This window comes from Heptranchias perlo, chromosome 3 (assembly GCF_035084215.1).
Source record: "Heptranchias perlo isolate sHepPer1 chromosome 3, sHepPer1.hap1, whole genome shotgun sequence".
Taxonomy (NCBI): Eukaryota; Metazoa; Chordata; class Chondrichthyes; order Hexanchiformes; family Hexanchidae; genus Heptranchias; species Heptranchias perlo.
Genome location: NC_090327.1, coordinates 69,344,120 through 69,488,298, shown reverse-complemented (window position 1 = coordinate 69,488,298; position 144,179 = coordinate 69,344,120). Strand labels below are relative to the sequence as shown.

The window sequence follows — 144,179 nt, the reverse complement described above, 5'->3', positions numbered from 1 at the left end:
GCAATCAGGTAAGTCCTGGGATTTGGGGGAGGGGAGGGGAAGGAGAATGGGAGGAGGGGCTAGCATATGCCGGCAGAAGCCCGTAGTCCTGTTCCTCCCGGCTGAAGATGAAGATAATTTTAAGGACAGCTGGTTAGGCCGCTCAAGCACCTTAAAAACTGAGCAGGCCAGATTCAGCGCATGCTCCGCTCCGTGCTAACCAAATTCTGGGATGGGTCCCGAAACAGGCATTAAGCCCCTCATTAACAAATGCCTAACACCTGTTTTAGTTGCCCGCCAGGAACATCTGAACATCGCCTGACCCAATATGGGGTCAGACGTACTTCAGCCTCCCTTGGCAGCAGGAGACAGCACCGTAAAATTGGTGCTTTATGTTCCTGTTCTGCACCTGAAAAACAGACACAGTGAGGTCTAAGTTACAGAAGGATTGTATGGAAACTAATTGTGTCAATTGTCCTGTCCCAAATTGTGGGGTCAGGGTAATAAGGATAATGTTAGTGGGCGTGCACTCATGCCATTTTCATGCTTGGTAGGATGCTTCCTCCTGGAAACATCATCTGAAGGTTAAGTTAGAAAGGAAACAAATGAGATAATTGTCGATAGGTAACATAAGTCTTTAGATTTTTGGAGAAACAGATCTGTTACAAGTAACGGCCCAGAAATTGCTCATAAAAGAACGGTAAGCTCAACAGCGTTCACTGTTGTTAGTGGTGAAATTGAGGAGCAAATTCTGGCATTCGCATATGTGCAATCAAACGTGGAAATCCAGAACCTGCTCCCCTTGGTTCGCCGGCGATATGACAGCTTCAAATTGAAGGGGTATTGCCGGCTGGAATCAGTGGAATCAATGGACCAGCGCCAAATTACTCATCTGCCCAGCTGGAAAGTAACTAGTATCGCCACAAAACAGGTACACTTAAAAGTACCAGGTCTAAACTAAGTTTTAATGACTGCCAAATAACTAAAAATTAACTTTTAAAGATGTGGAATCTCATTACTCCTTATTTTAATAGCTTTTGGTCATTTAAAAAAAAAATTGAAAATAAAAAATTAAAAAATCATTTTTTTTACTTTTCCCTTCTATCTCTTTTATTTAATTTGATTATTTCTTACCCTCTCTTTTTTTCACTGTCTATAACTGTTTTTACAAATGATTTTAGTGTATCTTTCACTTCCTGGATTTTACGTTGCAGCTTGCAGAAACTATTCGCAGTCTGTCAAAAATGCTGCAATCTGATTGGTCGAGGGGAGAGAGCGCTCCTCTCGCTTCTACCCTGGGTCCTAGCTTCACTGGCACTAATACTGGGCTCTTCTCCATTTCCTATTTCAGGAGTGCACCCAGTAAAGACCGCGGTAAGTTAGTGGGTTAGTATAAATCTATGGAGTGGCGAACACTGTTGGTTTGCTGCTCCGAGCAATTTTTAGGCCATTAATTCACATCTCCTTTAGGATAGGTTGTATGGATGGGCTCTGAAAACACTACCACATTGGAGTAGGGATTAAAAATTAAAATAACATGCTGAATTTAGGAACAGTCTAATCCTGCAGTGGAAAAGAGCACATTGTGAAAAACAAATTTACGTAGAGACTTCCAAAACGACCTTCTCTAATTTGATTCAGCTAGCACCTAGTGTGGTTAAGGTTATAACATCTGGAGAATATATGCAGCAAGACCTTATGATTGTCCTATGAGTTTAATCCAATTCCACCACTGTTGCAAGTAGGAAGTTACTGCCTTGGTGGAGTAACCCTGACGTCAAGTGGACAGGACTTACCATGCAAAAAATATGCTAAAAAGAGCTTGAAATTCCTCTGTTCCAGGGCTGGCAAGGTTGCATTATCTAGGGGAAGAATTTGGGTCAGTTATGCCAGGTCTTGACCCTGACATGGGCGCCAGCCCACATTATGCTAATTACCTGGACCTTACCATTTGGGATGGGCTTGGCATGCATCCATGGACAGAAGTTCCATCCTATCCAGATGTGCCTCCAGGAGACGAGAAGAAGAATACCTAGCCTGATCTCTCTTTTGTTAACTTTTACACCAATTTCCATATGGATTGTCATGATCTGCCATAACCTTGACGGGAAATCAGAGGAATTTATGTTATTTCTGTGGGGGTTCCGCCGATATTCCTATCAAAGTTACGGCAGAAGATCAGGACAACCCTCATGGAAACTCAGGGCCCACAAGTTTAGCAGCAGTGCAAAGCAGTTTCCACTTGGCACTGAAGCTGAACTTTTGCAGTGCAAAAGCAGAATTAAGGGCCGAGCAAACTCTGGAACAAAATGGTCTAAGACTCAGCTTTGTTCTGTGTCAGGTCAGGAATTGACTCTGGATTTAGACTGCATTTGCACAAAGAGATCGTAGAGGCACTGGCATCTTAGATGCTCCGCCTGCCCATAGTACATTGAGCTGAGCTCAGCCTATAAGGTGAGGTCAGTTCACTTACACCTTTGTCTCTTCCAGTGCACAGTGCTGATCTACTGAAAGTATGCAGGATTCAAAGAATGGAATTTCAAGTATCAGCAGCTATTAAAGACAAAGGGCGCTAAATTGGGCCATGTAGTGTTGTTTTGGCGCTACACAGCCTCTCCAACATCCAAGATGGCGTCTTGGCTATGCACGCATGTTTCCAGTGTGACGTGCGCCAGATGGCATTTTGGCATAGGAGTTAGTGCGTGCACAAATACCGAAAGCTGGGCGCATGTAAAGTAAGGAGAAAATGGATACAATCAGTGTGCAACACTGATTTAAAGTGATAGACACTATTTTGGAACTTAACGGTCAACTCAACGCACAGTCTTAATCCCGACCATCTGAATGTGTCTTGGAGTGCCAGGAGGACCCCTGCCATCGCTATTTAAAGGAACCATACAGGATTTACATGTTAGTGGCTGGATTATTGCTTCTGGCTGCCTAGACATTTGTAACTGTTTTTGGAGGTCTCCCATACTTGAAAACTAGGATGCGGGGACATAGCCTAACATTTAGTGTAGGAGTGAAGTTAGGAAATGCTTCTACTCGCAAAGGTTGGGAGAAGTTTGGAACGCTCTTCTGAAAATGGCAGTTGATACTAGCTCAATTGTGAATTCTAAATCTGAGATTGATAGATTTCTGTGAACCAAGGGTATTAAGGGATATGGGGCTAAGGCGGGTATATGGAGTTAGTTCACAGGTCCACTATGATCTCATTGAATGGCGGAACAGACTCGAGGGGCTAAATGCCACTGCCACTTGCTGCCTCCTGATATGCGCCACCTTCTCCTGCAAGAAAGTGGGACGTGTGTCTGGGTAATGTGCCTGTCATGGTTGAATAGCTGCCAGTGTGTGTGGCCTGTGAGTTGTGGGTGGGCAGTTTGCAACAGTGGTAATGTGTGAGGGTGAGAGGAAGCATCTGATTGGAAAAGTTGAGTACTGATGGAAAGAGTTTGTTGGTATGTGGGTGATGGGGGGTGTAGTGCGTGGAGCAGTGGATGCGGCTAGTGGTGCAGTTGGTAGGAGATGCCACTTGACAGATGACCTCACTCACCTTGACCACCTTGACCACTCGTCAAATCATTGAACTTCTTCCTGCACTGCGTCCATGTTCATGATGCTGTGCGCCTGGCATTGACTTTGTCCCCCGCTGCCCCCCCGCCTTTTGGGTATATGTCCGGAGGGCCTTTTGCCCCCCCACCCCCTGTGGATATAGGGTGTCCCTCCTTCTGTCCACCTCTTGCACCAAGGCCTCTAGTGCAATAGCAGAGAACCTTGGTGCACGCACTCTCGCAGCACAATGTGTTTGTCCTGTTACCCATGAAATGTGGCAAGCAACAAAAACTGCACAAACACGACACTTACATGCTGAATGTATGCACACTCACGTAAGGTGGCAACTGGTCAGGGCACTTGGGTGACTCATAGGGCTAGGTTTTCCTCTACTATGGAGAAGAGGGCAGATTGAGCAGTAAGGCCTATCACTGCATTTCCACCCCAAGTTATATTCACTCCCTCTGCTCCCACTGGGATCAACATTGGTCACCCTTTCCCCACCTGCTGAATGCAAATGCCAGCTAGGAGGTAGGCCCTCAGGTTCTCAATGGATTTTTGTGTCACTCGCCCCTCTCACCACTGCTCCCAGGACCACCTGGAGAAATGTGGCTGCAGATTCAGGGTAGCGGCAGAAAGGCCTGCCATTCTTTAAATGGAGGGAGAGGACCTAATAGAGGTCACTTCTCCCTCCAATTCAGCTCCCAACAGTAATCTTTGTGGGCCTCAGTCTTGGCTGAGGCCCACAAAAACTGTAGTTTACTTCATCTTTGGAGCTCTTCTGCTCCTATAACTGCCCTTGCTCCATTCTCTGGTGCTGCATAAGCGGTCCCACTACGGCACTGCTGGATTTTCCTCTTCAACACTGGTGGGGCTCCGTCCTGGTAGTGAGAATCCCACTGGGATCCTAAGCTAAACATTGACCCTGCACCAGGAAAATGGGCTGGGGTCAAGGTGGGGTCGGGAGGTGGGCGGAAGTCCTATCCCACTGTTATTCTGCCTCAAAGTGGAGAATCCTGCTTATATTTTCTCTCACGTGCCCTAATCCAACATATGTTCCTATTCCATTACAGAGGTGAGAGATAAATCTCCAATATCTGAAGTTATTCAGGGCCTACTCATGAGGATTGACCTCTTGCTTGCTGAGGCGATCCACTAAATCATCCTTACATCCAAAATGATTGATTATAATTATGATGTTCCACTGGAGAAAGCACGGAATGCTCCATATTACAGATTTATGAATTACTTCAGATTTTGTTACTCCTTTTTGTTGAAGTTGCACTTAATCTTTGAATTGTTCCCAGCAGATTATTGGCAGAATGTATATTGTTGAAAGAGTTCTTCTGTTAATCTCTTATAAAGCAGTTTGTCACCAACATGACAACAAACACAACTGAAGAAGCCACAAGTGAATATAAGTATTTCAAACATGGAAAGTAATTGTTGCAGGAAAGTAAGAACTTGCATTTATCTAGCACTTTATCACATCTTTAGGACAACCGAAAATGCATCAAAGCCAATGAATTACTTTTAAAGTGTAGTCATATAGGCAAACACAGCAGCCAATTTGCATAAACCCAAGTCCCACAAACAGCAAATTAAATAAATAACTAGATTACCAGTTTAGGTGGTGGTAATTAAGGAATAGTTGTTGGGCAGGACACCAAAAGAACTCCCTGGTGTTCTTTGAGTAGCGCTATGGGATCTTTTACACCCACATGAAGAGTCTTTGTTTAACGTCTCATCCAAGAGATGGCTCTTCCAATACTGCAGCACTTGCTCTATTGCACTTAAATATCAATCTAGATTATGTACTCAAGTTCTGGATTGGGGCTTCAACTTGAAACCTTCTTAGTGAAAAGAGTGCTATCACTGAGCCAAGCTGACACTATGCTAGTTATCCAACATGTGAAAGGAGGGACACTTGTGAAGGCATTCTGTCTGCAGAAATTGATGACGGAGTATACCGGAGTTAGTTGTCTGAATATTTGTAAAGAAAGCCAGAAAAATAATTTGCATTTATATAGAGCCTTATCACATTTCTTAAGATTCCCCAAAGTGCTTCACAACCAATGAACTACACTTAGGTAGATTTAGTTTCTCTATTACCTAAGGAGAGATGTGATGACCAGCAGCTGATTTTTGTTGTAATCTGCAGGCTTTATTTTCCATGGCTCCGTGCTACTGGTAAAGTCACACAAACTACTGTGGACCATCAGAATATCAGGCATACGGCCTCTAGCACGCAAGGGACTACACACCCAATTTTCCAATTGGAATTTTTGGACAGTTTTGGAGCTTCATGTGGAAGCCAATGCTACTGGCATGACTAATACTCATAACTTTATTTAAATTTGATCATAATGACCCCATGCAGGATTTTCCATCATTGGTTGCTGCTCTGTCTACAGAGTGAGCCTTGCCTGTAAAAAATGGGTGCACTGGGGGCTCGCAGTTTGCTAGCTCAACGAGGCCTCTTAAAGTGGAAGTATTTAAAATTTTTGTTTTTTTGACATTTTAATGTTCTTTTGCCTGAATTTTGGACAATGCATTATTTGGTTTAGCTGGAAAGGCCCTCATTTTTGCATTTTTACCTCCAATACGTTTCTACATTATTTTGGCTTTATTTTTGCTTTCATGTAACACCAAACTAAAAGGTGAGGATGGATATACCTTTGGGAATCTTGAATATGCTGCATAATTGCAATGAAGAAGAGAAGTTCATAATGGGATGACAAATGCAGGTACAGCGATTCCAAGGCATCCCAGCCACCAACTGTCACTATCCTGGGATCTGCACCTGTAAATATCAATGCCCCCACTTCACATGACAGGCAGCCAGAGTTCTGCCAATTGCTGCCCACTGATCGGCACACAACATCTGGATCAAGGATGAACCTTCCCATAGACGTGTAGATTATCACAGCATGATGCTTCTAAGCCACCACATTCTTCCAAGCCAATCCAGGAGTCACCTTCTTCGTCAGACAGCCTGCACTGCACATGTATCAGGAAAGTAATAAATGCTATGTTAGCAATCCTTCATCACTTTTCCCATGGAAATGAGGCATCAGCTGAACAGAACGCACAGTTTTACATTGGGTGGTAGGGTTCTCTTAAGTGCAAAGAGTCCCACAATTAACTCATTTAGGTGTCAGGGCTCTTCATATCAACGCATGGCTTTTACACAGAGAAAGGGTTTGCACTCAATGTTCAGAAGGTATCCGACTACAGAAAGATCATTTGGCACAACATTGTCTACGTTCCTCTCAAGCTGCTCTGGACCATCAGAAAATCAGGCGCACGGCCTCCAGCACCTGGGATGCTCCACATTTGATTCCTCACGATGTCCACATGCTATGATGGGGGAGAAACACTGGGTGGCTGGCTTTTAGGAGAACTAGTCTATCCTCTGCATCCATTGCTGCTGACCCCACTGAGAAACTCCCAAACAGCAGAGGAGGGTCGTGGGCTGGAACCCTGAGCATCAGAATGGCACAATGGAGATATGTGGGCAATGTAGTTCCTTTTGATACTACTGTAGAAGGTGCATCTAAAGTTGTATTTGCAGTTTCACATCAACCAGCATGACCTGCACGAGAATTGTCATGCAGCTTGGGCACAATGAAAGAATGTGTGCAAAAGGAGAATGGTTGTGCACAATATTTGAAGTACTTGGTGATTGGTGAGTTCCCAATTTAGGTTTGTACCATGCTTGATAGGTTTTTGAAGAAAAGCGTGCTAAAGTGAGGAACACACCTTGCTCCCGAGAGCAGGACCTATCTTCCTCATTTAATGCCTGGTTTGAGGCAATTGCGAGACTGTACTGATGTGGGTTCAGACTTCCCTCCATATAGCTGGCACTTGTGCTTTTACTAGCTCCATATAGGACACCCTCCTTAGATGAACCATCTACAGTAGCACCAAAGGATGCAACATCATTGTGAACAATTAGTCCACTTTTCTGCCACACCACAACTTCATCTTGCCTAATGTTTTGTCCTCCACTCCTCCCCCTGTCTGGCAAACAGCCTACTTAAGTAAAAGCTTTGAGAATTCAATCTGCAGATTTTTTCAAAGTCTTCAGGAAAAAGCAAAGAAACTCTCAAATCCTCATAGGATGAAACATACCCTTTTAGCTTTTGATGCATGGATTGCTTGCTGGAAAATTATACAAATTACATATGTTCAGAATGCGCTGTTGTGAATGAAACATATCTTTACCTGTTGTGAGGTAACAATATCCTGTCAAAGACCTGTCTCTTGAGACAGAATGAGGCCTTAAAGTAAAATCTTTAATTAAGGTATTCAATATTTAGGAAGGACAGGCAAAAAGGGAAAGGAGGTGGGGTAGCATTGTTAGTAAAGGAGGACATCAATGCAATAGTGAGGAAGGATATTGGCTCGGAAAATCACGATGTGGAATCTGTATGGGTGGAGCTAAGAAACACCAAGGGGCAGAAAACGTTGGTGGGAGTTGTCTATAGGCCCCCAAACAGTAGTGGAGATGTAGGGGAGGGCATTAAAAGGAAATTAGAGATGCATGCAAGAAGGGTACAACTATAATCATGGGTGACTTTAATACACATATAGATTGGTCAAACCAAATTAGCAATAATACTGTGGGGGAGGAATTCCTGGAGTGTGTACGTGATGGTTTTCTAGACCAATACATTGAGGAACCAACTAGAGAACAGGTGATCCTAGACCTAGACAGTTTTACATTGGGTGGCAGGGTTTTCTTAAGTGCAAAGAGTCCTACAATGAATTCATTTAGGTGTCAGGGCTCTTCATATCAACGCATGGCTTTCACACAGAGAAAGGGTTTGCACTCAATGTTTAGAAGGTATCCGACTACAGAAACATCATTCTGCATAACATTGTCTACGTTCCTCTCAAGCTGCTCTGGACCATCAGAAAATCAGATGCACAGCCTCCAGCACCTGGGGTGCTCCACATTTGATTCCTCACGATGTCCACATGCTATGATGTGCAATGAGAAAGGATTAATTAACAATCTTGTTGTGCGGGGTCCCTTAGGGAAGAGTGACCATAACATGATAGAATTCCTCATTAAGATGGAGAGTGAAGTAGTTGAATCCAAAACGAGGGTCCTGAATCTAAATAAAGGAAATTATGAAAGTATGAGGTGCAAGTTGGCTATGATAGAATGGGGAACTTTACTAAAAGGGATGACGGTGAATAGGCAATGGCTAATATTTAAAGAACGTGTGCAGGAATTACAACAATTATTCATTCCTGTCTGGCGCAAAAATAAAACAGGAAAGGTGGCTCAAGCGTGGCTTACAAAAGAAATTAGGGATAGTATTAGATCCAAAGAGGAGGCATATAAAATTGCCAGAAAAAGCGGCAAGCCTGAGGATTGGGAGCAGTTCAGAATTCAGCAAAGGAGGACAAAGAGATTGATTAAGAGGGGAAAAATAGAGTATGAGAGTAAACTAGCAGGGATCATAAAAACTGACTGTAAAAGCTTCTATAAATATGTCAAGAGAAAAAGATTAGTGAAGACAAATGTAGGTCCCTTACAGTCAGAAATGGGGAACAAAGAAATGGCAGAACAATTAAACACATACTTTGGTTCTGTCTTCACAAAGGAGGACACAAATAATCTGCCAGCAATGTTCGGGAACCAAGGGTCTAGTGAGAGGGAAGAATTGAGGGAAACCAGTATTAGTAAAAAAATAGTGCTGGAGAAATTAATGAGGCTAAAGGCTGACAAATCCCCAGGGCCTGATAATCTACATCCCAGAGTATGAAAGGAAGTGGCCCTGGAAATAATGGATGCATTGGTGATCATCTTCCAAAATTCTATAGACTCTGGACCAGTTCCTACAGATTGGAGGGTGGCAAATGTAACCCCACTATTTAAGAAAAGAGGGAGAGAAAAAACAAGGAATTACAGACCAGTTAGCCTAACATCAGTAGTGGGGAAAATGCTAGGGTCTATTATAAAAGATGTAATTACAGAACACTTGGAGGGCATTAACGGGATTGGACAAAGTCAGCATGGGTTTATCTGCTGGAGTTTTTTGAGGAAATAACTAGTAGAATAGATAGGGGAGAACGAGTGGATGTGATGTATTAGGATTTTCAGAAGGCTTTTAATAAGGTCCCACACAAGAGGTTAGTGTGCAAAATTAAAGCACTTGGGATTGGGGGAATATACTGGAATGGATTGAGAATTGGTTGACAGACAGGAAGCAGAGAGTAGGAATAAACGGGTCTTTTTCCGGGTGGCAGGCAGTGACTAGTGGGGTACTGCAGGGATCGGTGCTTGGGCCCCAGCTATTCATTATATCAATGATTTGGATGAGGGAACTAAATGTAACATTTCCAAGTTTGCAGACGACACAAAGCTGGGGTGGAATGTGAGCTATGAGGAGGATGCAAAGAGGTTCCAATGTGATTTAGACAAGTTGGGTGAGTGGGTAAGAACATGGCAGATGCAGTATAACGTGGATAAATGTGAGGTTATCCACTTTGGTTGTAAAAACAGAAAGGCAGATTATTATCTGAATGGTGATAGATTGGGAAAAGGGGAGGTGCAATGAGACCTGGATGCCCTCGTACACCAGTCACTGAAAGCGACATTCAGGAGCAAGAAGCAGTTAGGAAGGCGAATGGTATGTTGGCCTTCATTGCAAGAGGATTTGAGTACAGGAGCAGTGATGTCTTGCTGCAGTTATACAGGGCCTTGGTGAGACCACATCTGGAGTATTGTGCGCAGTTTTGGTCTCGTTATCTGAGGAAGGATGTCCTTGCCATGGAGGGAGTGCAACGAAGGTTTACCAGACTGATTCCTGGGATGGCAGGACTGACGTATGAGGAGAGATTGGGTCGACTAGGCCTATATTCACTAGAGTTTAGAAGAATGAGAGGTCATCTCATCGAAAAATATAAAATTCTAATAGGACTAGACAGACTAGATGCAGGGAGGATTTTCCCGATGGCTGGGGAGTCCAGAACCAGGGATCACAGTCTCAGGATACGGGGTATGCCATTTAGAACCGAGATGCGGAGAAATTTCTTCACTCAGAGGGTGGTGAACCTGTGGAATTCTCTACCACAGAAGGCAGTGGAGACCAAGTCATTAGATATATTCAAGAAGGAGATAGATATATTTCTTAATGCTAAAGGGATCAAGGGATATGGGGAAAAAGCAGGAACAGGGTACTGAGTTAGATGATCAGCCATGATTATTTTGAGTGGCGGAGCAGACCCGAAGGGCCGAATGGCCTGCTCTTGCTCCTATTTTCTATATTTCTATGTTTCTAAGGTATTAAAATACACAAATAATAATTCAACGTGCAAATTAAATTGTGTTATTGTGAAATCTGTGATTTTTAAAATTTAGAAAATATTGTTTAAACCCTTATTTTGCATTAGCAATCTCAGTCACTGAGAGAAAAAAAGTGGCAGGCGAAATTTTTTTCAGAAGGCATTTTGACTGATTTGTGAGGAAAATTTAATATAGCACCATGTGATGGTACGACAGGGAACCATGACAAATCACAAATCATAAAATGATCATTGAAACTACTACTCACTGGGAAATATAACAGGTAATTTTATGGACATTTTTACATGGGAAATGTTAATGCGGTAACTTCCAATGGAGTGCATGGCTTACAAAAGAATTCTAATGTATCATAGATAGATAATATTTTCCCCTGATTCCCCACTATTTTCATTGCGAACCTCTTACCTTTACATATCCATCATTTTGTGGGCACTCTGGATTGCAGAATTCTCCATAACAACAAATAATGAGGCTCTGTCTGCTTGCACTGGCAAAACGGAAATCATTGGCCCCAATTTTAACTCTGGGCTAGTTTTTGGCAGATGAGCAGTGCTGTGAGTTAGAAACTCACCCATAAATGAGACCCAGGGAATTTTAATTCCTGGGCCTCATTTAAATCAGCTTCCCACCCACTTCTGGCAGGAAGCGGGCATAAATCGCATGGCCTGGAAGGTGCCTGTCATCAGCAGGTAAGTGTCGGGATTGACTTCTGGATCATCCCATGGGGGTCCCATGATCAGTGGGGTGGTGAGTTCATGGCAGGGGAGGCCCAAGCTTTCCTTGCGGGGCCTAGAGAGGCACTCCTGCTCCTCCTAGCAACATAAGGAATGTTTAAAAAGTTTACAAATAACCTCTTTGGACCTCTTCTGGCCCCAATCTGCTTCACCGCTGGGTTGGCCTAGCAAGAAACTCACTGCCGCATCCCGTTCAAGCCCCCGAGTTAAAATTGCAGTTGGATTCCAATGTCGTGATCGGGACAAGCATATGTTAAAAATGATCCCACCGGCTTTGGATGGTTGTCCTTGACGCCTGCGTAGAAGAGCAGGTGAAAATTAGAACCTGTCAATTCCCGACAGCCCACCCGCCAGGTTTCCGCCAGGCAAGTAGGGTTACAATCACCCTCATTCATTCTGAGGTAGAACGGGCCATTCTCCTGAAGAATTATACGTAGCAAGCAATCAGAAAGAGCTCAACTATATCAAAACTGTGGCTGACAATTAAGTGCCAAAAAGCCCTAGGATAAATTTACAAACACAACATATATTTTAAAGTATTTTCATAACTACCAATCATACACAATTTATTATTAGAGTACTATAATAATGCACTATTTGAAAAAAAGATAATTGACTTGATTTCTGCTCCCCCAGGTCTTAATAAATGTATTATGAAAATCATTCTACTACATTGGAACATTACAATTTTCTCCTAATTTAGTGTAGAAATGATATGGCCTCTTTTTTCCATACTTTGAAAGCCATATGTTTCAGAACAGATCCCATGATCTCTGCCTACTGACAATTTCATTTTTTGCAATTGATGATACAATAAAAGCATGAAGCTGGAGACAGTTGTAACAATGTAATGTCTCACAAAATTGACCTTTGTTGTTGCTGGAAGCACAGAAGGCTTGAGGTTGATAAAGCATTTCCAATACTGTGGCAGTGGGACAGTTGCTCTTTGGGTTCTACGTGCACCGAGCAATCCTCATGCCATAATATGAGGTCAGTTCCTGGCACACAGAACATGAAGCAATTGGTTGCATTATCTGATGTCAGCAACTCTTAAAGGCTTGCTGGTCTCCTGAAACCAGTGCTGCTACTGAAAGGTAGAAATGGCTACAGAAAGACCAGGATGAGTAATGGAATCCTTCCAAGATGCAGCTTTGGAGGTTCTGCTACAGTGGACCTGAGGAGAAAGGGGGTCCATTTTGGAGTGGAGGGGCATCTCCTCTGAAGAATAGTACAAGAGTAGCCTGGATGGACGTAGGTGAAAGAATTAATGATGCCTCACCTGTGACCAGTTCCTGGGAGCAGGTGAAGACATTTGCTAGTCTCTGAAAGATTGCAAAAAGAAGTATGCTCACAAATTGCTTCATTTTACAATGCTACCTTTACAATGCAACTTAATAGCACTTCACAGTAAGCTTGGTTGAACATCACAGAGAGAGAATGCATTAAGCTAATGTTAACCTACTTTCGAAAGGCATAGGAATTCCCATGTTTTAATACTACACTCTATTGCTGCTGTCAATGTGTTTGCCCTGTCCCCCATGAAATGTGGCAAAGAACAAACAATAAACATGCAGCCAACACAAGTAGCTGCTGACTACATGTTCAAAAATTCACACAAAGTAGCTGATGGATGGAGTTCTCTTCTGCCACTGGTTCAGACAAGTGAGGACCGATTTTAACTCCAGGCGGGAGAGGTCGGAAATCTCACGTGGGTGTCTTTGTCGGAGGCCTGACAGATTTTATTTGCCAGGCCTCATTTGAATGCTGGTTGGACAAAAATTGAGCAGCCCAGAGAAGGTAAGTCTGGGAGAGGGAATATTGCATGGATCTCATGGCTGGGGGGTGGAGTCCAAGGCAGCAGAGGCCTTGGCTTTTCTTGTGGGGCTCCTCCTGGCTCCACTAAGGAAAGGTATTTTAACTTACCTTAGAGGGCTTCACTGGCTTCCCTACAGCTTCACATGCCAATGGTATTCCAGGTTTTATTAATAGAGATACAGAGTACAAAAACAAAGAGATAGTGTTCAATCTATACAAATCATTGGTTCGGCTGGGTTAGAATATTGGCTCTGAAGATGCATGTGGTCATTCACTCCAGTGTTGTACTCTGGATGAGGGACTTCCATCTACCAATCGTCTGCAGTGCTGAACTCACCGTAAAATTTGTGGTCAACTCTTTTAAATCCCCTCTGGTGTTTTTGGTAACTTGGAAATAATGTGCTAGGAGGGCTATGGGACTATTGGTGTACATTTAAGTAACAAGAAATAGATGGAGATTGCAACAGAAGCTGGTTGAAGCAATAGGTAACGTAGTTGTAATCGATGGTTTATGGCACTTTCGAAGAATATGCCTACTGGAGGACCAGGCAAAGGCATTCAAAGAAGGAGAATGGCATTAGAAGAAGGCAGAAAAGAAGAGCTCAAAATTTGAATGAGTCTAACGTTCCGATGCTCACGCATAAAAAAAAGACCACTGGATATCTATGGTAGGAAACCTTAGGAAAGTATCTCATGTGCCATGCAGGGAGAGGTGGCAGAGGCATTGCATGCCACCTCTCTCATCCCCAGGACAACATTGGTGGCATAAGACATGGATTTTGGGCACTCGAATGCCAAACACCTCATTGTAATATATACTAATGAGCTCCCAGCAGCGTCGCAAGCACACACGTGGCCCAAGACAGTCATTAAAAACGCCATACAGACATTATGGGTGGAAATGGGTCCTGGCCCAGAATGCACCCCAAAAATACTGATACGTTTGATTTACGCCTGTAACTTGTTACAAAATGGGTATGATTGGAGGCTATTGGGCCCATTTATGGGTACCTTAGCTTAAGAAGGATGTTAAGGCCAAGGAGAGGGTGCAAGAGAGATTCATTAAGATGATACCAGGTATTAGAGGCTTTAGTTATGGGAAGAGACTAAAAAAAAATGCAGATTGGTTGATCGTTTTGCTGAACACATCCGTTCAGTCCACAAGCTTGATCCTGAGCTTCCGGTCACTTGCTATTTTAATTCTCTGTCCCACTCCCACTCTGACCTCTCTGTCCTTGGCCTCTAATACTGTTCCAATGACACTCAACGGAAGCTCGAGGAACAGCACCTCATCTTTCGATTAGGCACTTTACAACCTTACGGACTCAATATTGACTTCAATAACTTCAGATCATAACCGCTGCTCCCATTTTTTCGGACAGCAGGTACTGGTAATGGTTCTGCTGTTGCCATTTACAGCTACTCTAGACCGATCTTTTGTTTCTTTACTTGTCCCATTATCACCTCCTTGCCTTGCACCAATATCCCATTTGTTATTTAATCACTTCTGCCCCCCACCCTATCAGAGACCTTCCCTTTTGTTCTTTCCTCCCTTCCCCTCCCCCTTTTCCCTGGCTCTGTACTTGGTTAAAAATTGTTAAATCTTTACTTCTTCCAGTTCTGATGAAAGGTCAAGGACCTGAAACGTTAACTCTGTTTCTTCCTCCACAGATGCTGCTTGACTTGCTGAGTATTTCCAGCATTCTCTGTTCTTATTAAAGAAACTGGGACTCTTTTCTTGAAAACAAAGAAGGTTAAGAGGAAATGATACAGAAGACCTCAAAATTTTAATAAAATAAATCAGGAAATACTACTTTCATTGGTCAATGAGTTGGTAACCAGAAGGCATAAAATTTGGTTTGTCATCAAAAGGACAGAGGGAAATGTTAAGGGCATTTTTTTTCTACACAGAGGGTCATTCAGACATAGAAACTATGCTAGATGCAGAATCCATAACAACTTTTCATAAGGAAGTGGATAAATATTTGAAAAAGAAAAATTTAAAAGGGAATGGAGAAGGAGGAACGGAATGGTACTGAGTGGATAGCTCTTTGAGACCCAGCACAGGTGCGATGGGCTAAATAGCTTCCTTCTGAGCTGTAAAATTCTACGATTCAATAATCACACAAACAATGTACACGGTTAGTGTCTTGTAATAGGAGCTCTATTGGAAGGTGTCTCTTAGAGGCAATATTTAACATCAGTCATTATTCTATCATTGTGGCTCTGGGACAGCAGCCTGCCAGGACTGCCAGTGGGCCAGGACAAGACAACACCTCACAACATCCTGTGTCCCTCTCACCAACCTTGGCAAATGCCAACACAGGTAATGCAGTTAATGAAGAGGAAGCACCAGGTTAGTCACAGGCCACAGGTGAGGAGGAGCAGTTTGGGGTGGCAGAGGTGGAACTGGAACCTTCTAGTAGTAATCAATTATCCCTTGGTCCCCATTGTAAGGGGGCCAATAGCAAAACTTTTAGAAAAACAATATGGTCATCTTCAGGGGTCCAGGCCGCATCACTGGCCTCCAGAGATACACTGGGTCCCTTATGGGCAAAGGAAGAGGAAACTCCCAGCATAAGGAGTCCCTGTCCCCATCCCTGTCCCTCTGACATAGCTAGCTTTGTAGGGGAGGGGCGGAGGTTCCACCTCTTACAAAGCAAAGCGGGATTTTCCAAATCAAGTTAGGGCCCAGCATATCTGGCTTTCCAACCTTTTCCAAGCTGTTCCATTGGACTCCCACCAGTGTTACAGCAGAGTCCAGTAGAACGTTTGAAGAAATTCAGCCCCAACCTCTTCTTTAAGTGTCTTCCTCTTCTGCAGAACTCTTGGGAAGAGTTCCTGCACTGTCACTGCTTTATACTCTGCTCAATTTTACTTTCCATTGACTTCAACAGGCAGGCCATAAAATGAGCGGCCAATCTGATCCAGTCAGTTTCCTGCTGGACGGGTTAGGTTGAAAGTATCCCCAATGATTCTGCTCTTCTGCCTTTACATAAACATTCCTGCTATGGTCTAATAGAAAATACAGGCAAAATCGATTAAATATTAGCCGCAAAAATAATAATAAATTAATGTACTTTACATCAGCTGCAAAAAAGTTTTAAATATATTTCACATTGGCTTTAAAATTAAAAGTATTTTTAAAAATATATGAAAAATTGGCTGTTTCAGTCCCCTTAAATTAGGACTTTAAGCTCTTCCCTATGTTGCCTGTTTTTCATGGATGTAAGTACCAAACATCAGAGACATATGTCAGGAAATTCCTTGGAGCTGCTCTTCCATAGAACCATAGAACCATAGAAAAGATACAGCACAGAAGGGGGCCATTCGGCCCATTGTGTCTGCACCGGCTCGAAGAACAACCAGGTGCCCATTCTAATCCCACCTTCCAGCACCTGGTCCATAGCCCTGCAGCTTACAGCACTTTAGGTGCAGGTCCAGGTACTTTTCAAAGAGTTGAGGGTCCCTGCCTCTACCATCAATTCAGGCAGCGAATTCCATACACCCACCACCCTCTGGGTAAAAAAGTTATTCCTCATGTCCCCTCTAATCCTTCCGCCAAACAGCTTAAATCTATGTCCTCTAGTTCTTGAACTCTCCACGAGGGGAAACAGGTACTTCCTGTCTACTCTATCTGGGCTCCTCATAATTTTGTACACCTCAATCAAGTCTCGCCTTAGCCTCCTCTGCTCCAAAGAAAATAACCCCAGCCTATCCAATCTCACCTCGTAGCTGCATTTTCAACCCCTGGCAACATTCTTGTAAATCTTCTCTGCACTCTCTCCAGAGCAATTACGTCCTTCCTCGAGTTACTTTGTCAGGAATGTGGCAGAAACCCTGAGGAATTTCCCAAAAAAGAGTCTTGGATTTCAGCACAAGCTAATGGAAATCTGATTAGGGAGTGTTTGCAACAGGAAAATCTGGATTATTACCTGAGCCACGAGCAAATTGGCATAGGGTAAATAAGATCAGAGCGATGAATGTGTGGCTCAAAGATTGGTGTAGGAGATGTGGGTTTCGATTTGTGGGACACTGGCACCAGTATTGGGGAAAGAGAGAGCTGTACTGTTGGGACGGACTACACCTGAACCATGCTGGGACCAGAGTTCTTTCGAATCGAATAACTAGAGAGGTAAATAGGGCTTTAAACTAAATAAGTGGGGGAGGATCCCGATTGAGAGAAATCTAGAATGCTAAAGTGAAAAGACAAAGAAGCAGTGCAGGAAAGTGATTGGGGTAAGGATAACCAGATTGTGTCAGGAAGGGACAGAGTGTTCAATCAAAAGAGTGCACTAACAAATAGGGTCCGGATAAGAAAAAATGGTAATAAGACAAATAGGGCCACAGTACAAAAAAATGTTAAGATGTCTAAAAATGTTAAAAAGAAAAATCGAAAGGCACTGTATCTGAATGCACGAAGCATTCGTAATAAGGTAGACGTATTAACAGCGCAAATAGATGTAAACGGATATGATATAATTGCAATCACAGAGACATGGCTGCAGAGTGACCAAGGCTGGGAGCTGAATATCCAAGGGTATTTGATATTTAGGAAGGACAGGCAAAAAGGAAAAGGAGGTGGGGTGGTGTTGTTAGTAAAGGATGAAATCAGAGCAATAGTGAGAAAGGATATTGGCTTAGAAAATCAAGATGTAGAATCAGTCTGGTGGAGTTAAGAAGCACCAAGGGGCAGAAAACATTGGTGGGCGTTGTCTATAGACATAATCTAGGGGATGGCATCAAACAGGAAATTAGAGATGCATGTAACAAGGGTACTAGAGTAATCATGGGTGACTTTAATCTACATATAGACTGGCCAAACCAAATTAGCAATAATACTGTGGAGGATGAATTCCTGGAGTGTGTACGAGATGGTTTTTTTAGACCAGTACATTGAGGAGCCAACCAGGGAACAGGCTATCCTAGATTGGGCATTGTGCAACGAGAAGGGGTTAATTAATAATCTTGTTGTGCGGGGTCCTTTAGAGAAGAGTGACCAGAACATGATAGAATTCTTCATTAAGATGGAAAGTGAAGTAATCCAATCCGAAACTAGGGTCCTAAATCTAAACAAAGGAAACTACGAAGGTACGAGGAGTGAGTTGGCTATGATCGACTGGGGAGCTTCATTAAAAGGCATGATGGTGGATAGGCAATGGCTAACATTTAATGCATGAATTACAACAATTATACATTCCTTTCTGGCACAAAAACACAAAAGGAAAAGCGGCCCAACCATGGCTAACAAAAGAAATTAAGGATAGTATTAGATCCAAAGAGGAGTCATATAAAGTTGCCAGAAAAAGTAGCAAACCTGAGGATTGAGAGCAGTTTAGAATTCAGCAAAAAAGGACCAAGAGATTGATTAAGAGGGGAAAATAAAGTATGAGAGTAAACTTGCAAGGAACATAAAAGCAGACTGTAGAAGCTTCTACAAGTATGTAAAAAGAAAAAGATTATTGAAGGCAAATGTAGGTCCCTTACAGTCAGAAATGGGAGAATTTATAATGGGGAACAAGGAAATGGCAGAGCAATTAAACAAATCCTTTAGTTCTGTCTTCACAGAAGAGGACACAAATAACTTCCCAGAAATGCGAGGGAACCAAGGGACAAGTGAGAAAGGAGGAATTAAAGGAAATTAGTATTAGTAAAAAAATAGTGCTGGAGAAATTAATGGGACTGAAAGCTGATAAATCCCCAGGGCCTGATAATCTGCATCCCAGAGTACTAAATGAGCTAGCCATGGAAAAAGTGGATGCATTATAGAGTCATAGAGTCATAGAGTTATACGGCACGGATAGAGGCCCTTCGGCCCATCGTGTCCGTGCCGGACATCAAGCCCTGTCTACTCTAATCCCATATTCCAGCATTTGGTCCGTAGCCTTGTATGCTATGGCATTTCAAGTGCTCATCCAAATGCTTCTTGAATGTTGTGAGGGTTCCTGCCTCCACAACCCTTTCAGGCAGTGAGTTCCAGACTCCAACCACCCTCTGGGTGAAAAAGTTCTTTCTCAAATCCCCTCTAAACCTCCCGCCTTTTACCTTGAATCTATGTCCCCTTGTTATAGAACCCTCAACGAAGGGAAAAAGCTCCTTAGTATCCATCCTATCTGTGCCCCTCATAATTTTGTACACCTTCCAAAATTCGATAGATTATGGAACAGTTCCTGCTGATTGGAGGGTGGCAAATGTAACCCCACCATTTAAAAAAGGAGGGAGAGAGAAAACAGGGAAACACAGACGAGTTAGTCGAACATCATAGTAGGGAAAATGCTAGTCTATTATAAAGGATGTGATAACAGGACATTTAGAAAGTATCAACGGGATTAGACAAAGTCAACATGGATTTATGAAAGGGAAATCGTGTTTGACAAACCTACTGGAGTTTTTTGAGGATATAACTGGTAGAACAGATAAGGGAGAACCAGTGGATGTGGTTTATTTGGATTTTCAGAAGGCCTTTGATAAAGTCCCACATAAGAGGTTAGTGTGCAAAATCAAACACATGGGATTGGTGGTAATATACTGGCACGATTGAAAATTGGTTAACAGACAGGGAACTGAGAGTAGGAATAAATGGTGCTTTTTCGGGGTGGCTGGCAGTGACTAGTGGGGTACCGCAGGGATCAGTGCTTGGGCCCCAGCTATTCACAATATATATCAATTATTTGGATGAGGGAACTAAATGTAATATTTCCAAGTTTGCTGACGACACAAAACTAGGTGGGATTGTGAGTTGTGAGGAGGATGCAAAGACGCTTCAGGGTGATTTAGACAAGTTGAGTGGGTGGGCAAATATATGGCAAATGCAGTATAACATGGATAAATGTGAAGTTATCCACTTCAGAAGGAAAAACAGAAAGGCAGAGTATTATTTAAATGGTGATAGATTGAGAAATGTTGATGTACAAAGGGACCTGGGTGTCCTTGTACACCAGTCACTGAAAGCAAACATGCAGGTGCAGCCAGCAGTTAGGAAGGCAAATGGAATGTTGGCCTTCATTGCAAGAGGATTTGAGTACAGGAGCAAGGATGTCTTACTGCAGTAATACAGGGCCTTGGTGAGACCACACCTGGAGCATTGTGTGCAGTTTTGGTCTCCTTACCTAAGAAAGGATATCCTTGCCATAGAGGGGTTGCAGTGAAGGTTCATCAGACTGATTCCTGGGATGGCAGGACTGTCGTATGAGGAGAGATTGGGTCGACTCGGCCTGTATTCACTCAAGTTTAGAAGAATGAGAGGGGATCTCATTGAAACATAGAAAATTCTGACAGGGCCAGACAGACTGGATGCAGGGAGGATGTTTCCCCTGGCTGGGGGGTCCAGAACGAGGGGTCACCACTCAGAGGGTGGAATTCTCTACCACAGAAGGCGGTGGAGGCCAAGTCACTGAATGTATTTAAGAAGGAGCTAGATAGATTTCTAGACACAAATGGGGAGAGACCGGGAATATGGTATCGAGATAGAGGATCAGCCATGATCATATTGAATGGCGGAGCAGGCTCGAAGGGCCAAATGACTAACTCCTGCTCCTATTTTCTATGTTTCTATGTTTTAGGAACTCGTTGGACATGCTAACTGCCAAATTTGCCAGATTCTAGTCAACCAAGTTCCACTGATGGTAGCTAATTCCTATCCAGAAAATCTATCCTGGTGTAATATACACACAGTACTCTGTTAGTGAGTGAGCTGACTGGAGAGGTTTGGATTGTGGACAACTTTGGAGACTGATTCCAGGGAGTGGCAGCGATGTTAGTGCATTCTACCATAGTTGCTAGTTATATAGTGCTGGTTGTGCTGCCAGAAATTTGGGACTTTTTTTTATTCGTTCATGGAATGTGGGCGTCGCTGGCGAGGCCGGCATTTATTGCCCATCCCTAATTGCCCTTGAGAAGGTGGTGGTGAGCCGCCTTCTTGAACCGCTGCAGTCCGTTTGGTGATGGTTCTCCCACAGTGCTGTTAAGAAGGGAGTTCCAGGATTTTGACCCAGCGACGATGAAGGAATGGCGATATATTTCCAAGTCGGGATGGTGTGTGACTTGGAGAGGAACGTGCAGGTGGTGTTGTTCCCATGTGCCTGCTGCTCTTGTCCTTCTAGGTGGTAGAGGTCGCGGGTTTGGGAGGTGCTGTGGAAGAAGCCTTGGCGAGTTGCTGCAGTGCATCCTGTGGATAGTACACACTGCAGCCATAGTGCGCCGGTGGTGAAGGGAGTGAATGTTTAGGGTGGTGGATGGGGTGCCAATCAAGCGGGCTGCTTTATCTTGGATGGTGTCGAGCTTCTTGAGTGTTGTTGGAGCTGCACTCATCCAAGCAAGTGGAGAGTATTCCATCACACTCCTGACTTGTGCTTTGCAGATGTTGGAAAGGCTTTGGGGAGTTAGGAGGTGAGTCACTCACCGCAGAATATCCAGCCTCTGACCTGCTCTTGTAGTCACAGTATTTATGTGGCTGGTCCAGTTAAGTTTCTGGTCAATGGTGACCCCCAGGATGTTGATGGTGGGGGATTCGGCAATGGTAATGCCATTGAATGTCAAGGGGAGGTGGTTAGACACTCTCTTGTTGGAGATGGTCATTGCCTGGCACTTATCTGGCGAGAATGTTACTTGCCACTTATCAGCCCAAGCCTGGATGTTGTCCAGGTCTTGCTGTATGCGGGTTCGGACTGCTTCATTATTTGAGGGGTTGCGAATGGAACTGAACACTGTGCAATCATCAGCGAACATCCCCATTTCTGACCTTATGATGGAGGGAAGGTCATTGATGAAGCAGTTGAAGATGGTTGGGCCTAGGACACTGCCTTGAGGAACTCCTGCAGCAATGTTCTGGGGCTGAGATGCTTGGCCTCCAACAACCACTACCATCTTCCTTTGCGCTAGGTATGACGCCAGCCAATGGAGAGTTTTCCCCCTGATTTCCATTGACTTCAATTTTACTAGGGCTCCTTGGTGCCACACTCGGTCAAATGCTGCCTTGATGTCAAAGGCAGTCACTCTCACTTCACCTCTGGAATTCAGCTCTTTTGTCCATGTTTGGACCAAGGCTGTAATGAGGTCTGGAGCCGAGTGGTCCTGGCGGAACCCAAACTGAGCATCGGTGAGCAGGTTATTGGTGAGTAAGTGCCGCTTGATAGCACTGTCGACGACACCTTCCATCACTTTGCTGATGATTGAGAGTAGGCTGATGATTGAGAGTAGACTGATGGGACGGTAATTGGCCGGATTGGATTTGTCCTGCTTTTTGTGGACAGGACATACCTGGGCAATTTTCCACATTGTCGGGTAGATGCCAGTGTTGTAGCTGTACTGGAACAGCTTGGCTAGAGGCGCAGCTAGTTCTGGAGCACAAGTCTTCAGCACTACCGCTGGGATGTTGTCGGGGCCCATAGCCTTTGCTGTATCCAGTGCACTCAGCCGTTTCTTGATATCATGTGGAATTAATCGAATTGGCTGAAGACTGGCTTCTGTGATGGTGGGGATATCGGGAGGAGGCTGAGATGGATCATCCACTCGGCACTCCTGGCAGAAGATGGTTGCAAACGCTTCAGCCTTGCCCAGTGGGATGAAACATACTCTAAATAATTGGTATGTGAACTATATGGGTTGTGTTGTTGATGTCTCAACTAACTTGTGCAATGGGCCAGGATATGAAACCAGATTTCAAAGATAAAGGGATATGGGGACAGAACAGGTACATGGGATTACACCTATTGCTCATGCGGAGGATAAACACCAACATGGACTGGTTGGGCCAAATGTCCTGTTTCTGTGTTCTAACGTCTATGTAATTCTATGCATACTTGCTGATCTTTTGAATGCCACACAGCACCTTTTCCCAGTAAGGCTGGATTTTTGGACATGACTGGAAAATATGAAGGATTGTGCTCTCCCCACCACAACTGCTCCAGCAGTTTACCACAACTCAGAAGTCGAGGGCTGTGCAGTAGACGTGGTCTACATGGACTTTAGCAAAGCCTTTGTCAAGGTACCGCATGGTAGGTTGTTACATAAGGTTAAATCTCACGGGATCCAAGGTGAGGTAGCCAATTGGATACAAAATTGGATTGACGACAGAATGTAGTGGTTGTAGAGGGTTGTGTTTCAAACTGGAGGCCTGTGACCAGCGGTGTGCCTCAGGGATCGGTGCTGGGTCCGCGGTTATTTGTTATTTATATTAATGATTTGGATGAGAATTTAGGAGGCATGGTTAGTAAGTTTGCAGATGACACCAAGATTGGTGGCATTGTGGACAGTGAAGAAGGTTATCTAGGATTGCAACGGGATCTTGATAAATTGGGCCAGTGGGCCGATGAATGGCAGATGGAGTTTAATTTAGATAAATGTGAGGTGATGCATTTTGGTAGATCGAATCGGGCCAGGACCTACTCCGTTAATGGTAGGGCGTTGGGGAGAGTTATAGAACAAAGAGATCTAGGAGTACAGGTTCATAGCTCCTTGAAAGTGGAGTCACAGGTGGATAGGGTGGTGAAGAAGGCATTCAGCATGCTTGGTTTCATTGGTCAGAACATTGAATACAGGAGTTGGGATGTCTTGTTGAAGTTGTACAAGACATTAGTAAGGCCACACTTGGAATACTGTGTACAGTTCTGGTCATCCTATTATAGAAAGGATATTATTAAACTAGAAAGAGTGCAGAAAAGATTTACTAGGGTGCTACCGGGACTTGATGGTTTGACTTATAGGGAGAGGTTGGATAGACTGAGACTTTTTTCCCTGGAGAGTAGGAGGTTTAGGGGTGATCTTATAGAAGTCAATAAAATAATGAGGGGCATAGATAAGGTAGATAGTCAAAATCTTTTCCCAAAGGTAGGGGAGTCTATAACGAGGGGGCATAGATTTAAGGTGAGAGGGGAGAGATACAAAAGGGTCCAGAGGGGCAATTTTTTCACTCAAAGGGTGGTGAGTGTCTGGAACGAGCTGCCAGAGGCAGTAGTAGAGGCGGGTACAATTTTGTCTTTTAAAAAGCATTTGGACAGTTACATGGGTAAGATGGGTATAGAGGGATATGGGCCAAGTGCAGGGAATTGGGACTAGCTTAGTGGTATAAACTGGGCGACATGGACATGTTGGGCTGAAGGGCCTGTTTCCATGTTGTAAACTTCTATGATTCTATGATTCTAAGTACCACCTGTACAGAAAGGCAGGAGAATGATACACCCTGAGGCTACACTTAATTTGTTTTTTTAATTTATTGCAGGCCGAGTCTATATGCTCCTTCGCAATGGAATCATAATTATTGTTCGATAGGATTCTCTGTGGGTCTCTCTAACAGTTTTTTTTTGCTGTTTTTATATTTTCTGGGCACATTGAAAAAATGTTTCCACATCACTTAGTTTTGCTGTAACTATGTTGGTTGAGAGGAAGGTTTCTAGGGATTACAGGTGACCCCGACTCTGGCCCTATTGGCCACATTAGTTAGGGTGTGTTTCACTTGCAATTATTAGAACGTGTTTTGGTGGAGCTGAAATTTGGCTGAAGGGCACACAAGGATATTATTCCTCCTTTGTCAGTGAGCTGTGAGCGCTTTTCAATGTCCTCATGATCTCTGAATTTGGTGTTTGGTGTGGGTGTTGCTTTGAGGCCTTGGGGAGATCGGAGGTCAGGGGTGGACGGAAAGGCGTTTGGGAGATTGTGGAGGCCGAGGGGAGATTGCAGGCTGGGGGGGATCGGAGATCAGGGGGGATTGTGGATCGGGGGGGAGACTGGATCACTGGCAGGTGGTCTGCTGACCTGGGGGAAGGAAGCAGGTTTGCTTGGGGTGCCGGTGGGGGAGCACTCCTGCTTCTCCTGGCCCACAAGCAGTGCTGGATCTGGCCGTTCTCGCCTCACTCCAGCTAACAGGTTTCCTGAGCGTTAAATCTAAAAGCTTGTTAAAATTCACAGCGTGCAGCCTTATTAAAATATTTAAATGGTGGAACCACCAATAGAGAGCAGGTTAGTCACCCGCCCCCCCAACCTGTCTCCGTTGAAACTGGGAATGGGAGGCGGGTAGGGGTCGGGTTTCCGATTTTTAACATTTTAACCCCGCCCCCAGCCCCTCTCCCACCCGTCCTGCGGGGTTAAATCCCCCCCCCAAGTTTCTCTGGTTAAAGCAAGGCCTTAACTGCCTAATCAGTTGGATGTAAAAGGTCCCCTGGCATTATTCAAAGACCATCTCTTAACCAACACCACCAAAACAGATTATCTCATTTGCTGTTTGTGGGCAAATTAGCTGCTGTGAAATTAACAAAAACAACTGATTTTTTTATTCATTCATGGGATGTGGGCTTCGCTGGCAAGGCCAGCATTTATTGCCCATCCCTAATTACCCTTGAGAAAGTGGTGGTGAGCCACCTTCTTGAACTGCTGCAGTTCGTGTGCTGTTCGGTAGGGAGTTTCAAGTTTTTGACCCAGTGACGATGAAGGAACGGCGACATATTTCCAAGTTGGGATGGTGTGTGACTTGGAGGGGAACGTGCAGGTGGTGTTGTTCCCATGTGCTTGCTGCCCTTGTCCTTCTAGGTGCTAGAGGACGTGGGTTTGGGAGGTGCTGTCGAAGAAGCCTTGGCAAGTTGCTGCAGTGTATCCTGTAGATGGTATGCACTGATGTCAGTGTTGTAGCTGTACTGGAACAGTTTGGCTAGAGGCGTGGCTAGTTCTGGAGCACAAGTCTTCAGCACTACAGCCGGGATGTTGTTGGGGCTCATAGCCTTTGTTGTATCCAGTGCACTCAGCCGTTTCTTGATATCACGTGGAGTGAATCGAATTGGCTGAAGACTGGCTTCTGTGATGTTGGGGATATCGGGAGGAGGCCGAGATGGATCATCCACTCGGCACTTCTGGCTGAAGATGGTTCTAAATGCTTCAGCCTTGTCTTTTGCACTCATGTGCTGGACTCCACCATCATTGAGGATGGAGATGTTTACAGAGCCTCCTCCTTTCGTTAGTTGTTTAATTGTCCACCACCATTCATGACTGGTTGTGGCAGGACTGCAGAGCTTTGATCTGATCAGTTGGTTGTGGAATCACTTAGCTATGTCTATAGCATGTTGCTTCATGCATGTGTTGTACCTTCACCTGGTTGGCACCTCATTTTTAGGTACGCCTGGTGCTGCTCCTGGCTTGTTGGTAATGGTAGAGTGAGGACTCTGCCGGGCCATGAGGTTACAGATTGCGCTGGAATACAATTCTGCTGCTGCTGATGGCCCACAGCACCTCATGGATGCCCAGTTTTGAGCTGCTGGATCTGTTCTGAATCTATCCCATTTCGCATGGTGATAGTGCCACACAACACGTTGGATGGTATCCTCAGTGTGAAGATGGGACTTCGTCTCCACAAGGACTGTGCGGTGGTCACTCCTACCAATACTGTCACGGACAGATGCATCTGCGACAGGTAGATTGGTGAGGACAAGATCAAGTAGGTTTTTCCCTCGTGTTGGTTCACTCACCACCTGCCGCAGGCTCAGTCTGGCAGCTTCAGGACTTGGCCAGCTCGGTCAGCAGTGGTGCTTCTGAGCCACTCTTGGTGATGGACATTGAAGTCCCCCACCCAGAGTACATTCTGTGCCCTTGCTACCCTCAGTGCTTTCTGCAAGTGATGCTCAACATGGAGGAGGACTGATTCATCAGCTGAGGGAGGACGGCAGGTGGTAATCAGCAGGAGGAACACAGCATCCTAAATTCTGAAAGAAAGTTACAGCGTTGAGCAGCCAAATGCTATTCTGATTTAACTACACCATATATACCAAGACCCATGCCAGTAGATGGTTCGACTCAACAACTGCTGCTCCAACAACTGGAGCCAAAAGAGCTCCCAGAATCCAACTGCGCCAGAATATTGTGAAATTCATTGAAACTACCCTACTTACCAGCCCAAGTCCAACGACTCAGACTAGTAGGGTATGATCGCTATGTGTTTCATTTTACGTGTGCACCTGTATTGACGGTCTGCAACTTGGTCTTTCTATTACCTACAAACCTCAAAAGGCCTGTATGCACGTGCTCACTGATCTCCATACTTCAGAGGAAGCTGAAGTACCCCACTGTGAGGGGCGTGTAACCTGGCTGTTGTGCGTGGGGCATCATCCATTAATTGACCCCACGACTAGCAATCCAAATAATGTGTATGTAAACCGGGGAATGGCCCCGGGCTTTTGCAGAACTGCAGTGACGCTGCTGGAGTTTGGAAGCATGGGGAGTCCTTTGGTCTGGTATCACTGTGGAGATGGGGTGGACGGGCACCTGGGATTTGGCAGAACTGTGGAAGGCAAATCTGAGATTTGGCACAGTTCGGGGTGGAATATGAGGTTTGGCTCACCAGTAGATTCCTGGGGCTCGATTTTACATTGGTGTCGGGTTGGCAGCGGGGGGGGGTGAAGGCAGGCTGGCTGCTGTCAGGAGCTGCAACGCGAGGAGGGGGGTGAGAAAGAGAGAGAGCGAGACGCCATCCAGCGCTGGAACGGAAGACCGGAGTGGGGGAAAGGGAAAGATCAGGAGGGAGAGGGGAAGATTGGGGTGTGGGGGGGGGCGGAGAGGGGAAGATCGGGGGGGAGAGAGGGAAAGATCGGGGGAAGATCGGGAAGCTATTGGTGGGACATCGGGAGGACATTGGGGGAAGATTGGGAGGACATTGGGGAAAGATCGGGGGGGGTGAAGAGGGTGATACTGGGGGGACATCGGGAGGGTGAAGAGGGGGACATCGGCGGGGTGAGGAGGGGAACATCGGAGTGGGAAACATTGAACCTCGGAGCAGGGTGCAAAGGTAGGTTCATTTCGTGTTTTCAGTTCCGTCTATGGTGTTTTAATTTAATTTATTTAGTTTCTTTTTCCCTGATCCGGCCCCTCACGTCTGGTTTCACCAGACGTGAATCAGAAGCGGTGGGCAAGCCGCCCAGGTAAGTTAAAAATCTTTCTAAATACTAATACTTAATAGGTAAAGTGCCTTAAGTACCTCAATGAGGTACATTATTACCTTTATTTACTCTTTATTAAAGCCGGCGGGACTTCCGTTTTCAGGTCACCTGCGCGCACACAAGTGGGTCCCTGGAAAACTCGGAAGTTAGCAGGTTGGAGCCAGCTTCCGAACCCAAACGGGATTTCTGCGATTTTCGGAGCACCCCCCCCCCCACCCCCGCCCTCTTGTCCCCAACATGCCCGTAATTGCCTCCTAAGATCATCCCCCTGGTGTCATTTATCAGTCAGCGGGAAGGCAGGGAATGGGCCTGACAGCAGTGGGTGTTTGGCAGCACTGGTTTGTAACTTTTTAAGGGATCTATGTGAACATTGAATTTGATGTTTTGTGACTGGTTTCTGCATGTGTATCTCACACACACACACATACAGAGCTGTAAGAAAATATAAACATTCTATTTATCAACATTCTTTTTATCTACGCTACCCCGCCACACCCCTGACCCATTTTCCTGGATCTGGGATGATTATGGTTGCAGAGCTTAAGCCCAGCAGATCCCAGGCAACAAGTGGGTACCTGCAGCTGTGAGGCAGGGAAATCCTGACAATGCTGCAGCAAGACCACCTCTGTAGCACCTGAAAAAACAGGCAAGTTAAAGAGGCAGAAGAAAAGGAAAGGTGGAAAATTGTTTTCAGGCTCCACCAAGACACTTCTAAAAAACTAAGTGTTTTGGGCCTGCATGGAAGAAGGGGAGCCCACTTCTTGGTGCTCTCCTTCCATTTGTGAAAATTGGTGCCATTACCATCTCTACCCCAGGCCTACCATCACATTCCACCAGGTGGTGACAGGGGCAGTTGGGAGGGGAGGCTGGGCTTCACCTTTCACTGACATTTGCATGCAACAGGCAGGAGGGGAGCGGCCAGCAGTGAGTTAGCAGAGGAAAATTCAGTCCTAGTTACCTAAAATCAAAAAAGTTTTATTTTTTTAGAAAAAAATCCCTCATCTTGATTAATACAAAAGTCCACACAGGAAAACATATTGTTAGTCTTAATGCCAATTGTGATTCTGACTATGCTATTATTATAGTGCAAGTTTCTTCAGGTAATTTTTATGTTAAAGGCACGATATAAATGCAAGTTGTTGTTGCGTCTGTGAAATTATCAGTTGAAGGGAAGTGTTCACCTTTGATTGTATGAAATATTTATGTGTAACTGAGCTGCATGTGTGGTAGATATTTTGCTCTGAAAAATGTTTTTGTAATTTAAGGTATTTCCAGATCATGAGCTAAATTTATCATTTCTAATTAGGTGGCTCCCTCAAAAGTAAACAGAGGGATCTTGATGTCAGTGGTCATAAAACAAATTAAAGTATCTCATGCATGTAAGAGAAATACAAAATCCAGTTAGTAAATTTAATTGGTATTTCTTTATCCAGATGTAACTGCACTGTTACCAGTTATGTGTGTACATAAACAAGGAATGGAGAAGGCACAATTGAATGGAATAGTGAGTTATCACCTTAATTCCAGAAAAACAGACTTAAATTCATTTACCTGTTTACACTGTAAGTCGAGGATAGTTAAAAATACATCGATAACTAATCTGAGCCAGTAGTTCTGAAAATGTGTGTAAATGCACGACAGGCTCTGTGTATCAGCTTATTTTCTAGAAATACAAGTTTATTTCACAGAAACATGAGACATGCTTTTTAGAGCTTTTTTACACTATTACCAAGGTGACCTTACCAATGCTAACAGGTCTGTCCATGCAATGCTAATTTTAGAAGGGGTGACCCCAATAGAGAAGACAACCACAACAATGTTTAATGAACAGCAGATTGCTAGAGTTGTTGAATTAAACTTTAAAACTAATGATTAACATTCAGCCAATACTAGTCTGGCCGAGTCCCGAAAGACACAGCTGCCAGACTGGGCCTGCAACAGGTGGTGAGCGAACCAACACAAGGGAAAAACCTACTTGACCTCGTCCTCACAAATCTACCTGTCGCAGATGCATCTGTCCATGACAGTATTGGTAGGAGTGACCACCGCACAGTCCTTGTGGAGAAGAAGTCCCATCTTCACACTGAGGGCACCATCCAACGTGTTGTGTGGCACTGCCAACATGCAAAATGGGATAGATCCAGAACAGATCTAGCAGCTCAAAACTGGGCATCCATGAGCACTGTGGGCCATCAGCAGCAGCAGAATTGTATTCCAGCACAATCTGTAACCTCATAGCCCGGCATATTCCTCACTCTGCCATTACCAACATGCCAGGGGATCAACCCTGGTTCAATGAGGAGTGTAGAACAGCATGCCAAGAGCACCAGATGTACTTAAAAATGAGGTGCCAACCTGGTGAAGCTACAACACAGGACAACATGCATGCTAAACAGCGGAAGCAACATACTATAGACAGAGCTAAGTGATTCCACAACCAACGGATCAGATCAAAACTCTGCAGTCTTGCCACATCCAATCGTAAATGGTGGTGGACAATTAAACAACTAACGGGAGGAGGAGGCTCCGTGAATCATCCCCATCCTCAATGATGACAGAGTCCAACGCGTGAGTGCAAAAGGCAAGGCTAAAGCGTTTGTAACCATCTTCAGCCAGAAGTGCCGAGTGGATGATCTGTTTCGGCCTCCTCCCGAGATCCCCACCATATATCCTACCAAAATGTATCACTTTGCATTTTTCTGCGTTAAATTTCACCTGCCACGTGTCCGCCCATGCCACTAGCCTGTCCATCAGCCTCCTCCCGATATCCCCACCATTACAGATGCCAGTCTTCAGCCAACTCGATTCACTCCACGTGATATCAAGAAACGGCTGAGTGCACTGGATACAACAAAGGCTACGGGCCCCGAAAACATCCCGGCTGTAGTGCTTAAGACTTGTGCTCCAGAACTAGCCGCTAGCCAAACTGTTCCAGTACAGCTACAACACTAACATCTACCCGACAATGTGGAAAATTGCCCAGGTATGTCCTGTCCACAAAAAGCAGGACAAATCCAATCCAGCCAATTACCGCCCCATCAGCCTACTCTCAGTCATCAGCAAAGTGATGGAAGGTGTCGTCGACACTGCTATCAAGAGGCACCTACTCACCAATAACCTGCTCACCGATGCTCAGTTTGGGTTCCATCAGGACCACTCGGCTCCAGACCTCATTACAGCCTTGGTCCAAACATGAACAAAAGAGCTGAATTCCAGAGGTGAGGTGAGAGTGACTGCCCTTGACATCAAGGCAGCATTTGACCGAGTGTGGCACCAAGGAGCCCGAGTAAAATTGAAGTCAATGGGAATCAGGGGGAAAACTCTTCAGTGGCTGGAGTCATACCTAGCACAAAGGAAGATGGTAGTAGTTGTTGGAAGCCAACCATTTCAGCTCCAGGACATTGCTGCAGGAGTTCCTCAGGGCAGTGTCCTAGGTCCAACCATCTTCAGCTGCTTCATCAATGACCTCCCCTCCATTATAACGTCAGAAATGGGGACATTTGCTGACGATTGCACAGTGTTCAGTTCCATTCACAACCCCTCAGATAATGAAGCAGCCTGTGCCCGCAAGCAGCAAGACCTGGACAACATCCAGGCTTGGGCCAATAAGTGGCAAGTAACAAGCGCGCTAGATAACTGCCAGGCAATGACCATCTCCAACAAGAGAGAGTCTAACCACCTCCCCTTGACATTCAACGGCATTACCATTGCCGAATCCCCCACCATCAACATCCTGGGGGTCACCATTGACCAGAAACTTAACTGGACCAGCCACATAAATACTGTGAGCAGGTCAGAGGCTGGATATTCTGCGGTGAGTGACTCACCTCCTAACTCCCCAAAGCCTTTCCACCATCTACAAGGCACAAGTCAAGAGTGTGATGGAATACTCTCCACTTGCCTAGATGAGTGCAGCTCCAACAACACTCAAGAAGCTCGATACCATCCAGGACAAAGCAGCCCGCTTGATTGGCAGCCCATCCACCACCCTAAACATTCACTCCCTTCACCTCCGGCGCACTGTGGCTGCAGTGTGTACCATCCACAGGACCTCTACCACTTAGAAGGACAAGGGCAGCAGGCACATGGGAACAACACCACCTACACATTCCCCTCCAAGTCACACACCATCCTGACTTGGAAATATATCGCCGTTCCTTCATCGTCACTGGGTCAAAATCCTGGAACTCCCTCCTAACAGCACTGTGGGAGAACCGTCACCACACGGACTGCAGCGGTTCAAGAAGGTGGCTCACCACCACCTTCTCAAGGGCAATTAGGGATGGACAATAAATGCTGGCCTTGCCAGCGATGCCCACATCCCAAGAATGAATTAAAAAATTCAAAACACTATGATAGTGGATGAAGGGTTAACAACTGTGATATATTTGCTATTTTGTTGAGTGCCAGGATGTACATTACAATTTCTTTTGTTTTAAAATATGACCTTTTAGAAACACTGGGAGGCCAATACTTCGGGTTGATAATGTATTTGTCAGACTTCTTGCCGTGGGCCTGAACTATTCATCGAACGCTTTGCAGAGTGGAGGAAGTCTTCTGAAGGTAAGGCAGAGTTGAGTGGCTCCAAGTGCCGTTCTAAAATTGTACAATTATTCTCTGTAATTCGACTCGAAATCCACAAAGAATAATTATTCAATAATATTTTTCCTTAATAATCCATAATGCTGAATTACAAAGTTTTGTAACGGGATTTATACTGAAGGGAGAGTGATACTGAATTCTGGTCGCGCCGCTGCAAAAAACTTTAGCCTGAAAACTATCAACATTCATCTTGCTGCTGCAATCCGAATCTGTCAACTAAGTGGGTCATTCTGATGAGCGACCAGAACTCAATGCATTTTTTCTTTCATGTCAGCGGTCTGAAATCTGTTCAGTGACACCATTCCTATAACACTAACAACGGCCCAACAACTCTCAAGTTCTAACCCTTTAATCAGCTAAAAGCGTTAACTCACCAGACGGATCTGAGAGAGCGTCCTGCTTTGAGTGAAACCTGGGGAAAGAAGTGAAAAAATCCAACTACTGTGCTTGCTGTTATTTTACGCGGTTTGGTGGTACCAAGGGTTTGCAGTTTCAAAATATTAAAAATGCATTTTACATTAAATTACACAATACTTAAACATGTCTAGACTTGTATCAGTACCTTTAACTACTAGGACCGACATTTCGACTTCTCCAAGGTGACAGGTAATGTGTGGCATTGTTTGTTTTGCATCCCGTCTAATTGCTGTTTCTGCTGAGTTGGTGAGTGGTTTATTTGTGTATTTTTGTTTTAAATCAAGATTGAACGTCCGTTTATATATCCACAATGTTTTGGTTAGGGCACGGCAAAGAGCCTGGGAGTGACCTGGAAGGTGCAGTTTGTGGGCTGTCGATCGTTTCCTGCGCGCCTGTCAATCACTGAAGGACCGCCGGGGATCTGTCATTGTGAGGAGCCGCTCGCGATCGCCCCGCAGCTCCAGCTCGAGTTCGAGCCCGCTCAGCTCCTGGCAGCGTTCTTCATGGCTGACAACACTTTCATTGACGAAACCGACCCTTACACGGACAAGGAAGGACTGGAATGGGGATATGAAGAAGGTGAGCTTTTGAACAGCTTTTTTTTTTGGGGTGTGCATGGTATTTTGGCAAGAAGTTACTCGTCATTTTTTAAGGAAACTGTATAAAAATAAAAAAATTCCATAAACTTGGGAAGATATTTTTATCATTAGGTTTGTTTCCTCGGCGAGGAATTTATTTCACAGGTATGCTTGACCTTAAAAGTATTAATTCGCCTTTGTCAACCAATCCCTTCATGTTGATGATAGGGATACGGTAAACTCCATTTGAGAAGTTTGGGTTATTCTTCAGATTCTGTGTCACCAAGTCCGAAACTATCCATGAAGCTCAACTAATGTAAGAAATAATTGTTTGTATATCTTTATAATACGGCAACTTGTAAACAGTCATGCTCTTTCTGAGTGTCACTGTTAACCTGCTGCTCCAATTTCAACCTGCGAAAACTACATCCATTTGATTTTTGAATCTGATTTTAAATTTGCCGTGTTTGAAAAATCCTTAAAAGTAAGAGTTGTGGCATAATGTAGTGCTTAGCTGAAAGCATAAACATAAACAATTTAATTGTTCTATTTTAGGAGTGGAATGGGGACTGCTGTTTCCTGAAGCTAATGGAGAGTATCAATCTCCTATAAATTTGAACTCCAGGGAGGCAAAGTATGATCCTTCACTATTGGAAGTACGCTTATCACCAAATTATGTTGTTTGTCGGGATTCTGAAGTAATTAATGATGGCCATACCATTCAGATACTGCTGAAGTCCAAATCAGGTATGTAAAACTAATGTGCAAGTAGTTTAACTTGTGCATTGGATTATGAAATGTTTGTTTTTGCATTTATGCATCTCAGTCTAATGCATTGTTTATCAATTGTGATAATGTGTGGTAGATGAAGCTGCCTGTGTAGATTGACTAGATCTGCACAGTTTACAGAACTGGCTTTCAGCAGAAGGCTCAATGGCTTAATATTGCTTATGGCACACAACATAGACAGAAGATTCCTTCTGTGTTCTATTTGTAGCGAGGTCATGAACACATTTACTATTTTGCCACAAATAGAGCACAAAGGAAATTTTATTCTATGTATGTTTGCAGGACATCTTTTTCCAACTTCGTAAAATAGGAATCTTACCCAGATGAAACAACAGATTGGTATGTCTTTTGGAGAGGGTGATAAATCTGAATATGAATCTAAATCAACTTATACTAAAATTGATCTCAATATGCATGGGTTTGAATCTTATCCTAAAGCTGTCCTGTTGCAAGATGGCACTGATTTAACACATATAATTCATCCAATTTTTCATTGTCAAGTGAATTTCAGATTTCAGGACTGATTTGACTATGAAAAGGTATGAGTTTTTGTAAGATTTAGAGACATCATTGAATTAGTTTATTTTTAGGCTCGGTGGTCCTTACCATGTGTTGTAGAGTGTTTTATGGCTTTTCAGTATTAAAGTTATGTGGTTGCATATATACAGAAACAAACAAGAACTCTATTAATAGTAAGCACCTCTGAAAGGAAACTGATAATATATAGGATAATCTGTGGCTGTTGCTAAGGCCCGAGGCAAAAATTGAATCAAAGATTTTCAGGCATTAATGGAACCCTGTTTTGCATTTTTAACAAAATATATATACGCATCAGACAGAATTGGGGTAATTTTACAAACTTGGAGCCTCACTCATTGGAGCACATGTCAGAGGTCTGGAAAATTAGAAGCGCTGTGAATTGGGCACACTGACATCTGCACCAGATTCTTCAATTCATGCTCATGGTGAGTAAGTCTTTGTGCTTTCTACCATGTAAGATTACCCCTTATGTTTATTGCCAAAGTTTGTTGAGTTCCTCAGCAGTGTTAGTTGCCATTTCTGTTGGTGGTATTCATATTTAGCTGTTGGGTAGTAAAGTTCACAAACAATGTAGGTGGTAAGTATGCAACATCACTTTACTGGTGACACCAATTTTTAAGTAATGACAGAATGAAAGAAATACAAAAATAAAGATGCAGTAGTTACCAAACTAAAGAAATAGGCCTGGAAATTCCTCACAAGCGGATGCACCATAGAAAATATGGCGGGGTGGAACTTCCACCTGCCAGGCTGCCCTGGCGCTGACCTCATCCAAATTCCTGAGAGAATCATTAGCGTAAAAGGGGCAGGTGCTTCCTGTGTGCCCATCCCACGAGGAGTCTGGGATGTCTTGCAGCTCTGTGGGGGGGTGGGTGTGGGAGCGGGTGGGCTGCTCTAGCCTGGAACATATTTTATATCCTGAAGTCATCATTGGTGTAGTTGCCGTTTTCTTAACATTGGTGATCTCTGTGATCGACTGCTGTTGGGAAATGACATTGTGGGCCTGTTGTATGGCAAGCATGCCTGCATCATGCAGATGTACTGTATGTTGGCCAGATGTTAGGTGAAACTGGCGGGTTTTTCTAGTGAGGTGTACCATCCCTTCCGTTCCCCCCTCTTAACAGTGACAACTTAGTGAGGTCAGAAAGGGGTGGAAACCTGGTGAAATAGGGTTCAGCTTTAGACTTCCTCATCGCACAAATTACATGATTTCCATGCCAAATTTTTTTTCTCTGCCAACTTTCTATCTCCCCCCCCCCCCCCATTTCTGGAGGCATGAACTCCGTTTCTTCATAGCTACGCTTAATTATGTCATTATCCAACATTCTCTACCAGTGAGGAATACTGAATAGCAAATAGTAGTGGAGACCCTCGCTTACGTTTGGATGTCCATCATGAAGCCTCTGAACCCTATCAATGACCCCGTTGAAACCTAGACAGCTCAAGCTGATTCTGCTTATATTTCTTATTAGTTGTCTTGTCCTATTTGAGTTTAATGGACCTGCAATTTTGAAAGGGCTGTTTCTCCTGCTGTTGCCTCACTGGTAAGTAAATCCCAAACCACAACACCAGGGTCTGCTAGTATTAGCAATTTGAGATATATGCAAATTAATAGGAATATCTATTTAAATTTATAGGTGGCCCCTAAGGCTCCAAATTCATGCCTATGTGACCCACAAAGACAAACTAACCCAGGGGCATTGAGGCCAATATTATGCTTCTACTGCTGCCCTGCCTGATATCAGCTAACTCAGCACAGGCCAGGGATAGAATCTGGGACCCTCCATGTCCTTTGGCTCACCTACTCACTGACCCATGGGTGAGTAAGTATTTGATTTCAACCAACTGGTTAAAAGTCCATCTACTCATATTAACCTAGATGATTTGGGCTAAAATTCTCAGTTTGTTTGCAAAACAAAACAGCCGAAAATACCAAAAACTGGAAAAACCACTTGAATCACAGCATCTGGTGGCTGTTCATTGAGCAGCACAAGCTACAGTCAAGAAGGAAAGAACGTGCATTTATATAGCACCTATGAAACATACAAAAATGAAGGACAAGAAAAGACTAGCTGGTCCTATACTGTCATGGTGCAATTTATGCACACCATGACCCTCAACCACGCTGTCCCAACTCCCCACCAACCAGCCATGTAAACTCCTGGGAAAGGCAAAATATCAGAAAAAAAAACCTTAGACCAATTAAGGGAAAAAAATCTGGGAAATTACTGTCTGATCCCCTGAAGATGATCGAACAAATTCCAGGAAACCATGGTGACTCCCAAAACCTACCTACTTTCTATACATAGTTATGTCGGCTACACGGAGGAACTTGTCCAGCTTCCCTTTGAATGTTTGCAGTGAATCTGAGCATGTTCCATAGGTCGACAAATCTGTGAAAAGAAATACCTCCTGACATTTAACCTAATTCTATGCTTATGGACTTATACTCATGCCCACTGGTCCTCACTAACCTACCTAACTCAAATAGCTAATCCACATGGACTGGATCTAATCTAATTCTTTCATTATTTTAAAGGCCTCATTCAAATCTCCTCAATGTCTACACTTTTCTAAAGTAAAAAGCTCCAGCTCTCTAACCCTATTGTGGTACATAAAGGCCTTTGAACTAGATATTAATCTTGTACCTCTCCTCTGAACCTTATTCAGGGCCTCTAATAGCCTACCATGTGAGAGGACTAAAACTGGACACACTACTCTAAGTAAGGCCTTATACAAAGACAGTATAGTATTTTTTTTGTTTTGTATTTAATCCTGGCAACACATCCTAATATGTTTACTTTTGCATTAGTTTCATGACACTAGTTATGAACCTGCAGAGATTCATGTACTATAACACCCAGGCCTTTCTCCTGCTCAACAGCCTCAAGCACACAACCTTGCATGGTGTACACATGCTTGGAGTTGGCCCAACCCATGTGGATAACACTACATATATATTAAGTGACATTTGCCATACCCGAACCAGTTTCCCCCATTGCATTTAGATCTACCTGAGGGATAACTGTTGGCGGGGATACTTCCCCTGCTTTTCTTTGAATCATGCCATGGGATCTTTTATGTTCTCCTGAGCAGGCAGTTGGTGCCTTGGTTTAATGTCTCATTCGAAAGAGGACACTTCTGACAATGCAGTGCTCCCTGAAGGAGCATCAAGTACTTTGGGTCCCAGATAGCACCAACCACTAAACCCAATCAGAAGATTAATTGTGGGAAAGGGCAGATAAGAAATCATGTTGGTATGCTCCAAGTGGAACAAAAATAATTCACATTTTTTATGATCCAGATTGAGTTATCCCATAAGGATTCTCATTTCTATGTGAAGTGTCAAAAGGAAGAACCACATCTATTCAAGTAGGGCATGGAAAACTAGAAGATAATTTGTTCTCGCTTTTATAAAATTCTGTATCCTTAATGAGAAAAGTGATGTATAATTTACAGATTTAAAATCTGTAATTAATTACTTGGTCTACTTTTGTCGCATTTTGATTTTAAAGCGCTTAATTAATGCACTATTTTTAACTTTATTTAATGCTGATGAGTGCAGAGACTTAATTTTTCTCTATAATGGTAGTACTAGAGCTTTGTTTCTAGGCCATGTTATGACCTGAAAAAGGTAAAAGCTTCTTTGAGTGTTTGTTGTGTTGCTTTTAGTCTTAGTTTGTTGCTGTTGATGTATTCAGTTCAAATTAATGAACGTGAAGTATATCAACCTGTGTTCACTAAGGATGGCTACACAAAAAAAAAAGGAGATGCAGTAAAGTACACATATTATGTGCAAAATTTAATGTCTGTAGACAACTTAAATCCTATATTTTAAAGTACACATATTATGTGCAAAATTTAATGTCTGTAGACAACTTAAATCCTATATTTTAATTTACAGTAATGTTGTAAAATTATTTTTTTGATCTATTGTAGTTTTAACTGATGGCCCGTTGCTTAGAAATCATGAATATGAATTGCATGAAGTTCGATTTCACTGGGGTAAAGAGAACCAACGTGGCTCTGAACATACTGTTAATTTTAAAGCATTTCCCATGGAGGTAAGTGCCGGACCAAAGTACATTTGTGAATGATTAGTGTAATGCATGAAGTTTGAGAATACCCCATTAGATATTGTATTATTTTCTCAGCTGAAAATAAGAAAAATAGTTCTTTTGTATAACAAAAAACTCAAAAGATATCCTGATATATTGTGGAGTGCCAATAATCGATCTTATTTTTGGTTTTTACGAATGTTGAGCACTCATTATGCTGTCCTGACCAAGTGGCTAAAAAGCATTGTCAGAATAATATCCTGTTTAGCATTCTCTACTACCCTTTATTTAAAAAGGGTAGTAGGCAGAAGGCTGGAAATTATAGACCAGTTAGCCTAACATCTGTGGTGGGTAAAATTTTGGAGTCTATTATTAAGGAGACAGTAGCGGAACATTTGGATAAACATAATTTAATAGGACAAAGTCAGCATGGCTTTACGAAGGGGAAGTCATGAATGACAAATTTGCTTGAGTTCTTTGAGGACATAACGTACAGGGTGGATAAAGGGGAACCAGTGGACGTAGTGTATTTAGACTTCCAGAAGGCATTCGACAAGGTGCCACATAAAAGATTATTGTTCAAGATAAAGAATCACTGGATTGGGGGTAATATTCTGGCATGGGAGGAGGATTGGTTATCTAACAGGAAGCAGAGAGTTGGGATAGATGGTTCATTCTCAGACTGGCAACCAGTAGCCAGTGGTGTTCCGCAGGGGTCGGTGCTGGGTCCCCAACTCTTTACAATCTATATTAACGATTTGAAGGAGGGGACCGAGTGTAACATATCAAAGTTTGCAGATGATACAAAGATGGGAGGGAAAGTGGAGAGTGAGGAGGACATAAAAAACCTACAGGGGGATATAGACAGGCTAGGTGAGTGGGCGGAGATTTGGCAGATGCAATACAATATTGGAAAATGTGAGGTTATGCACTTTGGCAGGAAAAATCAGAGAGCAAGTTATTATCTTAATGGCGAGAAACTGGAAAGTACTACAGTACAAAGGGATCTGGGGGTCCTAGTGCAAGAAAATCAAAAAGTTAGTATGCGGGTGCAGCAGGTGATCAAGAAGGCCAACGGAATGTTGGCGTTTATTGCTCGGGGGATAGAATATAAAAACAGGGAGGTATTGCTGCAGTTATATAAGGTATTGGTGAGACCGCACCTGGAATACTGCATACAGTTTTGGTCTCCATACTTAAGAAAAGACATACTTACTCTTGAGGCAGTACAAAGAAGGTTCACTCGGTTAATCCCGGGGATGAGGGGGTGGACATATGAGGAGAGGTTGAGTAGATTGGGACTCTACTCATTGGAGTTCAGAAGAATGAGAGGTGATCTTATTGAAACATATAAGATTGTGAAGGGGTTTGATCGGGTGGATGCGGTAAGGATATTCCCAAGGATGGGTGAAACTAGAACTAGGGGGCATAATCTTAGAATAAGGGGCTGCTCTTTCAAAACTGAGATGAGGAGAAACTTCTTCACTCAGAGGGTAGTAGGTCTGTGGAATTTGCTGCCCCAGGAAGCTGTGGAAGCTACATCATTAAATAAATTTAAAACAGAAATCGACAGTTTCCTAGAAGTAAAGGGAATTAGGGGTTACGGGGAGCGGGCAGGAAATTGGACATGAATTTAGATTTGAGGTTAGGATCAGATCAGCCATGATCTTATTGAATGGCGGAGCAGGCTCGAGGGGCCGATTGGCCTACTCCTGCTCCTATTTCTTATGTTCTTATGTACTGTATGGGCTCGATTATAGGGTCGGGTTTCCAGCGGGGGGGCCCCGAAAATCCCGATATGCGGTCACGTGACCGGATCGCGCCGCGATCCCGACCACTTCCGGGTTCCCCGATGACGTGCGGGGCTGCGTGCGTGGCCCCCGCTGGTGGGAATCCCGCAGGCAATTAAAGCCAGCGGGGTTCCAATTGAGAGTACTTACCTTGCTTGTTGAGGTAAGTTAATGAGCTGAATCAGCTGTCAAAAGAGGAAGTGTGGGATTTTACCTGCATCGCAGAGTGTTTCACACACTGGGGGAAACAGTCTCCCTCCAACCAGGCGTGTTGCAGCCAGCAGCCTGTGGCAGGTGCCAAGGTGCACTCCACGGGGGAGAGCCCTCACCCACGCAGGAGGCCACCGCGGCACATAGGGCAACCCCTGCCCCCCACCACCCCCCGACAAGCCAGAGGACAGACCGACATGAAACCGCAGCCCCAGTCCGAGGAACCACCCACCTACCCTGCACAACCCCTCAGACCAACACCTGCCAGATGGGTGGTGTGTGGACACCCTCGGAGGACGAACAGCATGACCAGCCCCAGCAGCCTCGCAGTCCACGCCGTCCACCGCAGAGACGTGGAGCCCCCCAACATGGTGTTGTTGCACGCCCACCTGCACAGCAGGAGGGAGGGCTACCGCAGAGAGAGACGCATCGCAGAGGGCACTACCCTCGCCACAGGGTCCACAGACCGAGGCGCAGCTCCCTGGACCTCTCCGAGCAGCAGTGCACATGGAGGCGCAGATTCGCTCGACATGTAGTCGTCGAGATCTGCAGCCTCTTTCATGCCGAGCTGCTCCTGGCTGGCCCCAGCACCAACTGCTTACCTGTCGCTGGCAAAGTCACCACTGTCCTCCACACCTTCTCCTCCGCATCCTTCCAGGGTGCAGCCGGCTACACCACCGATGTCCTCTCAGTTGTCTGCGCGGAAGAGCCCTGCAAATACACCTGCACCTACTCTGCAGTAACACGATGGGTGGCATCAGTGGTGGGTCCTCATCGTGATACCCAGGAGCGGGCATTATTGGACCCAACGGACAGGATTTGCGGAGACATGGCAGTGGTGGTGCCAATATAATGTGTGATGTTTGTTGCTCTGAAATTCAATATAGGTAACACCCATGGCAAACCCTCAGACACCCTTGTGCACCCCCTTCATGCTCACGACACGTTTGCCTTACGCTGCCTACTGCACATATGTGATGCATGCCCTGTGGCTGCAGCACAGGTGGTGGCAGGTTGAGTGAGGCTGGCCGTGAGGGAGATGCACGAGAGGGTGAGTATGGGATGGAGCCATGAGATTGTATGAGGATTGGGTTGCGTGTTAGTGGCAGGATGAGTACTGGCGAGGTGAGTAGGTGGAGGTAAGATGAGGATGGGGTTTGAGTGGGTATGAAGGGTGATGTGACAGAGTAGTGTTGGCGGTGCCGAAGGAGATGTGGGGTGGGGGCAGTGTTGTGGCAGACGGAGTGTAGGGGAAAGACTTTGTGTTCTCACTGTGGCTGACCTACTGCAGTCATTGCAGCGCCTCCTGCACTGTATGCAGGTGGGCCATATGTTGGTGGCGCAGGTGACCCCCTCTGCCACCTCAAGCCAGGCCTTCTTGGTGGCAGAGGCAGGCCGCTTCCACCCGCCCGCCGGGGGGAAGATCTCTGTCCTCCCCCTCCTCCTCACCCCATCTGATGATACCTGGGGTGAGGCATCATTAAACTGGGAGCAGCCTTCCCCCTGGGCTGCTCCATGCTGCAATTTGTTCCATTGGTTGCAGCATCTGTCAGTGGAGGACTGCCCCTTTAACTAGAGAGCCTCCAGCTGACAGACCGTACTGCGCATGCGCAGCCCGCCCGACGCGCAGACCAGCGGCGCGGACCCCGGAGGAGCAGGTAATTGATTCCTATTAGTGGGTTGCCTGCTACGATCGCGCGGGCAACCCACTAATTTCGCCGAGCGTGTTGACCACGCTCCCGGAGGACCACCCGCCGGAAGCCCGCAGGCCTGGTAAAATCGAGCCCTATGTCTCAGCTGTTATTGAGGAATTAGATGCCGAATCCTGGGTAGCTTTTATTGTGCTGTCACTTTTTCAGGCTGCCTCTTCCTCCCCCACCCCCTAACAAAAGTTCTTAGATTCTTGGGCATTAGTTCAGCACTTCAGCCTGCTTTTCTGCTGGGCTTTTTTTGCCTGGGTTCCCACCTTCTGCCGAAGGGTTGGGTGGGGGTCCTTGCACTCGGTATCACAACTTGAAGGCCAGAAGGTTTTGAACATATTTTCTTTTCAAATGGACAAACGTTAAATTTTTTGTTGATAAAAAGCAAATAAAGAACAAATTATATTGCTGACTGTCCTTGTCTTTGAAGCCTTGAATTTGTACTTGTTCGATCTGGCAGCTGGAAGTAGTAATTTGTCCTGAAGAGTGGCCACTTTTAAAGTGGGAACATCTCAGTTAATCTCCTTTTAAGTCAGGCTAATGAGTGGCTAAACTGGAATATCTGAACAGGTGACAAGATCCCTGGGTTTGCAAACTTCACGAAAATAAACAGTAAATTTTGTGCCTCTCCATATTGAAGCAGGAGGGTGGTTAAACTCCTGGGCCAGTCTATTAGCTGCGGGTTCAGACTTCGGTACTACTGTATGTACCAACTCAAGCTGTTACCTGAAGATGTGGAAAGGCATCTGAGTGACTGGTTTATTGAGCACTCCATTCTGTAGCGGTGGCTCATAAGAACATAAGAAATAGGAGCAGGAGTAGGCCATACGGCTCCTCAAGCCTGCTTCGCTATTCAATCAGATCATGATTGATCTTTGACCTCAACTCCACTTTCCTGCCCGATCCTTATACCCCTTGACTCCCCTAGAGCCCAGAAATCTGTCTATCTCAGCCTTGAATATACTCAACGACTCAGCATCCACAGCCCTCTGGGGTAGAGAATTCCAGAGATTCATAACCCTCTGGGTGAAGAAATTCCTCTTCATGAGATCACCTCTCATTCTTCTAAACTCCAGAGAGTATAGGACCATTCTACTCAACCTCGCCTCATATGACAACCCTCTCATCCAAGGAATTAAATCTAGTGAACCTTTGCTGCACTGTCTCGAAGGCAAGTACATCCTTCCTTAGGTAAGGAGACGAAACTGTACGCAGTACTCCAGGTGAGGTCTCACCAAAGCCCAATACAACTGTAGTAAGACTTCCTTACTTTTGTATTCCATCCTCCTTGCAATAAAGGTCAACATTCCATTTGCTTTCCTAATTGCCTGCTGTACCTGCAAGCTAACTTCTTGTGTTTCTTGTACGAGGACACCCAAGTCTCTCTGAACACCAACATTTAATAGTTTCTCATCATTTAAAAAATGTTCTGTTTTTCTATTCTTCCTACCAAAGTCAATAACCTCACATTTCCCCACATTGTACTCCATCTGCCACGTTCTTGCCCACTCGCTTAACCTGTCTGTATCCCTTTGCAGACTCTTTGGGGGTGATTTTAAAATGGAGCCGGGAAGGGAGCTTGGGGGGCGGTGGGGGGCAAATTGAGGTCGGGAAACCCATTAGTACGGGTCTCCCGGATGTCCTTACGATTTTTATGTAAGGACATCTTTTTTTTTGTCAGTTTCCCGTCCGACTGACCGGCTGATTGACAGGCTGGTCTCAGTCGGATGGGAGACCAGCCAGGGAGAGGACGTCTTCATGTAAGTCTGCAGGTAAGTTTTTGTTTGTATGATTGGGGGGGGGCATGGGGGGGTCATGGGTGGGCATGGGGGACATGGGTGGGCAAGGGGCATGGGTGGGCAAGGTGGGCATGGGTGGGCATAGGTGGGCATGGGGGTCACGAGTCATAGGGGATGGGATCGGTGGGGGGGGGTGTGACGGGAACGGGGGGGTCATCGCAGGGGTCCGCAATTGTTGAGGAGGAAGGTTGGAGGATCGGAGTGGGGGGGAGGATCAGAGTGGGCGGATTAGGGCCGGGGATCTGAATGGGTGGGTTGTGGGACGGTGATCGGGTGTAGGGCGATCGGGGTCGGGGGTTCGCGATCGGGGGTCGGGGGGGTCCGCGCAAGTAGGCTTGTTAGGCTTGGGGGAAGCTCTCCTGCTCCTCCCGGCCCACAAACTGTGTCTTTCTAGGCACCTTCCTGTTAGTCTCGGGTCTTCTCGTCTTCTATCACGAGGCGTAAAACAGAAGTCCAGGGAATCCTGGCCCCCCGGGTTTGAAATAGGGAACTTGTGAAAAATGAAAGCCTGAAGCCTCCTTGAAAGGTTTTAAGGCCAGACATGCCTCCTGGGAATGGGTTAGTCGCCCACCCCTTGTCCTGCCCCGGTGAAAACCGGAAATGGGTGGGTTGGAGGCAGGTTGGGGGCAGCTCTGAAATGGTAGCAATTTTCAATGGACCCCCAGCCCCAACCCACCCGTTTTTTAATTTGAAAATTGAGCCCTTTGTGTCCTCACAACTTACTTTCCCACCTAGCTTTATATCATCAGCAAACTTGGATACATTACACTCAGTCCCTTCATCTAAGTCATTAATATAGATTGTAAATAGCTGAGGCCCAAGCACCAATGCGTGTGGCACCCCACTAGTTACAGCTTGCCAACCTGAAAATGACCTGTTTATCCCTACTCTGTTTTCTGTCTGTTAACCAACCCTCAACCCATGTGAATATATTACCCCAACCCCATGAGCCCTTATCTTGCGTAACAACCTTTTATGTGGCATCTTATCGAATGCCTTTTGAAAATCCAAATATACTACATTCATTGGTTCCCCTTTATCTACCCTGCTAGTTACATCCTCAAAACACTCTAATAAATTTGTCAAACACGATTTCCCTTTCAAAAAACCATGCTGCCTAATTATATTATGATATTCTAAGTTATTGGCTGGTAACAGAAAGAGATGCAGAATACAAGGTGACAGAGAGAATGTGGTGGCTAAGAAGTGGTTTCAGTGAGCAGCCGTAGGTCCTGTGGACGAATCACTGAAAGCGGCATCTCAGCTGACTCTTGTCCTCATCATATAGCACCGAAGGCAAGGTTCTAACTACTATGAAATAATAATTGCCCTCACAGTTATTGCTCTTTGTCTCTTGTGGCACAACACCTGGCTAGGAGATGCCTCACAACACCTGGCTAGGAGATGCCTCACAAGTGCAGCATTAAAAACCACAGCTCTATTTTTATAAAGACAAACTAACTTCACAGATCTGGAATAGCCTCTGAAAAGCAATTAACAATACATTGATTAACTTCTTTTGAAAAAGTCGGCTTAGTATATTTTTTAGAACAAGACTGAAGATTACAAGAGTAACAGTAGACACAAAACTATAAAAAAAGGCTAACAGCATTTTTATTTTTATAAATTGGGGCATAGAGTACAAGAGCAATGATGTAATGACAGATTTGTACAAGACAATGATTAGACCACAGCTAGAGTACTGTGTGAAGTTCTAGGTACTTCGATAGGGAAAAGACATTAAAGCCATAGAGAGCATAAAGTGTAAGTTCACCAGGATGAGACCAGGGCTGAGTAATAGTAATTATAAGGAGAGACTTCAGATAATGGGGCTATTTCGAATGGAGTAGAGAAGATTATCAGAAGTCAGTGAAGAAAGGTCATCAATTTAAATTCATCACCAAGAGTGAGGATAGAAGTTTGGAGGAGTTTCTTTATGAAGAGTGTTGTTGGAGCGTGGAATACTTTGCCACCGGGAGTAGTTCAGGCAGAGACCACTGCATCTTTTAAAGGAAAAGTGGATAAATAATATATGGGGAGGGAGCAGAATTAGTTTTGAATTGCTCTAGCAAAGGGCCACCATGGACTCAAAGAGCCAAAGCCGAAAAGTTCTGACTAAGCAAATGTGACCTTAAATGGATTAAAAGTGAGATTGAGGAGAAATTAGCTGTACAAATTCTTCAGGGAGAAAGAAGGAGGGAATCACTGGGATGAATATAAGAAAATGTAGAAACATGTTAAAAGGGTTAGCAGTGGGCCAAAGAGAAACCTGGAGAAAGGCATAGAAGTTGAGGCTCAGCAAAACATTTCAATAACTCTTAGTACCACAACAGTAAGAGGGCAATCAGAGAAGAAGTGACCCCCGTAAAAAATGCAAATAGCTTGAAACTGAGGATGAGCGCAAAATAATCTGAATGACTACTTCTTCTGAGTGTTCACAATGAAAGACATGAGCAATATGACCACTCCAAAAACAGATGTCCCAAATATAGTCAAAAGCAAAATACTGCGGATGCTAGAAATCTGAAATTAAAACCAGAAAATGCTGGAGAAGCTCAGCAAGTGAGGCAGCATCTGTGGAGAAAGAAACAGAGTTAACATTTCAGGTCAAAGACCTTTTGTCAGAACTGGAAGATGTTAAAGAGTTAAAACTTTAAAATAATGGAATTAATTAGCAGGAGTAATCATGAGAATTATCTGCAGAAGAACCGAGTTAACCATTGACTATTCCAATGCTCTCCTGGCGGGCCTCCCTTCTTCCACCCTCTATAAATTTGACCTCATCCAAAACTTTGTTGCCTGTATCCTAACTCGCACCAAGTCCCAGAATTCCTGGAGTGTGTACGTGATGGTTTTCTAGACCAACACGTTGAGGAACCAACTGGAGAACAGGCGATCCTAGACTGGGTATTGTGCAATGAGAAAGGATTAATTAACAGTCTTGTTGTGCGGGGTCCCTTAGGGAAGAGCGACCATAACATGATAGAATTCCTCATTAAGATGGAGAGTGAAGTAGTTGAATCCGAAACTGGGGTCCTGAATCTAAATAAAGGACATTACGAAAGTACAAGGTGCGAGTTGGCTATGATAGATTGGGAAACTTTACTAATAGGGATGATGGTAGATACGCAATGGCTAATATTTAAAGAACGTGTGCAGGAATTACAACAATTATTCATTCCTGTCTGGCGCAAAAATAGTACAGGAAAGGTGGCTTAACTGTGGCTTACAAAAGAAATTAGGGATAGTATTAGATCCAAAGAGGAGGCATATAAAATTGCCAGAAAAAGCGGCAAGCCTGAGGATTGGGAGCAGTTCAGAATTCAGCAAAGGAGGACAAAGATTGATTAAGAGGGGAAAAATAGAGTATGAGAGTAAACTAGCAGGGAACATAAAAACTGACTGTAAAAGCTTCTATAAATATGTCAAGAGAAAAAGATTAGTGAAGACAAATGTAGGTCCCTCACAGTCAGAAATGGGGGAAATTATAATGGGGAACAAAGAAATGGCAGAACAATTAAACACATGCTTTGGTTCTGTCTTCACAAAAGAGGACACAAATAACCTGCCAGAAATGTTAGGGAACCAAGGGTCTAGTGAGAGGGAGGAACTGAAGGAAACCAGTATTAGAAAAAAAAATAGTGCGAGGGAAAGTAATGGGGCTAATGGCTGACAAAACAGGGAAAAAACAGGGAATTACAGCCCAGTTAGCCTAACATCAGTAGTGGGGAAAATGCTGGAGTCTATTATAAAAGATGTGATTACAGAACATTTGGAGGGCATTAACGGGGTTGGACAAAATCAGCATGGGTTTATGAAAGGGAAATCATGCTTAACAAATCTACTGGAGTTTTTTGAGGATGTAACTAGTAGAACAGATAGGGGAGAACCAGTGGATGTGATGTATTTGGATTTTCAGGAGGCTTTTGATAAGGTCCCACACAAGAGGTTAGTGTGCAAAATTAAAGCACATGGGATTGGGGGGAATATACTGGCATGGATTGAGAATTGGTTGACAGACAGGAAACAGAGAGTAGGAATAAACGGGTCTTTTTCCGGGTGGCAGGCAGTGACTAGTGGGGTACCGCAGGGATCAGTGCTTGGGCCCCAGCTATTCACAATATATATCAATGATTTGGATGAGGGAACTAAATGTAACATTTCCAAGTTTGCAGACGACACAAAGCTGGGGTGGAATGTGAGCTGTGAGGAGGATGCAAAGAGGCTCCAATGTGATTTAGACAAGTTGGGTGAGTGGGCAAGAACATGGCAGATGCAGTATAACGTGGATAAATGTGAGGTTATCCACTTTGGTTGTAAAAACAGAAAGGCAGACTATTATCTGAATGGTGATAGATTGGGAAAAGGGGAGGTGCAACGAGACCTGGGTATCCTTGTACACCAGTCGCTGAAAGTGAGCATTCGGGTTCAGCAAGCAGTTAGGAAGGCGAATGGTATGTTGGCCTTCATTGCAAGAGGATTTGAGTACAGGAGCAGTGATGTCTTGCTGCAGTTATACAGGGCCTTGGTGAGACCACATCTGGAGTATTGTGTGCAGTTTTGGTCTCCTTATCTGAGGAAGGATATCCTTGCCATAGAGGGAGTGCAACGAAGGTTTACCAGACTGATTCCTGGGATGGCAGGACTGATGTATGAGGAGAGATTGGGTCAACTAGGCCTATATTCACTAGAGTCTAGAAGAATGAGAGGTGATCTCATCGAAACATATAAAATTCTAACAGGACTAGACAGACTAGATGCAGGGAGCATGTTCCCGATGACTGAGGAGTCCACAACCAGGAGTAACAGTCTCAGGATACGGGGTATGCCATTTAGAACCGAGATGCAGAGAAATTTTTCACTCAGAGGGTGGTGAACCTGTGGAATTCTTTACCACAGAAGGCAGTGGAGCTCAAGTCATTAGATGTATTCAAGAAGGAGATAGATATATTTCTTAATGCTAAAGGGATCAAGGAATATGGGGAAAAAGCAGGAATAGGGTACTGAGTCAAACGATCGGCTATGATTATTTTGAATGACGGAGCAGGCCTGAAGGGCTGAATGGCCTACACTTGCTCTTATTTTCTATGTTTCTATGTTTCTACCCATCACCCTGTGCTCGCAGACCTACATTGGCTGCCGGTCCGGCAATGCGTCAATTTTAAAATTCTCATCCTCGTTTTCAAATCTCTCCATGGCCTCACCCCTCCCTATCTCTGTACCATTCTCCAGCCCTACAAACCTCCGAGGTCTCTGCACTCGTCCAATTCTGGCCTCTTGCGCATCCCCAATTTTAATCGCTCCACCATTGGCGGCCGTGCCTTCAACTGCCTAGATCCTAGGCTCTGGAATTCTCTCCCTAAACCTCTCTCCCTCTCTACTTCCCTCTCCTCCTTCAAGACACTCCTTAACATACCTTTTTGACCAAACTTTTGGTCACCTGTGCTAACATCTCCTTATTTGGCTCGTTATCAAATTTTGTTTGATAATGCTCCTGTAAAGCGCCTTGGATCGTTTTTCTACGTTAAAGGTGCTATATAAATGCAAGTTATTGTTAATGGCAATCAACATGTATTCAGAAGGGGAGGATCCTGACCAACCTCTTCAACTTCTTTGAGGAAGTGGTAATCCAATCTTAAGCCCCATGATGTGGTGTACCTCAGCAAACAGGGGACTCTACGGGGGGAGGAGCTAAATACGATTAAAATCACTCAGGAGATGGTACTCAGTAAAATAATGGGACTCAAGGCGGATAAATCCCCTGGACCTGATGGCTTCCATCCTAGGGTCTTGAGGGAAGTGGCAGTAGGGATTGTGGATGCTTTGGTGATAGTTTTCCAAAATTCCCTGGACTCAGGAGAGGTCCCGGCAGATTGGAAAACTGCTAATGTAACACCGTTATTTAAAAAGGGTAGTAGGCAGAAGGCTGGAAATTATAGGCCAGTTAGCTTAACATCTGTGGTGGGTAAAATTTTGGAGTCTATTATTAAGGAGACAGTAATGGAACATTTAGATAAGCATAATTTAATAGGACAAAGTCAGCATGGCTTTATGAAAGGGAAGTCATGTCTGACAAATTTGCTTGAGTTCTTTGAGGATATAACGTACAGGGTGGATAAAGGGGAACCAGTGGACATAGTATATTTAGACTTCCAGAAGGCATTCGACAAGGTGCCACATAAAAGATTATTACTTAAGATAAAAAATCACGGGATTGGGGGTAATATTCTGGCATGGGTGGAGGATTGGTTATCGAACAGGAAGCAGAGAGTTGGGATAAATGGTTCATTTTCGGACTGGCAACCAGTAACCAGTGGTGTTCCACAGGGGTCGGTGCTGGGTCCCCAACTCTTTACAATCTATATTAACGATTTGGAGGAGGGGACCGAGTGCAACATATCAAAATTTGCAGATGATACAAAGATGGGAGGGCAAGTAGAGAGTGAGGAGGACATAAAAAACCTGCAAGGGGATATAGACAGGCTGGGTGAGTGGGCGGAGATTTGGCAGATGCAATATAATATTGGAAAATGTGAGGTTATGCACTTTGGCAGGAAAAATCAGAGAGCAATTTATTTTCTTAATGGCGAGAGACTGGAAAGTACTGCAGTACAAAGGGATCTGGGGGTCCTAGTGCAAGAAAATCAAAAAGTTGGTATGCAGGTGCAGCAGGTGATCAAGAAAGCCAACGGAATGTTGGCTTTTATTGCTAGGGGGATAGAATATAAAAACAGGGAGGTATTGCTGCAGTTATATAAGGTATTGGTGAGACCGCACCTGGAATACTGCATACAGTTTTGGTCTCCATACTTAAGAAAAGACATACTTGCTCTCGAGGCAGTACAAAGAAGGTTCACTCGGTTAATCCCGGGGATGAGGGGGCGGACATATGAGGAGAGGTTGAGTAGATTGGGACTCTACTCATTGGAGTTCAGAAGAATGAGAGGCGATCTTATTGAAACATATAAGATTGTGAAGGGGCTTGATCGGGTGGATGCAGTAAGGATGTTCCCAAAGATGGGTGAAACTAGAACTAGGGGGCATAATCTTAGAATAAGGGGCTGCTCTTTCAAAACTGAGATGAGGAGAAACTTCTTCACTCAGAGGGTGGTAGGTCTGTGGAATTTGCTGCCCCAGGAAGCTGTGGAAGCTACATCATTAGATAAATTTAAAACAGAAATCGACAGTTTCCTAGAAGTAAAGGGAATTAGGGGTTATGGGGAGCGGGCAGGAAATTGGACATGAAGCTGAGTTCGGATCGGTCAATGCCCTGTGGGTGGCGCAGAGGGCCCAGGGGCTGTGTGGCCGGGTCCTGCTCCTACTTCTTGTGTTCTTTAGATTTGTGGTTGGGATCAGATCAGCCATGATCTTATTGAATGGTGGAGCAGGCTCGAGGGGCCGATTGGCCTACTCCTGCTCCAATTTCTTATGTTCTTATGTTCTTATGTTCCGCGTTTGTGGTAGCAACACAAGACCTTTTGCAGCTATACCTCAATAATCCCAAAAGATTGCAGAGGGCAGTTAACAGCCAACCATATTGGTGTGGCACTGGAGTCACATAGAGGCGAGACCGGGTAGGGACAGCAGTTATGGGCAGTCTTCTTTAAGAAGAATGCAGAATGTGAGCATGCCGTCTGGTTACCATGAGATGTAGTCAAACCAACGTGTCAGTAATCTGACCATGATGGGGTTGATGACAGGTCCATGAACCATGGCTTTCAGAGGTCTGTATGCATACAAGGCTGAGTGTGAAAGAACATTTAAATGTGAGGGCTGGCGGTGTAAAGGCCTATGCCACTTCATAGATATTGATGCTAAGCTCTTAAAACACTTGAACACAGCGAGTGAGAGGTAGTTGACATTTTCAGTTTTACATTGAATTTACAGCACAGAAACAGGCCATTCGGCCCAACTGGTCTATGCCGGCATTTATGCTCTATATGAGCTTTCTCCCTCTCTACTTCAGCTAAACCTGTCAGCATACCCTTCTATTCCTTTTTCCCTTGTGTGCTTATCTAGCTTTTCTTTAAATGTATCTATGCTATTTGCCTCAATTACTCCTTGTGGTAGCGTGTTCCACATTCATACCGCCCTTTGGATAAAGATGTTTCTTCTGAATTCCCCATTGGATTTATTAGTGACTATCTTACATTTATGAACTCTAATTTTGGACTTGCCCACAAGTGGAAACATTTTCTCTACATCTACCCTATCAAACCCTTTCATTATCATAAAGACCCCTATCAAGTCACCCCTCAGCCTTCTCTTTTCTAGAGAAAAGAGCCCCAGCCTGTTCAGCCTTTCCTGATAAGGATATCCTCTCAGTTCTGGTATTATCCTTGTGAATCTTTTTTGCACCTTCTCCTGGAGTCCTGGAGGGGTCAAGGACAGAATCTATTTGGTTAGAGTTAAGAAATAAAAGAGGTGCCATTATACTACTGGGTGTATTCTATAGGTCACCAACTAGTGGGAAGGATATAGAGGAGCAAATTTGCAGGGAAAGTACAGAGAGGTGCAAAAGCTATAGAGTAGTGATAAATGGGGTCTTCAACTATCCTAATATAGACTGGGATAACAATAATAATATAAGGAGCAAAGAGGGGGAAGAATTTTTGAAATGTGTTCAGGAAAACTTTCTTGACCAGTATGTTTCCGGCCCAACAAAGAAGGAGGCATTGCTGGACTCGGTTCTAGGGAATGAGGTGGGCCAAGTGGAGCAAGTGTCAGTGGGAGAGCATTTAGGAAGCAGTGATCATGGTATCATAAGATTTAGAATAGCTATGGAAAAGGACACAGACCAATCCAAAGTAAAAAATACTCAATTGGAGGAGGGGCAATTTCATTGGGATGAGAACAGATCTGGCCCAGGTAAATTGGAATTAAAGATTGGCAGGCAAAACTGTAATTGAACATTGGGCGCCCTTTAAAGAGGAGATGGTTCGGGTACAGTCTAGGCACATTCTCACAAGGCAGAAAGGTAGGGCAACTATAGCCAGAGCTCCCTAGATGACAAAAGAGATAGTGAGTAAGATGAATGGAAAAAAGGGGCATATGACAGATGTCAGGTTGATAACACAAGTGAGAACCAGGCAGAATATAGAAAGTTCAGAGGGGAAGTGAAAAAAGAAATAAGAGGGGCAAAGAGAGAGTTTGAGAATAGACTGGCGGCCAACATAAAAGGGAATCCAAAAGTCTTCAACAGGCATGTAAACAGTAAACAGGTAGTAAGAGATAGGGGTGGGGCCGATTAGGGACCATAAAGGAGATCTACTCATGGAGGCAGAGAGGATGGCTGAGATACTAAATGAGTACTTTGCATCTATCTTTACCAAGCAAGAAGATGCTGCCAGAGTCTCAGTAAAGGAAGATATAGTTGAGATACTGGATGGGCTAAAAATCGACAAAGAAGAGGTAGTTGAAAGGCTGTTTGTACTTAAAGTAAATAAGTCACCTGGTCCAGATGGAATGCACCCTAGGTTGCTGAGGGAAGTGAGCGTGGAAATTGCAGAGGTACTGGCCATCATCTTCCAAACATCCGTAGATATGGGGGTGGTGCCAGGGGACTGGAGAATTGCAAATGTTACACCCTTGTTCAAAAAAGGGTGTAAGGATAAAACCAGCAATTATAGGCCAATCAGTTTAACCTCGGTGGTGGGGAAACTTTTAGAAACGATAATCCGGGACAGAATTAATCGTCACTTGGACGAGTGTGGATCGATTAGGGAAAGCCAGCATGGAATTGTTAAAGGCAAATCATGTTTAACTAACCTGATAGAATTTTTGATGATGTAACAGAGAAGGTAGACGAGGGCAATGCAGCTGATGTGGTGTATATGGACTTTCAAAAGGCATTTGATAAAGTGCCGCACGGTAGGCTTAGCATCAAGATTGCGGCCCATGGAATAAAGGGGGCAGTAGCAACATGGATACAGAATTGGAGAGAAGTAGTGAATGGTTGTTTTTCAGACTGGAGGGTGGTGTACAGTGGTGTTCCCCAGGGGTCGATGCTGGGACCACTGCTTTTTTTGATGTCTATTAATGACTTGGACTTGGGTGTGCAGGATGCAATTTCAAAATTTGAAGATGACACAAAACTTGGAAGGGTAGTAAACAGTGAGGAGGATAATGATAGACTTCAAGAGGATTTCTTTCTTATTCGTTCATGGGATGTGGGCGTCACTGGCAAGGCCAGCATTTATTGGCTATCCCTAATTGCCCTTGAGAAGGTGGTGGTGAGCCACCTCCTTGAACTGCTGCACTCCGTGTGGTGAAGGTTCTCCCACAGTGCTGTTAGGTAGGGAGTTTCAGGATTTTGATCCAGCGACGATGAAGGTACGGCGATATATTTCCAAGTCAGGATGGTGTGTGACTTGGAGGGGAACGTGCAGGTGGTGTTGTTCCCATATGCCTGCTGCCTTTGTCCTTCTAGGCGGTAGGGGTCATGGGTTTGGGAGGTGCTGTCGAAGAAGCCTTGGGGAGTTGCTGCAGTACATTCTGTGGATGGTACGTACTGCAGCCACTGTGCGTCGGTGGTGGAGGGAGTGAATGTTTAGGGTGGTGGATGGGGTGGCAAACAAGCGGGCTGCTTTGTCCTGATTGGTGTTGAGCTTCTTGAGTGTTGTTGGAGCTTCACTCATCCAGGCAAGTGGAGAGTATTCCATCACATTCCTGACTTGTGCCTTGTAGATGGTGGAAAGGCTTTGGGGAGTCAGGAGGTGAGTCACTCGCCAGAGAATACCCAGCCTCTGACCTGCTCTTGTAGTCACATTATTTATGTGGCTGGTCCAGTTAAGTTTCTGGTCAATGGTGACCCCAGGATGTTGATCGTGGGGGATTCGGCAATGGTAATGCCGTTGAATGTCAAAGGGAGGTGGTTAGACACTCTCTTGTTGGAGATGGTCATTGCCTGTCACTTGTCTTGCATGAATGTTACTTGCCACTTATGAGCCCAAGCCTGGATGTTGTCCAGGTCTTGCTGCATGCGGGCATGGACTGCTTCATTTTCTGAGGGGTTGCGAATGGAACTGAACACTGTGCTATCATCAGCGAACATTCCCATTTCTGACGTTATGATGGAGGGAAGGTCATTGATGAAGCCGCTGAATATGGTTGGGCCTAGAACACTGCCCTTAGGAACTCCTGCAGCAATGTCCTGGGGCTGAGATGATTGGCCTCCAACAACCACGACCATCTTCCTTTGTGCTAGGTATGACTCCAGCCACTGGAGAGTTTTCCACCTAATTCCCATTGACTTCAATTTTACTAGGGCTCCTTGGTGCCACACTCGGTCAAATGCTGCCTTGATGTCAAGGGCAGTAACTCTCACCTCACCTCTGGAATTCAGCTCTCGTCCATGTTTGGACCAAGGCTGTAATGGGGACTGGAGCCGGGTGGTCCTGGCGGAACCCAAACTGAGCATCGGTAAGCAGGTTATTGGTGAGCAAGTGTTGCTTGATAGCACTGTCGATGACACCTTCCATCACTTTGCTGATGATTGAGAGTAGACTGATGGAGTGGTAATTGGCCGGATTGGATTTGTCCTGTTTTTTTGTGGACAGGACATACCTGGGCAATTTTCCACATTGTCGGGTAGATGCCAGTGTTGTAGCTGTACTGGAACAGTTTGGCTAGAGGCGCGGCTAATTCTGGAGCACAAGTCTTAAGCACTACAGCCGGGATGTTGTCGGGGCCCGTAGCCTTTGTTGTATCCAGTGCACTCAGCCGTTTCTTGATATCACGTGAATGAATCGAGTTGGCTGGCATCTGTAATGGTGGGGATATCGGGAGGAGGCTGATGGACAGGCTAGTGGCATGGGCGGACATGTGGCAGGTGAAATTTAACACAGAAAAATGCAAAGTGATACATTTTGGTAGGAAGAATGAGGAGAGGCAATATAAACTAGAGGACACAACTCTAAAAGGGGTACAGGAACAGAGAGATCTTGGAGTATATGTGCACAAATCATTGAAGGTGGCAGGGCAGGTTGAGAAAGTGGTTAAAAAAGTATACGGGATCCAGGGCTTTATAAATAGAGGCATAGAATACAAAAGTATGGAAATCATGATGAACCTTTATAAAACACTGGTTTGGCTACAACTGAAGTATTGTGTCCAGTTCTGGGCATCACACTTCAGGGAAGATGTGAAGGCCTTAGAAAGGGTGCAGAAGAGATTTGCTAGATTGATTCCAGGGATGAGGGACTTTAGTTACGTGGATAAACTGGAGAAGCTGGGGTTGTTCTTCTTGGAACAGAGAAGGTTGCGAGGAGATTTGATAGAGGTATTCAAAATCATGATGGGTCTAGACAGAGTAGATAGAGAAAACTGTTCCCATTGGCGGAACGGTCAAGGACCAGAGGACGTAGATTTAAGGTGATTGGTAAAAGGTGACATGAGGAAAAACGTTTTTACACAGCGAGTGGTTAGGATCTGGAATGCACTGCCCGAGGGGGTAGTGGAGGCAGATTCAATCATGGCCTTCAAACGGGAACTGGATAATACTTGAAAAGAAAAAATTTGCGGGGCTACGGGGAAAGAATAGGGGGTGTGCGACTAGCTGGATTGCTCTTGCACAGAGCCAGTGCGAACTTGATAGGCCGAATGGCCTCCTTCCGTGCTGTAACCTTTCTCTGATTCTATGATTCTGTGAACCTTTATTAAACACTGGTTCGGCCACAACTGGAGTATTGTGTCCAGTTCTGGGCACCGCACTTTAGGAAAGATGTGAAGGCCTTAGAGAGGGTGCAGAAGAGATTTACTAAAATGATTCCAGGGATGAGGGACTTTAGTTACGTGGATAGACTGGAGAAGCTGGGGTTGTCCTCCTTGGAACAGAGACGGTTGCGAGGAGATTTGATTGAGGTATTCAAAACACGAAGGGTCTAGACAGAGTAGATGGAGAGAAACTGTTCCCATTGGCGGAAGGGTCGAGAACCAGAGGACTTAGATTTAATGTGATTGGCAAAAGAACCATAGGTGATTTGAGGAAAAACCTTTTTACATAGCGAGTGGTTAGGACCTGGAATGCACGAGGGGATGGTGGAGGCAGATTCAATCGTGGCCTTCAAAAGGGAACTGGATAAGTACTTGAAAGGAAAAAGTTTGCAGGGCCACGGGGATAGCGCGAGTAGTGAGACTAGCTGGATTGCTCTGGCATGGAGCCGGCGCAGACTCGATGGGCCGAATGGCCTCCTTCCGGCTGTAACCTTTCTATGATTCTATGATTCTCCAATGCATCTATATCCTTTTAATAATATGGAGATCAGAACTGTGTGCACAGTACTCCGAGTGAGGTCTAACCAAGGTTCCATACAAGTTTAACATAACTTCTCTACTTTTCAATTCTTTCCCTCTAGAAATGAACCCCAGTGCTTGATTTGCCTTTTTAATGGCCTTATTAACCTGCGTCGCTACTTTAATGATTTGTGTGTCTGTACCCTGAGATCCATTTGCTCCTCTACCTCATTTCGACTCTTATTATCCAAGCAGTATGTGGCCTCCTTATTCTTCCTACCAAAATGCACCACCTCATACTTATCTATATTGAAATTCATTTGCCAATTACACGCTCATTCTGCAAGTTTATTAATGTCTTCTTGTATTTGACCCATTCTTCCTTTGTATTAACTATACCCCCCAATTTGGTGTAATTCCGATTCCCGAGTCCAAATCGTTAATGTAAATTGTGAGCAACATTGGTTCCAGCACCGATCCTTGTGGAACACCACTTCCCACCTTCTGCTAGTCTGAGTAGTTACCCTTAACCCCTACTCTCTGTGTTCTGTTTTGTAGCCAGCTTACTATCCATTCTGCTACCTGTCCCCTGACTCCGTACGCCCTGACCTTAATCATGACTCTACAATGCGGTACCTTATCGAAGGCCCTGTAATAGTGTTGCGTATTCTTGGAAGGTGTGTCTAATTTTCCTTGTATTCCCTGACATGTTAGGGTCATTAAACTTCTTTCGGCACTAAATTGCCATATGGGGGTGTCATCGGATTGGCACTGGTTGCCTTGGCTATCTTCTTCCACTGGACTTTTTGAGGGCCTTCATCGCTTGGTCTCAAACAGGGCCTGCTTATTCTACCGTACTTGGGCCTGCATCATTTCCACTGCTGCCTCTGAAAACGTGGGGGCTCTGTGCTCTGCAGCAAACCTCTGTCTTTCCCTAAAGAATCTAACTACCTCTTTGGACTAAGAAGACGAACAACAACAACAACAACAACTTGCATTTATATAGCAGCTTTAACGTAGTAAAAGTCCCAAGACGCTTAAATTGTTTGCTGATGCCTGACCTTTTGAACTGCTGCAGCATGTCACTTTCAACCTCTAATTTCAATGGAGTCAGCACCAGTTCTGCTGTATTCTGGCAGCAATTGTGACACAGAGGAAAATCTGGGCTATTGTGTTGTTTTGTTCTGTATAGATTTTTCAAATCTAATGTGGGGTCTGATTTTTCATATTAAAGAATCAGTAGACAATACTTTTGAAAAGGTTTTAAGTAAGTTATAGGGCATTCCAGCTTCAAGGAGCAAACCATCATTGAAGTGGTCTCTGTTTATATAAAATAGTTTTTTCTAATATTTGCAATATTTATATTTTCAGCTTCATCTTATCCATTGGAACTCTACCTTGTTCAACAGCATTGACGAAGCTTTGGGGAAGAAAAATGGGATAGCTATCATTGCTTTGTTTGTCCAGGTAATTATTCAATTATAGACAAGCATATTATTCACCCTTGCTTCTCCCAAGAGGGAGGGAAGCTGTGTCTGAGGATGGGTTACTTGGCTGCTTTTGTTTACATAAGAACATAAGAAATAGGAGCAGGGGTAGGCCATCCAGCCCCTCGAGCCAGCTCTGCCATTCAACAAGATCATGCTGACCTTCTATCTTAATGCCATTTTGCCGCACTGTCCCCACATCCCTTGATGCCTTTAATATCTAGAAATCTATCGATCTCTATTTTAAATGTACTCAATGAATGAGCCTCCACAGCCCTCTGGGATAGAGAATTCCTAAGATTCACCACCCCTCTGAGTGAAGAAATTTCTCCTCATCTCTGTCCTAAATGGCCTACCCCTTATTCAGAGACTGTAACCCCTGGTTCTAGACTCCCCTTCCAGAGGAAACATCCTCCCTACATCTACCCTGTCGAGCCCTGTAAGAATTTTGTATGTTTCAATGAGATCACCTCTCATTCTTCTAAACTGTAGAGAATACAGGCCTAGTCTAATCAATCTCTCCTCATACGATAATCCCGCCATCCGAGGAATCAGTCTGGTGAATCTTCATTGCACTCCCTCCATGGCAAGTATATCCTTTCTTAGGTAAGGAGACCAAAATTGTACACAATACTCCAGGTGCAGTCTCACTAAGGCCCTATATGATTGCAGTAAGACATCTTTACTTCTGTACTCAAATCCTCTTGTAATAAAGGCCAACATACCATTTGCCTTCCTAATTGCTTGCTGCACCTGCATGTTAGCTTTCAGTGACTCATGTACAAGGACACCCAGGTCCCTTTGAACATCAACATTTCCCAATCTCTCACCGTTTAAAAAATACACTGCATTCCTGTTTTTCCTACCAAAGTGGATAACTTAACATTTTTCCATATTATATCCCATCTGCCATGTTCTTGCCCACTCACTTAGCCTGTCTAAATCGCCTTAAATCTCTTTGCATCCTCCTCACAACTCACATTTCCACCTAGGTTTGTGTCATCAGCAAACTTGGAAATATTACATTTGGCCCCCTCATCCCAATCATTGATATAGATTGTGAATAGCTGGGGCCCAAGCACCATTCCCTGTGGTACCCCACTAGTCACAGTCTGCCAACCTGAAAAAGACCTGTTTATTCCTACTCTCTGTTTTCTGTCTGTTAACCAATTCTCAATCCATGCCAGTATATTACCCCCAATTCCATGTGCTCTAACTTTGTTCACCAACCTCCTATGTGGGACCTTATCGAAAGCCTTCTGAAAATCCAAATACACCACATCCTCTGGTTCTCCCTTATCTATTCTACTAGCTACATCCTCAAAGAACTCCAAAAGGTTTGTCAAGCATGATTTCCCTTTCATAAATCCATGTTGACTCTGCCAAAACCTATTATTATTTTCTAAGTGTCCTGTATCACATCCTTCATAATAAATTCTAGCATTTTCCCTACTACTGATGTCAGACTAACAGGTCTGTAATTCCCTGTTTTCTTTCTCCCTCCTTTCTTAAATAGTGAGGTTACATTTGCTACCCTCCAATCTGCAGGAACCATTCCAGAATGTATAGAATTTTGGAAGATGTCCACCAATGCATCCACTATCTCTATAGCCACCTCTTTCAAAATCCTGGGATGTAGATCATCAGGCCCTTGGGATTTATCGACTTTCGGTCCCATTAATTTCCCTAATACTATTTTTTAATAAATACTCATTTCTTTCAGCTCCTCATTCTCGCCAGACCCTTGGTTCTCTAGTATTTCTGGGAGGTTTTTTGTGCCTTCTTCTGTGAAGACAGACACAAAGTATTTGTTTAATTTCTCTACCATTTCCTTATTCCCCATTATAAATTCTCCCATATCCGTCTGTAAGGGACCCCATTTGCCTTCGCCAGCCTTTTCCTTTTTACATACCTATAGAAGCTTTTACAGTCCGTTTTTCTGTTTCTCGCTAGTTTACCTTCTTGTGGCCACCTACAAAGTGACATTATTGAAGTTTGGAAGCAGAGCACCTGACTACAGCCTTAGCTGGAAAACATTGCATAGTGTGGAGGGTTTAAGGGATTGAGAAAATCTAAATTAAAAAATATTTGGGGTGGGGGGGGGGTGGTATTTGGGAAGATACACTAGTCTCTCCTGACCATTGAGTAATCTCCAAGTGTGAAATTAGCAAAGCGTAATAATTTCATGAAACTATTAGTAAATTGGAATCATTCTGCATTGACCATACCCATTTTGCATTTTTTTGTCTTCAAAAATGATTAAACTTTTAATTTATTTTACATTGCCTGAATGATGTAGTCAATCACAGATTGATAGTAATGTTACTGGGCAGGAGATATAAATTTATTTTGGACTTAAAAAAGCAATCAGTGCCACAGTGTAAATTGAAGAACAGCAGGAAGTGGGGCTTTGACCCTGTGAATGGCAGGGAATGGAGTCTTGACCAATGAAGTGCTGGAGACTTGACCATTGGTGGGACCAGGTAGGAAGTGGGACCAGGAGTCATGGGCAGCAATGTGTAATGCAGCAGAATGGAATATCCAGTGTTCCACACTGTCCAGCTCTGATTTTAGCAGTGAAGAAGCTGCTTGACCAGTTTGCCAGGATTGCACCAGGAAGAACAACACTTTAAAATCCTGCAGCCAGGCAGGCCATGAATAAATAAAACTAAAAAGAACAAAACTGTCATGAAGAATAGAAAAAGGGGAAAAGAAATTGATAATGGAAAGAGAAATAGAAATAAAGAAACAGATAAGAAAAGGAAAACAAATTAAGATGCTCGAGAAAAAATGGAGCAAAGTGATATGAGGAGAGAAAAATTACACTTGCGTTGCACTGAAGGATATAGGATATGCTATATTTTCACAATAATGCAACCAGTGTTTTCAATGCCTGCTCACAACATTGTGAAATTAGGAGAGTTCATGTGCATATGGACAAACAGATACATCAAGAGCTGTTTGCTGGTGTCCCACCATCAGTGATTTTTAACAACTGAGAAAAACTGAGGTGATAGGTCTCATCAATCATTAAAATATGATTGGGTGCACAGTGGACTGCCAGAGTTTATTTTTCTTTTTAAAGGCTCACCTTTGCACCAGCTATTTTTGTACTACAGCAAATGTCCATCCTTACTGGTGTTAATTCAATTCTGCTAGGCAGCTTCACTACAATGGACTGTTTTATAGTGCACTTTTTTGTTGCACCCGAAGGCACCGCAATCACACCAAAATTGCTGCACAGAAATAACATGACTAATGCAATATAAGATTTGGATTCCTTGCAACAGACAGTGGGTTTAAAGGCAGATTTCTGTGCTATACAGAGCTGTGAAAATTTGGGTTTAAGACAGGCTGAATGTGTCCCTGAATTTGGTAATTTGTACCAATTGTAGGCCATGTCTCATTTCAGAGGTTGAGATGTATAAGGAGCAGGGCCTGTCATCAGGTAGTAGAACCTGAAGCTGTGGAGCAGTGGGGATTGGAGCCTGTAGCCAGAGAAACAAAAGTGTGAATGCCTAGAGAGTCAAAGTAGTGAAATAGCAGGAGTTTCAGGAATTATCACCAATGGCCCAAAATAGGGAATAATTATGAGTTTTACAATAAAATAACATGAGCTAGCAGTATATAAGTTGCACAGTCTGACTTTGTGTAAAATGACTGAGTAGTACATATGACTTCGAATAAGCCATTTCACACAGAAACATGGAAATTTTAGCACAGGAGGATACCATTCAGCTCTTCTTGTCCACACTGAGTTTAGGCCGCTCTTGGGGTTGATTTTACTTGGTGCCGATTTTACTTGGTGCCATTTTGCTGCATTTTTCCCCTGAACTAATCCCATTTTCCTACTTCCCCATATTGTTTTATATTCTACAGTACTTTTTTGAATGCTGTAATTAATTTAGAATGGCATTGATCATCACTTGTGGCAAAGCATTCCACAATCAATAACTCCTTTTGCATGAAAAAGATTCTAATAATCTAGTGCTTAATCTTGAAATGATGGACTTGTGTCCTCCATTTACCTACCAGTGGATATAATCCTTTCATGTTTATCTTGTCCATTCATTTACTATTCTGAACATTCCTTTCAAATCTCCCTCAGTCTTAGATCAAGAGAATACAGCCCTAGTTGCTCTAGCATTTCCTCATAACTCAAGACTGCTAAATTCTGCTAAATCTGTGTGCAGTTTCTCTACGGTTATTATGTCATACTCTTAGAAAAACTGCATACAATATTCCAGATGTCAGCTAATAATCATTTTACTCTTGTATTCAATCCCTCTCGATAGAAACCTTAAAACCCTATTTGCAGCCTTAATGTTTTTTTTTGCTTGTCCATGAATTAATCCTTTCAAAATGTGGAACTGTAGCATTTGTAGTGTTAAGGTTGTTACAGCCAATTCCTACAAGTAAATAAATAACTAAAAAAAGATATTTCTCACATTTAATCTTTTATATATTACACATGATAAACGGTGATTGGTCTCTGGACTCCAAAGGTACTGCATTTGTAAATGATGCTGTGAACCTAGTGCTACATGAATAATTGAAAACAATGGAACACTACCCATATAACATGACAGCCAAAAACTCTACTCTTAGTAATCCTTAGGTACTCATTCTGAAAAGGTTTGCCAATGTGGCCTCCCAGGTACTGGCAAATCGAACGCACAATACTATAAAACAATCTACGTGGTTTGAATTTGATAGCCAGAACAAATACATATCTGTCAAGAGTATGTATTGTGGGGCATGAATGCAACTGTGGTTCACAGTGAAAAATCAGGAAAAACAGAAGACCCTTTGGAATCAGCGGAAGAATGTATGTGCGTAATCCGAAATATCTCCTGAGCATCTTCTACGATGGAGCAAGAGATGAACTTTAAACGCAGCAGAATATAATTGAAGCTGGTACATTACAACATTACAACATCACAAGCAGAAATTATGGTTCCTATGCACCAAACTCAGCACAAATTGCAGTCACACCAACCCCTCTTCCCCCCCCCCACTCCCTTCCACATTCCACACTGAAATCAGGAATCAAGCCTCTTTCACAAATTACAAATTGCCACCCAACATCCCCAGAGAGCAAACAACAAATTCACATTCAACCACCCCACACACACAGAGCAGCAATTCTTGGATCAGGCCAAAAATCCGCGCTCAACTGTCCCATGCACTGAGCATAAATTTTGGGATCAGACCCACTGAGCAGAGGGAGTGTGCTATCAACTCCCCCACCCTCCCCTCCATTGGATACAGTTATGTGGAGGGAACCCTCCAACCCATTTAGCACCCCCCCCTAAGCTGAGCAGAAATATGTGAGCACCCCTAGCACTATTTATGTGATTTGGGATCCACCCTCTAAGTCAAGTAACACCCCCCTCCTCCCAAACTGACCATTATTTTGGAGATTAGATCCCAAAAACCTCACAAGCACATCTTTCCACCAATCATCACTTAAGTATTGGAGCCCACCACCCTCAGCCAAACAACACCCCACTTACTGAGCATTGTTTTGGTGACTGAGCGCAGCCTTCTTACCTGAGCATCTTTCCCCTTCCTCCCCGAGTATCACTTAGCCGATTGGAGGCAACCTCTCCATCCGCCTTCCCCTCCGTTCCCTTTCCTCCTCCACCTCCATTCCCTTTCCTCCTCCACCTCCATTCCCTTTCCTCCTCCACCTCCATCCCCTTTCCTCCTCCACCTCCATTCCTTTTCCTCCTCCACCTTCATTCCCTTTCCTCCTCCACCTCCATTCCCTTTCCTCCTCCACCTCCATCCCCTTTCCTCCTCCACCTCCATTCCTTTTCCTCCTCCACCTCCGTTCCCTTTCCTCCTCCACCTCCATTCCCTTTCCTCCTCCACCTCCATTCCCTTTCTTCCTCCACCTCCGTTCCCTTTCCTCCTCCACCTCCATTCCCTTTCCTCCTCCACCTCCATCCCCTTTCCTCCTCCACCTCCATTCCTTTTCCTCCTCCACCTCCATCCCCTTTCCTCCTCCACCTCCATTCCTTTTCCTCCTCCACCTCCTTTCCCTTTCCTCCTCCACCTCCATTCCTTTTCCTCCTCCACCTCCTTTCCCTTTCCTCCTCCACCTCCTTTCCCTTTCCTCCTCCACCTCCGTTCCCTTTCCTCCTCCACCTCCATTCCCTTTCCTCCTCCACCTCCTTTCCCTTTCCTCCTCCACCTCCATTCCCTTTCCTCCTCCACCTCCGTTCCCTTTCCTCCTCCACCTCCATTCCCTTTCCTCCTCCACCTCCGTCCCCTTTCTTCCTCCACCTCCGTTCCCTTTCCTCCTCCACCTCCGTTCCCTTTCCTCCTCCACCTCCGTTCCCTTTCTTCTTCCCCTCCGTTCCCTTTCCTCCTCCACCTCCGTTCCCTTTCTTCTTCCCCTCCGTTCCCTTTCCTCCTCCACCTCCTTTCCCTTTCCTCCTCCACCTCCTTTCCCTTTCCTCCTCCACCTCCATTCCCTTTCCTCCTCCACCTCCATTCCCTTTCCTCCTCCACCTCCATTCCCTTTCCTCCTCCACCTCCGTCCCCTTTCCTCCTCCACCTCCATTCCCTTTCCTCCTCCACCTCCATTCCCTTTCCTCCTCCACCTCCATTCCCTTTCCTCCTCCACCTCCATTCCCTTTCCTCCTCCACCTCCATTCCCTTTCCTCCTCCACCTCCATTCCCTTTCCTCCTCCACCTCCATTCCCTTTCCTCCTCCACCTCCGTCCCCTTTCCTCCTCCACCTCCTTTCCCTTTCTTCCTCCACCTCCATTCCCTTTCCTCCTCCACCTCCATTCCCTTTCCTCCTCCACCTCCGTCCCCTTTCCTCCTCCACCCCCTTTCCCTTTCTTCTTCCACCTCCTTTCCCTTTCCTCCTCCACCTCCATCCCCTTTCCTCCTCCACCTCCATTCCCTTTCCTCCTCCACCTCCTTTCCCTTTCCTCCTCCACCTCCATTCCCTTTCCTCCTCCACCTCCGTCCCCTTTCCTCCTCCACCTCCATTCCCTTTCCTCCTCCACCCTCTTTCCCTTTCTTCTTCCCCTCCATTCCCTTTCCTCCTCCACCCCCTTTCCCTTTCTTCTTCCACCTCCTTTCCCTTTCCTCCTCCACCTCCTTTCCCTTTCCTCCTCCACCTCCATTCCCTTTCCTCCTCCACCTCCTTTCCCTTTCCTCCTCCACCTCCATTCCCTTTCCTCCTCCACCTCCATTCCCTTTCTTCTTCCACCTCCTTTCCCTTTCCTCCTCCACCTCCATTCCCTTTCCTCCTCCACCTCCTTTCCCTTTCCTCCTCCACCTCCATTCCCTTTCCTCCTCCACCTCCATTCCCTTTCCTCCTCCACCTCCATCCCCTTTCCTCCTCCACCTCCATTCCCTTTCCTCCTCCACCTCCTTTCCCTTTCCTCCTCCACCTCCATTCCCTTTCCTCCTCCACCTCCATTCCCTTTCCTCCTCCACCTCCATTCCCTTTCCTCCTCCACCTCCATTCCCTTTCCTCCTCCACCTCCATTCCCTTTCTTCCTCCACCTCCGTTCCCTTTCTTCCTCCACCTCCTTTCCCTTTCCTCCTCCACCTCCTTTCCCTTTCCTCCTCCACCTCCTTTCCCTTTCCTCCTCCACCTCCGTCCCCTTTCTTCCTCCACCTCCGTCCCCTTTCTTCCTCCACCTCCGTTCCCTTTCTTCCTCCACCTCCGTTCCTTTTCCTCCTCCACCTCCATTCCCTTTCCTCCTCCACCTCCATTCCCTTTCCTCCTCCACCTCCATTCCCTTTCCTCCTCCACCTCCATTCCCTTTCCTCCTCCACCTCCATTCCCTTTCCTCCTCCACCTCCATTCCCTTTCCTCCTCCACCTCCATTCCCTTTCCTCCTCCACCTCCATTCCCTTTCCTCCTCCACCTCCATTCCCTTTCCTCCTCCACCTCCTTTCCCTTTCCTCCTCCACCTCCATTCCCTTTCCTCCTCCACCTCCATTCCCTTTCCTCCTCCACCTCCATTCCCTTTCCTCCTCCACCTCCTTTCCCTTTCCTCCTCCACCTCCATTCCCTTTCCTCCTCCACCTCCGTCCCCTTTCCTCCTCCACCTCCATTCCCTTTCCTCCTCCACCTCCGTCCCCTTTCTTCCTCCACCTCCATTCCCTTTCCTCCTCCACCTCCATTCCCTTTCCTCCTCCACCTCCATTCCCTTTCCTCCTCCACCTCCATTCCCTTTCCTCCTCCACCTCCTGTCCCTTTCCTCCTCCACCTCCGTTCCCTTTCCTCCTCCACCTCCTTTCCCTTTCCTCCTCCACCTCCGTCCCCTTTCCTCCTCCACCTCCGTCCCCTTTCTTCCTCCACCTCCGTCCCCTTTCCTCCTCCACCTCCTTTCCCCTTTCTCCTCCACCCCCTTTCCCTTTCTTCTTCCACCTCTGTTTCCTTTCCTCCTCCACCTCCGTTCCCTTTCCTCCTCCACCTCCTTTCCCTTTCCTCCTCCACTTCCTTTCCCTTTCCTCCTCCACCTCCTTTCCCTTTCCTCCTCCACTTCCGTTCCCTTTCCTCCTCCACCTCCTTTCCCTTTCCTCCTCCACCTCCTTTCCCTTCCTCCTCCACTTCCTTTCCCTTTCCTCCTCCACCTCCTTTCCCTTTCCTCCTCCACCTCCTTTCCCTTTCCTCCTCCACCTCCTTTCCCTTCCTCCTCCACTTCCTTTCCCTTTTCTCCTCCACCTCCTTTCCCTTTCCTCCTCCACCTCCTTTCCCTTTCCTCCTCCACCTCCGTTCCCTTTCTTCCTCCACTTCTTCCCTTTCCCTTTCTTCCTCCTTTCCTGTTTCAATTATCCCCCGCTCTCTAACTATGCTTGACCCAAATACTTGATCATCATCACCCATGTGCAGCATCCACAGACGATTTACAAATGTAGAAATATAAATAAAACAGCCCATACTGTAGGAGTTACGCCAAAATAAGACTTTTAGAATTGGTAATAGAGCAATTTTATTCCAAGCACTTTTAAATATGGACTCTACTAATGAAAGCTTTTTTAAAAATAAACACTAGATGCCCCTTCACCAGGCCCACCGCCTTGGACCTGAACCAGTAGAGCTGAGGCAATTCACAGGAAGGGAAAAGTCACTGAGCAAATCACTCTGTCCACTCTCACTTACCAGCTAGCGACTGAATCAGACTTTCATTGCCTGCCTGCAGAATGCCTGCTCAACCTCTTAATTAGGACATGGTGTGTGGCACAGGGAGATCCTGCAGAACAAAAGGAACAGTATAGAAAATAACTGAAAAGTCTTACTTGCATTTTACAAAGGAGCAAGCCATGTAATTTAACTAACAATAATGGCATGGAGATTTCGAAAAGGAATAAGATGCATCACCTGAATTAATGCCATTCCCTTCTGAAACAGCTTCTTCTCTATTGGTGGAGGAACTGCATTTGTCATTTCAGGATCTTTATCTTTAAGCATTTACATGGGGGAGTCAGTAATGAGTAGCAGAAGCTTGTTTTACAAATTCAGTAATTACAACTGGAAAGTACCTTTTGTTGTAATTGGCATATAGTTCCTGATTCAATATGAAGGTCAAAATTAATTTAGATTGAAAAAGGCCCAGGTATGTGGCCTTGGTTTGACTGGTGGATGTATGAATCAAGAAATTGCGCACTTCCAGCCCTACATAGAAATAACAGACGATACATTCTTTTTAAGCTATAAAAAAATGAGCAATTGAGATCGTAACTGAGTACTCTTAAACGAGATCAGTAGAATGTCAAATAATGTTGGCTCAGTGACAAGGAATGGACAAAAAATGGTGAAGGATCCTCAAGTCACTTTCAGTTTCTAGTGACCAGAACAAGAACAACATTGACATGCATAGTAGCAAATGTGTGTTGCAGAAAATCCTAAAGAGAATAAGGAAGGAGATATAAACAATTAGCTACTATATATCATTTCAAAAAAAATCTGTGCCCAGCCCAGGCTGATGGAAAGTTTCCTCTTTACTGACCACAATGAAATGAAATGAGTTTGGATAGTCTCAGTTCTCAATATTTGGCATTGAGTTGGCATTCTCAGAAGGATGGTGAGGGAAGTGGAAATGTGCAGTATGAATTTGAGAAGTTTCATAACTGGGACACAAGGAAGGGGCTCTGTACTGTGTTCAATGCTGACAGTGGGTGTAAGATGTGGAAAGTGTTCCATTCAGTAGCACGGATATCATCAGCTGGACAAACACAGAAAAGCTACACATTCCCTAAAATTGTGTAGAACATATCTATCTATGTAATAGAGTAAAGATCTTACATCAGCATATACAAAACCTTTATTACTTGTCACGTTTTGTCACACTCTTTGGTGTCAACTTTTTCCATTATAAATTCCTGTGTTTACATGTATAATGGAAACTGTCTATGTAAACTTACCACACTGTAATTATGCCCTCCTGTCAGCAGTGATGCTATTGCACTTTTTTCATTAATGAACTCCTCCACCTGAACTGCAAGATGAGAGCTGGTCCTATGGTTAGCTCTCCCCTTGGCCTTCCTTGCCACCTGCTCCTGCCCACCTGTGCTTGTGAATTCTCCAGTGCTGTCCCCTCAAGTCACTTGGGATGATGATTTCTGTGGCTAATCCTAGTCTTAGTGCTGAAGAGTACAGAGATACAGTATTCAACGTTTAGAAAAAGTGACTTCTACGCACCACTAATTAATGAAGGAAGGTTCCAAAACATGTTCGATATGATGTTGGAGTCCATCACTCGCATATGGCATTGACACTCTGCAGTCAATCATGGAGTATGAGGTCACTGTGCTAGGCAGGATAAGAATGAGTAATGGTACATTGTTGTTGAGGTTTTTATCATCAGTCTGTCTAGTACTAGTATCTGACTTTTCTGATTGACATAGAATAAAGGACAGTGGGACAAGGGTTATGATGTGGGTTAATATGCATTCTGGGCAAGGGCTTTCAACCCTTGACATGTGTGAGGCTGCTTACCATAATGTACACAATGACAGAAAGAAGTAGCAAGCGTGGCCAAAGGGAGAAATAGTTGTGAGGATAGTAGCATCTTTTAAAGGTGTAAGTGTAAGCAGAAAGGCGATACAGTGAAATCGTCTCTGCTGACTTATAGCCAACCATGGGAAGTGGGGAAGGGAAGGGAAGTATTGAATGCAGAGCTGTGCATGAAGAATGAGAGATGTAAAGGGGAGTCTTGCCTTAGCACCCCTGGTGAGATTATTAAATTTCTTTCTGTTCTTCAGCCAGGCCCTAGAAAAATTGTTGCTCACATTCACATGTTGTGCCACCTCTTGCCATGCCTGTTCAAACTAAAAGTGTGTTTATTCTCCTGAATCATGTTGCTATATGGAACACTAAATGTTCTGAACTCCATGATGACTACCAGTTAGTGCAGCGCCACTTCAGATGTAGGTCAGAAACCCTCTCAGTCCTAGTAAGTCCTGGTCACCATATATCAGGACAGACCCCACCATCAAATCCATCATGTTTAGAAAAACGTTTGCGGCCTCCCACAATCTCAAACATCCTCCCATGGTCAGGACACCTCTGTACAGCGATTATATATTCCCCACCGTTACTTGGAGTAATCTGAAGTTGCAGGAAGGTTATTTTATAAAAAAGAAAAAATACCACGTTTACATAGTCCTTCATCTGTTCCCTGTGCAGTCACCAGTGTAAATGGTTTGGGAATGGTCAGGAGAGGCAGGGCTGTTTCTCTCCTACCTGCAGTGCCAACTCTAAAAATCCATCTTCAGTATAAAAGGGGCTGAACACAGATGAATGATTCATATCCCAATTCTACTGAATCTGATCCCCATTTATGTACTACGTTGGGTGTGAGAATCATAAAGCAAGTTTTTTTTTTATCAGTCCTAAAATATAATACAAATGTTTTGAATTTTAAAGAAGGGGGATCTGTGTGGCAGCTTCAATAAATGTATTCTATTTTTGTTCAGTGACCTACAGTTCTGCAGCACCAATATATGATGACTTACTGTAGATAGCACAAGTTTCAGACAAGAGTCAAGGTCGTTATGTGTAACATGTTCAAGTAATATTAACCAAAGCAATATTTAAGTATAGGGCTACCCATTTGTAGCAGGGTGAGAGATTGCTAAGTTTTTACTGCCTCTTATTTTCACACACTGCATGACAAAATGGTAAAGCTAAATAAATAACTATTTTTGTCTGCCACAGATAGGAAAGGAGCATTTGGGTCTAAAGGCTGTTACTGAAATCCTTCAGGAAATTCAGTACAAGGTAAGCTATAAATCTTTTCCCCTGTAGAACAAACAAAAATATCTGCCTCCCTTATGGTGACTCAACATCCTGATAAAGTAAATAAGATAAAGGAAGTTAACACAGCCAACTGGCTTTACATATGTTTGTATTCAGAGATAGGGAAAAGGAAAGCAGCACTTGATGGTGTAAAAATAAAACAGAAAGAGAATGACACAATGCTTCAAGTAAATTCAGCTCACATGATTTCGTTAAAAGGCTTATCACACACTTGTGGGCTTCTGCAGCACAGCCTCTAGTGATAGAGTGGGAGCATCTTGGACGCTAATGTACAGCAAATTCTCTTGTTCAGTGGTCTGCTCCCACACAGATCAGTTGACATGGTGGGGGAATGCCAGCACAGGGGTATGGCCAGAGTGGGAACAGATAAGGTTGCTGTTTCTCAGGCAGAACTACATTTGGGCCATCTAGCTTCCACCACTCAAATGACAGAACATGTGCCAGAAAGCAGGAAAGACCTTTACATCACCTAATGTGGCAGAATCTGTTGCAAGCCCATTTCATAATAATTTCTTGCATTTATATAGAGCCTTTCATGACCTCAGGACATCCCAAAGCATTTTGCAGCCAATTAAGTACTTTTAAAGTGTAGTCACATGTAGGAAACATGGCAGCCAACATGCACACAGCAAGGTCCCACAAAGAGCAATGTGATAATGACCGGATGATCTGTTTTTTTTTTAAGTGATGTTGCTTGAGGGATAAATGTTGGCCAGGACACCAGGGAAAACTCCCCTGTCCTTCAAAAGAGTATCATGAGATCTTTTATGTCCACCTGAGAGGGCAGACAGAGCCTTGGTTTAACAGCTAATCTGAAAGATGGCACTTCTGACAATGCAGCACTCCCTAAGCACTGCATTGAAGTGTCAGCCTAGATTTTATATTCAAGCCCCTAGAGTGAGACTTGAACCCATAACCTTCTGACCCAAAAGGCAAGAGTACTACCACTGAGCCACAGGTGACACTACTCTAGCACAACGAGGTACAGGGCCACCTCAATCCCAAGAGGCGTCATGTACACTTGGAATAGGTTCTGAAAGACGCGTGCCATACTCTGTTACCAAGAGGAAACACTGGAGTCAAAAACACTCAAAACCCATCCTCAGATCACTTTCAGGCAAATAAACTTAGTATTCTTTTCAGCTTTTTTCAGAGTTTCTTTCTTTTAGTGGGAACACATGAAGGAAAAATTTGCAGGGCTATGGGGAAAGAGCGGAGAAATGGGAGTAACTGGATTGCTCTTACAAAGAGCTGGCATGGGCCCCATGGGCTGAATGACCTCCTTCTGAGCTGTAGCCATTCAATGATTCTAAGGTGGAGAATAAGGTAGCAGCGACTCCAAGGATAGGTTTCCATGGTCGTTGAAGTTGTGCCAAGAACAGTGGGGTTGCTGTACAGCACATAGGGCACTTGTGCTTAGGAGTGTTATTAAATAGCAGCTCAGGCACATAGATGAACGTACTGCCTGTTCCTGGCTGCAAAGGTATTTCTGCAGTGACATCCACTAGGTTATTGTGAATGCCTTCGGTTGTCTTGGCTGTGGATAGGCCTTCTCCTCCATGCTTAGACCTCTTTAGATGGCAGAAATGTGCAGCATATAATAGATAATGATGATCTTGAAAGCTCTGGCAGGCTGTACTGCAAGACACCCCATGATGCGCCCAGGCATTTGAAGCACTGCTTCAGGATGCCAATAGTCTCTTCAGTAATCTCCCTCGTAGATGTAAGGGCTTTGCTGTATCTGCATTCATTTTCTGACCGTGAGTTTTGCAAGGGTGTTATAAACTAGAGCTGTAGAAGGTAGTCTTGGCCTTCCAGAAGGCATCCATCAAGTTTGTCTTCTCCTATAAATAAACTGGGTACAAACGGTTGCTGTAAAATAAAAGTATTGTGATTGCTACATCTGGAAGCGGGCATTAACCTGCTGATTGTGCTGCTGATTACTGACCACCTGGACACTGATGTGGAAAACCTTGTGGCTCAGGAATGCCGTGGCAGCGTGTATAGGAGCCTGGATGGCCACATGAATGCAGTAAATAGCAGGGGTTATTGGATAGTAGGGAATCTTGCAAACCAGAAGAATTACAATGCCTGTCATTCCACTGTTGCTTTCCAAGGTGAAAGTGATAAAGGTGTTTACCTGGGTATCAAAACATCAGTGGATGGATTTGTATATTGCGGATTGCCTGATTTTATAGATGGTCCTTGGTAGCTTAGAAGGAAGCATAGAAGTTGGAGGCAGTTGTGACCTGTAAAAGTTGTCTCTTTAATCGAGATTGTCTGCACGTCAGTATGCAACAGATGCATAGCCCTGTCACTGCCTCCCTAATGAACCTTAGGCTGTGAAACCAGTTCTCTTCTGACTGTCTCAGGTAGCTGCACCTGGGATTGTAAATACATTTTAGTGGATAAGGACAGGTGCGGGCAGTTTGTCCCAGTTGTACCTCTTTGTTTATCCTCTTCTCTCTCCTCCAAAACATTCTGTGATAGGGGAGCACTGAATGCTAAACCCATTTTTACAATTTTGGTTGCAGCGATCAAAATTCCAGCACTTCAGTTTTAAAACGCTGCTTACATACAAACATATGACAGTGACGGACAGGAAAAGACCCACTGGTCTATCCAGCCTGTCCCACACAACTGCAATGCCTAGTGCATCACAAGATATACACTCCTTACCCCACCTGAAAGCCATGTAATCTCCTGGAAGAGGCGAAAAACCAAATAAATACCCAGGCCAATTAGGGAAAAAAAAATTGGAAATATCGTCCAGAAACAGGCCCAGAAAGGCCAGAGAATTTAACATCAATTTTATATGAAGTGATGAAGTACACAGTGGGAAAAGGCCAACTGGAAAATAAGACACTGTGCAAGTCCAGTGGGAAGCTGGTGAAATTGAAATTTGCACTATTTTACATCCTTTGCTCGTCTGAACTGCGCTGAAGATAATAATCCTGCTGGTTAGCAGACTAGCCCCAGTGACTGTTCAATCATAGAAAATGTCACAACAAAGCTCTTAACCTGTCCTCCGCAAATGCACACCTTCCTGCAGGATCACTGGGTAGCAATTAGGCTAATTTCCCCATCTCTTCTCTAGCCCTGTGATCAATCATCTTTCTTATTGTGACAAAAAATTAAAGTAAATGTGAGTGACAGCAAATTAAACCATGTGACATTCATAATTAAACAATCATAAGTGACTCCAACTGGAAGTGTGTAGGTGTGGATGTCAGGTGAGGTTGGGATCAGGGGCTTGGCAATGATGCCACTGCAGTCAACTAATCTGCAGACACTCGCTTATCTCTAAGCTCATACATGAAGAATGACAGTACTGTATCCCGGCATGGATTTGACATCTTTAGGAGAGGACGAGGGAAGGGGTGAAAACTGGTAGGAAAAAACACTGGTTATCAGAATTAGGCAATGATATAAAAAACGTATAGGTGAAAATTAAATGGTGGAATTGGTGTATTTTTAAAATAAAAATGTAGATCAATGAGGAAAATACATATGAAATTACTTGGAATAACATCCAATATTAGTCGTGAATCAGGAACAATGTTAGAATATCAATGTTAAAATGTTAGTTTTATTGGCTTGAGAATAGGTCAAGGTTGTGACATGATACAAACATACAAACATATGAATTAAGAGCAAGAGTAGGCCATTCGGCCCCTCGAGCCTGCTCTGCCATTTGATAAGATCATAGCTGATCTGATTGTGACCTCAACCATATTTTCCCGTCTACCTACTATAACCTTTGACTCCCTTGTTAATCAGGAATCTATCAAACTCAGCCTTAAAAATATTCAATGACCCTGCCTCCATCGCTTTCTGGGGAAGGGAGTTCCACAGACTCACGACCCTCTGAGAGAAAAAATTTCTCCTCACCTCCGTCTTAAATGGGAGACCCCTTATTTTTAAACTGTGGCTCCTAGTTCTAGTCTCTCCCACAAGGGGAAACATCCTCTCAGCATCTACCCCTTCAAGTCCCCTCAGGATCATATATGTTTCAATAAGATCACCTCTCATTCTTATAAACTCCAATGTATACAGGCCCAACTTGATACAAGATTATAGCTATAATTTTTCTTCACTAGACTACTGTGTAATTATTCTTCATGGATATAAAGATTTTCTTTAAAATAATGTATTTTTTGTTTAGGGGAAATTGAAAACCATACCATGTTTCAATCCTAATACCCTACTTCCTGGTAAGTATTATTTTCTCCTTGATGAAATTCACTATCATTCAAGGTAATAGACCATTCAGTGGGACAATTTGTAACTTCTTAAAAAATGTTTCTAATTTCCTCACATTTTGCCAATGTTTTAGATCCGCTCCTTCGAGATTACTGGGTATATGAAGGCTCTCTGACCATCCCTCCGTGCTGTGAAAATGTGACCTGGATATTATTCCGATACCCTTTAACAATCTCTCAGTTGCAGGTACATAATGAACTTCACAAAGCTTGCCTCTGTAGACTTACATGAGAAAACTTGGAAAAACACTTTTCTAGAGTTTCTTTATGTCTTTTAAGTAAAGGTTACAGCCTTTGAATCCATTCAAAGGTCAAAGATGAAGCGATAGCTGGCTTTTATCACATTTTTTCTAAACAGATCAAGAGGAGTAGGGTAACCATAGAAATCAATCAATGAGAGAATAATTGTACCACGTTGTGTATTTTCCAACTTGGTTTAGCTTTTAAATGTCACTGTTTGAAGTTGTTGTGTAGTGATGTTTGATAAAAAGAAAAACTGTTTAACCTAAACTTTTTAAGTACAAATTTAGAAATATGTGACCTCGAAATAGCTATAGGGCCATTATGATGATTTTGTTAATGTTACTCAGGTTAATTTGAATATTAATAATTCAACACAGTTTACCTAATTATGTAAATGAAAATAGTTTAACTTGTAAAATTTATCCAGATTAAAAAGGAAGAACTTGCATTTATATAGCACCTTTCACGACCTCAGGACATTCCAAATGCTTTACAGTCAATAAAATACTTTTGAAGTGTGGTCACTAGTGTAGTGTAGGAAACACAGCAGCCAAAGCCAATTTTGCACACAGCAAGGTCCCGCACACAGCAATGAGATAATGACCAGATAATATGTTTTAGTGATGTTGATTGTGGAATAGATATTGGCCAGGACACCAGGAGAGAACTCTCTTGCTCTTCTTTGAATAGTTTCATGGGATCTTTTAAGTCCACCTGAGAGGGCAGATGGACTAGATTTCTTTGTTACTTTTAATAGATGACTTCCATTAAAGAAATTGACAGTGAGGAGTTCTGAACTCTGACAGTAGGAAGAAACTAAATTATTGTCAACAGATTCCCTCGTTAACCTCATGTGCACCAATGAATTTGCCAATAGAACCATAAAAGGTTACAGCACAGAAGGAGGCTATTTGGCTCATCGTGTCTATGCCGACTCTGCTAGTCCAATCCAAAATTAATTCCACTTGTCCTTCTCTCTTCTCATATCTTTCTTATCAGTACATCGCAGCACTTCAGAAGATAGATAATATTTTAACTCAATGCCAACCAACAATAGATATTTGATATGTTCCATTCACTCTTGGTTCAAAGTGTCTTCTAACTTAATTGATTTATTTCTCATCAAAAGCAAGTAGCCTTCTTCCTGCAGTTGGTCCTAATCAATACATTATCATGTTAACACACTTTGTGCCCTTCAAAGAGGTACTGTGACAGTGACCCAGACATCTTGCCCAAAGTGTGACCTCCATTTTAAGCATGATGTTTTAAAACTGCTATTTGGACAAAGCAAAAATAAAAGAATCCATTTCAGTCAGTATTTTAAAGTATGAAAAGTTGGTTGAGATTACCTTTAATGAATGTTCATTTATAACTTTGCTTTTAAAATTATTTTTAAAACAGATTTCATTCGTTCTTAATGAAAACTGAGGCTGTTAATGAACCTGAGTGCATGTGATACAACAACATTGTTTTTTTCCTGCTGTGCTTCCCATTTCCAGCAGCAGTGACATGGCAGAGGTAGAATGGAAGTAAGTTAGTGTCCTCTTTAAATACAGAGCGGAATCACTGGATCTGAATGACTGTGAGAGAGAGATAAGAGATAAGAGATTAAGTCAAGTGAGATATACATTTCCAATTATTAAAAGCTTACCTTTTTTGTAGTGGTGCAATGCTGTGCTAATATAAGACATAAAATAAACACATAAATAGAATTCAACAGTGCTGGATATTATAATTCTTTAGTATTGATATCCACTGTTGTCAATTGGTTAGAAAATGGATTTTTTTTGATTAGGAAGCTCAAACACTCAAAGCAAAAGTACCCAACTAGAGAAGGTAGATTAGGAATAGAGCAGAGATGTGTAATATTGTAATTAAATAAATCTGCTGAGATATCACAAATAGAATTGTTCATCATATTACACACACCTAGTATTCTATTTATCACATTTTTTTAAAGTTTATAATTAAATCAAAAATTGAAACTGTTGTTTTCCACAAATATGTGGACTAACAATAACAATATGTGGAATAACAATAACAAAAATGAAGGGAAGTCTGTTCCTTAAGGGGACTTTGGGTGAAACCATTCAATCATCTCCTTGCTGCAGCGTAAAAGGATGTTCCCGGTGGTTATTTTTAGTTTTTTTCTCTGCCATCATAACCAATCATTGCATCTGCTGCATAATAACAACCATTGTGTGCAGTGCGATGCTACTTTTCCTCACTGTTGTGGCTCTCTTGAAACCATCAGGCTAGATTTTAATAATTTTTTTCAATGTTTCTAAGCTGAACTTCACAGCCTGAATCTGATAAAAACGCTTCTCCATTTCAGACCACTGTTTACATTGGCTCCGGTGCTATTCTCTACATAAGCAAGAGTTGCATGAAGATCCATGAAATGAAAAAGCTTACAATGTTGTTCTTCATTTTTGGAGCATGGATGACTGAAATATAGAATTTATTGAAGAGATCCAGCCACGAGGGGTCATTAGTTTTTCTCTTCCTGTACTTTTCAAACCAGGGACTAAAGCAAGGGACCCTATGGCGCCATTCTCCAATTCACCTTAGGGGTTAAGACAAATCTCAGATAAAACAGCCCATTCAACCAGCCATGAACCACAACTCTATTGCAAGGTGCTGTTGTTTGGAGTTGAATTGCAATTATAGATACTAACCAGCACATTGTCTTTTGGTGTTTAGATCCCAAAGCATCCAAAGCAGAGTGTGCCTGTCATCTTCATAATGAAGATTGCAACTGCAAATGCCACAGCTCCTGACACTTGTTCCAAGTTAGACTGCATTTAAAAAAAATTGTTCTCGGGATGTGGGTGATGGAGGCAAGATTGCATTTATTGTCCTCCCTAGTTGCCCTGAGAATGCAGTAGTGATGGAGGGGATCGACATTGAGTCTAGTGGCGGGGCACCAATCAAGCCAACTGTTCTGTCCTGGATGGTATCAAACTTCTGGAGTGTTGTTGGCGGCTGCACCCGTTGAAGATGATTAGTGTGTATTCCATCACACTCCTGGCTTGAACTTTGCAGATGGTAACGAGCCATAGAGGGATCAGGAGGTGCGCCACTCATTGCCAAATACTCAGCCTTTGCCCAGCTCTTGAAGCCACGGTGTTGATATGGCTGTTTCAGTTCAGCTTCTGGTCAGTGGTGACCCCCTAGATGTTGATGGTGGAGAACTTGGTTATGGTGGTACCAGTGAAGGTTATGGGGACATGACTGGGTTTACTCTTGCTTGAAATGATCATTACCTAAAGATTATGTGGCATGAATGTTACCTGCCGCTTGTCAACCTAAGCCTGTATATAATCGAGGTTCTGACGTTTGGCCGACATGGACAATTTCATTACCGGAGAAGTTGTGAATGGAGCTGAACACTGGGGAATCATCAGAAAACAACCCCACTCCTGATCTGACAATGGAGGGATGGTCATTGATGAAAGTAGTTGAAGAAGGTTGGGCTGAGGACACTTCCTTTCAGAACTCCTCAAGTGATGTCCTGAGGCTGTGATGACTGGCCTCCAACAACAACAACCATGACAATCTTCCTTTGTGTTATTATAACTCCCATTAACTTCAGTTTTGCTAGGTGTTCTTGGTGCCATGTTTGGTCGAAAGCTACCTTGATGATAAGGGCAGCTACTCTCACCTCTCATGGCATTCACTCTTGTGTCTACATCAGAATCAAGGTTGTGATGAGATCTGGTTCTGGTAGAACCTGAACTGACAATCAGTGAGTTGGTTATTGGTGAGTTGGTGTCACTTGATGGCATTATTAATGACACTTACCATCACTTTACTAATGATTGGGAGAAGGCTGACAGGGCAGTAATTGGCTGGGTTAGATTAATCCTGTTTTTTGTGGTAGGATGTAGGCAATCTTCCACATTGTCAGGTAGATGTCAGTATCATAGCTGTACTGGAACAGTTTGGCTAGGGGAGCAGCTAGCTCTAGTGCACAGGTCTTCAGAACTACAGCCAAGATGTTGTCAGGGTCCATAGCCATTGCTGTGCCCAACACACGTAGCTATTTCTTAATGCCAGAGTGCTGCACTGTCGGAAGTGCCGTCTTTCGGATGAAACGTTAAACCGAGGCCCTTTCTGCCCTCTGAGGTGGACGTTAATAATCCCATGGCACTTTTACGAAGAAGAGCATGGGAGTTCTCCCCGGTGTCCTGGCCAACATTTATCCCTCGACCAACATCACTAAAAAACCAGATTATTTGGACATTATCACATTGCTGTTTGTGGGAGCTTGCTGTGCACAAATTGGCTGCCGTGTTTCTTACATTACAACAGTGACTACACTTCAAAAAGTACTTCATTGGCTGTAAAGCGCTTCGGGACGTCCTGAGGTTGTGAAAGGCGCTATTTAAATGCAAGTCCTTATGTGGGATTAACTTAATTGGCTGGGCACTGGTATCTATAATGATGTACGATCCTTGGGAGGATGCCAAGTAGGATCATCCACTCGGCACTTTTGGCTCTAGACACTTACAAACACTTCAGCTTTTCCTCTTGCACTCACATGCTGGGCTCCACTATGGTTGAGGATGAGGATTTTCATGGCAGCTCCTCCTCTCATTAGTTGTCCACTACAATTCTTGTTTGGATGTGATTGGGCTGTAGAGTTTTGCATGATCCATGACATCAGACTGTGGGAGATTCATTCTCAGGATGTGGGTGTTGCTGGCAAGGCCAGCATTTATTGCCCATCCCTAGTTGCCCTTGAGAAGGTGGTTGGTGAGTTGCCTCCTTGACTCCTTCAAACTACCCAGACTACCTTTCAAGGTTTTGTGTAACCACGTAACCACGAATGAAAATATTCTCTGAATATCTGCATCTCTAAGGAGGTGCATTTGGCCTCTGTCTAGACCCACCTGTCTTTTGCAAAACCCTTTTCTTACGATTCCATTTCTTCATGAGTGTTGGAGGCTTAACCCTGTCATTTCTCTTTTACATCACCACCTAAATATCTGGTAGCGCCAGTCTCTGTGCCAGCACTTCATGCCAGTGAGGGTCACGACAGGTGCTACTCTGGTGAGTGGTACTCTTCTGTTGTGACCTGAAAGATGCTGGGTTCTCATCCAGTTGTAAAGAGAGCAAATGGGATATAATTAGTAAATAAACAGATAGCTCTTTGCACATCGTATTGCTAGTAAATGCACTATTATGTGGTTTGGCACTACTTCCATGTATGAACAGATTATGAGAATTAACGGACTTGTTTTACTAGAGTAGGGAAGAACTATTGGAAACTTAATGGGCTCGATTTTAGGGTCGGGTTACCTGCGGGTTTCCAGCGGGGGGGCCCCGAAAATCCCGATCTCCGATCACGTGACCGGATTCGGACGAAATCCCGGCCACTTCCGGGTACCGCGCTGACGTGCGGGGCTGCGCGCGCAAGCCCCGCTGGTGGGAATCCCACAGGCAATTAAAGCCAGCGGGGTTCCACTTGAGAGCACTTAACTTGCTCGTTGTGGTCAGTTAATGAGCTGAAGCAGCTGTCAAAAGAGGAAGTGTGGGATTTTACGGTCAAAGCAGTCAGTTTCCCACACTGGGGGAAACAGGACCCTTCAAACCAGGCGTGTTGCAGCCAGCAGCCTGTGGCAGGTGCCAAGGTGCGCTCCACGGGGGAGCGCCCTCACCCACGCAGGAGGCCACCGCGTCACACAGGGCAACCCCTGCCCCCCACCACCCGCCGGCCAAGCCAGAGGACAGACCGACACGAAACCGCAGCCCCAGTCCGAGGACCCACACACCTACCCTGCACAACCCCTCAGATCAACACCTGCCAGTTGGGTGGTGTGTGGACACCCTCGGAGGACGAAGAGCATGACCACCACCAGCAGCCTCGCAGAGACGTGGATCCCCCCAACACGGTGTGGTTGCACGCCCACCTGCACAGCAGGAGGGAGGGCTACCGCAGAGAGAGACGCGTCGCAGAGGGCACTACCCTCGCCACAGGGTCCACAGACCGAGGCGCAGCTCCCCGGACCTCTCCGAGCAGCAGTGCACAGGGAGGCGCAGATTCGCTCGACATGTAGTCGTGGAGATCTGCAGCCTCTTTCATGCCGAGCTGCTCCTGGCTGGCCCCAGCACCAACTGCTTACCTGTCGCTGGCAAAGTCACCACTGTCCTCCACACCTTCTCCTCCGCATCCTTCCAGGGTGCAGCCGGCAACACCGCCGATGTCTCTCAGTCGTCTGCGCGGACGAGCCCTGCAAATACACCTGCACCTACTCTGCAGTAACACGATGGGTGGCATCAGTGGTGGGTCCTCATAGTGATACCCAGGAGCGGGCATTATTGGACACAATGGACAGGATTCGCGGAGACATGGCAGTGGTGGTGTCAATATAATGTGTGCTGTTTGTTGCTCTGAAATTCAATATGGGTAACACCCATGACAAACCCTCAGACACCCTTGTGCACCCCCTTCATGCTGACGAGACGTTTGCCTTACCCTGCCTACTGCACATATGTGATGCATGCCCTGTGGCTGCAGCACAGGTGGTGGCAGGTTGAGTGAGGCTGGCCGTGAGGGAGATGCATGAGAGGGTGAGTATGGGATGGAGCCATGAGATTGTATGAGGATTGGGTCGCGTGTTAGTGGCAGGATGAGTACTGGCGAGGTGAGTAGGTGGAGGTAAGATGAGGATGGGGTGTGAGTGGGCATGAAGGCTGATGTGACAGAATAGTGTTGGCGGTGCCGAAGGAGATTTGGGGTGGGGGCAGTGTTGTGGCAGACGGAGTGTAGGGGAAAGACTTCGTGTTCTCACTGTGGCTGACCTACTGCGGTCATTGCAGCGCCTCCTGCACTGTATGCAGGTGGGCGATATGTTGGTGGCGCAGGTGACCCCCTCTGCCACCTCGAGCCAGGCCTTCTTGGTGGCAGAGGCAGGCCGCTTCCTCCCGCCCGCCGGGGGGAAGATCTGTGTCCTCCCCCTCCTCCTCACCCCATCTGATGATACCTGGGGTGAGGCATCATTAAACTGGGAGCAGCCTTCCCCCTGGGCTGCTCCATGCTGCAATTTGTCCCATTGGTTGCAGCATCTGTCAGTGGAGGACTGCCCCTTTAACTAGAGAGCCTCCAGCTGACAGATCGTACTGCGCATGCGCAGCCCGCCCGACGCGCAGGCCAGCGCCGTGGACCCCGGAGGAGCAGGTAATTGGATCCTATTAGTGGGTTGCCTGCTACGATCGCGTGGGCAACCCACTAATTTCGCCGTTCGCGTTTTCGACGCTCCCGGAGGACCACCCGCTGGGAACCCGCAGGCCTGCTAAATTCGGGCCCAATGAGTCACTCTTACACACATCTAATGGCTGACTGCTGAGTAGTTTTGGTAGCATTTGAAAATGTGTGATGCATGGACACACTCAAAGGTTGAATTAAAATAAACTAGATTAATATTGGACACACTCATATTTTTGCATGGTCCTCCAACCTTCTGATTCCCAATACTTGGGAATGTCTTCTCCCTAATGAATTGCATAAACCTGACTTCCTAAGGGAGTGAAGTATTTTTCTTAAGAAGAATCCACCACCTATTGTCCTCGTTGTGACATTGTTTGCCAACCGTATCCAGAGATGTAAGGATTAAGGGTTATGATGGAACACTAATGTTCTAATTATAGTACTAGTGCTGCCACAAATCCATTCAGAAATTTTTCATTTCCCAGATTGAGTAACAAAACGTATGTTTTAACTGTTTCCATATATGGCCTTCATCACCATTTGAAGAAAGTTTCATTTTATGATTGTACATTCATTCATGCTTTTCTTCTTCCTTCAAATTCTCTCTCTCTCACTTATTTGGCCACCTCCTCCATTTAAAGAAAGGGATTTGTTTCAGTCTTTCATTCATTCACATGCCTTTTCCACACAGATAAACTGGGAAAAGAAATATTTCAACTTGCTTCTGTGTGTGGTTTTCATGAACATTGAAAGAATGCTACAACAGTTGAAGATTCATTCATAATTTGTCTGCCTTTGTAGAATCAAAGAAATTGCAGCACAGAAAGAGGCCTTTCATCCCACTGTATCTGTGTCGGTGCTATCTCTTAAATTAGAGCTATCTACTCTAATCCCAATTCCCTGTCCTTTCCCTATATCCTTTTACATTCTTTTTCAGATATTTATCACATTACCTTTTTAACTGTTATAGTCTGTGTAGAAAAAATAATTTACCCTCCATATATAAGCATCCCTTGCATATTTACCCATTGCTAGATTTTGTTATGATGTGGAGATGCCGGTGATGGACTGGGGTTGACAATTGTAAACAATTTTACAACACCAAGTTATAGTCCAGCAATTTTATTTTAAATTCACAAGCTTTCGGAGATTTTCTCCTTCCTCAGGCAAATGTTTCAAGAGCTCCTTGAAGCCTACGCATTTATACATATAGAACAATACATGGTGTTTACAGACTGCCCCTGCAACTGCCCGTTGCCAAGGCAATCACCGTGTTCAGACAGAGAGGTGTCACCTGCAGAACCCCCGAATACACATTCAACAAAAAAACAAACAGGGAAAAAAAACAGAGAAAAAAAACACAGAGAGAGGCAGAAACATCCGGAAGGCAGAGAGAGCCAGCAAATGACCCATTATATTAAAAACAGATAACATTTGTTCGCTGGTGGGGTAACGTGTAGCGTGACATGAACCCAAGATCCCGGTTGAGGCCGTCCTCATGGGTGCGGAACTTGGCTATCAATTTCTGCTCGACGATTTTGCGTTGTCGTGTGTCTCGAAGGCCGCCTTGGAGTACGCTTACCCGAAGGTCGGTGGATGAATGTCCATGACTGCTGAAGTGTTCCCCGACTGGGAGGGAACCCTCCTGTTTGGCGATTGTTGCGCGGTGTCCGTTCATCCGTTGTCGCAGCGTCTGCATGGTCTCGCCAATGTACCATGCTCTGGGGCATCCTTTCCTGCAACGTATGAGGTAGACAACGTTGGCCGAGTCACAGGAGTATGAACCATGCACCTGGTGGGTGGTGTCCTCTCGTGTGATGGTGGTATCTGTGTCGATGATCTGGCATGTCTTGCAGAGGTTACCGTGGCAGGGTTGTGTGGCGTCGTGGACGCTGTTCTCTTGAAAGCTAGGTAGTTTGCTGCGAACGATGGTCTGTTTGAGGTTGGGTGGCTGTTTAAAGGCGAGTAGTGGAGGTGTGGGGATGGCCATAGCGAGGTGTTTGTCCTCATTGATGACATGTTGAAGGCTGCGGAGAACATGGCGTAGTTTCTCCGCTCCGGGGAAGTACTGAACGACAAAGGGTACTCTGTTGGTTGCGTCCCGTGTTAGTCTCCTGAGGAGGTCTATGCGATTTTTTGCTGTGGCCCGTCGGAACTGTCGATCGATGAGTCGAGCGTCATATCCCGTTCTTACTAGGGCGTCTTTCAGCGTCTGTAGGTGTCCATCGCGTTCCTCCTCGTCTGAGCAGACCCTGTGTATTCGCAGGGCCTGTCCATAGGGGATGGCCTCTTTGACGTGGTTAGGGTGGAAGCTGGAAAAGTGGAGCATCGTGAGGTTGTCCGTGGGCTTGCGGTAGAGTGAGGTGCTGAGGTGCCCGTCTTTGATGGAGATTCGTGTGTCCAAGAAAGAAACTGATTCTGAGGAGTAGTCCATGGTGAGCTTGATGGTGGGATGGAACTTGTTGATGTTATCGTGTAGTCTCTTTAGTGATTCCTTGCCGTGGGTCCATAGAAAGAAAATGTCGTCGATGTATCTGGTGTATAGTGTTGGTTGGAGGTCTTGTGCAGTGAAGAAGTCCTGCTCGAACTTGTGCATGAAAATGTTGGCGTATTGGGGTGCGAATTTGGTCCCCATGGCTGTTCCGTGTGTTTGGGTAAAGAACTGGTTATCGAAGGTGAAGACATTGTGATCCAGGATGAAGCGGATGAGTTGTAGGATGGCTTCCGGAGATTGGCTGTTGTTGGTGTTGAGTATTGATGCTGTCGCAGCGATGCCGTCATCGTGGGGGATACTGGTGTATAGTGCCGAGACGTCCATCGTGGTGAGAAGTGTTCCTGGTTCAACTGGTCCGTGGGTACTGAGTTTTTGTAGGAAGTCTGTAGTGTCACGACAGAAGCTGGGGGTTCCCTGTACGATGGGTTTCAGGATGCCCTCGATGTATCCAGAGAGGTTCTCACACAGGGTTATGTCATTGGCTTACTTTACTCAAGAATTTTCAAACCTCCTTTCAGGTTGAGATTGTTGTTGAGAACAAGTTTACCCAGCCCCCAACATCTTGCTATGTACTTTAACAGTTTGAATCTAAAAAGATTATTCCTTCTCTCCACCACAGGATTGACTGTCATTTCAGTGGCTGTGGCACTGAACTAGGCTAAGCGAATCCATTGATAAGACATGTTTTTAGTTAATGTTTTGTGTCTTTGGCCACAACTGCCTTAATGGCCTTTGCCACAATTTATTCTAGTTAAATGCTCTCGTAGGGGCAAGTGCAGATGAGCCCCCCCACCACCCACAACCAAAAGTAGGGAGGAATTGCCAGTCATAATGAGCCACATCCTAGAAGCTGGCCATCGAGTGGTATTGGCAGTGGTCGGAAATGTTCACTTCATGGATAGCTGGAGGGTTGAAAAAATAAATAAATGAAGATAAAGTTTGACGTTCCTCCTGTCCTCTTGGAAACAGTGAAATAGTAAGAATAAATATCTCGCCTTAAGTGGTTTAGTTGATGGTCCTGGAATACAATAGATTTGCACCTCTCTTAAAACTTTGCCCTGCGGCACCCTTGAAAAGCTAAACAGTGAGCTTAAATTTGGGGTGTATTCTTTTCAATATTGGCAATTTTCCAAAATTTTTGTTCAGAAGTGTTAGAATTGCCGATGTGAAGAGCCATTTTGTGGACAGGTGTGTGAATAAACGATTGGACTCCAAGAGTTGAGAAGTAACCAGGAACTCTTGGATATAAGGGGCCCGATTTTACCAGGGGTGCGGGTTCTCGCGCGCTCGGTGAAATTAGTGGGTTGCCCGCGCGATCGTAGCAGGCAACACACTAATTGGATTCACTTACCTGCTCCTCCGGGTTCCCCGCTGCTGATCTGCGCGTCGGGCGGGCTGCGCATGCGCAGTAAGATCTGTCAGCTGGAGGCGCTCTATTTAAAGGGGCAGTCCTCCACTGACAGATGCTGCCACAAACAGCAAAAATTACAGCATGGAGCAGCCCAGGGGGAAGGCTGCTCCCAGTTTAATGATGCCTCACCCCAGGTATCATTAGATGGGGTGAGGAGGAGGGGGAGGACAGAGATCTTCCACCCGGCGGGCGGGAGGAAGCGGCCTGCCTCTGCCACCAAGAATGCCTGGCTCGAGGTGCAGAGGAGGTCACCTGCACCACCAACATATCGCCCACCTGCATACAGTGCAGGAGGCGCTCCAATGACCTCAGTAGGTCAGCCACAGTGAGAACACATAGTCTTTCCCCTACACTCCGTCTGCCACAACACTGCCCCCACCCCACATCTCCTTCGGCACTGCCAACACAACTCTGTCACATCACCCCTCATACCCACTCAAACCTCATCCTCATCTTACCTGCACCTACTCACCTCGCGAGTACTCACCCCAACACTACCACGCTACCCAATCCTCATACAATCTCATGGCTCTATCCCATACTCACCCTCTCGTGCATCTCTCTCACGGCCAGGCTCACTCAACCTGCCATCACCTGTGCTGCAGCCACAGGGCATGCATCACATATGTGCAGCAGGCAGCGTAAGGCAAACGTGTCGTGAGCATGAAGGGGATGCACAAGGGTGTTTGAGGGTTTGTGATGGTTGTTACTTATATTGAATTTCAGAACAACTCACATCACACATTATATTGGCACCACTACTGCCATGTCTTCGCGAATCCTGTCCGGATTGTGCAATAATGCCCGCTCCTGGGTATCCCTATGAGGACCCACCATTGATGCCACCCATTGTGTCACTGCAGAGTGGGTGTAGGTGTATTTGCAGGGCTCTTCTGCGCAGACGACTGAGAGACATCGGGGATGTCCCCGGTTGCAGCCTGGAAGGCTGTGGAGCAGAAGTTCGGGAGGGCAGTGGTGACTTTGACAGCGACAGGTAGGAAGATGGTGCACAGGCCAGCCAGGAGCAGCTCGGCATGAAAGAGGCTGCAGATGTCCACGGCTACATGTCGACTGACTCTGAGCCTCCGTGTGCACTGCTGCTCAGAGAGGTCCAGGAGGCTGAGCCTCGGTCTGTGGAACGTGTGGCGAGGGTAGTGCCCTCTGCGACGCATCTCTCTCTGCGGTAGCCCTCCCTCCTGCTGTACAGGTGGATGTGTCACAGCACTCTGTTGTGGAGCTCCACGTGTCAGAGGTGGACGGCGTGGATGGCGAGGCTGGTGAGGCTGGTGATGCTGTTCGCCCTCCGAGGAGGTCATGACTGCAGCTACGGTGGCCCCCATCCGCAAGATGTACATCTGAGGGGGTCCGCAAGGTAGGTACATGTCTCCGGACCCCGGGGTAAGTGTGCAGGTTGGTGACTTTGACCAGGAGGAGGTGGTGGAGGCCAAACTTTGTCCCAAGTGACAGAGTGGCCTCCTGCAATGGCTGAGGGTCTCCCCCACCCCACCTGTCAAATGGACCTTTGCAGCTGCCACAGGCTGACAGCTGCAACACGTCCATTTCAACTGGGAGTGTTTCCCCCAGTGTGTGAAACAGTCCCATGTTTATCCAAAATCACACACAGTCCCTTAATCAGGTCAGTTAATGACCTGAACAAGCAAAGTAAATACTCTCAAGTGGCATCCCGCTGGCTTTAATTGCCTGCGGGATTCCCACCAGCGGGGGCTGCGCGCGCACGACGGCGCGTCATCGGGGAACCCGGAAGTGGGCAGGATCGAGGCGCGATCCGGTCCCGCACCTGGATTTCGGGATTTTCGGGGCCCCCCCGCCAAGAACGCATCCGGTAGCGGGTGCTAAAATCGGGCCCCAGGCTTCATTCCAGCTCCATTAGATAAGCATGAACAACTATTTTTCCCTTCACCTATCAGTGGAAGGGATTACTTTATTTCCCAGCTCACAAACTGGGCTTAACATATTAACCTTCCTACTAAATCCTACTATGCATTAATGTGCAAACTATTTTTGGGCCTATTCCTTGTATTGATTTAATGCGTTAACTCCTGTCTTGAAGTAATGCTACTACAACAGCAACAACTTGCCTTTAATGTAGAAAAATGTTCTAAGGTGCTTCACAGAAGCATAATCACACAAAGTGGATGTTAAGTCAAAGAAGGAGATATTAGAAGGGCTTTTAAGGAGGGTCTTAAAGGAGGAGAGGGAGGTGGAGAGGGAATTCTAGAGTGTGGCTAGCAGGAATTTGGTGCAAGATCACCCATCAGAAAATTTCTCTCCATTAAAAAGAATTTTTTTGAGCTGTGGCATCAGTCAAGAGTTGATGAACTCCAGTCCTTAGTTGTGGATGCCTCCTGTCTTATGTGGCATAGATAGGACAGTCCCATGTCCATATTCAAAGCTCTCCGCCAGATTGATGTCAGAATTTTATCCAACCCATGAGGTAGTTGTTTCCCCTCTCTATCATTAAGGTTTGACAGAGAAAAGATTGATGCGAAGGTCTCACAGTTTGTATACTATGGAGAAATGTACGGAGTTCTCCATTCTTAGTAGCAATTTCCAAATTAGTGCAAAATATTGCCCTCTGTGATCAACAGGAGAACCGTAGCCTTCTCTTGGGGTAATTTGTCCCGTTAGTTTTGAAGGATAACTGCGTAGCAGATAAATTTATGGAATCTAATTTAGGTATATTCTTCAGTTAAGATAAACTGCTCATACTAAACTTCCCTCTCCCCAGCACCCACCTAGAGTAGTAATTATCTATTTTCTCGCAAGCTGCTAAATAAATCATGCAATTCAGTGCTCAATTTAATGAAATCCTTTAACTTTTTTTGGAAATCTGAAATAAAAAAGGAAAATGCTGAATTGCGTGGCACATCAGCCAGCACCTGAAAGATTGCGGGTAAAACCTGAAATCTTAACCTATATTTCTCTTTTAAATTTTGACTGACCTGTGTATTTTCTCTGTAGTTTTTATTCCTTCTTCAGTAATGAAGTATCAGTTCCTTTGAGGTCCTTTTCTTATCTCAAAAGGCCCTGACAGTTGACTGGAACTAAATATAACTACATGGGGCTTCTTTACATAGTGCAGAAATGGGAGAATCATATGCTTCTCCACTAAAAGTTTCTTAAATGGCCATAGTGTCCCTATTCACCTGCCCCCTCACCCAGATTTCGATTGTAAAATCTAGTGCCAGTAGCATGAGTAATTAGCTTTTATTCTTCCTGTTAATGAGGTTCTATGAACCATAATGATTGGTGATGCGATTAAGAGGCTGTTCCTTGCTTTAAAAGTGAATAAATGGAATAAAAATGAATATTTGGCACAGTGAATTGCAGCTTAAAACACTGCATCAAAGAACAGTTAAAAAGCATGTTTGTACTTGTGATTTCTCTTTACAGCAAGTCATTTTTGTTATTTATTGCTCAGAATGAATATCTGGCTGAGTTCCGTTTGTGTTTCTCAATATAGGAATTAAAATTAAAGCAAGTTTGAAGTCAAGATATGGATATGCTCTCAGTATTGTTGTAACTTGGCAATAAACAGTAAAATAAATGAACTGTAGTGAATGTAATTAGTACCTTCCTCATTTTTTGGTATATAAATCTTGATTTGCCTTTTTGAAGCATTTTAAGTTTAGAAGTGGGACCTTAAAGTACATTTTTGCATACTCTGGTCTTTTCCATCATTGGAGGCTTTCTTTCTTATTAGACCATTCAAAATTGATTATCAACCTTCAGCAGCTTATAATTCAGAAACACTTTACTGTTTACTTCATTTTACTGTTCATTAATATTTAATAAATGTATTCTTTTGTGCAAGAAAGGAGATTGAAGTGTAGCACAAGGCTTTAAAAATAGCTCAGCAATTGTTTTGTGTAATGAATCAGTGTCAAAGTAGTTATGAAGCAAGAGTAGTTTTTTGATGAAGATTACACTGATTGTATTTACACATCTGAACAAGTAAATCATTCCCCTTATAATACACTTGAGTTCAGAATGTATTTTGATATATAGATGCATCACTTACATAAAATAATCTAGTAATTTATAAAACCTGCTTTATAAAATTGCATACTCAAATAAACCTGATTTCATTTTTATCCTAGATAGAAGAGTTTAGAAGGGTACGGTCCCACATAAAAGGAGCAGAACTACCTGAAGGATGTGATGGGATTTTAGGAGACAATTTTAGGCCAACTCAGCCTCTCAGTGATCGAATCATCAGAGCTGCATTCCAATAAGAAACAGTAATAATGAACAGAATCAATTTCAGGTAATCATAAAACAAAATGTTCCTATCTGCTCCACAAATAGATTTTAATAATCAAATTTGTGATCATAAAGATTATGTCAGAAGAGTCTAGTGGCAAGCTGCTGTGCTGTAGGTTTATTGAAAACCTTTTCATTTCTTGACATGTTTGATGCATAGACAGAAGCGATTGTTTTTAAATTGAAGTATGTTTTATTTGTTGTTGCAATCCATGTTTCTTTTATTAAAACAGTATTAATAAATTGAAATGAAAGAAAATGTCAACTTCTTTGTTGAACACTCAAGCAGCAGTACCTCTTTTGTAACATTAATGTCCCTTTTATACTAAGTTTTTCATGCTAAATTTATGCCCATGGTTATGTAAATTCTGCATGAACATTTTATATAGAGCAGGTAAATTGCATACTGATTTGGTTCCTTTGCCTGCACCTACTAAATAGGTAGTTCAGTCCTGAGGGGATGTTATCCAATTTTAGAAAGTAGGATATTAATATCTCTTTTTTATTTTAATGGTAATGAATAGAAATGCCAATTACTTGAGTTTTCCACTGGGGGAAATTTGTTCTATAGGATTTTGTTAATTTTATGATGCCAACTGACATCAACATGGTTGATCAGGACTCAACTGCAATAATGGCCCAGAGTTTGCTGTCAAAATAACGATGAGCCTAACAGTTCTCACTGTTATTTATGTGCAAATCGCACAGCAACTTCAGGCGAGGGCAGGTGCGTAGTTAAACGCGAAAATCCAGAAGTTGCTGTCCGAGATGTGCCGCTCTGCCGGTAGCTTCGCAAAAACAGCATCTCGCTGTCTGACTCACCATCCAAATGCATTGAACGCCATGAAGTTCCTGTACATGGATGGTAGATACGAACTAAACTTGCCACAGAAATTTAGGGCTTGTCCATTTCAATCAAAGTACCCTATTTAATGGTGTGATATGTGTTACTTACTGCCAAACAACCTCTCTGGCACTGAAAATTAACTATTACAAGTGTGGAATCTCATTCCTTCAGGTTTTAATTGTTGTTGGAGATTTTAAAAAAAATTAATTACTTTTTTTTGAACTTTTTCTTTCTGCCTCTTTTTTCTCTCTCTTAATTGAATCTTTCTTTCCCTCCCTTTCTGTACCTGATTTGACGTTGAATTTACCATTCTAATTTCCTTGTTCATTTATCAATCCTTCAATTTGATTGGTTAAGGAGATACACAGTTGCTTGCCCTGTTTACTCAGATCCCAGGTGTCCTGTAGATGTAGATGTTTCCGTCTCGCACATCCTAAACTTGCGGCACAAAATATCGTCGCGATTAAATGGGCAAGAGCAAGTCCAACTAACAGCGGGTGCCATTTGTTTACCAGCTACAGCAAATTCTGGGCCATAGTTGATTTTACAGAATTGGAAGGGAATGTGCAGGTGGTGGTGTTCCCATGCAACTGATGCCCTTGTCCTTCTAGGTGTTGGAGGCTATGGGTTTGGGAGCTGCTATATAATGCAAGTCTTTATATTTCTTGGTTTGTTCTGGGCTTTCCTGTATTTGTAATGATGTATTTAAACATTCCAAATCTTTAGATTTTTGATTTCCCTTGAGGAAGAAGAACTGAGCAGTGTATCGGAGCTTTTAATTAGTTTACATGCCACCGGCAAGCAGTAGGCGCCATGCGGGCATCCTGCTGCAGCTCGCCAGCTGTTGGAGGGTGGGAAATGGTGAGATTCTTAAACACAATGGAGGAACAGAGAGATCTAGGGATGGAGAAACATAAGGGCTGACTTTACCTTCAGACAGAGATCGGGCTGGCTCCCACGCTGAGCCAGCTGACAGCTGGAGCCTTGGGTGGGGTGGGGGGGCACGAATGGGCTGGCAGTGAGCCCAAGTTTTTCATGCCCCCCTCCTTCTGGCCCCACCAAAAAATAAATGGACACATTTTTTGAGCGACCTCCAGTGATCCCTTTTATGACCCCGATGTACGTCTTAGGACCCCGATTTGTATATTAGAAGTGGCCTCCCGCCTGAAATAGATGGAAGCTGTAGCCGCTCATCTCAGGACCCTACCCAAGATGGCGGTGACTGAAGCCCTAGCTTAAACCGGCGGTAAGGATGCAACACCATTTTTGGGCTATTACCATTTATGCCGAGTGGAGCAAGTTAAATTCAACTCCATTGATTTTTGAAGCTGGGAGTGCAGGTAGAAAAGGCCATGAAAAGGCCATAAAAAGGCAAATGGGTCTCTCGGTTTTAAATATTAGGGTATTAATTAAAAGAAATGAAGTGATGTTAAATTAGTATAAGATACTGATTAGGCCACTAGTGGGAGTATTATATGTTCTGGGCACCCATTATAGGAAGGATATTAGAGCAATGCAAATCGTACAGAGATAAACACAAAAATTTTATTAGGAATCAGTGGCTATAGCTATGGGGAAAGGTGTGGAAAAATTGGAATGGGGAAGGTTAACAGGGGGTTTAAAAGTTTTCAAAATTATGAAAGATTTTAAATGGGTAAAGAGTGAAACGTTGTTTCCACTGGTTGGTGAATCAGTAACAAGGGGTCATAGATTCAGGATTATCATTAGAAATGTGAAAAGAGGAAGTTAGAAAAAAAATCCTTTCACTTGGAGGATTAGTAGAGCATGGACTGCTTAATGGCAAGTATGTATTGAGGCAGAGAATTCAATATTTTCTAAATTGGGGAAAGGCCAATTTTACTACGCTGTGAAGTGATTTAGCAAAAGTGGACTGGAAACAGCTGCTTGAAGGTAAATCAGTGTCAGAGCAGTGGGAGGCATTCAAGGGGGAGATTCAAGGGGTTCAGAGTAAACATGTTCTTATAAAGAAAAAGGGTGGGACTGCCAAATGACAAGGAGCATACAGGGGGCTCTAGATCTAGATAAAAGGGATGCTTATGTCAGACACCAAGGGCTCGAATTTAGCAGGCCTGCGGGTTCCCAGCGGGTGGTCCTCCGGGAGCGTCGAAAACGCGGACGGGTAATTGTGTGCGTCCCCCACGCGATCGCGGGATAATTGGACCCATTAAGGCCTGCTTCCGGGTTCTGCGCTCCCCAGCTGCGTGCCGGCCGGCTGCGCATGCGCAGTACCGTCGACGCGATGTAGGAGCTCCAGTTAAAGGGGCAGTCTCCCAAAGCCCCTCCTGCTGCAAGCAAGAGGTCTGGGAGAATGGCTCAACCAAGGGGAAAGGCTGCGCCCCGTTTTTCAGATCTGGCACTGCAGCTGATGCTGGAGGGCGTGAGGAGGAGGAGGGAAACACTCTTCCCTGAGGATGGGCGCAAGTTCCCTGCCGCCGCAACCAGGAAGGCATGGGCAGAGGTGGCGGCGGAGGTGAGCAGCAGGGGCAACACCCCAAGGACTTGGGAGCAGTGCCGCAAGCGCTTCAATGACCTGACTAGGTCTGGCAAGGTGAGTACACCAACGCACCCTCCCACATCCCGTCCCCACCATCACGCCAAGCAGATCACAACCCCCTCCTGCACAGCCACCACTGCGCTCCATCAGCAATCCTCACAGCCACTCATTCACCATCCTCGCCGTGCACGCAAGTACCCACCGTCCCTGACCCCACCCGAACACTACCACACACCCCAATCCCCATGCAATGGGATGGGCACGTGGCCCACACTTCCTCCCATCCGTTCCGCGCCACGCTCAACCCAACCACACCGATGCTCGATGCGTCTCACGATGCAAGACGCACCCACTCACACATCTGTGTTTTGCCTTCACAGGAGAAGAGGAGCAAGAACAACCGCGAAAGGGCACGCACCGGAGGTGGGCCGCCGCAAGTGGTGGAGCTCACCGACGCAGAGGTGGAGGCGCTCGACCTCGCCCGCACGCGACATTGCCTGTCGGTGGCCGATGGCGAGTGTGTCGCTGCCGAAACGGCCGGTAAGGGAAAGCTGACACTCAACACCCATGATCGCGAGTGACCGTATCATCACCTGCCATCAGGCGCACTGTCAAGTTGGTCCACATGCCTCAAAGTGCCCTCTGTTCTCTTGCAGGTGCGTCTTTGGATCAAGCGAGCATGGAGGGCGATTCCTCAGAGGACATGGCGGTCTCTGAGGGTGCATCGTCACATCAGAGCCAACCATCCACCAGCGCAGAGACACGCACCTCGGTGGGTCCCCCTCGCCAACTAGTTGGGGTAGCACTTGGTGAGTCACTGCGCACGAGTGAGCATGAGCAGACCCTGGTGGCAGGGGCAGCCGCGGAGGGTCAGCGACGGAGGGAGCACTCATCTCCAGGCTCTGCTCAGCCGGACCCAGATGCTGAACCCAGGGGGCCACCAGAGAAAAGGAGAGTCGTCGAGGGCCACCAGCTAATTGCTGAGGTGCTGGCAGAGGTGCCGCGCGCATTGTCCACAATAGCGCAGACGATGGAGGAGTCCACCTCCTGCATGTGGGCATTGGTGGCGCAGGCACAGGAGGGTACCGGCGACACAGTGTCGCAGGTAGGTGCGGGACTGTCTGCGGTGGAGGACAGGCTGGCCTCCCTCGAGCGTCACGCACAGCTCCACTTCGAGTCCTTGCAGGCCCTCACAACGTCTGTACGGATTCAGGGTGAGCAACATTCCGACGCCACCAACAGGCTGAGGGATACACTAGGGGTGGCCTTGCAAGGCCTCACACATGCCATCCAAACTGCCGTCCAGCAGGGTGGAAGGGGTGATGTGGGCCGAGGCCAAGAGAGGCATGATGGTGACCGGGGACATGGAAGCAGGGACGCCTCTCAAGGCGTCCCCACGTCCCACCCGTCGCCCACTTCTCAACCAGCACCCGCAATGGTGCCTCCTCTCCAGGTGGCCGAGTCTGCCCCTGCCCCGGTGCAGGAGGAGCAGTCTGTGGAGGTGCCCTCACGGGCACCGAAACCCAGGGGCCGTCCGCCAAAAGCATCTACCCGGTCAAGGCAAGAAGACGAGCAACCTGCCACTACCTCTGCTGGAGCCACAGGGGTAGCACCACGTAGGGGTTCCCGGAGAAGAATTCCAAAGGCCTTATAATCACAAAGGGAATACACCAGGGTGTTTATTATTTTGTACTTTGTTTCTTAAATGATGTCACATTCCACATATTAAAAAGTCTATTCTCACCACTCCTGCCACCTCTCGTCCATTCTTCCGCGGCTTGTGCAGTAGTTGCGTTCCGTGGAGGCCATCATGACGGCGAACACCTGCTGCCACCCATTGGGCACACTGCTGTGGGTGCAGGATTACTGGCAGCACTCTTCAGTGGAGGGGGCTGGTATGGCCGCTCGCATGTGCAGGTGAGGAGATGCGAGCGCCTCGCAGTGTCTGACTCTAGGAGAACCGTTGACGTATGAGTGCGTCCCTGGCCCGGCGACCATCCCGGTGAGTCGCGGCTCGGCGCATGGGTCGTCCAACATCCTCGGGCGCGTCCTCCTCCTCCGCCTCCTCCGCCTCCGCCTCCTCCTCCTCCTCCTCCTCCTCCTCCTCCTCGCCCTCGCCTTCCTCAATGTGGGTGGCGGGTGTGGATGGGGCCTCCTCCAGCGGCACCCCTCTCTGTTGGGCCATGTTGTGCAGGGCACAGCAGACAACTATGATTCGTCCCACTCTGAATGGTGTGTATTGGAGCGCTCCCCCAGAACGATCAAGGCACCTGAAGCGCATCTTGAGAAGCCCTATGGTCTGCTCAATTGTAGACCTGGTAGCAGTGTGGCTGTCATTGTACCGACGCTCCGGCTCGGTGATGGGGTTCCTCAGAGGTGTCATGAGCCACGTGTGGAGGGGATACCCCTTGTCGCCGAGGAGCCAGCCGTTGCCGGCGTTGGGTGCCTGCAGGATGGGCGGGACGGCGGACTCCCTGAGGACAAAGGCATCGTGGCAGCTGCCGGGGTATCTGGCGCACACGTGTAGGAATCTCTGGCGGAGGTCACAGATGAGCTGGGCGTTCATGGAGTGATACCCCTTCCTGTTGATGAACAGCCCTGGCTCATGCGGAGGTGCCCGTATTGCGATGTGGGTGCAGTCGATTACACCCTGCACCCGTGGGAAGCCGGCCATGGCATGGAATCCAACCGCCCTCTCCATCTGGCTGCGCTCGTCCATGGCGAAGTTGATGTAGTGGGAGGCCCTGCGGAACAACCCATCGGTGACCTGCCTTATGCACTTGTGTGCAGAGGACTGACAGACCCCGGTGATGTCCCCGGTGGCACCCTGGAAGGAACCGGATGCGAAGAAGTTGAGGGCAGTGGTGACTTTGACGGCGACAGGTAAGAAGATGCTGCTTGGTCCATCAGGGAGCAGCTCGTCGTTAAGGAGGCTGCAGATGTCGGCGACTACCTGGCGATTGACTCTGAGCCTCCGTATGCACTGCTCCTCGGAGAGGTCCATGAAGCTGAGCCTCGCTCTGTACACCCTGTGCGGAGGGTAGTGCCTCCTGCGACGCATCTCTCTCTGCGGTTGCCCTCCCTCCTGCTGTGCAGGTGGGTGTGCCGCAGCACCGTGTTGGGGGGCCCCACGTCTCCGAGGCGGACGGCGTGGACTGCGAGGCTGCTGGGGCTGGTCATCCTGTTCGTCCTCCGACGATGTCAACGCACCACCCATCTGGCAGGTGTTGGTGTGAGGGGTTGTGCAGGGTAGGTGGGTGGGTCCTCGGACTGGGGCTGCGGTTTCGTGTCGGTCTGTCCTCTGGCTTGGCGGGGGTTGGTGGAGGGCAGGGGTTGCCCTATGTGACGCGGTGGTCTCCTGCGTGGGTGAGGGCGCTCCCCCGTGGAGCGCACCTTGGCACCTGGCACAGGCTGCTGGCTGCAACACGCCTGGTTTGAAGGGTCCTGTTTCCCCCAGTGTGGGAAACTGACTGCTTTGACCGTAAAATCCCACACTTCCTCTTTTGACAGCTGCTTCAGCTCATTAACTGACCACAACGAGCAAGGTAAGTACTCTCAAGTGGAACCCCGCTGGCTTTAATTGCCTGCGGGATTCCCACCAGCGGGGCTTGCGCGCGCAGCCCCGCACGTCAGCGCGGTACCCGGAAGTGGCCGGGATTTCGTCCGAATCCGGTCACGTGATCGGAGATCGGGATTTTCGGGGCCCCCCCGCTGGAAACCCGCAGGTAACCCGACCCTAAAATCGAGCCCCAAGAGCTCAATACTGCAGAAAGCCTAGAGGAGTATAGAAAGTGCAGAGGTGAAATTAAAAAGGAAATTAGGAAAGCAAAGAGAGGGCATGAGAAAATACTGGCAAGTAAAATTAAGGAAAACCCAAAAATGTTTTATAAATACATAAAGAGCAAAAGGATAACTAAGGAAAGAGTAGGGCCTGTTAGAGACCAAAAAGGTAACCTGTGTGTGGAGGCAGAAGATGTGGGTATGGTTCTTAAAGAATACGTTGCGTCTGCCTTCACAAAAGAGGGGACAATGCAGAGATTGTAGTTGAGGAGGAGTATGAAATATTGGATGGGATAAACATAGTGAGAGAGGAAGTATGAAGGGGATTAGCATCTTTGAAAGTGGATAAATCACCAGGCCCGGATGAAATGTATCCCTGGCTGTTAAGAGAAGCAAGGGAGGAAATAGCGGAGGCTCTGACCATCATTTTCCAAACCTCCCTGGCAACAGGCATGGTGCCAGAGGATTGGAGGACTGCTAATGTTGTACCGTTATTTAAAAAGGGAGAAAGGGATAGACTGAGTAATTATAGGCCAGTCAGTCTAACCTCGGTGGTCGGCAAATTATTGGAATCAATTCTGAGGGACACAGCATAAATCGTCATTTAGAAAGGCATGGGTTAATCAAGGACAGTCGGCGTGTATTTGTTAAGGGAAGGTCGTGTCTGACTAACTTGATTGAATTTTTTGTGGCGGTAACAAGGTGGGTCGATGAGGGTAATGCATTTTATGTTGTGTACATGGATTTTAGCAAGGCTTTTGACAAGGTCCCACATGGCAGACTGGTCAAAAAAGTAAAAGCCCATGGGAAAGTGGCTAGTTGGATCCAAAATTGGCTCAGTGGCAGGAAGCAAAGGGTAATGGTTGACGGGTGTTTTTGTGAGGGCTGTTTCCAGTGGGATTCCGCACGGCTCAGTGCTAGGTCCCTTGCTTTTCGTGGTATTTATTAATGATTTGGACTTGAATGTGGGGGGCTTGATCAAGAAGTTTGCAGATGATACAAAAGTTGGACGTATGGTTGGTAGTGAGGAGGAAAGCTGTAGACTGCAAGAAGATATGAATGGACTGGTCAGGTGGGCAGAAAAGTGGCAAATGGAATTCAATCCAGAGAAGTGTGAGGTAATGCATTTGGGGAGGGCAAACAAGGCAAGGGAGTACACAATAAATGGGAGGATACTGAGAGGTGTAGAGGAAGTGAGGGACCTTGGAGTGCATGTCCACAGATCCCTGAAGGTAACAGGACAGGTAGATAAGGTGTTTAAAAAGGCATACGGGATATTTTCCTTTATTAGCCGAGGCATAGAATATAAGAGCAGGGAGGTTATGCTAGAACTGTATAAAACATTGGTTAGGCCACAGCTTGAGTACCGCGTACTGTTCTGGTCACCACATTACAGGAAAGATGTGATTGCACTAGAGAGGGTACAGAGGAGATTTACGAGGATGTTGCCAGGGCTAGAGAAGTTTAGCTATGAGAAAAGATTGGATAGGCTGGGGTTATTTTCTTTGGAACAAAGGAGGCTGAGGGGAGATTTAATTGAGGTGTATAAGATTATGACGGGACTAGATAGAGTGGATAGAGAGGACTTATTTTATTTATGCCTGTGTCAGTGCTAATTCTTCAGCTGGAGTTATCTACCCTAGCTCTTTTCTCATTCCATTTACCATATCCTTTTACATTTTTCCTTTTCAAATACTTATCCAATTTCTTTTTAAATGATATTATAGAATCATAGAAAGAGGGGTCAGTGATTAGGGGGCATAGATTTAAAGTAATTGGTCGAAGGATTAGAGGGGATTTGAGGAGAATTTTTTTCAGCCAGAGGGTGGTGGGGGTCTGGAACTCACTGCCTGAAAGAGGTAGAGGCAGAAACCCTCAGCTCATTTAAAAAGTATTTGGATGTACATTTGAAATGCTGTAACCTACAGGGCTACGGACCAAGTGCTAGAAAGTGGGATTAAGCTGGATAGCTCTTTTTTGGCTGGCACGGACATGATGGGCCGAATGGCCTCCTTCTTTGCCGTAACTTTCTATGATTCTATAATATCATTTGAAACGAAATTAGATAAGTATTTGAAAAGGAAGAATGTAAAAGGATATAGTAAATGGGCGGGGAAAGGAGATAGAGTAGATAACTCCAGCTGAAGAATTAGCACTGACACAGACATGAAGGGCTGTAATTTATATGATGCCAAGATGACAGTAGAAGTCTCAGTTCATATTTGTCTTTGTTCCTCCTTTGTCTGTGCGTATGCAGATGGATACTTGGGTTCACCGACAGGTTGATCTATATAGGAGTTGATCTAAACGTTAGTATTCAAAACAGAATTTTCATTTGTCACGTTCCCTCTGAAACATAAAATGTAACAGTTACATTTGAAGACCATGGGCAGGATTCTAACTGTGGAAAACAGGTGGGTTGGGGGCGGGTGGGGGCATTAAAAATTGCAATAATTTCAGACCTGCCTCCAACCCGCTCATTTCCAGTTTTTACCGGGGTGGGATGAGGAGCGGGCGACCAACCTGCTCCCAGGAGGCGGGTTGGTCACTAAAACCTTTCGAGGAGGCTGCGGGCCTCCATTTTTTGAGGTTTTGCGATTGCAACCCCTGGGGGCTGGGTTTCCCAGGCCTTCTCCTTCACGCTACATGAGAGGAGGTGAGAAGGCTCAAAACTGCAGGTAAGTGCCGTTCACGCTACATGAGAGGAGGTGAGAAGGCTCAAAACTGCAGGTAAGTGACATTTACCTGAGGAAGGAGGAAGTCTCCGAAAGCTTGTGAATTTAAAATAAAATTGCTGGACTATAACTTGGTGTTGTAAAATTGTTTACAATTGTCAACCCCAGTCCATCACCGGCATCTCCACATCATGCCGTTCTGGGACAGCTTAGGGGCCCAGAGGAGCAGGAGTGCTTTCCCCAGGCTCAACAAGCCTACCTGCAGCACCCCACCCCAAACGATCGTGCCTCTCCCCCACCCCCCCCACCACCTCGGTGACTGACTTCCGGTGACTGATACCCGATCGTCCCCCAATCTCTCCCCTGCCCATGACTGACTCCCCGGGTGACTGACCTCTGATGACTGACCGCCACTGACCGCCACCCCCCTCCACCCCCCTCCACCATACAACCTAAGACATACCTGAAGACTTACCTGTTTGTGTCCTCTTCCTTGCTCTGCTCCCGTCTGACTGAGGCCGGCCTGTCAATCAGGCCGGCCTGTTGGACGGCAAATCGACAGAAAAAAATAAAAGACATCCTTACATCAAAATCGTAAGGATGTCTGGGGAACCCGTACTTCCGGGTTTTCCGTCCACGATTTGAACCCCACCCCCGCCTTGGCTCCGAATCAAAATCCTGTCCTATGAAACTTCTTTTTCACAAAAGGAATAGACGTATATGAATAATTTAGGAACTTTGATATTGATCCATTTTTAGACCAACCACAGTAATCACCATTCTATTCCCAAGATGTTTTACAAGCAGCAAAAAAATATATTTCTAAGGCTATTCTAAAAATCTTTTTTTTTTGCAACATTTCTGTGGAAGCGCGCACATAACAAACCACAGCTTTTCAGAAATGTTGCCCATCTGCAGATTTTTTTTTATGGGAAAACATTTTGACTATTGATTTGAAAGCATTTGAAATCAGTATCCATATGCTGTTACCTAAACATTGCATATTTGCAAAATGTCACCTAGCATTACAAGGAATTGCAGTTATGAAGAATTAGTAACAAGAGATCAGCATTTACATAAATTTTGGTCCAATCACAATTTCAGGATGATAGAAGAGATTAAAGAAAGAAAATCTACAAAAATCTGACTGGAAAGCTTTTCAAATTATTCTCGGGATGTGGATGATGCTAGCAAGTCCACATTTATTGCCCGTACTTTATTGCTCTTATCCCTTCTTTTTCTTATCTTTAGGTTATGATTATTTCCACCCAGACCTTCTCCCCCTTTAAACCAGTAATGGGTGGGGGGGTCAGGGTGGAAATAATAGATAAGAAAAGAAGCGATAAGAGCAGTGGTCAGAGTACAAAAAGTAATAAAGATAACATAAATGCTCTGGGAATAGAAGAGGAAGTAATAATAAAATACCTGTTAAAAATAAAACAGGAGTGATGAAAATTAAGAACATATTAAAATTGCCTGTATAGCAATGTACAGGACATCAGCAACAAAAAATGTGATAAGTCGAAAAGTGTAAGAAAAGCACGGACAGAGTGGGGACAGTTACCCAAATGAGATAAAAGCAGTACATAGCCCTAAAAAGCAAAAGCTCATCTCGTGTAGTTAAGTAACCACAGTCAACAAATTAAATAAGAGACTGTATCAAGCTAAAAGAATGGGCTTACACAAATCATAGTATTATAGTAGGTACAGCACAGGAGGAGGCCATTCAGTCCATCATGCCTGTGCCGGCCCTTTGAAAGAGCTGTCCAATTAGTCCCATTCCCCTGCTCTTTACCCGTAGCCCTGTAAATTTTTCCCCTTCAAGTATTTATCCAATTCCCTTTTGAAAGTTACTATTGAATCTGCTCCCATCACCAAGAAGGGATAAGAGCAACTAGGTATGATCATTACAACTCACTGCGTAAAAAACTGTTTCCTCATGTCGCCTCTGGCTCTTCAGCTGATCACCTTTAATCTGTGTCCTCTGATCACTGACCCTTCTGCCACTGGAAACAGTTTCTCTTTATTTACTCTATCAAAACCGTTCATGATTTTGAACACCCCTATCAAATCTCCTCTTACCCTTCTCTGCTCTAAGGAGAACAACCCAGCTTCTCCACTCTCTCCACATAACTAAAGTCCTTCATTCCTGGCACCATTCTAGTAAATCTCTTCTGCACCCTCTCTAAGGCCTTGACATCCTTCCTAAAGTGTGGGGCCAGAATTGAACACAGTACTCCAGCTGGTGCCTAACCAGTGTTTTATAAAGATATACCCTTGCTTTTGTACTCTGTGCCTCTTTTAATAAAGCCTAAGATCCCTTATGCTTTTTTAACAGCAAAGATTTCTGTACATGCACTCCCAGGTCTTTCTGTTCCTGCATCCCCTATAAAATTGTACCATTTAATTTATATTGCCTCTCCTCATTCTTCCTACCAAAATGCATCTCTTGACACTTCTCTGTGTTAAATTTCATCTGCCATGTGCCTGCCCATTTCACCAGTCTGTCTATGTCCTCCTGAAGTCTGTTACTATCCTCCACGTTGCTTACTACATTTCTGAGTTTCGTGTCATTGCAAACTTTGAAATTATACCCTCTATACCCACGTCCAGGTCATTACTATATATCAAATGCAAGGAAAAGTAGAAATCCAGCAGATTGGGAGATCTGTAAAAAGCAACAAAGGGACACAAAGAAAGTCATAAGAAGTGGAAAAAAAATATGAAAAAAATGGCAAGGGGTATCAAAGCTAACAGTAAAAGTTTTTATAAATATATTAAGAGAAAGAGAATGGTAAGGGGAAATGTGGCCTCATTAAAGACAGATGAAGTAAGATTATAATGGACAATATGCAAATGGTAGACTTGTTAAATGAATATATTGTATACATTGTACAAAGGAACATAGCCTTACACTTCCCCATATTGAACTCCATCTGGCACATTTTTGTCCACTCACTTAATCTGTCTATGTCTCTTTGCAACTTCCTGCCCCTGTCTACACAATTTACTGTGCCTCCTAACTTAGTGTAATTCCCAAACTTGGATATACAACACTGCATTCATTTATCCAAGTCATTGATATATATGATAAGCTGAGGCCTCAGTACAGTTCTCTGGGGAACACCACTTGTCACATCTTGCCAATCAGAGTACATTCCCTTTATCCCTACCCTCTGTCACCTACCTCCCAACCAGTTAACGACCCACCTCACAAGGTTACCTCCAATTCTGTGTGTTTTTATTTTTGTTAATAATCACTCGTGCGGAGACAAGTTTCAGGGGCTGAATGGCCTACTCCTGTACCTATGTTTTTGTTCTTTGAGAAGGTGGTGTGCCTTTTTCCTTGAACTGCTGCAGTCCCACAATGGCTTTAGGTAGGGAATTCCACTAAAATAATTGGGTTAATGTCCTCATTAAAATACCAGGCAGGAATTTCACACAAACACATCTGTAAGGTAATGTCACACAGCACAATTTCATCTCACCTAAAATCAAAAAAACAAACTTACCAGTGTGAAAAAAAGGAATTTCTGATTTATATGTAGTAGTTTTAGATAGCAAGTAGCTTTATCATAGTGTGATATTTTCCATTGCCTAGATTGACAGGAAACATAGGGTGCACCCAGTAAGCAATTTAACAAGATGGGGATTAGTTTTTAGACCCGGGCTAAGCTAACGCAAATACAACAGCGAATAAAGACCCAGGTTTAAGTTTTTAGGAGATCTCGTCTACTTAGGGAAACTTGTCAAACTGTGTCCAACAACAGCTTACATATATATAGCGCCTTTAATGTCCTAAGGTGCTTCATAGGAGCGTTATCAAATGAAATTTGACACCGAGTCACATAAGGAGATATTAGGACAGGTGACCAAAAGCTTGGTGGAAGAGGTAGGTTTTAAGGAGCGTCTTAAAGGATGAGAGAGAGGTAGAGAGGCGGAGAGGTTTAGGGAGGGAATTCCAGAGCTTAGGGCCTAGGCAGCTGAAGGTGAAGGCTGCCAATGGTGGAGCGATTAAAATTGGGGATGTGCCAGAATTGGAGGAGTGCAGAGATCTCAGAGGGTTGTAAGGCTGAAGAAGGTTACAGAGATAGGGAGCAGCGAGACCATGGAGGGATTTGAAAAAATCGAAGCATTGACGGACTGGGAGCCAGTGTAGGTCAGTGAGCGCAGCGGTGATGAGTGAACGGGACTTGGTGCGAGTTAGGATACGGGGAGCGGAGTTTTGGATGAGCTCAAGTTTATGGAGGATGGAAGATGGGAGGCCAGCCAGGAGAGCATTGGAATAGTCAGGTTTAAAGGTATCAAAGGCATGGATGAGGGTTTCAGCAGCAGATGAGCTGAGGCAGGGGCGGAGATGGGCGATGTTACAGAGGTGGAAGTAGGCGGTTTTGGTGATGGGGTCGGAAGCTCATCTCAGGGTCAAATATACATATAAAAGGTGTTAGGAAAGAGCCTTCAGCCACTTGATGTTGACCTCCAGGTGAAGGATGTCGCTTCACAGTGGTTTTGAAGTAAGGTGCAAAAGTATGATGTTTAGTCACTTGGCTTTGATTCTCAGCATCCCAGCTGCTCCTTGCTTTAATGAAAGCAGTAGCGAGTGCAGGGAACCGAAGAATTGTTAGCCAAATGATGTATCGTGTCTCTAAATATTATTTGGGTCCAAGCCTGTCGAATCAGACACGACTACATATATACATGTAATGTAATCTATATTTATGATAGGCTTTGGCCCCGATAGTTACGGGGAGGCAGGGAGGGAGTGGGCGATTGCCAGTGGCCGGGAAACGCGGCAAGACCTCATTTGAATTGTTTTTCTCCGTTTCCCATCTGGCAGCTGGCCAGATTGAGAGACTGGCCGGCTGTCGGGTGGGAAGGCCTGTGGTAGAAGGCTGCCATCGGGGACGGGGCAAAGAGATTGCGGGGGATTTTGGCATCAGATCGCCGGGAGTGGGGGAATCGGATCGCGGGGTGGGGGGGTGGTCGAGCGATTGCGTGTAGGGGGTCTGGAGATCACTCCTTCTCCTCCTGGCCCACAAGCAGTGCTGGAAAAGCATGTACCTGCTGAATCTGCCAGTTCTCGCCTCCCTTCAGCTGCTGGGTTTCCTGAGCCCTAGGATTCCCGACCCGTAGCCGTTAAATCCAAATGGCTGCTAAAATCGGAGCTATACAGCCTCTTGAGAGCAGGGTACTCGCCCATCCCCCAACCCGCCTCTGTTAAACCAGAAGTAGATGTGATCGTGGCAGGTTTAAATTTAAACTCCTCCCCCCACCCGCGGCCCCTCTCCCACGCATCTTGGAGGTGGGGGGGGGGGTTGTTAAAATTCCCCCCTTTAGGTTTACCAACAAAGCAGCAACACTTCATAGTAGCAAGAGGACATTGCACTACATTCCACTATGAAGCTTCCTTACAAAAGAGGAAACAGTAATTATCTCTGTCCTGGAAACTATGCCACCAGAGGTTTCTTTCTTCTGTGGAGGATTCATCGTTGCTCCCCATCTAAGTATAGACCCTCTCTCTTTATGCCCTTTCTTATTACTGCTATGTGACAGCTCTGGCTGCAACTCCCCTTTGTTTCCTAGCCTTTACGTGAACTTTATTACACTTGTCTGAGCAGATGGCGCCCCCATTGCTGAATTAACACTCTGATGCCCTTGCAACTTTCACCAGCAAGCATCAACTACCTTTAACCTAGCACATACTTTCCCTCTCTGATAATTAATCATCCATGGGACTCTGTCAATCCACAGATCTACAGGCTGTTTTAATACACCCAACATCAGCGATTACTACAAAGGCATTTGTATACTATCTTGTCTATTCCCACAAATTTCATTAGCTATTTGAAAATATTGTATTTAAAATTTAAAATAAATTTGTTGGACTATAACTTGGTGTTGTAAAATTGTTTACAGTTGTCAACCCCAGTCCATCACCGGCATCTCCACATCATGAAAATATTCTGGCTTAAAACAATATTATCATATTTGATGAAAGAAAAGTTAAACTTTCACACAGCTACAATTTTTTCAGTGACCTTATGATGTATAAAATAAAGCATTGGTAGTATTACATTAGTAAACTCCTCAAATACTGCTGTTTTCCTGATTAATCCATTCTATTTGCATGTTAATATAGATGCAGGATTTCTTGATTAAACTTCTGAAAATTATATCCTCTTTCCCTACACTTCTTTCCTTCCCTCATCCCTTTTCTCCATTATACTCCCTCCTCCTTCGGAATATTGTATCCCCTTCCCCCACACCTCTTTGACATCTGCCTCCTCCTCCTCCTCTTCTCCTTCTCTGCTTCCCAGGGCAACAGTGGAAATCAATGCGAATGGGGTGGCACTCCAGACCTCCTTGTTTCGTGTCTCTACTACATTCACACTGCCCCTTCACACCTCACACTCCCCATCCTTGCTCCCCTGTCACCTTTGCTCACCCTCACCAATCCCTCTTGCTTCCCCCCCCCCCCTCCATTCCCTCACTCTCATCATCTCACCGTACCCTTTTGGCACCTCTAAGGGAGTGAGAGTGGGGGGCAGGTAGACAAGCATTGCTAGTGGGAGGTCAGACTCCTAGGCCCAAGCGGGAGTGACGCACAGAGAAAGGGGCAAGCAGGCATCAGTGAAGATGCTCCAAGTCTGATGGCATTGCCGAGTGGGTGGCCTGAGTCCCGAAGCCCTATTATGACAAGAAAGCATGCAGGAGGTGAAGAGGCTCAAGGTTCTTAGAGGTGGCAGCAGCATAAATAAATTTAATAAGTTAAATTAAAGCTTGGCGAGTGGCAGCAGGAAATAAAAAGTTTTATAAAAATTACTAGTGGGGAACTTTGTACAGAGAAGTTAAATAAATAAATAAATATGAAATGTAAATAAAACTTACCTGCAGTGCCACCTCCATGAATGGACCTACGAGTCAGAGCTTGGAGGTACAGCAGCTCCACCTAGTGTTGGGACAACTGAAAGGCAAGTATAATAGTAAGCATAGACACGATGGGCATGATTTTTACCTGCAGCTGGGTGGAGGTACATTTTCGTGTGGGAAACCTCGAAGTAAAGTTAGTAGTTTGGAATGTGCAATCACGACCTAATTGAACTAAATAGACCTCCAACTAAATATAGGGAAGACCAAAGCCATTGTCTTCTGTCCCTGCCATAAACTCCGTTTCCTAGCCACCAACTCCATCCCTCTCCCTGGCCATTGTCTGAGGCAACCTTTGCGTCCTATTTGACCCTGAGTTGAGCTTCCGACCACATATCCACTTGATCACCACGACCGCCTAATTCCACCTTCGTTAGATCAACTGTTTCCGCCCCTGCCTCAGCTCACCTGCTACTGAAATGCTCATCCATGCCTTTGTTACTTCTAGACTTGACTATTCCAATGCTCTTCTGGCCTGTTCACCATCCTCCACCCTCCATAAACTTGAGCTTTTGCAAAACTCTGCTGCCCGCATCCTAACTCGACCATATCCTGTTCTCCCATCACCCTTGTACTCCTGGTCTGGGAATCACCTTGATTTTAAAATTCTCAACCTTGTTTTCAAATCCCTCCATGGCCTTGCCTCTCCCTTTCTCTGTAACCTTCTCCAACCCTCCGAGATCTTTGTGCTCCTCCAATTCTTGCCTCTTGCGCATCTCTGATTTTAATCGCTCCATCATTGGTGGGTGTGCCTTCAGCTGCATAGGCCATAGGCTCTGGAATTCCCTCCCTATCCTTCTCTGCCTCTTTACTTCTCTCTCCTTCTTTAAGAAGTTCCTTAAAACCTACCTCTTTGACCAAGCCTTTGGTGACATAGCACCACCATTGGTAGAAAGCCTACAACTACAGTATGACAGGCAGATAGGGCTTTTACATTTAGATGTTTATATAGGAATTCCCATTATAAATGTTACTTAGAAGCCCCAATTTTAACTCTGGGCTGGTGAGTTGTGCGGGCAGACGCAAATGGCAAAGATTTTAACACCTGAATTTCATCTGCATAGGCCCCTTCAATCTCCCGCCTGAACCCAGTGGGTGGGAGCGAGATATCAGGCAGTAGGAGGTGGCCGCTGGGGACCAGGAGGAATGGTCCTCAACACTCAAGTAAATGGTTGGGAGGGGGTGGGAGGAGAGGAGAGGAGGGAAGCCTAGACCAGGGGAGTCCTAAGATTTCCTTGTGGGGCCCATAGGTGCTCTCCTGCTATTCTTGGCCCCAGAAGGAAATTTAAAAAAAAATAAAGCAACTTACCATTTTGGGCTTCTTCTGGCCCTGGCTCCTCTTGCTGCCCATTGGCCTAGCGGGGAAACTACAAAGCTCACAGTCCCATCCCCACTGCTAAAGCTCCACTCCAATCTGCTGCACGTTGTCTACTTTCTTTCTGTGTATCCTGGGCTTTAAAAAAGAGAAAGAGATAAAATCAAATACAAAAATAAAAGAACAATGATAATCAAGGCCACTTATTTACCGTTTTCATGCAAAAATGGACAATCATGGAATTGAATCTCTAAAACACCAGTAAAAGATTACATTGTAATAAAAATAAAATTTGACGTACTCTTTCACAGTCAGGGCCTCTGATAATACGTGGCCTAACACCCTAGAGTTATGAGACATACTCACTGTGAGCAATATCATGGGATATTATAATAATAGATAGTATAATAATAGATAGATAAATTTGGATCAGGGCAAAATTTTTAACAATCGTAGCAAAATAACTTATTCTTGTTTGCTGTTGGTAATGTGCGAATGACTCCAGTAATATTGTTGCACGTTGTTTACTTTGTGGAGCCATTTGGAGATTTTTATACATCTGTTGCATTTGATAGAAATGTTCAAAATCATAAAGGGTTTAGATAAAGTAAATAAAGAGAAACTGTTCCCATTGACGGAAGAGTCAAGAACCAGAGGACACAGATTAAAAGTGATTGGCAAAAGAAACAAAGACAACATGAGGAAAAACTTTTTTATGCAGTGAGTAGTTATGATCTGGAATGCGCTGCCTGAAAGGGTGGTGGAAGCAGATTCAGTAGTGGCTTTCAAAAAGGAATTGGATGAATACTTGAAGGGAAAAAATTTGCAGGGCTACGGGGAAAGAGCGGGGGAATGGGACTAACTGGATTGCTCTTACAAAGAGCAGACAAGGGCTCGATGGGCTGAATAGCCTCCTTCTGTGCATTCTATGATTCTATGACTCCCAGTGACAGCTGGCGTGTTAATAGTAACTTTCTTTCAACTTCCAAAAGTAAACAGCATCAAACTGCACCCAGTGAGCTACACTACAGAGTCAGTTCTCTCAGGAATAGTTATGTGTAACTAAAACCTGCCCTTCCTCTTGCATAGTGGGTGGCTTATGGAATTTAGCAAGAACATGTGACATGTATAAGTACAGTATTGGGTTCCATAAAATGACATCCTTACACAGACTTAGCCTTAGGCAATAATTCCTTTGGTTTTCGGTGTGTGTATTTTTATTTGAGCTATTTGTTTATGTTAACGTCCACTTAAAATTATAATGACAATTGTCCTGGGTGAGACCTCAGGTGAGCTCAGTGCACTGAAAGTCTGCTATGCTCCAAGAAGCATTAGAACACCTGGATTTCCTGGTTGTCCTCATTAACATGTAAAGGGTGGACTTTGGGCACTGCTGTAGGTGTTCTATTGGCCGCAGGGATAGGACGAATGGGACCAATTTGGGGCTTAAAGGTAGTAGCACCATTAAAGAGCAGGTACAGTGGAGAGCCAGTATGAGGACAGGATTTTTATCTGGACACCTTAGGATGATTTGTGGCAAGTTTCTAGTTTAGCTTACATGTGCTTGAAGCTGTAATATGAATGTCCGTGGTTTTCATGTTAATTTAAAGCTTTGTCTGTTCTGAATGAGTTTGTGCTGCTGTGCTGTGGCTGGGTTGGTAGCAGAACCCCGAGCAGCAGCCTGGGCACTTCTTCAGTCTGCTTTGGAGGGAACTGGTAAGAAGGTGGCACCAAGTATTAGGTAGAGGAACAAGGGAATCAAGAGTGGGAATGGATAATGATGGTGTGGGAACAGATGATCGGTGCTGGTTTGACTGGGAGGCTTTTCATTACTGTAGGTGGCATGGAACAGGTGTACAGCCAGGGGGAGCGGGGATTTCTACTCTGTGATAGGGAAACACTTGTTAGTCGCTCAGTGAAGGTCTAGGTGAATTACTTCAGCAGCTGTTAAAGGGGCTTGTGGTTATTTCATAGGAACATAGGAATATAGGAACAGGAGTAGGCCATTCAGCCCCTCGTGCCTGCTCCGCCATTTGATAAGATCATGGCTGATCTGTGATCCAACTCCATATACCTGCCTTTGGCCCATATCCCTTAATACCTTTGGTTGCCAAAAAGCTATCTATCTCAGATTTAAATTTAGCAATTGAGCTAGTATCAATTGCTGTTTGCGGAAGAGAGTTCCAAACTTCTACCATCCTTTGTGTGTAGAAATGTTTTCTGATCTCACTCCTGAAAGGTCTGGCTCTAATTTTTAGACTGTGCCCCCTACTCCTAGAATCCCCAACCAGTGGAAATAGTTTCTCTCTATCTACCCTATCCGTTCCCCTTAATATCTTATAAACTTCGATCAGATCACCCCTTAACCTTTGAAACTCCAGAGAATACAACCCCAATTTGTGTAATCTCTCCTCGTAACTTAACCCTTGAAGTCTACGCTGCACTCCCTCCAAGGCCAATATGTCCTTGCGAAGATGCGGTGCCCAGAACTGCTCACAGTACTCCAGGTGCGGTCTAACCAGGGTTTTGTACAGCTGCAGCATAACTTCTGCCCCCTTGTACTCCAGTCCTCTAGATATAAAGGCCAGCATTCCATTAGCCTTATTGATTATTTTCTGCACCTGTTCATGACACTTCAATGATCTATGTACCTGAACCCCTAAGTCCCTTTGGACATCCACTGTTTTTAACTTTTTACCATTTAGAAAGTACCCTGTTCTATCCTTTTTTGTTCCAAAGTTGATGACCTCACATTTGCCACCGTTTTGCCAATTCACCTAATCTATCAATATCGCTTTGTAATTTTATGTTTTCATCTCCACTGCTTAAAATGCCACCAATCTTTGTGTCATCGGCAAACTTAGATATGAGACTTTCTATGCCTTCATCTAAGTCATTAGTAAATACTGTGACTAATTGAGGCCCCAAGACAGATCCTTGCGGGACTCCACTAGTCACATCCTGCCAATGTGAGTACCTACCCATTATCCCTACTCTCTGTCGCCTTTCACTCCGCCAACTTCCTAACCAAGTCTGTACTTTTCCCTCGATTCCATGGACTTCTATCTTAGCTAACAGTCTCTTATGTGGGACCTTATCAAATGCCTTCTGGAAGTCCATATAAATAACATCCATTGACATTCCCCTTTGCACTACTTTAGACACCTCTTCAAAAAATTCAATCAGGTTTGTCAGGCACGACCTACCTTTCACAAATCCATGCTGGCTCTCTCTGATTAACTGAAAATTCTCGAGATGTTCAGTCACCCTATCCTTAATTATAGACTCCAGCATTTTCCCCACAACAGATGTTAGGCTAATTGGTCTATAATTCCCTGGTTTCCCTCTCTCCTTTCTTAAAAAGCAGAGTGACATGTGCAATTTTCCAATCTAGAGGGACAGTTCCTGAATCTAGAGAACTTTGAAAGATTATAGTTAGGGCATCTGCAATGTGCTCACCTGCTTCCTTTAAAACCCTGGGATGGAAACCATCTGGTCCTTGGGATTTGTCACTCTTTAGTGCTATTATTTTCTTCATTACTGTTGTTTTACTTATGTTAATTTTATTGAGTCCCTGTCCCCGATTCAATATTAGTTTTCCTGGGATTTCCAGCATGCTATCCTCTTTTTCTACTGTAAATACTGACGCAAAGTAATTATTCAACATGTCCGCCATTTCCCCATTGTCAATTACAATATCCCCACTTTCAGTTTTTAAGGGGCCAATATTGCTCCTGACCACACTCTTTTTCCTAATATAACTATATAAGTACTTCGTATTGGTTTTGATATCCCTTGCGAGTTTCTTTTCATACTCTCTTTTTGTAGCTCTTACTATCTGTTTTGTGACCCTTTGTTGATCTTTGTATCTTTCCCATTCGCCAGGATCTGTGCCATTTCTTGCCTTTTTGTATGCCCTTTCCTTATGTCTTATACTGTCCCTTGCCTCTTTAGTTGTCCATGGCTGTTTTTTTTGGCAAGTAGATTTCCTGCCCCTCAGGGGTATAAACCGATTCTGTATCACGTTAAATGTTTCTTTAAACATTTCCCACTGATCATCAGTCGTTTTACCCATTAACAGATTTGCCCAGTTTACTGTGAACAGTCTCTGTCTCATCCCATTGAAGTCGGCCTTGCCCAAGTCTAGAATCTTAGCAGCTGATTCACTTTTTTCTCTCTCAAATGTGAAGGTTAAAGTCCCCCATTAAGACCACAATTCCTTTGTTACACGCTTGTCTAATCTCTGCATTTATACAATCTAGCACTTCAGAGCTGCTGCCAGGGGTCCTATACACAGCTCCCACTATAGTCTTAGATTCTTTCCTATTTCTCAATTCAACCCATAAGATCTCTGTTGGCTGCTTACCTCTCGTTATATCCTCCTTTATCATTGAAGTGATTTCATCTCTAATCACTAAGGCTACTCCTCCCCCTCTTCCATTTTCCCCATCTCTCCTTTAGACCTTATAACCCGGTATATTTAGTTCCCAATCCTGACCATCCTGCAGCCATGTCTCAGTAATAGCTATCATGTCATACCCTCCAATTTGAATTTGAACCTGTAGTTCATTTAATTTATTCCTTATACTCCGTGCATTTGTATATAGAACTTTTAGTTGGGCCACACACCCTAGCCTGACCTTCAGCTTTGATGCTGGGTTAATCGCATTACGCCTTCTAGTTTTCACTTTATCTGTAGTGCCTAAAGTACACTTTCTTTCTGCTGCTTTACGCTTTTCCCTTTCACTTGTTCTTGAACAACTGTTTGTACTATTTGTATTGTAAATTTCCCCTGGGCCTTCCCCTCTCTTGCTGCTCTCAACTTTACTCCCTTCTGACTCCCCTCTCAGGTTCCCATCCTCCTGCCACTCTAGTTTCCTTTCATTTGTCTTTAAGTAAGCCATATTGCAAAAAGTGGCACAGTTTTGAACATAGCCTCCATCACTGAGTGGAAAGGCCCAACAACATTCTGCAACAAGTACGGAAGCAGCAAAACCATTTCTTATTCAAAAAACCAAAAGTAAGTATCTGGACAACACCAGTCGGTCCCTTTAAGACAGATAGTACAAAAATTGCAGCCCTCGAAGCTATAGTGTCAGGTTCTTTTATGAATATTGCCTCTGAACTGCACCTGGCGCTAGAGCAGAAATCTGAGTGCAGAGGTCTCCGACATTCATTTATGTGCAATTTACATTGCTGCGCCTTCTTCAGGTGTAGTCAGGTTCATCCACCTGAAATACAAGAAATTCTGCTGGAGTGCTATTCAGGCACAGAAGCGGAGCAAAGGATTAATGCCCACTATGTTAATGGGAGTATAAATCAGTTTATTTTAAATGGATTAATGCCTATATTAAAATAATGGCCAGAGGAATGTCATATGAATGCATTGAACAGCCATCCATTATTATTGCCAGTTGTACTTCCCAGCCTTTGTTATTGTATAGCAGCATACCATGCAAGGATCACAGAAAACACTGGGAATATTGATGTGGTGCCATTTTAATATTGATGGCACTATTTGAATTTGTACTCATAAAGGTGGCATTGATGAAAACATGGTGGTAATCATGACAGTGGAATTGTGCACAGGCCATGTCTGTCCCTTTATACTTAAGAGCTAACATAGGAAACCTAAATAACTTTTGTAACACTTGTGGGGGAATTTTAAACCCCAAGAACAGGTGAGTTGGGGACGGGTGGGAAGTTAAAATAATGGAATTTTGCAGTGCGACCACAACGTGGCTCCAATGCGCCCACTTCCATGTTTAACGGAGGCACCTTTGGCTGCGTGCGAGTAACCTACTCACCGGAGGATGGTCGATAACTGGTACAGGTGGGTGGGTACTTATCAGAGGAATCAGATAATTTAGCTGATTATCAGATGTTAATGAGGCAATTTTAAATTGAATTTGATGCCTCCAGCACAGGCTTCCTGGGGCTTGAGAAACTCACCAGTGAAATGGAGGCGCGATTGAACTGCAGTTCATGTGGATCTTTAAAGTTATGATTGCCCCGTGTGAATAAAAGCTCAGTTATTACAGCTGTTGTTTCAGTTCCCTCTGGCAAACGTTTGGCAGAGAGCTCTTGTGTTCATATAGCTTTTTCAGAACTTTGGAGGCTTTCAAACTCATAAGATCAGGATGGGGGGGGGCGCAATGGATGTAATCGAGAGGCTATCGGAGGAGGAAGACAATGACCATCCACGGCAGCGACCTCATGCTTTGGTGGGATCTGCAGATGCACAAGAGAGAGGTGCACAACACAATACTGGAGAACAGCAGAGCAGAGAAGAGCAGCAGAGGGGCCGAGGTTGCAGGAGGCACTATCTACGTGAGAGGGTCTTCAGACAGAGGCTGAGTTTCCTTGACCTATTTGAAGAGCACTGCCTATGCAGGCTCTGATTGAGTTGGCAGGAGGTCACAGATATCTGCAGCCTCCTTCAAGAAGAACTGTTCCCTGCAGGAGCTGGTGGCTACGCATTGCCCATCACCGTAAAAGTTCACCACTGCCCTCAATTCCTTTGGTTCTGGCTCCTTCCAATGCGCCACTGAAAACATCTCCAGGGTCTTTCAGTCAGCTGTACACAAATGTATAAGGCAGGTTACGGATGGGTTGTTTGCCAGGGTGTCCACTTATGTGAACTTCCCCACAAAGACAATAGCCAGAATGAGCGGGTAGTCGGTTTTGCCTCTCTGGCTGGCTTCCCACAGGTGCAAGGTGCAATCAATTGCAGACGTGGCAATCCGAGAACCACCACATGAGCCAGGAGATTTCATCAACTGATAGGGGTTTCACTCCATCAGTGCACAGCTGGTGTGCAACCATAAGAAGAGATTCATGCTGATGTGCACCAGATTCCCTGGCAGCAGTCATGATGCCTTTATACTGTGGCAGTCTAACATTCCAGACCTCTTCCTATTGGGAGACAGACTTAAGGGCTGGCTTGTTGGAGACACGGGAGACCACTTCAAACTAGGCTCATGACACCTGTGAGGAACCCCACCAATGAGGTACAAGAGCGATACAACCAGAGCCACATGACCACCAGGTGTGTCATTGAGCAAGCCATCGGTATGTTGAAGATGCGCTTCAGGTGCCTGGATAGGTCTGGAGGCGCCCCTCAGTACTCGTCGGCGAGGGTGTCTAGAATCATAGTGATGTGCTGTGTCCTGCACAACATTGCGCTCATCAATCTTCTTCTGATGATGAAAACATTGAAGAAGAGGAGGAGGAGGAAGACGACAAGCAATATGAAGATGGGGCACCCAGCACCAGACCAACTGCTGCCAGGGATGCTCTCGTATCTCAAAAATTCACTTAGTTAGTCAGAGTTGGAAAAAGAATAATTGAAATACTCCAGCCTGCTCCCACCACTGACTCCCCCCAACTTTGCACAAAACAGTCCTTCAACCACATCCGACCAATGGGTCTCATCATGTACTGACATTCATCATTAAGCAAATGGAAGGGCAAGTTGGCACTCAGGACACAATAATGGGCAAGATGTGGAAGTGGTGCTAATCAATAAATTTTATGTGCCGATATAAAAAAAAGAAACTTCACAACATAACTTTTCTTCAAACACCTTTGGTGAGTTATAATTGCTTGAATTTACACTTCCTACCGCTTCTACGTGGTGATCCCCTGTGGCTTCAGCAGAGGTAGTGGGAGGCTGCTCAGAACCCTGCCCTGACTGACTAGATGCTTTCGGCCTATGGCCTCCGGGTTTTGGAGCCTGTGAGGGCCCCGCCAAAGAATGTTGCACCTGCACCTGTGCAGGGGCAGACTCAGCCATCGGGAGAGGAGGCAGCATGTCAGGTACTGGTCGGGGGTAGGGGGTAGTGTAATGGGTGAGATGTGAAGTGCTTTGAGTGGATTCCCCACTTCCATGTCCCCTTTCACCATCATCCCTTTCCCGGGCCAGCATCACATCACTCCCACCACTCTGCTGGAGAGCAGGTTGGTGAACATCATTGATGCGTTGTAACGCCATGGATAAGGTATCTGTCACCCTGTGAAGGCAGCAGACATCGCCTGTACAGCCATGATCATGGTCTGCATAGACTCATTTAAGAGCCATGCTTAGAGCTCCACAGAGGCGGCCACTCTCTATTGCAGACATTCTCGCAATTACCTGCGACACCAATCCGCTAATGTTGGAGTTGGACTCCTCCATCCTCTCCGTTATTGTGGAGAGTGTGTGAGGCATGTCTGCCAGTACCTCGCATAGTTGCTTCTGTACCTCAATCATTCTCCTTCTCAACAATGGCCGCCGGGGTTCAACATTTGTGTCCAGCTGAGCTTGGAGAGGAGTGTGCCCCCCGACGCAGACTCTCCACAGCAGCCCCTGCCACCAGTGTCTGCTTGTACTCACTTGTGAATTGTGAATCACCAGGTGAAAATCCAACTAACTAACAGGATCCACCGAAGTGCGAGTGTTTGCGTTGGTGCGTGGCTGTACCTCCTGTGACGTGCAACCTCAGAAGGAATGAGGTGCTCTGAGGAATCATTGTCATGCATCTCCACAGACTCTTGTTTGCGTGAAGGCCCTGGAAGACAAAAGAAAATGATATGACTTGGTCCTGGCAAAGTAACAATCTTGTCAGTCACCATATTCAGTCTTCTCATAGTTCAGTCATTGATGAAATGAAGTGTGAGTGAAAGATGTTTTAAATTCTGTCACTAGACATTTGCGAGTTCCCAGTCTCGCCATCTCCAATTGAGAGGGACACAGATGTGGCACTTATGTCCATGTTGTCCTCCTCTGCATCAGTGAGCTGCACAATTTGTGGAGGGCCACCTCCAGTCCTCTCCCCCTCCCTGTTTTGTGCTCTCTTCTCCTACAAGAGGCGAGAGAACAGATTTGCGAGTGATTGAAGATGACGTATTCACTCGATGGTTGCAGTGCAGTGGGTGAGGCTGACTATCAGAAAATGCATCAGAGGGTGGCTATCAGACAGATGCATTACATTGCTTAAGGATCGGGGTGAGTGACAGTGGTGGATGGATACAGGAGTTGGGGGGGGGTGGTGGTGAGGAAGTGCATAGAAAATGAAGGATGGGTGCTGCTGAAACGTAAGTGGGTGTGTGGAGTGATGTGATTGAGTATGCTTGGCAAGACAGAATGAGAGGGGGGTGTTGTACATCACAGGATTTAGGTGACTCCAACTGTACTCACTTTTCCTGACCTAGTCAGGTCATTAAAGCGCTTCCTACTCTGCTTCCAAGAACGGGCCACAGTGCTCCTGCTGCTCACCTCCTCAGCCACCTCAAGCCACACCTTCTTGGTAACAGAAGCAGGTTTCTTCCTCCCGTTGCTGGAGAAAATGATGTCCCTCCTGCTCTGCACTGTACTCAGCGGTACTTCGAGGGAAGCATCTGTAAATCTGGTTGCTGGCCTTGCTCTTTGTGAATCCATGGTTAAATTCCTTCTGGCTCCTCCAAATTCCATTTTTGCATTGGTCCTTTAAATATTGGACTTCAGATCGTGTCGTGCAGGTGCGTAGTACGCCTGCTGCACAGCTTGAAGATGTGAAACCCAGAAGAAAAAAATGTAATTGTTCAATAAAGTTGAGATCGCAGAATCCGACCGGCTAACTTCATTTCCGGGTTTCGGGTCTGAAAATCTGCCCCCCCCCCCCTCCACCCCCCAACTCTCTTCTCGGCAGCGAGTAAATATCGGGGCCTAGATGTCCAATCTGCTAGATAACGGAGGAACTGGTCTCACTCATCAGAAACACATTTATTCGGAAGCGCAGGCAGCTTTTCTGTCTGAAGAAGGAAGCGTAGGGATAAACTGGCAGCAGTGGTAATCTAAAAGAAACATTTTAAAATGTTTTACTCTGGCACAACACTATGATTTCTTTACTCTTACAATTTTAACATTCACAGCGTGTATTTCGTTTGAGTTGTCCAAAAATATGCCTTCTATGTAAATACTGTCCTTTACCCATATACCAAGATGTGATAGGTTGTAAATAGATGAGATGTTAAAGTGATTTCATTAGGCAGTGCAAGACTTGCTAAGTTTTGACCTTCCATTGGAGGTCAGTCCATTTATTTGCTTCAAGGCTGTTTCTGTCACACAAACATAATGGCTGATTTCCATAGCAGTAGAGAAGCATAGATTCCCAAATCACTAGATGAGTAAAATCAGAAGTTACCAGGGGCATGATTTTGCCCGTGTGAGTGGCAGCAGTATACTGACAGTAATTAGGTGTTGGAATGCAGTATTACTTCTCATTACCAAATTGCTATTTCCCCTAAAATCAGACAATCCACTTGTTCCCATATACTCTTACCAGTGAAAATAGAAGAAAACATTGGATAAGGGCAGCACGATTTTATAAAATCACATTTGTATTGAGAGTCAGATGGAACTGATTTTGGAACTGGAACTCAAGGTGGGCAGTTAAAATTAGCTGGGTGACTTACCCACTGACGTCTTGCACGGATCCTGCTGACTTCAATTTTAACCTGCCTGAAGGCGGTAGGGACCTGCTTTAAATGTGCAGAGCGGGGTCATCAGGGTCCAACTGTACTTTTAGCTGGGCTGAGCAAGGAAATGTTGTTGCTTTCCGGCCAGGTGAAGACAGCGGGAAGAGGAACTGGAACCAGAAGAGACCCAAACAGGTAAGTTTTTTACTTTCCTTGTGGGGCCAGGAGGAGCAGCAGTACTCCGCTGGGCCCCATGAGGAAAGTTTAGGCCTCTCCTGCCCGGAGCTACCTCCCTTCCCTCTCGTGAGACCCTCCAGAAACCGCAACCCTGCGAATTACATTGTTGCCAGTGACTGTTACTTTGGTGCTGGCTTGGGGGCTCCTGTCACCCAAAATTCTGCTCCCACCCGGCTAGCTGTCACTTGCCACCCATTTTGGGATGCTGATGAAGCCTGGAAGTTAAAATCGCCCGGGCCTCATACTGCCGAGGTCGGGGGGGGAAGGGTTTGCCGTTCATCTCGCGCCACCCGCCCCCCTCCCCCCCGGTTAAAATCAGGGTTTTTATTTTTAATCAGCTATTTAGATATCCTAGGTTTTTAGTACTTTAAATTGTTTCATCCATAACAGCTATCTTTAAGATCAACAAAGAATCTCATCAAACATAGTCTCTACAGTGGTCTGTTTGATACTCAAATAACTAAAATTGTGCACAATTTTGTAAATGAAAGAAATGTGCCTTTGAAAGGGTTGATTGCCAAATTTGCTGATGACACAAAGGTAGGTAGGAAAGTAAGTTGTGAAGAGGACATAAGGAGTCTGCAAAGGGATATAGATAGGTTAAGTGAGTGGGCAAAAATTTGGCAGATGGAGTATAATGTGGGAAAATGTGAACTTGTCCACTTTGGCAGGAGGAATAGAAAAGCGGTATATTATTTAAATGGAGAGAGATTGCAGAACTCTGAGGTAGAGAGAGATCTGGGTGTCCTAGTACATGAATCACAAAAAGTTAGTATGCAGGTACAGCAAGTGATTAGGAAGGCAAATGGAATGTTGTCATTTATTGCAAGGGGAATGGAATATAAAAGTAGAGATGTTTTGCTACAGTTGTACAGGGCATTGGTGAGACCACATCTAGAATACTGTGTGCAGTTTTGGTCTCCTTATTTAAGAAAGGACATAATTGCTTTGGAAGTGTTTCAAAGAAGGTTCACTCGACTGATTCCTGGGATGAGGGGGTTATCTTATGAGGAAAGGTTTGACAAGTTGGACCTGTATACACCAGAGTTTAGAAGAATGAGAGGTGATCTTATTGAAACATATAAGATCCTGAGGGGACTAGAAGGGGTAGCTGAGAGGATGTTTTCCCTTGTGGGAGAGACTAGAACTAGGGGCCACAGTTTAAAAATAAGGGGTCTCCCATTTAAGACGGAGATGAGGAGAAATTTTTTCTCTCAGAGGGTCGTGAGTCTGTGGAACTCCCTTCCCCAGAGAGCAGTGGAGGCAGGGTCATTGAATATTTTTAAGGCTGAGTTAGATAGATTCCTGATTAACAAGGGAGTCAAAGGTTATAGTAGGTAGACGGGAAAGTAGGGTTGAGGTCACAATCAGATCAGCCATGATCTTATCAAATGGCAGAACAGGCTCGAGGGACCGAATGGCCTGTTCCTGCTCTTAATTCGTATGTTTGTATGTAGTTGTTTTATTAGAAACATTACACAGTATATCTCCAGTCATTAGTCAAATCATTTTTAAAAACAGCAAATCTAAAAGTTTCAGTATACCCACAAGATTGGTTCAGATGAAGAAGGTATTTTAATATGTTGAATAAAGTTTTTACTTGAAGGCCTGAGCCTCTTCCTCTGCTTCCTTGTCAACTTACACAGACTTTAATAAACCAAAATTTCCATTAACAAACAAAAATGACCTCATAAAGCATTCAAATATTAATCATTTATTAGTTTCCAAGTTTTTATATTAAAAAAATCTGAAATGCTCAAAAGTGAAATTTTTGTTACTGTCTTTGCACCAGTAATTGACATAAGTACCTACAAAAAGAATCCATTCTTGGTAAACAGTCTCTTTTCTTATCATTAACAAAGGAACTACACCTGCTCCAATCACAGGTGGTGTCTGTCTGTGAGCAGTTCCAAATAGAAAAGCAGCATTGATTAATAATGGCAAAAATGCCTGAAATAAAGCTTTGAGAACTCAATCTCTAGTTTATTTTACAAAGAATAAAGAAACTCAATCTCCCACAGGATGAGGGAACACACCCTTATACCCTTCAAGTTCTGCTAATTCACACATTGCATGCTGGGCAATTCTGCATACTGCACAGGCTAGGAAGACACAATTGCACGCTGGGAAAGTTTTAAAATTGCACTTGCTCAAAATGCATAGATGTGGTTGAAAGCTTTGTCCAACTATTGTGAGGTTAAAAAAAATCCAACTGAATCCTAGGTTTTTAGGTAAAAACTTTAACAAAGGTATTAAAAGATACCTTCAAGTTCTCCTCCAAGTCACACGCCATCCTGACTCCTGACTTGGAAATATACTGACGTTCCTGCATCATCACTGGGTCGATATCCTGGAATTCCCTACCTTGTGTTGGGAGCTCCATCACAAAGACTGCAGCAATTCAAGGAGAAGGCCCACTACCATTTCAGGGCATTTAAGGATGGCCAAAAATGCGGCCTTGCCAGTGTCATCCACATCCTGAGAACAAATATTTTAAAAAGCATCCAGTTGGCTCCAATTTCTGTGGCCTGATGCATAACTGCAGGTCTGTGATGTGCCTGCAGATGCACTCAGATTTGCTTCTGTGGCGGAAGACCCAGGGCTCGATTTTACCACCCGCTATCGGGTGCGTTCTCGCCGGGGGGGGCCCCGAAAATCGCAAAATCCGGGAACGGGACCGGATCCCGCCTCGATCCCGCCCACTTCCGGGTTCCCCACTGATGCGCCGGCGTGCGCGCGCAGCCCCCGCTGGTGGGAATCCCGCAGGCAATTAAAGCCAGCGGGATGCCACTTGACAATATTTAGTTAGGTATTTCAGATCATTAACTGACCTGATTAAGGGACGATGTGGGATTTTAGAACAAAATGGGACTGTTTCCCACACTGGGGGAAACACTCCCAGCTCGAATGGACGTGTTGCAGCTGTCAGCCTGTGGCAGCTGCAAAGGTCCATTTGACAGGTGGGGGGGGGGGGTGGGAGACACTCACTCATTGCAGGAGGTCACTCTGTCACTTGGGACAAAGTTTGGCCTCCACCACCCTCCTCCTGACAGTCAAAGTCACCCACCTGCACACTTACCCCGGGGTCCGGAGACATGTACCTACCTTGCGGACCCCCTCAGATGTACATCTTGCGGATGGGGGCCGCCGTAGCTGCAGTCATGACCTCCTCGGAGGGCGAACAGCATCACCAGCCTCGCCGGCCACGCTGTCCACCTCTGACACGTGGAGCTCCACAACAGAGTGCTGTGACACATCCACCTGCACAGCAGGAGGGAGGGCTACTGCAGAGAGAGATGCGTCGCAGAGGGCACTACCCTCGCCACAGGGTCCACAGACCGAGGCTCAGCCTCCTGGACCTCTCTGAGCAGCAGTGCACACGGAGGCTCTGAGTCACTCAACATGTAGCCGTGGACATCTGCAGCCTCTTTCATGCCGAGCTGCTCCTGGCTGGCCCGTGCACCACGTTCCTACCTGTCACTGTCAAAGTCACCACTGCCCTCCCGAACTTCTCCTCCGCATCCTTCCAGGGTGCAACCGGGGTCCTCGCCGATGTCTCTCAGTCGTCTGCGCAGAAGAGCCCTGCAAATACACCTACACCCACTGTGCAGTGACACAATGGGTGGCATCAGTTGTGGGTCTTCATAGTGATCCACAGGAGCAGGCATTATTGCACGAACCAGACAAGATTCGCGAAGACATGGCAGTAATGGTGCCAATAGAATATGTGTACTCACTGTGGCTGACCTACTGAGGTCATTGGAGTGCCTCCTGCACTGTATGCAGGTGGGCGATATGTTGGTGGTGCAGGTGACCCCCTCTGCCACCTTGAGCCAGGCCTTCCTGGTGACAGAGGCGGGCCGCTTCCTCCCGCCCGCCGGGGGGGAAGATCTCTGTCCTCCCCCTCCTCCTCACCCCATGTATTGATACCTGGGGTGAGGCAGCATTAAACTGGAGCAGCCTTCCCCCTGGGCTGCTCCATGCTGTAGTTTTTTCTATTTGTTGCAGCATCTGTCAGTGGAGGACTGCCCCTTTAAATAGAGCGCCTCCAGCTGACAGATCTTACTGCGCATGTGCAGCCCGCCCGACGCGCAGATCAACAGTGGGGAACCCGGAGGAGCAGGTAAGTGAATCCAATTAGTCAATTGTCTGCTACGATCGCGCGAGGAGCTGACTAATTTCACCGGGCCCGTTACCCACGCGCCCGATAGCCCCTCCACCGAGAACCCGCAGGCCTGCTAAAATCGGGCCCACAGTCTCTGGAGTTCTCCTGGGCCATGCAAATGGCTGGCAAGGAAGAAAAATATGGGTAGCTACCTCCTCATGGGCACCTTGCATCTTGGGTGGGCACCTAGAGAGGAAAATCTACTCTATGTCGTTTGTTCCCCCATGAAAGAAGACCTTTTCCTACTTATCACAAAGTTTATTCATTAGGGGTGATTTCACTTTCTTGCTCCGCCAGTGAAGAGCCATGCTCGTAGAAAAAACAGATTGGCGATAACATTGTAGCCCTGATTCTCTGACCTACGCTCCCCACTGTGTGTGGAACCACCTCTATTGTATATTTGGTTAAATGTAGGCACGGGTAGCAGTACAATATTGCATTTGTTTAAAAGTCCCTTTTAACTTGATTGTTCCAAACTTGAAACAATAGCCACAGGAAAGCTATCCTGATGTCAAAAGGAAGCATTGTAGCATATAATAACTATGATTTGCAAACTGGAGATAGAAAAAAAAACAACTGCTTCAGTGCTCCCTTTACTTTCTTTGCTGCATGGGGCCCAGAAGAAAAAGTTCCAAATAAAATGTATATTTCTTTCCTGTGGTTATGCTGGAGGGGCAGCTGGTTAGGAAGCTGCACCAGACATTTTTTGAAGGTGTGCAGGATCTGGGAGCAGGGTTCATGGTAAGATTTTTTCTTTGCTTGCCTCTAAATTGATCCAGAAATCAGTTTAAAGAATTGAGCCAATTCAGGGAGTTGATCATTTTTGCCCTGAAACAAACATCACGTTTGTCCAAATTTACATATTAATTTGTTCAGTGTCCTTTTGTATAGCAAACGTGGTGTTGGTTACATTGGTTTGAGTTGGTCTATTTAAACCAAATAAATAATGTTTTAACCCATTTCTCGCCCTTGATTGTTCTTATGTTCTTAAAGCCAGAAAGAAGTTTTGGAATTTTAATTGTACTGAAGTAAAAGAGATAAAAGTGGTGTGGCTACTCCAATGCCAGCATTTTATGCATACCTGAAAGTGCTGACACACACCATGTGATGCATAACTCTGAAAGCTGTAAGAAATATGTGTGTAGCACAGTGATTATTTCAAACCCAGTTGAATAGGATGTAGATGAAATTATTCTATTGAGTAATTTGTAAGACAAGAATTGTACAGTGGTATACTCCACTGATATATTAGAACTGTTTTCTTGTTATTCCATCTGTCTGATCAGTCAAATGAACAGGGTGAACCTTCCACTAAGGAATTTCTCAGGCATGAATGTGCCATTCTCTTTTAACAGGGTGAAGACAATGAGCCCACAGTATCCCACTGTATGAGAAATGGATCTTTCTGAAGCTGCTGCTCCTTCAAAATACAAAGCATGTTTTGTGTTGCCTTCTATAATTAATGCAGTCCTGAAAAGCAGCTGGGGCAGTTGGCTTGTTCTCATAGTCCTGTTAAATATTCCAGAAAAAAGAGCTGATGCTGAAGAACAAGAGTTCATTTTAGGTGCCCCCCCATGCTTCACATAATTGTTTTTGTAGACTGTTTATGCACTTGTCTTTTGTAAATGGTTATTTGTTAAACATTTTATTCGTGCAAAACTCTGTCATATATTTAATAGTGATATGTATTTCTGAAGTTTCTTATGAGTTTGAAATTTGAAAAGTATTTACTCGCTCTTTGCTGCTTGGAAAAATAAGACTTTGCATTCTGTGGTATAGCAGTATTAAAAAGAAAAAAGTTTGCTCTTGGACAAAACTAATGTGACTTGAGGGTTATCTGCATGACTGAATAAAACGGCATTGAATGCAAGGGAAAAAAACTTGCTAGTCCTTACAAAGATTTCAGCAGCCAGTTGGTTTACTCTGTTTACAAAGGCAACCGTTTAATTTGGCTAATTCTGAGCATGTTCTATTTTAACATTTTCTGATTAACTTCATAAACTGAAGTTACAGTAAGTTGAGTGTGTATTTGGAAGAGACATAACCTGCATTTGTTTCTTACAAAAAGAGAGGGCTTTCCTAATGAATGAGGTTGTACTATGTAGATTTTTACTTCAGGCATGAGAAGCTAAAATCAGTTTGAGCAACAAAGTTTGAAAAGTCTTGTATATTAAACCAATCTGCTCCTGAATAATGCATTAATTTAGTCATTGCAAATATGCCCTGCTTTACTGTGAAGTTATCTATGTTCTTCCAAGCATACGTTTTGAAGTAACTGTTGCTGAACCGCGTTAGAGGGTAATAAGCCAAGCTTTCTATATAATGCATAGTTTCAACAAGCTTTGATTATTCGTGTATTATTTAACTGGTAGTGGAACCTTGTTTAGCGTTAACAGGATGTGCATTTGGGACACGTGAGTATGTTTAATGTGCCGAGTACAATAATTTTTAATACACTTCATTCCGAATAAGTTGGGGAGGGGGGTGGGGAGCAGACACGACAAATGTGAAGAAAATTGAAGTAAAATGCTTAACATAATTCAAGACTAATGACTGCAACTTTTGCTGACAATTTGTCATATATGACTCATAGATAAAGCTAATGTAAGGACTATCGTATCAATTAAGATTCTTTGTAAAGTGCTGAATTCAAACTTTTGAAAATGTAATGAGTCCATAACACAGAGTGTAATTGCTGTTCCTCCCTTCTTTGTATTTCCTGTTTTGTGTTTCCCTTGTCTGAGTGCTACTTTATTTTTATTTCAAAGTTTTATTTTTCTCTCTCTTTTTGTTCCCATTGGGCTGTGTGAGGCACAAATTGCTAATCTTGCCAAGAGGAAGTGTGTAGGGTGAATTGGTTCAAAACTACAAACCAGACCAAGTTAGTTGAAGTCCTGAGCAATTTATTTGAGTCAGTTATATTCAGCTGAAATTCTTATATATTTTCATTTACAATGTCATTGACTGGAAATCCTTGTTTAATTATTTTTCAACATTTTCTATAATTAAAAAATATTCTGTTTCCAGTATTGTGAAAAAGCTTCAAGTTGGGTAACACGTCACAGTTTATTAGTACTGAAAGCCACAGGCTAGATATTAAAGGGATATTGTTATCTAGTAAAATATCTGCAGGATACTTCTACCAGGTTTTAAATGGTGGAGGAGTGCAAGATGCAACCAGTGAAACAATAATAACTAATCTTTAGCTGATCACATCTGTTGCCATAAATGTTAAAACTGAACTTTTATCAGGCTGTTTAAGGTTCAGGTTTACACATTCCAGTAGCTAACATGGCAGCATTTGATTAATGTTTTTGGAACAGACTGTTCCATGAACACAGTCTCCTTTAATAATGTACCAGCATTTGAATATTTTCTTCTTATCTGTTGCATCGATTTTCAACCCATGCAGAAGTACTGACACCTTTTACATCAAGATTTAGGAGTTTCAAAGGCAACATTTAAAATATTTGGAGGATCTGTAGATAGATTACAGTACCCAGTAATCAGTATAATGGAATCTTTAGGAGTTTGCTTAGTTCCTCATCTCAAGTGCTTATGTCTGAGTACAAAACTGTAAACAGCAACATGAAGTAAACTCTGGCCTTCCTGAAGGCAGTGATCAACTCAAATGTATGATGCATCTGACTTCTTTGTTTTTAAAGAAAGCTGGGGTTACTGTACAATGGGCTGAAGTCAGAATCACATCTTCATTGTTATGTCTAAGTAACTTTAAGCAAAACTGTTTGGATTTAAATTCTTAACACTATATAAAGAAAATAACGTTGGTGCCATTATCTCTAGAATTGATGTCCTTTGGGAGTATTTCCAAAACTGTAAAATAAATAATTGTCCTTGGTGTGAACACAATTAAACATTTCCTGTCTCTGGAATCCATGACTGAAAATCTTTCCTTGCCTAACTTAAAATCTGCCAAAAGTCCTATACCATTATTGAGTTTTTGACAGACTATTTTTGTGTTACCTTTTAAATTAATTTTAAATGTAGTAATCTGTAGTGCATACTCTGTAAGACAACCATCTTATATGATGTAACCTGCATAATCAGTAATGTTCTTTTTGTGACTTGGATCCTGTATAGTGACAGAGTTAAGATTATCAAATGAGACTTCAACCAGCTTTCTTAAATACAATTGTAAAAAAGCTGGTGGGTTCTGCACATTATTACAGCAATTACAATATAATAGTTTCTATAACTATCATTTGTGGATGTTACCCTTACTGTGAATATATAATTTATATTTTACATCTTTTAAAACTCTTAAGACAGTAGTACTACTTGCATTGCAATAACTTTCTTCTCTCGATAATGTCTTGGTGGTGTTTTTACCATTAGGATCTATGACCAGATTTCAGGAGAAATGCATCTGACTTTCACCAGTTTTGTTTAGTTAAATATATGCAAGGAAGTAAGTAACTTGGTATAAGTGTAAAAAGAATCTTGACACATCTTGCACCAGTCACATGATTCGTGACATGCACTTCTGCTTTGTTGCATATACTTCCAATATGTTCTGCAAGTAAACATGCATACCCAGATAATTAAGAATCTTGCATCTAGCACGCACAGGTAATGTGTGGGAAAGTATCCGTCACACTTGCAAAGTGTCACATTTTGAAAGTGCCTATCATAAAAAAGCAACAAATCACTGTTAACTGATTAATGTCAACCACATTGGACAGCCACTGGTGAAGAATCAGAAAACAACAAAAAAAAGCTACCAGTAAATAACCCATACAATCGCTGAAAATATTTTTCAAAATGTCTACTGTCGCCATCTTGCTTTCTTGGTAAACCAAAGATATAGTACTAAAAATAACATTTTGAACATAAGCCCATAAATAAAAATAAAAATTCACAACAAAATCATTAATTACCTTTTCGGTGTTTGGAAATTTTGGGAACATTTCTCTCTGCGGACCTGACCCTCTCTATAGGGGTTGTGACTTGAATTCTGTTGTTTCTGGAGCTTGCATTGACTTTCCTGTTGATATGGAGGTTCAGTCAGGTTGCAAGCCACAAATCCTAGAATGTACCAGTGTCACTCTGATGGACCACAGCTCCCAGAATTGAGTTTACAGCTGCCAGCTTCTGTTAAAACAGGGATTGGTGGCATGCTGTGTGAATGCCGATCATATATATAAAAAATATGGTGCTTTAAAGATGCATCCCAATTTTCTGATTAGACAAACAAAATATTTTTCTCCTAGATACAGTCTTCTGATCCAAAACCAGCTGCCATCACAATTTGCTGTCTGCCTGGCATTATTAAACAGATAAGCCCTATAGTAAAGTGGATTAGCACTAGTTTCCTAACGAGCAGTGATTATTCCAAACATGGTTTTTGGAAAATTCTGGGTAGCAACTATATTGGAGATTGTGGCAGTGCACTGAATTAACTGCAATTTTCTTGCTGCTCTGGTGAGTTATGAGTTTGTTTTAAATTTAATCATTATCTGAAGGAAATCCAGTCCAGTAGTTTCAATTTTGAAGATGCATACCATGCTTCCCAGTACGCCCCCCTGTCCACTCCCCCCCCAATATGCTCCACTCTCCACTTCCCTAATGTGCTGCACTCCCTGGCATTAATAGCACCATGCTAAACAACACAATCATGCACCAAAGCCAGATTAGCCATGAACAATACCATCGGAAATCAACTAGTGGTTACAAAACAATTAAGGCGATAGCATGAAGTTGAGGTTCAGATAATGGACTATGTTTTAATTATGCTGTTGGCATTGATCCTACCTACTGACAGATTTCCTGTTTTAAATTGTAAGCAGCAGTTTTACTATTAAATACATTTGTAAAGGAAGCTTTTAATGCACCATGTTGAAGCTGCCATTGTACTAAACAGCTCTGAGAAAAATGACCATGAGAAATGTCGGTCAGTCTTAGAAGTTTTGAGTCTGCCTTCGATACAGCAGTGCTGATCACATCTACAAGCAGCCCGAGTGTCTTACATTCAGGAGTACTGCTCAATATCTAATTATAAGATAGCGTAACAATAACTTGAATTTATATAGCGTCTTTAACGTAGAAAAATATCCCAAGGCACTTTATAGAAGCATAATCAGACAAAAATTGATGCCCAGTTAAAGAAGAAGATATTAGGAGGGTGACCAAAAGCTTGGTCAAAGAGATGGATCTTTAGGAGCATCTTAAAGGAGGAAATGGAGAGGCAGAATTCCAGAGTGTAAAGTCTAGATGGCTGAAGGCATGGCTGCCAATGGTGGGACAAAAGAAGGGAGTGATGCACAGAGACCAGAGTCCAAGTAACACAGAGTTCTGAGGCAGGATTGTAGGGCTGGAGGAGGTTACAAAGATTATAAAGTTGAGAATTTTAAATTGGAGGTTTTGGAGGACCGGGAGTCAGCAAGGACAGGGATGAGCAGATCTTGGTGTGGGATAGGACATGGGCAACAAAGTTTTGGATGAGCTGTAGTTTATGGAGGGTGGAGGATGGGAGGCCAGCCAGGAGATTGTTGGACTAGTTAAGTTTAGAGGTGACAAAGGTAGGAATGGGAGTTACAGCAACAGAAGAGCTGAGGCAGGGTTGGAGGCAGGTGATAGAGAGTATATGTGGTCAGAAGTTCAGGATGCCGAGGTTGTAAACAGTCTTGATCAACCTGAGATGGTGGCTGAGGAGGGGAATAGAATTCAAGGTATAGAGTTTGTGGCAGGAGATGAAGATGATGGCTTTAGTTTTCACAGTGTTTAAATGGAAGAAATTGCGGCTCAACCAAGACTGGACAAGCAATTTGACAGCACAGAGGCAGTGGAGTGATCATGAGAGGCATTGGAGAGGTATAGCTGGATGTAGTCAGCATACGTTTGGAAGCTGACCCCTGTGTTTGGATGATGTAGCAAGAGGCAACATGTAGAGAAGGCCATGGATAGATCTATGGGGAACTCCAGAGATAATGGAGCAGGGGCAGGAAGAGAAGCCATTACTGAAGATGCTCTGGCTACAATTAGATAAGCAAGAGTGGAGCCAAACAAGGGCAATCCCACTGAGCTGGCCAACGGAGGAGAGGTGTTGAAGGAGAATGGTGTGGTCGACAGTGTCAAAGGCTGCAGAGAGGTAAAGAAGACGGGGAGGGATAGTGCACCACAGTCACAGTCACAGCAGATGTCATTTGTGACTCTGATGAGGGCTGTTTCAGGGATGTAGCAGGGGTGGAAACCTGATTGGAGAGGCTCAAAATTGGAGTTGCAGGAAAAATAATGTCAATATGTTCAAGGACTTTGGAGAGGAAAAGGAACTAGAGATGGGGTGATAGTTTGCAAGGAAAAAAGGTTTGAGTATGATTTTGTTTTAGTCATTCATGGGATGTGGGCGTCGCTGGCAAGGCCAGCATTTATTGCCCATCCCTAATTTCCCTTGAGAAGGTGGTGGTGAGCCGCCTTCTTGAACCGCTGCAATCCGTGTGGTGAAGGTTCTCCCACAGTGCTGTTAGGAAGGGAGTTCCAGGATTTTGACCCAGTGACGATAAAGGATGGCGATATATTTCCAAGTCAGGATGGTGTGTGACTTGGAGGGGAACGTGCAGGTGGTGTTGTTCCCATGTGCCTGCTGCCCTTGTCCTTCTAGGTGGAAGAGGTCGCGGGTTTGGGAGGTGCTGTCGAAGAAGCCTTAGCGAATTGCTGCAGTGCATCCTGTGGATGGTACACACTGCAGCCACAGTGCACCGGTGGTGAAGGGAATGAATGCTTACGGTGGTGGATGGGGTGCAGTCAAGCAGTGGTATTTGAGGAGGGGGTTTTGAAAGGATGAAGATAGTCCTGAGGAGAAGGAACCATTTACACTATCAGCTTGTGATCAGAACTGGATATGTGTATTGTACATTCCCTAAAAATGTGAGCTTTTCCAATCTCTTTGAAGGCAAACTGAGAAACCCATGGTGAAACAAGGCCACTTATGAATCATTGAGCTGCTTTATTTCAAAGACAGCAAGTGAACATGAAGAGTAAAGGTCAAAGCAATCTAATTTCTCTCCTCAAAAAATAGGAAAAGGAAATAAAACAATATTTACTGACCAGGTCTAATCTTCTCCTAAACCCTCCTCCTGGATGCTAGACCCTTCACTAAAAGAGATGGGATGCTATTTGCTGAGGTCAGGTTCCAGCAAGCTTGTGGAGTGTCCCTACTTCTCATTTGTTTCTATGAACACTCTGCTGAAGAGACCTTTTGGAGAGAGCATTAGTTTGGATAGGGTGACTATTGCGGTGGGGTGGGGGGGGGGGTGGTGGGTGGTGGGAGGAAGGGAACCATGGATGTGAAAAACATAATATGGGTGAGTACTGTTCTCCTGAAAGTACTTTCCCTTATTTCAAATTTGGTACCTTATTTGAAAGTCAGGTTAATATACTCACTTTGTGCTGCAGCACAAAAATACAAATTTTCTTCAGTGCTGAATTAATATTAAAATTGTTTGAACCTTGTGTAATATTCAAAATTGGGGAAGAATAGATCTACACATTAACTGTATGTTGGAGACCATTGCATTCTCTGCTCCACTGGTATACAAGAGCCATTTTACAAAATTATACTCACAGACTTACCCCTCCAGGAGTGCATATCTGGAAATCCTGAATGTACTGCCAACACCTTTCTGTCCATTGTGCATAATTTTGTAAAGTTGGCCTTATCATCTCTTAAAAGAGACATACTCTGCTCCCAAATCTTGTCCCATCAGTGTTGAACACCCTTTATGAAAATCATGGGGATAACTTTCAACTTTGCTGAGGTCTTCAATGGAAAGGAAAACCGGGCGGGATGTATAACGGGCGGCCGATCCGATCCTACCAGCTTTCACCCCTGCTGAAGTTGAAAGTTACCCTCCAGTATCTTTTTAAAAATGTGGCATAGCACCACACCTGTACCACCTAGTGAATCTTCTTTCATTGATATACAATTAGTATTTAGTGCTAATCTCACCCAAAATGGATGCAGCCACATCTCATTTGAATTCAAATTTGTTGCACCAGCATTTGAAACCTTTGAAGGCTTTGAAAATTGGCTTTTGTTTCTTTCCATGATACTAACTGTGTTTTAGTTACAACAAAAAAATAATTTACAGGCAGCATAAATGTTATAAAATTGAGCTCCATGATTGATGTACAGTAGCAGCATTCTCAGGAGAAATTACGAACAATTTTGAATATCTCTAGTCACCTTTCCTTGATCTCATTAAATGTGACCCAGAAGAAATTGAAAAATGTTTTTATAATTTCATTCTAACTAATGATTAGTGGCTGATTTCCACAACTGCTACACCAGCTTTTTTTTTTGTTTAAAGATACAATGTTCTATATATGCATTTGTTTTTATTTGCAAGTTGAAATATCTGGTTTGGATGTGCTTTTATATCTCAGCATGGTGATGCAGTGCAAATTGTCTTCATTTGTGTGTTTTTGTGTGCTGTGAATGACATTGTACAAAATTCTATTGATGCTGGACAGCTTGCCCTTTTTTGGAGATTGTGAAAAAACTAGAAATGGCTAGGTGGTCAAAAATTATACAGTACTCAGTTCCATTCACAATAACAAAGCAGCCCATGTCAGCTTGGGCTGATAAGTTGCAGGTAACATTCATGCCACATAAGTGCCAGTTACTGACTGTTTCCAAGAAAAGGCCTAACCATCCCCCTGACCTTCAATGCAACCATCATCAATTTTCCCACTATCAAAATCCTAGGGGTCACCACTAACCAGACGCTTAACTGGAGCAGTCATAACAGCAAAGCGACTATAAGAGCAGAATAGAGGCTGGGTATTCTGCAATGGGTAGCTCATCTCCTGACCCCTTAAAGCCTCTCCACCATCTACCAGGTTCATGTCAAGATGGATGCAGCTGCAACAACATTTAAAAAGCTTGATACCAACCAGGATAAAGCAGTTTGTTTGATTTCCACCACCATCAGCACACTGTGGCTGCAGTGTGTACTATCTACAGGATGTACTGCAGCAACTCAATAAGCTCACTGCAACAGCACCTCCCAGCCCCATAGTCCCCTACCGCTAAAAAGGACAAGAGCAGCATAATCGCAGGATGATCCCTCCGAATCACACACTGTCCTGTCTTGGACATACATAGCTGTTCCTTCATCATTCCTAGGTCAAAATCCTGGAATTCCCTACCTAACATCATTGTGGGAGCACCTTCAGTACAAGGACTACGTGGCTCTATTAGAAGGCTCACCACCATCACTTAAGGGCAACTAGGATTGGATAATAAATGTGGCCTTCTCAGCATCTCCTACGTCCAAAGAACACATTTTTAAAGAAAAAAAATTTGAATAATTATTGTGAATTACTGCTTCATGTATATCTTTGTGTCAGCTGTGCAGCAGTTGTGAGACCTTTTCTTGTATTTCATTTATCCCTCTGAAAATTTACTAATAAACAAATAGGAGAGAAGTGATAACAAATGACAAAGTAAAATGCAGTACTGTACTGTCAGCCGTGGCTCAGTCGTGGTACTCTCACCTCGGAGTCAGACGGTTGTGGGTTCAAGCCCCACTCCAGGAGACTTGAACACATAATCTGGACTGACACTTCAGTGCAGTAACGAAGGAGTACTTTTTTTTTAAACCATATTTTGGTTGAATCATTAAACCAAGGCTCCAACTGCCTGCTTAGATCGATGTTAAGAATCCTATGGCATGACTCAAAGAAGCGCAAAAGAGTTTTCCGTGTGCTGGCCAACATTTATTCCTCAACCAACACTTCCAAAAGCAGATTAACCGGCCATTCATCTCATTGCTGTTTGTGGGACCTTGCTGTGTTCAATTGGCTTTTTGACATCTGTCCCGCTCAACACAGCCCAATTTCCATGAGGGACCTAAAACAGGCATTAGGCCCCTTATTTCCATATGTAAGGGACCTAATGCCTGTTTTAGACGACTGCCTGGAACACCTGAAGAATGGCTTGACCAAATTTTGGGTCGGCTGTTTTTCAGGCATCCTTGAGGTGCGGGACGTTGGTCCCCAAAAATAGGCCTGTTCTCTACAGCTCCTCAGTAAAAGGTCTTTCAGATTTTTAAAAAAAAACTTGTGCACTCTGGAACCATTTTCAATTATGCATTTACAGCAGCCGCAGTTGCAAGCCATCAATTTGAAAAATACAGCAAAGTGGAATTTTTAAATTGCTTTTTGTTCGATAATTTGGTTCCAATTAAATGTATTATACATCCAAAGAAATACCAGCTGACAAATTGTCTCACATTTACAGTTTGTGCTTAATTGGGAATTATATTCAATTGGTACTTACCTTAATCTCATTTCATCCATTTTTATTTGCAGACTTTTCCTTTGAATTCTACTTACCAGTTTCCCATCACCCCCTAGTAGATTTCAACTTCCTTTTTTATATTAAAATAGGTCAATAAAGGAATTTACATTTCTTTTTTTAGGATTTCACCAAGAATCCCTTTTCTTTTGGGTATAGGTAATTGACTATATGATCAAATGTGTTGATTAATTAGTAATTACCTGCTTCTAAATGTGAGCACTCGCTCTCAAGTTCTTGAACTCCTTATCTTATTTTTATAATTATTCAGTGCTGAGTCAGAGATTGGTTATTAGTTTCACATAGCCATGGTTACTCTCCTGATAAATGACTATTTGGAAATAGGATTCTGAAGTCCCCAAGTTAGTGTAAGTGCAGAACAAAGATGTCAGCAGGGCATTTAGACCCATATTAATTACTTAAAAAAAAGTTTTCAATGGCATTATGGTGTATAATGATGTTCCAGTGTGGTGTGTCACAGAGAGGTACAGTGTAGATTTACATCCATAATGCCCCACACAATGAGTTCCCAATCTGAGCCATGCTGACAAAGGGAGTGGATCAACTTGAGCATTTCCATTACCACAGAGAGGGAAAATCAGTAAGGTGAGCTGATCTTCCTAACTACCAAGCTTTTCAGAGGTTTAGCAGCAGCTGCAACCTTTTTGACCAGAAACAGTCTCCTTCATTCAATCCCACTTGATGCAATCCATTTTACAGCTGTAAGGGCAGCTAGGTAATATGCTTTGTAGCTAACCACTAGGTGTTGAATAAACAAACAAGATGCCTTGCTTCTGATGGCTATTTTCTTCCCACCTTCTTTCCTGAGGTGAGGCACGTAGGTTTAGTTAATACCTCTTTCTGATGACTCAGCCAATATTAGAAGCTTGTTGTACTGGAATTTACAAAAATACCCACACCCAATCACTCTGGTGCTGCACAATTTTACACTAACATGCTGCACCACTAGACCATATCCTCTCCTAGTGAATGGCAGCTGTTAACCCTGGCACTGAGCCAACAAAGTTGCCTAAAACACTGTGTAATTATAGGCTTAATGGCAGAGTAAATAGCCCATTTGCGGTTCAGCTCCTGAATTGAACTTCTCTGGCTGAGGGATGGTTAAACAACCAGAAAGATCTTTGTTAATTTTATTGCTTAAACTAAACATTTCAATTATGTATGAAAATATACATTTTTTTTGTTATAGAAAATTGTTGAGTCTGACAATGAAGTGGCCACTATTCCTATAATAATTGGTTCAAATTAAAGACCAGTGATTGGGTTTAGATTTGAATGAAATCACCGGTTTTTAAAACAGACCTACAGCCATAGGGGTAAGGACTTTGTCAAAGTTTGGACAGGATAATGGGAAAGATCATTTTAGGCTTAAAGTGACAACTGTAATTTATGATTAACTCAATCATGCCCCCAGTAAACTGGCAACTCTAACCTGGCAATAAGGAATTTTAATCATGCCTATGCATCCTAATAACATTATTACTAGAAGGCAGGTTGCAAATGAATAAATCTGTCCAGAAGTCTGTGAACATCCACCTATAGCCCAACTCTTGCAGACTTCTTATTTTTTTGACTTACATTTTAATTAATTGATCAACTACAAAAACAACAACTACAACTTGCATTTATATAGCGCCTTTCACGTAGTAAAATGAACCAAGGCACTTCACAGGAGCGTTAGCAAACAAATTTGACACCGAACCACATAAGGAGATATTAGGACAGGTTACCGATCAAAGAGGTAAGTTTTAAGGAGCATCTTAAAGGAGGAGAGAGAGGTAGAGAGGTGGACAGGTTTAGGGAAGGAATTCCAGGGCTTAGAGCCTAGGCAGCTGAAGGCACGGCCCACATTGGTGGAGCGATTAAAATCTGGGATGTGCAAGAGGCCAGAATTGGAGGAGCGCAGAGATCTCCGAGGGTTATAAGGCCGGAGGAGGTTACAGAGTTAGGGAGGGGTGAGGCCATGGAGGGATTTGAAAACAAGGATGAGAATTTTAAAATTGAGGCTTTCCCAGACTGGGAGCCAATGTAGGTCAGCGAGCACAGGGGTGATGGGTGAACAGGACTTGGTGCGAGTTAGGAAACAGGCAGCAGAGTTTTGGATGAGCTCAAGTTTATGGAGGGTGGAAGATGAGAGGCCGGCCAGGTGAGCATTGGAGTAATCAAGACTAGAGGTAACAAAGACATGGATGAGGGTTTCAGCAGCAGATGAGCTGAGACAGGGGCGGAGTTGGGCGATGTTATGGAGGTTGAAGTAGGCGATCTTGATGATGGAGAAGATATGGGGTCGGAAGCTTATCTCAGTCAAATAGAATGCCAAGGTTGCGAACGATCTGGTTCAGCCTCTGACTGTGGCCAAGGAGAGGGATGGAGTCAGTGGCTAGGAATGGAGTTTGTGGCGTGGACTGAAGACAATGGCTTCGGTATTCCTAATATTTAGTCGGAGGAAATTTTTGCTCATCCAGTACTGGATGTCGGACAAGCAGTGTGACAAATCAGAGACAGTGGAGGGGTCGAGAGAGGCGGTGGTGAGGTAGAGCTGGGTGTCGTCAGCTTACATGTGGAACCTGACATGTTTTCGGATGATGTCGTGAGGGGCAGCATGTAGATGAGAGATAGAGGGGGCCAAGGATAGTTCTTTGGGGTATCCAGAGGTAACGGTGCGGGAGTGAGAAGAGAAGCCATTGCAGGTGATTTTCTGGCTATGACTGGATAGAATAGAATGGAACCAAGCGAACGCAGTGCCACCCAGCTGGACAACGGAGGAGAGACATTGGAAGAGGATGGTGTGGTCAACCGTGTCAAAGGCTGCCGACAGGTTGAGAAGGATGAGGAGGGATAGTTTACCATGGTCACAGTCACACAGGATGTCATTTGTGACTTTGATAAGGGCCGTTTCAGTACTGTGGCAGGGGCGGAAACCTGATTGGAGGGATTCAAACATGGAGTTGCTGGAAAGATGGGCACAGATTTGGGAGGTGACAACACATTCAAGGACTTTGGAGAGGAAAAGGAGGTTGAAGATGGGGCAGTAGTTTGCAAGGAAAGAGGGGTCAAGGGTGAGTTTTTTGAGGAGGGGGACGATGATGGTAAATTTGAGGGGGAGGGGGACAGTACCTGAGGAGAGGAAACTGTTAACAATATCAGCTAACATGGGGGTCAGGAAGGGAGTAGGGTGGTCAGCAGTTTGGTGGGAATAGGGTCGAGGGAACAGGATGAGCTCGGAGAGGGCATGAAGGGAGATAGGAGAGAAACTAGAGAGAGAAGCGAGTTTCGGGATAGGGCAGGGGGGAACCCTTAGGAGAAGTTTGCCTCGGTGGGCTAGGGGAAGGGAGGGAAGCGGCAGAGACAGCTGAACATATGGGGCTCGATTTTAAAAGTAAAAATCAGGTGGGTTAGGGGCGGGGGGCATTGAAAATTGCCACCATTTCAGACCCGCCCCCAATCCACCCATTTCTGGTTTTCACTGGGGCGAGACGAGGGGTGGGCGGCCAACCCGCTCCCAAGAGGTGGGTTGGGCCTTAAAACCTTTCAAGGAGGCTTCAGGCCTCATTTTTAACTAATTCCTGATTTTAACCCCGGGGGACCGGGATTCCCGGGCTTTCTGTTTTACGCCTCGTGAAAGTAGGCGAGAAGGCCCAAGACTAACAGATAAGTGCCCAGAAAGGCACAGCTTGTGGACCCGGAGGAGCAGGAGTGCTTCCCCCAGGCCCAAAAAGCCTACCTGCACCGAACACCCCCCCCCCCGCCCCCGATCGCGGACCCCCGATCCTCCCCTTCTGACCCCGACCCCCCGACCCCGATCCTCCGACCCTGATCCTCCCCTTCCGACCCCAATCCTCCCCTTACAACCCCGGCCCCGACCCCAATCCTCCGACACCGACCCCGATCCCCCGACCCCGATCCTCCGACCCCAACCTCGATCCCCCGACCCTGATCCTCCGACCCCAACCCCGATCCCCCACCCCAACCCTGATCCCCCGACCCTGATCCTTCGACCCCGACCCTGATCCTCCGACCCTCCCCCTCAATGATCACGGACCTCCGCGATGAACCCCGATCCCACCCCCCCCCCCGTGACTGACTCCCGATCCCATCCCCTATGACTCGCGACCCCAGTGCCCACCTATGCCCACCTGAGCCCACCTATGCCCACCCATGCCCCTTGCCCACCCATGCCTCCCCCCCCCCACCCCCAATCCATACAAAGACTTTCCTGCAGACTTACCTGAAGACGCCCTCTCCCTGGCTGCTCTCCCATCCGACTGAGACCAGCCTGTCAATCAGCCGATCAGTCGGACGGGAAACCGACAAAAAAAAGTAAAAGACGTCGTTACGTCAAAATCGTAAGGACTTCTAGGAAACCCGTACTAATGGGTTTCCCGACCTCAAATTGACTTCCCCCCACTCTTCCCTGTTCCGTTTCAAAATTGAGCCCATGGTCTCAATCTTAGTGATAAAGAAGTCCATGAGTTCCTCGCACTTTTGGAGGTGAGGGTGGAGGGGCAGCGGAGAGGGGTTTAAGAAGACGGTTTGTAGTGGAGAAGAGAAGTCGGGTGTTATTTTGCATTCCAGGATGATCCTGGAATAGTGAACAGTTTTGACAGAGGAGAGCAGGACCCGATGGTGCTTTCTGTGGTCCAGCCAGATCTGGCGATGAACGGCTAAACCAGTTGTCCGCCATGAACATTCAAGTCTGCGTCCCTTTGACTTAAGGGAGCGGAGATGAGGGTCGTACCAGGAGGAATGACCAGGGTGAGAGAGAGTAATGGTTTTAATGGGGACAAGGGCATCAAAGATAGAGGTGAGGGTGTGAGTGAGCAGATCAGTAGCTGTAGAAATGTGGTGAATGGAGGGCCAAAGGCTAGACAGTTGGGAATTTGAAAGTGCCGTTGTAAGTAACTAGCCATAGTGTTAGTCCGCCAGTCCTGCTGTATATATGTGTAGCTTTTGCCTAAATTTGACAGTATTTGCTCAGGTTCTTGTAACTTTTTTGACACTTTTACATGTGTTGCTATGTTTATGTTTAAACTTTGCTGTGATGTTTAATGTAGTTATGGGAATTCTCACTGTAAAATTATAAACCTAATACCAGTGACCTATGTAGTGGGTGGTTTCAGGCAACAACATGTAATCTAATTTGAGCACCTTTTATTTTAACATGGTTGCTTTGGTTGTTACGATATTCTTTGATTCCTAGATTCTTTGATAAACACAAGCCAGTGCTTGTTGATGTCTGCCAGTGTTATATAAACAAATAATCAACTAGATGGTCTACAATGTTTTTTATTATTCGTTCATGGGATGTGGGCGTCACTGGCAAGGCCAGCATTTATTGCTCATCCCTAATTGCCCTTGAGAAGGTGGTGGTGAGCCGCTTTCTTGAACCATTGCCGTCTGTGTGGTGAAGGTTCTCCCACAGTGCTGTTAGGTAGGGAGTTAGCATGTTACTCCTGAGATACCAGTCTGAGAACCTAAAATATACTCAACATCTGACAGTAATACAGAAATATATGTGGGTGAAACACAGAAAATACACAATGTAGAAATAAAAATAGGTATCACAAATACTATTTTCTTATTGTGACCAAACTCTTGGTTTTGCATCAAATTCTTACTTAATCAGTAGTCTGTCTTACTACTGGCAAATTAAACCAGAATAATTAGTTAGTAGCAAAATGACTGATTAGTCACTGTGAGGAATCTCCTTCCGAAACAAATGCTAAATGGTAGTAATTAAGTGAGATGTATGTCAAACATCATTATGAAATCATTCTAAAATTAGCCTGGAGTCTTAAATCTCATTTACACAGCAAATTAAATCAGTATATGGATCAATTGAATTTGAATTAATTAACTCTACTCCATTTCTCTCCACATTTATAAACCTCAAAGTCAAGCTAGTTGGATAGAAGCCATGAAATTTCTGCTCTGCCGAACATATGTAATAAAAACTACATTTCTTCATTATGAGTATTAATAAAGAATGTACAGGGAAAAAAATGGAGGTTTCTGGAACAGAGCATTTTAAGTGATTTGGAAGTTGGAGGATAAAAGTGAAAGAGAAGGACATTCTATAAATGTCACATGTATTTAATTGAGATCACCATGACAAATGCATGAATGCATATATTAATTGTTGATTCCATTTTGGAAAAAGGCCACTTTTTAACCCTGTTAAGCCCTGAGAATATTTAAAAATGCTATTGATATATAGAAGTTTTCAACTTACAATCCAGTGTGGGTTGGCTTGTTACCAACCAAATGAAATGAAGAGCACACAAGCAAGAAAACAACTTCAGCCAGTGTATTACCCTTATATGGATTTTCAGCCTTTCTCTATTTTGTGTCCTTGTAGATTTGTATGAACATGCATAACTTTAGGATGTCTCCATGTTCCACAAGCCACAGAGAAATGATCAGTGGGTCACAGACTGAACATCTCTGCCTTAACATCTCCCTGGATTTATGTTTCTGTTTCCTATTTAAATGCAGGTTAATTCTTTCTTATTTTAAAGAGGTAGCTACACAGAAAAATTAGCCACGTGGTGTGACAGCGCCACCATCTGTCTATACAAAATACTTCCAGGCAAAAGTTTTATGTAATTTTTTCAATTTCCATCTGTCAGTTTTTTATATCATGTAAAAATACATTTAAAACATGTTTCTTGTCTGGAATATCACTGGATAGCAAGTCTAATTAATGACTAGAAATCAGACACTTGGATAACAATTGCCAGCAAAAGATTGACAACCACAAAGAGACTGTAACTATTTTACCTATTAAAAAAAAACTACTGGAGTAATGATTCATTTCATGTATGTTTGAACAATTTTCTTTACCTAGCTTCCCCTTATTATATAGTAAACACTTAGGAGCAAGCTAGATAAACACATGAGGGAGAAAGGAATAGAAGGATATGCTGATAGGGTTAGATGAAGTAGGGAGGGAGGAGGCTCGTGTGGAGCATAAACACTGGCATGGACCTGTTGGGCCGAATGGCCTGTTTCTGTACAGTACACTCTATGTAATTCTATATTATATAGGTAATAAGTAACAACTCTATCATTATCATTTTGTAGGGATATAGTAACAGATTGATTTAGCCTATAAAAGATCTAAATATGAATGTAGAAGCTATCAAATTTAAATGAGGAAAGTATGGCTGTATAAATAGTGTCCTTCTTAGTTACAGGTTAGAGTCTGGGGTGACCTGTTACTCAAATTCATAGACAAGGGGATGGCCCGGAAATTGCTCAAGAAATAACAGCGAGGCTAACAGGGCTCACCATTATTTCAGGGTAAATGGAAGAGCACGTTCTGGGGAGTGCTCATGCGCAGTCAAAGGCAGAAATCTAGAACTTGCTCTTCCTGATTCCTGATCTGACAGCTTTGCGTTGAAGAGATATCGCAGGCTGGAAGCAATGGACCAGCACGAAGTGTCTCCTTCCCAGCTGGAAACTAACTAATCTCCCCAGAAAAAAGGTATGCTGACTTATATCAGGTCTGAACTAACTTTTAACGGCGTGGTAACTATTAATGACTGCCAAACAACCTCTCTGGCACTGAAAATTAACTTTTAAAAATGTGGAGTCTCATTACTCCTGATTTTAATAGTTTTTGGGACATTAAAAAAAAATTGAAATTAAAAAATTAAAAATTTTAATTTTTTTACTTTTACTTTCTGTCTCTTTTATCTTAACCTTTTAATCTTACGCTCTCTTTACTTTGGCTTTCTCTATATCTGATTTTATAGTACATTTACTAATCTTAACTGACACTTCCTGGTTCTTAGTCCGTGCAGTTTGTGACTGAGCTTCACTTCCTGTTTCTCACAGCGTGATTTGCTTCAAGTTGATTGATGGAGAGGACCCAGAGATCCTTTTCTCCTCTCACAGCTCAGGGAAGCCTGGGAAAGACAGCTGCACTTCCTGCAGGTCTCAATTAAAGCAAGTTGACACCCAGAAGCTCGTGAAAAGTTTGTGGGTGAGTTAGTTACAAACGGCGGGCGATGTCTGTTCGCCGCTCACAGCAATTTCCGGCCCATTATGTTTTAGCAATTTTGGAAGTAAAATGCTGTACCGTAATGGAGTGCTCTATTTTGTTGGAGGGAAAAGCTGGGTCATTACCAGTCACAAACTTGCTTACTGTCAGCTGATCATGGAAGAGCATTAACAGCGGTTATAGAGAATCCATGGCCCAGACCCCTTCACCT

General features: G+C 44.5%; 1 protein-coding gene and 1 pseudogene across 3 annotated transcripts; one reads left to right on the top strand and one right to left on the bottom strand.

Annotated features, from left to right (window-relative positions):
- Positions 1 to 32,788: 32,788 nt before the first annotated feature.
- Positions 32,789 to 128,845, top strand: ca8 (carbonic anhydrase VIII). Of its 3 annotated transcripts, XM_067980123.1 has the most exons (10): positions 32,792 to 32,882; positions 33,662 to 33,917; positions 34,472 to 34,663; positions 39,185 to 39,309; positions 59,407 to 59,502; positions 71,719 to 71,781; positions 75,986 to 76,034; positions 76,157 to 76,269; positions 91,565 to 91,731; positions 125,981 to 128,845. In XM_067980123.1, the coding sequence occupies exons 2-9, from the start codon at positions 33,842 to 33,844 to the stop codon at positions 91,697 to 91,699; spliced, it is 849 nt and encodes a 282-aa protein (XP_067836224.1). In that variant the 5' UTR covers positions 32,792 to 32,882; positions 33,662 to 33,841; the 3' UTR covers positions 91,700 to 91,731; positions 125,981 to 128,845. The 3 variants fall into 3 exon arrangements, with proteins under 3 accessions (XP_067836239.1, XP_067836232.1, XP_067836224.1); XM_067980131.1 differs by lacking the exons at positions 71,719 to 71,781; positions 125,981 to 128,845 and having other exon boundaries at positions 32,791 to 32,882; positions 91,565 to 91,937; XM_067980138.1 differs by lacking the exons at positions 75,986 to 76,034; positions 76,157 to 76,269; positions 125,981 to 128,845 and having other exon boundaries at positions 32,789 to 32,882; positions 91,565 to 91,937.
- LOC137308301 (putative nuclease HARBI1 pseudogene) lies at positions 93,182 to 98,132 on the bottom strand (annotated as a pseudogene).
- Positions 128,846 to 144,179: the final 15,334 nt, after the last annotated feature.

Coding starts and splice junctions, on each gene's coding strand:
- ca8 (XM_067980123.1), top strand. CDS start 33,842: ATGGCTGACAACACTTTCATTGACGAAACCGACCCTTACACGGACAAG. Junction 34,664..39,184: donor ACTGCTGAAGTCCAAATCAG/GTATGTAAAACT, acceptor GATCTATTGTAG/TTTTAACTGATGGCCCGTTG. Junction 59,503..71,718: donor TCATTGCTTTGTTTGTCCAG/GTAATTATTCAA, acceptor TGTCTGCCACAG/ATAGGAAAGGAGCATTTGGG.